Here is a 121896-nt window from a genome sequence, read left to right on the forward strand (position 1 = left end):
TAAAACTTAAGAACGCTCAAGAGTTCACTTCAATTGCATACCTTTTCAAAGAGAGGCTACATGTATTTATATTTCACTTCAGATTACATCAGGGAAAGCAATCCCTATTTACAAGGCTATTCAAAAATTCAAAAATTACAACAAACTGTACAAAGGAAATATATCCCAGAAACAACAAACATTTGAAAGAGTTGTAACCTAAGCTAACTCTTCATGGATAAGAGTTTAGAGTGATCACAACTGCCTGAAGTCTCGGAAGCAAGAGTCTCACACTGACTTGGTCTAACAATTAGGAATGCTGCTAACGAAATGTGGGTACTCGAGAGGGGAGGAGAGGACAGAGAGAAAGAATGCCACTGAAGATAATGAGCATGAAATGGCCATAACGTCCATGCAATGCAGGTGAAAAGCAAAAAGAGAGGATTGTCCTGGAAATTAGGACGGCCACTTATATATATTGGGTCTTTTGACATATGAGTTGACATATAAGCTGGGTCTTTTGATATATATATATATATATATATATATATATATATACAGGGAGCTTAAGGGGAGGGATCCCTATTTTTTCAAAAAAAATGGGGACACGCTCCCCACCGTTAGATTGACTTTAATGAAATTGTGTGGAGCGTGTCCCCATTTTTTTGAAAAAATGGGGATCCCTCCCCTTAAGCAATATATATATATATATTTATCAACTTGGTCAACTCATGTTTGCTTTGCGACTTAGAATCGAGGCATACATGAGTTGACATACGTGTTTTCATAAAATGTGGGATTAATACGTTGATAACTGTTTTACTATATATATATATAATTGCACATACAACCCCTTCAGGACTTATATACAATCCCGGGATTGTATGCCTCGATTCTAAGTCCTGAAGGGGGCGCAAAGCAAACATGAGTTGACCAAGTTGATATATATATATATATATATATATATATATATATATATATATATATATAGTAAAACAGTTATCAACGTACTAACCTCACATTTTATGAAAACACATATATAATGATAAACATAGGTTTTCCGAAACCTAGCATGTCGTGCAATATCTCAAATCATAACTTTTATATATAATAATCACTAGTAAATGTCCAATAACCCTCAGGTCCCATGCCGCTCCCCGTCTCTAAGCAGACAGTCAGAGGAAAATACACTTCAGGCCTCATGCCGGCTCCCCGTCCTTGTGCTAAATAGCCAGAGGAAACACACTTTAGGCCCTATGCCAACACCAAACAGTCGCCAGGGACGGACCGGAATCTATCTCTACGTTCCGTAGCGGAAATGACCACTAGGTAAGTATAAAGCCATTTAAAATATATATATTGAAAAGCAGCTTCATAGTATAAAGTCATCCATCATCTATACTATAAAGAGGTGTTCGAAACATGTTCTAAATATCATATTGTCATCCATCAGATATTCTATAAGAACACGAGTTATAGGAAAAATAGTAGTAATTCAATCTAGCCTCAATAAGCATGTTATCTCAAAGCGTTTCATAGAACATAATCATTAAATCATGTTTTTCCATGTATGCATTTCTATTATTAAAACATGTATTTTAGAAGGTGTCCACTCACAGGACTTCACCACTGAAGAGCCACGCAGCTAGCGAAGACAGAAACGCCACTATAATTGCCCCTAAGCACATAAATGGTACATTTAGTCAAACTCTACTCAATCAATTGAATTTGGGAAAACGGACTTCAAAAATGGGTCCAGAACGTCGAAATTAGCTTAGGAGATGACCCGAACGAAAACCTGAAAAGTCCACGATCAAAGTCAACGTTGATCATTGACCGGTCAAAATTAAGTTCAACGATGACTGTTGACCGAGTCACTGGTCAGATCGGGTCAATGTCAACGGGTCACGGGTCACGGGTCACGGGTCCCGTTTAGGCTCTAATGTTTAGGCTCTAATGGGTTTAGGTTTAGGGCTTTAGGATTAGATGGGCTTTAGGGTTAGGGTTTTAGATAATTAGGTGGGCTGGGTTTAGGGGTGTTTAGGATTGGGTAGGAAGTCTCTAGGCTCGGGCCCAGATCCACACGGCCCGAGGGCCACATTTGAAAGGGTTTTGGGTTTAACTTAAAGGGCTTAAAGCCCTAATTCTGGCACGGCCCAAAGGGCCTTTAGTTTACTAACCTAAATTAAATAAAACAATTTAAATTAAAGGGTTGGGTTGGGTTTTCAAACGGGATGGGCCTAAGGCTCGAGTTCTAAAACGGGCCAAAGGGCCTAGTTTGCTTGATCTCGCCGGGGAAGGAGGTTGGAACCTCTTGACCTCCGGTCAACGATAACTAACAACCTAGGGATGCGATCTAGGTATGAAAATAGAGTACAAGATGAAAGGAAGAGGTTTATACCCACAATCCACCGTGAAGAGGATTGGGGTGATCGGAAATTGGGCTTGCACACCCACGGCTCGCCTGGAATTGGGTTTAACACATCCAAATCAATTTCAAGTCCAACCTTCACCAAAACAGGTATACAAACTCAGAAATTCGTACTAACATCCAACTTAAGATAGGGTAATACGATTCCGAGGCTCACTTACTCGCAAATGGTGGAGTTCACCGAAGTTTGCCATTGCACCCTCTCGGTGCTTGCCGTGGCAGAAGGAAGAGAGAGAGACTTTGACGTGTTAAAGATCCTGACAAGGGAGTCTCGAGGGTGATGGGTTCATCGAGGCTGCAAAGGGTGGGTGGTCTGTGTGCGTGCGTGTGTGTGTGTGTGTGTGTTTGACGAGAAAAGGAGAGAACAAAGAGAGACACCCGAGGGAAAAAATGGAAAAGGAAAGAGAGAGTGATGGAGGGAAAGAGTGAGACCGAGAGAGAGAGATGAAAGGCTTGGACCCGGGGGACAACAAACAAAGGTGGGCCCCTTGGGACACCTATTAAGACCCAAAAATAATTTTTAAAATGAAAAATATCCCCAAACTTAGTGAAAAATACAAAAATACCCTTTTGTTCCGATAAAATTGGGATGGGTTGTTACAAATGCTAACAAGAATACTACAAATATATTGTTGCCAACGAATATTGACCACTGGAATTACAAACTAAATCACTAGGATTAACAAAATTAAGAACACTATCAATGCCCATAATCCTCATAATTAAGAGATGATAACTGATGGTCGAGCGGGACCACTTATGCAATGTAACCAACGGAGTCCGAGCAATACAGAGTTGCGTGAGCCCCGCTACGTTGCGAAATCACGTTATTAAATTATTAATCACACTATTACATTAGCCTTTGTTATGATTTTCTTCCAGCAATGGGGCTAATCAGCATTATTATTTACTTATTAATCAGCTATGACATGCTTTGCAAAGTTGTTCTCAATTGCAAACATGTCTTTTGAAGCGCAATCAATGCAACGAGCTTTATTTGTAGAGGGACAAACTTTTAGTAGGCACGTCATCATTGCGCATATCTAATAATGATTGAACTCACACCAACTCCGCGGAAATCGCCTTCCAATTTTATAAGAGATTTTATTCAAGAAAAATGTTAGGAGGTATCTGATTTTTTTATGAATTTTCTGTTAACTCACAATTAATATTAATTTTTTTACTAATATTATAAAATATTGTTGGATAAAATGAAGTGGCAAGAGTCTATTGAGAGTCTCGCTTTTTGAAAGAGTTCAATTAGCATTTCTATTTATAGAACTATATATGGGTTGGGTTGACCTTTAATTTCCCCCTTTGTGATTAAATTGCTAAGTATACGTATTTGAGCATTAACAAGTTTATGATTAACTTGTAGCTCCAAATGGTATCGAACTTTACCAAGTGCTTTAATTTACTTTGTTTTTGTTTCAATTCAGAAGTAAAAAATAACATATGGAAAATGAATTTACTTTGTTTTTGTTTCTTCCATCCATTGCTTTCTTGTTATAAGCCACCATTTTTGCTTTCTTTCTTTCTTTTATTCTTTCATTCTTCTTCTTCTGCTGCTTCTATTTTGTCCCTTAATCTTGCTTTTTTCAAACCCCAAAATCTTTTTTTCAACGACAAAGCTGGCGCTCAGCTCGCATTTTACATAACCCAGTTTTCAGAATCCCGCCGAATCCAATTTTGCAGTCCTGCTTTTCTCAAAAGTGCTTTTGTTCTGTTTCTTGAAGACGCTCACGGGTTCTTCATGGACAGAGTCGGACTTGGACCCCTCCATTTAATCCCAATCTGTACTTCTTTTTTCTCTCAGCAACAATTCTTTCTCCGAATATTTGTCTTTCTTCTTTTGGGTTTTTGTGGCGGGTTTTGAATCATTTGTTGAAGTATGAGTCAACTAAGTCTGATATTGCAGGAAGCGGTGCGGAGGGAGAGGGCGGCAAGGACGGTCCTCGAGGTTCTGAGAGAGCAAATGGACGACGCGGATGGAGCGAGGGGAGTTGTGGGCAGGCGGAGCTTGAAGCAACGGCTGAGACTGAGCGTGTTCGGCTGCTGTGGGGCCACCTGGGGATTCGGACGGACGTCGGCGATTGGCGCCAGAGAGGATGAGGAAGATCAAGAACCGCAAAATCTTCCGCCACAAGAACGAGTGGTTATAACTGTGGGCCAGGCTGGACCGGTTAATATTTGGGATCCGGGTTGCGTGGCTCCGGTTTCGCACGGATCGGGTATGAATTTGGCTGCCGCGCTGGCAGCCGAGCGACAGTTGCGGGCTCCGCAGGATCCGGAGGGAGAGGGGTCTGTGGGTCCCACGGGTAATGCAATCGCGGGAACAACAGCGCCGGGAACGCCGATGAGAGTGTCGCTGATGAGGCTGATTGAGGAGACGGAGATGGACGGGCGCGACGAGTTTGGCGGTGGCGCGACGGCGTTGAGCGAAAAAACAGCGGAGGGAAATATAGGGAGCGATTCGGTGTGCTGCGTGTGCATGGGAAGGAAAAAAGGTGCGGCTTTCATCCCGTGTGGGCACACATTTTGTAGGGTGTGTTCCAGAGAGGTGTGGTTGAATCGAGGCTCCTGTCCCCTCTGCAACCGTTCGATCCTCGAGATCCTCGATATATTCTAGTGATCGTCGGATTTGATTGGATGATCAAGAAAAAAACAAAAAAACCAGAAAATATTTGATGTGATTGTTTGAGGGAGGATGCCTCGAGATTCGTGACAGTGTTGAAACTTTGACGGTGGAATTTTCAATCACTAGAAAAATTCAATTTGTTCACATGCAATATGATGCAATATGGGGTTCTTGAATTTCTGCAACTTGAAACGTACAATGAAGCTGCCATGAATTTTGTTATTTTTTGGGTATATTTTAATGGGTAATTTTTCCCATTTTTTTCCAGTAATGTTTCTTATGCATGCCATGCACTTGGTGCTTGGAGTTGAAGTTATCTTACGTTGTCAAAATAATTAAGAACTATTATGAGTTTAATTTTCTTAAATAACAGTAAATGTTAGCATGTCGTTGTATAACGAGTTTGAATTTCGATCAGTACACTTCTATCAGTTAAAGTAGAATATTACTGGTACATGTGATAATGCATGATTATCTGAAAATATCGTCACAATCATACCAAAATACCATGTTAGCATAGTCGTTATATAATGAGTTTGATTATCTTCACAATCGCACCATAATGCATGTACAAGGAAGCTTTTGTTAAAACAAAAGAAATTTTTATCTTCTTTATATATATTTTAAATTTTTTGGAAACGATATCTACACTAAGGGGAGGTAGAGGAGTGAGCTAAGCCTCATATTGGGCTATCCATAATAATGTGGTTCAAATTCGCCTTTGCCAAGAATCGAATCTAAAATCTTTCACCAAAGCCGAAAGAGAAATTGTAATACTAAGTGTTATTAAAAAAGGGTGCATTTTTGCTCACCCACACTAACTCTAGGGTATGCTCACCACCCCTCTCAATGTTTGCCATGTGTAATCCATACTAACTCTAGTTAAGCCTTATTTTTATTTTATTTTTACTTTAATTAATAGGTGAGAGAATCCAACTTGTACTTATTTACTTCCATATATATCCTTTCTTTTTAAATATTTTATTAAAACTTTAAACTTCATTTTTGAATACATACCGACTCAATCTTCTCTCCTTTTTGAATACATACCAATTCAACCTTGCATGCATATCTGGATTTTCCATCTGCTATGCTTTTCCATCTGCTACGTATTTGGTTTTTCCATCTGCTACCTATCTTCTGGGTTTTCCATCTGCAATTTTTTTTTCCTACTAGAAAAAGGTATGCAATTCCCATTTATTTGCTTTTTAGGACTATTATAGATAAGGATGGGCATTGAACACCCATTTCGTGTTGAGGATGAGGCAGTGGTGGTGTAACCGAACGGGATAGTACTGCCTAGAGTCTACATCTTCATCTTCATCATACATACTTTAAATTATGTTCCATCATGGATTATAGGATGTCAATATATAAATATATATGCTTTTCTTAGGATTATTATAGAGTGTCAAAATATATGCTTTTTATGATTATTATAGGGTGTTAATATATATGCTTTTTAGGATTATTATAGGATGTTAATTTAATTGAATATTAAGTAATTTGGTACTTATACAGATGGAACATCAAGATGATGAGTTTCATACTCCATCTTCTCGTGATGCCAAAGAAGCAGTTGATTGTATACACTTAGATTCAGATTCAGATTCCGAAACCTTTGAAGTCTTGGATCAAAATGAAGAAAAAGGAGAATTTACAAGCAAAGTTGGTGATATTTCTCTTGGGATGACTTTTGATAATGAGGACGATGCATATAATTACTACAATGCATATGCTAGAAGGGTTGGATTTAGCGTGAGAAAGAATAGAGAAAATAAGGACAGGTCAGGTGTGCTAAAGAAAAAACAATTTTGTTGTTCTTGTGAAGGTTTTTATAAAAAAAAAAAAAAGAACTCCAAAGAAGAAAAGAGAAGAAACAAGATGTGGCTACAAGGCGATGCTTGAAATCAAACTTAATTTAGAAAGGAAGTTTGTTGTGACAAATTTTGTTGCTGAACATAGTCATGTTGTTGTTCCAGCATCAAGTTCCCATTTATTAAGGTCACAACGATTAATAGAGTCTTCTTAAGAAAAATTGATAGATCAAATGCATTCTGCAGAACTACAGTCATCTCAAATCTTCTCATACTTTACCACAGAAGCATGAGGGTCTCAAAAACTAAATTTTATTCAGTCTGATTGTAACAATTTGATAATGAGAAAGCGCATCGGGATTCTTAAAAAGGGCGACTCAGAATGTTTGCTTGAATATTTTAAGAAAAAGCAATCTGAAGACAAGTCATTTTTCTATTCTATTCGAACAAAAGAGGAGAATGAAATAAGTGGTTGTTTTTTCTGTGATGGAAATTCGAGGCGCGATTATACTATATTTGGTGATGTTGTGTGTTTTGATACGACATTTAAAACGAATAGATATAATATGGTGTGTGCCCCAATAGTTGGTATCAATAATCATGGTCAAACCATACTTTTCGGGTGTGGTTTGGTAGATGGAGAGATAACAGATGCATGTGAGTGGCTTTTCAAGGCCTTTTTACAAGCCATGGATGAAAAAACACCAGGAACCATATTTACATATCAAGCCCAATCAATCACTGCTGCGATTAGTGAAATATTTCCTAATTGCCACCACCGACTTTGTTTGTGGCACATATATCAGAATGCTGCAAGGAACTTGAATTGTGTTTTCAGTGAGTTTAAATCATTTACACAGGATTTCAAAAGATGCATATATGATCCGGAGACTATTGAAGAATTTGAATCAAATTGGGATAAATTACTTGATGATTATGAATTGAGAAGAAATGATTGGCTAGAAGGGAGATATCTATTACGTGAGAAATGGGCACAAGTTTATGGTCGAGACCATTTTTGTGCAGGTATTACTCTTGATCAATTCCTATTATATTATTTATATATATTATTCACAAGTTTCTTTTTTCACTATACTGTGATCAATTTCCATTTTTTTCTTAGGTATGACAACAACACAAAGAATTGAAAGCATGAACAAGTTTTTGAAAAATTATTTTGCTCGAAACCTCCTTCTGCAAGAGTTCGTCATCCCATATGGTAGAGCAATAGCGGATCGAAAAGAAAAGGAAAGGCAAGCAGAAAATGCAACTAAACAGAAATGGCGTAGTTTGTATTCTGATTGGAATGTGGAGATTGAAGCATCAAAGCAGTATACAAGTAAGATTTTTTATTATTTCCAAGAGGAGGTTAAGAAAGTTTTAAATTTGAGGCCACTGAAATTAGAAAGTGATGATGGGCTAACACGTACATACACAGTAATGAACTCAAGAAAACGAGGAATTAATAGAACACTTATATATGACCTTGCAAATCAAATAGTTTTGTGCAGTTGCAAAAAGTTTGAGTTTGAAGGGATTCTTTGTGCACATGCTCTAAAGTTATACTATGATTTAGACTTATCAAGTATACCATCCAATTATTATTTGAAAGGATGGAGCAAGGATGCTAAATGTGGTATTGGATTTGATTCTTATGGCGAACCGGCTGTGAGTAATTTGGACTCATCTTCTTTGGTTCAGTACAGTGAGCTATCTAATATAGCACAAAGAATCATAGCAAAAGGTGCAAAAAATAGTCAAAATTGTAGTTTTTTGAAATCTGAGTTGTTAAAGTTGGAGAAAAAAATGGAAAAGCATGCCAATTTTGGAGAACAAGATGATGTAAATTATGTTAAGCATATGACTGAAGCTAAGAAAAATCTTAAGATCCAAGATCCAAAAGTTCAGAAGTCCATAGGTCGGGGCAAAGGTAGAATGAAGAGTGCTTTGGAATCTAATCAACCTAAAAAGAAAGGTCCATACAAGAGAAAAGGTTAGCACATATTTGGCTTGTTTTTATTTACTATTTGATTCACAATTTGCAATTGTCAATGTAATTATTATTTTAATTGTTTAATAGCTTTTAAAGAATCCAATTCAAATGCATGCGAGATGAACGGACCATCAACAAGATATGCACAAACTCAGGTTTAAAGTTTAGCAATTTTTTGTCATGAATGTTTTATTTATTTATTTATATTTTTGTCCATTACCATTGTTTTAATATATTTCTGATGGATCAATTGGAATTGGTATCTAGGGTGATATTGGAATGCCAAGTCAAAACCAATTCAATATGGCACCCGTAAGTCAAGTCACAAATTTTCCTTATGGATTTCCAATTGTTCCTTGTGTTCAAGGGATTCAAAAGCACCAACTTGGATTTCAAGCTATAAGTCCCATGATGTCCAATTACTCATTTATGAATCCTCGGGTTTGTATCTTCACTGAGTGTACTATATATAGTGTACTATATTTTTGTTCTCTAGTTTCATAAGTAATTTTTTCCTTTCTATTAATTTGCAGGAAAACATTCAACCAATACCTCTGGGAAGCACTCCTTAACTAAAATTTTCAAATCCATCAACATCAAACATTCAACCGATACCTCTGGGAACCACTCTTGAACTGAAATTTTCAAATCCATCAACATCTTAGATCAAGTTGTAATAGAATTTAGAGAAATTTTTTTGGAACGACAACCTTTGAAGTGGAGAATATTCAACCTACTAGTTTTGTAAAAATTTATTTGGATGAGTTTCATCTCAGACAATTGTATTTTGTTGGATATTGATGAGTTTCATCTCAAACAATTGTATTTTTTGGACTAGCTTTTTGTACAATTTTATTTTGATGAATTTCATCTAAAACAATTGTATTTTTACGATTTTGGAAAATCCAGATACGTAGCAGATGGAAAAGCATAGCAAATGGAACATCCAGATACACATGCAAGGTTGAATTGGTATGTATTCAAAAATGAGAGAAGATGAGTCGGTTTGTATTCAAAAGGAAGTTTAAAGTTTAAATAAAATACTTAAAAAGAAAGGATATATATGGAAGTAAATAAGTAAAAGTTGGATTCTCCCACCTATTAATTGAAGTAAAAATAAAATAAAAATAAGGCTTAACTAGAGTTAGTATGGATTACACATGGCAAGCATTGAGAGGGGTGATGAGCATACCCTAGAGTTAGTGTGGGTGAGCAAAAATGCACCCATTAAAAAAATAAGCTTGAAACGTTGGCATTTGTTTCCTTGTGTGGTTTTGTGGAATCTTGAAGAACATTTGGGGTGGGTTTGGACCAACTACAACCACCATCAACCTATATGTGGGCTCAATGTGTTTTATTTTTTCCAAACCCATACAAAAAAGTCCAATGCTGCTTTTCCTATTAAGAATGCGTACCAAACAACGCAAATGATGGTTTTCTTGCTCAACATGAAGTTGAGTACTCCTTCGTAAAAAGTTATAGATTGAACCCAAAATGAAGTTGGGCCTAGGTCCTTCGGTTTGATCATATTCTAAACCACTGTTGGGGATTCAATGAATTAACTCCGATACACTTAAAAAAGTAAACATTTAAGTTACACATAAGAACAATAGTCGTTACATTGCGTTAGAGCAAACAATCTAACACCTATTATTTCTATGTGTAACTGAAATATGTACTTGTGATGTGCGTTGTAGAAAATCTTTAAATTCAATCTGTCAACAAGCCATTATTAATAAGTTCAATACGATACTGTCTCGAAATTAAACTACTACTCATCGTCGAGGGATTATCTTTTGATACCATGTCAAGATTCTGAGAAGTGAACCAACATTGAACAACTAGTTTTCTCTAACAACTTTACTATTTCCAACTCGATCACATGCTAGCGCGCATATACAACAGATGTGCGGTTTTATGTCAAAATGTATGAAAGTTAATAATGGTGGAACTTTTCATTTACGAATAGTAATTTACTGGCCTAAACGACTTATGATTAACACAACACAAGTTGAATCCAGCAATTCGAAAGAGATGCCCTTTTTTATTTATATTTTTATTGAAAAAAAAAACATATATATTTTTTTATCAAAGTAAGATGCCTTTTTATGTGTGTCGTCGTTATTAATTTGTTCGTGCATTCCTTGTTTACTAAATTATTCCGCACGCTTCATTTGTGTGTGAGTCAAGAGAGGTCAGAGAGCTTAATCATACAGTGGCTCAAAAAGTGGTCACTATTGCAGAAAAAGTATAAGCATGAGCAACCCACTTCAGCAAGAATATAATTAAAGAACTCATGATATATCAATCTGCATGGCATACATGTATCAAAAGATTCACATATACAGTTTACATAAAAAATGGGCATCATATTCATGAACAGCATAGACATGTTATATGGATTATGGAGAAGGAATTGTATGATCATTGTTCTAAAAATCTCTGTCTAGCGTCACTTAAGTTCGTTTAGACATCTAGGAGTTAAGTCTTTGCCCGCCTAGTGTTTAGTGCCTAACGCTTTTTAGAACATTATGCAGGACACAATTGTCTCGTGTCAATAATACAAAGACATGCGTTAATTTCTTTCTACGTGTCTTTGCATTGATGACACATGATGTTACTCTAGCGGTATACGTTTTATCATACAAGTTGCTCTCGCTGATATGAGGTGCTGGTACGAATATGATGAGCTGAGTTCTGTGAAATGAATGAACGTCTATCTTTCGATGTTGCGTGCAAGGTATCCACAATCTACATGTCCTTTTTTATGTGAAAGTGCAGCGTGACAAAGACAAATCTCCGAGTTCGTGAAGTATACATTATTCAATCAATGGCATCAAAATTCCACTTTTGAGAAAAGAAAAGAAAAACATAAAGAGAAAGCTTCCTCTTCAATTGGTTCCAATTAATAATGTGGTGCTTTTTTTAAGCAGCGGGACAAAGATATTCCGCATGCAATATAAAATCCCATTTCGATCACTTTCTACTTTTGTTCGATGTTGATTCATTCAAGATGCTCTGGGTTTATTCTTTTTCAGTTTTTGGCATGAGGGAGGGAGAGAGAGGACTGGTAACTAGAAGAAGTTAAAATCCAAATGCAACCCTACATTTCTATTCGCACGCTTTCCCTATGACTTTGTTTGCAACGAGAGCTTTTTAATGTGCTCGAAATACAGTGCAGTACACTATATATTTTGATATACATGTGTAAAGATATTTTTTTTCTAGTATTCATGCACTTGTATAAGAGGTCGCACTTGGTGCGATGGCAAGTGTCTTCGCCCATGAGCGGTAGGTCTCGGGTTCGAGACTTGGGAGCAGCCTCTCCATAAATGGGGGTAAGGCTAGCCGACATTCACCTCTCCCAGACCCTGCGTAAAGCGGGAGCCTTGTGCACTGGGTACGACCTTTATTCATGCACTTGTATAATGACATATAACATATGTGTCTGTATTCAAAATCTCTTGTTTGTAATCCTACATTTCTCCTACACGTATATATATGTAATCACATGACATATCACCTATACGTCTATGTGATCATATAACCCTATATGATCATACCCTATATTTTAAGTACTTAGTTTTAGAAACACTCTTTTTTCTATTGCTTTTGTTTTAGTGTGATGATCTCATTACTATAAGATGATACTAATTTACATATTATAATATTGGACAATATAATTAACCATAGGGTATTTTCATATTATAATAATAGAGCCAAGCATCTATATATCTCTTATTATCACGTCATTTATCCATGAAAATGTTTCAAGTTAGAATGATGTTAGTGATGTCAAATTTTTAGACTATTTTTTATAAACTACATGATGTAGTGGTTGATAATTGAACTTTATTTATACCACTCACATGTCACAAAAACTTGTAAAATTATTGATTAATGCATTGTACACATGGCAAAGCAAAGTGATCACAATCTTGATGATATCAAATTTTTGTTGTTATATATTAATCTAGTCGCCCATAACATTGCATGGTGGATCTACCCCATCTATGACTTATCCAAATTCTCAATCACATGACCGAAAGAGCAACCGGTCAAATATTTGCACGATCAAGGAAGAAAGAATCTCCTCAGGGAGGGTCCACTTAATTATATATATTATATATGTGATCAACTGATATATACTGCATCACATCAGAAATCTTAAAACTCGTTTGAATGTGTTTTTAAAATAATTAAAAGTACATTTAGAAAAAAGATTTTTAAGTTCTAAAAACACTTAAAGTGCTTGCTATAAGAAGCATCAATTATGTGCTTTTTCCATGAAGCACTTTAAGTGCTTTTTTAGGATTTACTTGTATTTTTACTAAAGATTAGATCTAAAAATATGTTCACAAAAAACACTTTTTAATTATTTTAAAAGCACATCTAAATCAACTAAATAAACTCTTAAACTTGCAACCCTAAGCTTAGACCGTTTATTGATGGCATTTGATTTTCACACGTGGGGTTCATAGAAAAATAGTAATATATCGGATCCCGAATAACAGGTTGCCATGCATGCGAACATAAATGTGAGATGGACAACCAATAGAGTTAATCGAGAATGCTGGGTAGGGAAGTAGGGATTGAGAAGTCTATGATATGACGAGTGTCTATAACTTCTATATTTTTTAAAATGAACTGTCAATTTAGGCTCTTAATTATTACGTAAGTAAAAATTAAAATTTTAAATTAATTATTTTTTTAATTCAGAAAATCAGTCATTAAATGATAAAAATTTTACATCCTTAATATTAGATCTGAAGCTACTATATTCAATTTTCCGTTAATTTAAGTAACGTTACTTACATATAATACACATTGGAGGGTAGATTGTTAATTTTTTTTGTAAAGAAATAGTGTATGGAGTTAACTTTGGAGGGTGAATTAGACGTTAAATTTGTAACCTATATGAAATATTAAGGGCTTATAGACAAGAAAATGATTGTATTACACTTTAAAGTGTGTTAAGTGACTTAAGTTGACGAAAAGTTGGATAAAATAATTTTGAATATAACAGTATGGATGAAATTAGCAATTCTTAATGAATTTAGAGACTTATTTTACCGAAAAAATAATTCAGGAACCTAATTTTCATTGAAATAATAGTTCAGGGACTAAATCGGAGCACTTCACCCTATTTTTTATTAAGTGATGTTGTGAGTAGTGTTTGAAATTTTTTCGAAACAGTTGATATTATTGGAGAAACTCTTAAATTTTGGCTCAAATCGATAGATTTTGTTGATATCTTGAACATGTTGGTTAAATATCGATAAGCTGCCATATGATATTCACTGTAGTTTCATTTTATATTTCCACAATTTTTAGCAATTTTTTATCATTTCCGTCGAAAACAACCTATATCGATATTAATATTAATATATTCATCGATATCTCCATAAATTTATATATCGATAATTATAACACTGATTGCGAGAAAGATAAAGAGATGTAACACTAGTTGCACTCAATATTCTGCACACGAGAAAGTTCATCTGCAATTTATTAAGTAGGTTTTCTCCATCCTCTTGTGGAATGATGAATATGCTTTTTGCCGATTAAAATCGTTTACATGCAGTAGGGTAAGTAACGTTACTTATTCACAAATTTCATTCATATTATTCGAATGCAATTAAACAACTGAATTGACTAAAATAATTACATAAATAAATGTAAATTGTTGTTTATTATAAGGCAACTAGCTAGTTGAGTGCCAAGAGGAAAATCATTCTCCAACTGAAAGGAATTCAATCCATCTCATCTCATTGATACGATCCAATTATTCTAATAAGCTGCTTAGATTCTCAAAACCATAATGCTTATTCTTTGACAGTCTAGCTCATATCTTATATTCTTAATTCTCACCTTGTAGATTGACAGATCCTACGAACTCTCTTTATATATCCAGTATTAATTTTTCATTGGCAGTTTAGCTAAAATAGTCTCTAAAATTGACTTAACTTCTCACTTTGATTCTTAAAATTTGAAATCGATAAAACTAGTCTCTGAGTTTTTCCACCGTCAGTCATCTTGGCCCTTCCGTGAAAATCTCCGTTATGCTAATCTCATGGACCATTTTAGCTAAAAAACCTTTCTTGTTTCTTTTTGTACGTATTATATATATATATATATATATATATATATATATATATATGTGTGTGTGTGTGTGTATGTGTGATGTATAGGAATTTTTGTTAATAACTTGTTTCTTACTTCTAAATGATTTCCTGTAATGCACCATTAAATACAACTAAATTGACACATGATGAAAGATAAGTTGAGATTAATTGAAGTGCAACATAAGAAAAAAATGGTGTCGTAAACTAATGATGCGACATTTTGCGAGTAATTTAAAGGAGGTGGATTGTCTGCCCTCCCATTTCCATACTCTTTCCATCCCCTCCTATTTTCTGTGATCACGGTTAAGCCACGTCAACATTTTATATTTCTATTACTTTTTTGTTTTATTATTTTTATAAAAAAATCAATATAAAATGTTGATGTGGCTTAACCATGACCACACAAACAAGAGAGGATGAGAGAGTATGGAAACGGGAGGGCAGACAATCCACCTCCTAATTTAAAACACTAGCATTGTGTACTGATTAGAGACGCCAGGGACGTCCCGAGGGTGTAGATATATTATTCATGTATTATTGCTCAAGCATAAAAATATAATTATGAATTTGCTAATGTTGTCTATTATTTTTAGTGGAGTGTGAATGCTTGCATGCATGGATGATGACTTCATCAAAATGAACCAGCCAAGAAATTGCATTACTAATTTGAAGATTATAAGACAATATATAGGTAAAGCCAACAAAGAAAAAAATACATGGAATTTGGAATTTGATCCAAAAACTAACAAAGTGAGCGTCACATAGATGGATATATGAAGAGGGATCATGTTCCAGTTGTATATGCATGTGCTTTGCTTTGCTCCCTTAATGAAAATGCATGAATCCTTGGCTCGATCAATATGTATGTATGTATGTATGTATGTATGTATGTATGTATGTATGTATGTATGTATAAGTTCTACACTTTTTTAGTTACGTGGTTTGTGCGTAATTAAGTTCAATTAGCATATATTTGAACTGAACGACTAAAGAGATAAATCAATAAGACCAAACTTTCTATATTTTGGGGTGCATGCAGTCGTGCAGGTTTAGAACAATTTTCTAAGATGACTCGTATACTTAAGGCCTAATTAATATGTTATCCTTTGAAAGTGTTTTGAGTTTCACATTGCCCTTTAAAAGTTATTTGATTTAACATGACTTTTAAATCATTTTTTATGTCCTGTTTTACTTTTGCGTTTAAGTTTGTTAAGTTTTCCGTTCAAGATATTTACGTGGCTAGAGATAAAGTGAAATCTGAAAACACGATTTAAAGTGAAAGTTAGGTCAAAATGACAAGGGAGTGAGACTCGCAAACTTTCAGAAGGAATAAAACAATAATTAAGCTTATCAGTACTTAATTTCCAAATACCCATAAATATAATGTACAACCAAAATTTATTTATTTATTGGTTGCTTGCATACAACACGAACCGTTGTATTTGTAGGGCGTATTCTGTCAAAGGTGGGAAGCAGACTAAAAGAAAAAAACAAGGGGCTTAGGGGCATTTACTTAAAAACAAGGATCACAATCTAATTAAACAATTGGCGGGCGGATCCGACTTGGGACATGGTGGGTAAGCTGCCCCTTACCCCTAATTGTAGAAATTCTTTACAGAAAGTTTGGAAGTTTCCTTTTGAAAATCTGAGATGCTCTTGAAAGTTGCTCTCCAACTGTTCGACAAATTGCCTCCATGGGTACTGGACAAGGTAGCTGCTAGCTTTATGTCTTTGTGCATTGTTATGAACATTTTTCGATAGGCTCACTTGGCATATATTGACATGTTGGCATTCTTACTCAAAAGTTATTGACATCAGTCGACGTGCTTGCTCAAAAGTTGTTGGTATATGTCGAAACTGGTGTGTAATATGACTTAGCAAATGATCTCAGACAGTCAGACTTACTAAGGCTTGATGAAACGCCAATTTACATGTTACTCAGTCCAAAAAAAAAAATCTCATTGCCCGAACTATTCTTAGAGCAAGTCCACCTCTAAAGACTTTGCACCAGCACCCAGCGCATTTATCCACTCAAGTGAACAGTAATAGACTCCAGAGAATAGTAATAGGCCAAAGAATCTCCACCCTTAACAAAAAATAGCCCAGTCAATTTTATTAAAATATTATTATTTTTATTATAAAATAATAAAAATAATAATTTTATTAAAAAAAAACGAAAAGTCATGAACCTCCACAGTTCCACTAGAATTCTCTATACTCTCCCTCTACATCCCCAAACGCCAAACGCCACTCCCGACGCCAACTCGCTTCAACCTCCCTCTGCATCTCTCTCTCTCTCTGTTGGGTGGAGCTCTGCAAAAACCCACCACCCTGTGCAATGATAATCCCACCGGATTCCAACTTTCCTTCCGGTTCACAATCCCCAATCTTTATTCCTCCACAATATTCCAACAATTTTGCCTATCAAATTCCCTATCAATCCAACCCCACTAACCCAATTTGATCTTTTCCTCAACCGATGGTTCCCTAGGCAGTAGCCGCCGTGGATCCAGCCTGTCACCTGCCCGACACCGACCCTTATGACAATTTGGGCTGGTACCCATGGACCCGTGTTGGATTCCGAGGTCAGACGCCTTTTGGTGAAGGCCCCAGAATCTCCCTCCACCCCAGAATCAACCTCAGCCCTGAGGAGCTCTGCGACGTGTTGATCGTGTGGGAGGTTGATGGCCCGGCTGACCTCAGATGGCCCGGCATGTGGGTCTATCGATTTTAGGCCAGTCTCTTGCCTGGCTTGGGTTGGGTGCCGGTCAAAATGCTCGGCTGGAGTGGATAGCATGAGTGCTGGGCTGGTTTTTTGGCTAGGTGATGGCCTATCAGTGTAAAATTAACCATAGGCTTTATGTTAATATACTTAGCCAAGAACGCAAGAATATATCAACTAAATCACAACCAACACATCAAATATGTTCTACATATGCAAATATTGAAGTGATATGTGCAACACATACCTCCAGACTACTTCACGAAGTCTTTCCCAGTCTTTCCCATGTGTGCTGTTAAAAGACATCAGATGGTGCTAGTCCATTAAGCCAAAAGACAAGTGGATTCCGAGGCGACTGTCATCGTTCAAAAGCAAATGACCAATGTTGTGATGATTGGTGACGGTCCAACCATGACCAATATCAGTGGAAGCAAGAGCCACGCGGATGGTGTCATAACCATGAACACCGCAACCTTTGCTGCAGTTGAAAACTATTTTGTTGCCAAAAGGAACTGGGTTCAAGAATACAGCAGGACACGTAAAGCATCAAGCCATGGCACTGCGTGTACAATCCGACTTCTCCATCTTCTTTAACTGTCACATGGACACATACCAAGACACCTTATACACACAACCTTCTTCTCTCTGCAAAACTCAATGCTCTCCAAGTTATAGGTAATTGGAACAATAAGAGCGCATTTTTGTGAGAGCAGGGGCTTGTGGTTTTTATACTACAAAATATGGATTACCCTATAATAATCCTACAAGGAATACAAGACCAAATCATTGTACAAGTTATATTCTTAAGCTTATCAACACAGAGTTTCAATCCAAACCAAAGTCGAATTAACTTTCATAAACATATTAAGACTTCTCTATAGCAATATGAGATAACAAGGATTATTACCAAACTGTATGAATCACACTCATACTCTAACATTCTCCCACTTGAGTGTGATTCATAACAGTGAATAATCATCTCAAATTCAATATAAAGGTGATCACATAACTCATTCATCAACACACTGGTACATAGACACAACTAGCTTACATAAACCAAAATAATGAATTTATAATTGCCTCTGCAACACAAAATACAGATTTAACTTACAAATCACAATGTCCAGTTCGTGTTCATAGCAATGTATCTAAGCTCAAGGTAAACCAAGACATCTACTCCCACTCATATAGCCCAAAATTGATATAAAAATACCAAACATTCTTGATAATAGCCTGTCAACTAAAAATTATTCATAATTCTATGAATAGCACAGTTATATCAATCAACAGCTTTATCATATCACCAAATCTTTTGGATAACAAAAGCTTAACCTCACATACAACTTACCTATGCATTTTAAAGTATTGAACTTAAGAATCTTTTCTGTTACATTGCAGAATTAACTCAAAAGTCACAACATACTTAATTTGCACTTCGTAATTATGTGAACCAATATAGCAAAACCAAACCAATTTGCTCCCACTTAACTAGGCCATACTTAACACAATCAAGTTAAGTACATGTTAATAGCAACTATATTAACTAAAAATCATTCCAATACAATGAATGACTAATTAGAATCCATATGGAAACCAAATTCGTTTCCTTTTGAATGCTAACATAATAGGAGTTAGGATCTTTCTCATTACTTAAACAAATTAAGTAACACAAATAATTCAACCAATTGCTTCAATAAAACCATAAACTGGTTTGTAAGCATCCATATGAATTATAATGGCTGGCCTAAATACTCTTAGCCTTATGCTTACATTCGAACATACGATTCTCCCACTTAAGCATAAGCAGAATGTACTGCACAGCCAATAAAGAAATCGGAGATATGAACCAATTGATTCCCGATTTCTCACAAATTGCATAATCTCAGTTTAGTCATATACACCTAAACCATTATGCAAACGGTCTATGTATCAAAAGATAGTCACAATCCATTCGGAAAAACTTATCTCACATAAACCCAAAATCACCAGTTTCAACAACGATCAAAATCAGAATAGCAAGCACAATATCTTTGCATTCAATTTGATTCTAACTAGTTCAATATCCATCGAGCAAGATCAACCAAATATTGATAATGTCTGGATATATATCACAACAATATGTCTTGATTAAAATGAGATAATCAAGACCACTATTTCTTTTGGAGAACTCAAAGTTCATCTTCCTCCCTATTTGTGATTTCAACCAAAATATAATAGCGGAAGCATGCATCATGAAATCACAAATATTCATATACAATAAGCATGCATCGATATATACATAACAAGATTAGTCGACAATAATCCAAATTAAAAATCTTCATGCCTTTAATTCATTGTCAACACCATCATCAATTATATACAGATTCGTAAGCAAGTCATTGGAGAAAATAATGATAGCCGCATATCATTAATCTTATGAATTTCCAATAAGATGACAAAATAATTATTTGCTTTCCGATTCATAATAGAATATACATTTTGTAAATGGCTAAAAGTTTATTGTCGCAAGACTCATTGTAGGCGATCAATAAAACATCTACCTTATATATTCATCTGTTCATATATTTTCTTGTGTGCAGGCATGCATCAATATGCAGAGAAACTTATGCAAGTTCTATTTGATATCGATAAAACCGCATGCTCATAATTACAACATCTATGCACGAATGCTATCTCCATATATATACAGATTTCATTCATATATGTTGTTATGTATAAATCACAAAGCAATTGGCATCCACTTTATATATGCATTTGTTTTTGTCGCTTTATAATACCTCCCGATTTGCATATGATATGCAGTCAAATCCATTCCAACCCAAACTTGATATAAATCAAACCAATTGAAAATCAGGAATTGACACTAAGATGTGCATGTGTAGCTCCCCGCAATCGAGATTCATATATGAAACAATGCATACACAGACTCTTTAATGAAAAATAGAAGAGTATATCTAGACATACACTAATTTATTTATGCAGCAAAGGATGATTCTAGACATCTCACATAAATCACAAGTTGGCATCTATAGGGATTTCGAGTTTAATCATGACTTCACAATATATATAAACAAGCATACTCGAAATAGCAAAAGCCCTAATTCATTATGCTCCAACTCATCGCACTATAATCACGCATATAGGAGAACAATTAATCATGCATGAAATAGTGAACTGAGTTACCTGAATGCATCATTGGGCCCGTATTTGTCAACCCGATTGCAATTCCTCGACTCCAAATCAACGAAACAAATTATCCACCAATGCTCGAGACCCATCCATGCGGATTGCCATCACTCCCAATTCTCATGGACCTCATACCATTGCAGATTATCGAAGTAAATCGCCATTGTTACAGATGCGCCGGACCAAAATCATCGCCAAAGCGATGGCCAGAATCTCATCGACACAAATTCCCAGAAAAAAAAAAAGACAAACCATGAGCGTTAATATCTCTTAGACAAACAAAAACTTATTAATGTCATCAAACCAAGATTTCATCTTTCTTTTATCTTACTAATATTTGGTCTGTGCAAGGCATATCTTATGCACATCTTTATAATCATATTCATTAATTCAAAACGATAAGACCCACAAAAAGCCACAGATAATTGATAACAACAATAATAGTTTATGTACTCACATTCCATAACCAGCCAATGAATCCTTGATTAATTCTTATAAAAATTCATCATCATGGAATCAAACGCACAGAAGAAAAATTAATAACCGTACAAGCTTAATAGATCAATTCTATCAAATTGAGTTCAACATGTAGCCATCATTCGTTTGGCAGCTACCGCAAATATGACAAAACCTGTATTGCGGCAAACATGATATGCATAACAAACTCAATTCAAACCCTACATGTTTTCTCACAAACTAAGCTTGACCACTGCTAATTTACCATTACATCTTGCTGGCTTTTTTTTTTTTTTTTTTTTTGATCGAATTTAGATGTTAAATTCTTTGGCTCTGATACCACATGTAAGATTAACCATAGGCTTTATGTTAATATACTTAGCCAAGAACGCAAGAATATATCAACTAAATCACAACCAACACATCAAATATGTTCTACATATGCAAATATTGAAGTGATATGTGCAACACATACCTCCAGACTACTTCACGAAGTCTTTCCCAGTCTTTCCCATGTGTGCTGTTAAAAGACATCAGATGGTGCTAGTCCATTAAGCCAAAAGACAAGTGGATTCCGAGGCGACTGTCATCGTTCAAAAGCAAATGACCAATGTTGTGATGATTGGTGACGGTCCAACCATGACCAATATCAGTGGAAGCAAGAGCCACGCGGATGGTGTCATAACCATGAACACCGCAACCTTTGCTGCAGTTGAAAACTATTTTGTTGCCAAAAGGAACTGGGTTCAAGAATACAGCAGGACACGTAAAGCATCAAGCCATGGCACTGCGTGTACAATCCGACTTCTCCATCTTCTTTAACTGTCACATGGACACATACCAAGACACCCTCTACACACAACCTTCTTCTCTCTACAAAACTCAATGCTCTCCAAGTTATAGGTAATTGGAACAATAAGAGCGTATTTTTGTGAGAGCAGGGGCTTGTGGTTTTTATACTACAAAATATGGATTACCCTATAATAATCCTACAAGGAATACAAGACCAAATCATTGTACAAGTTATATTCTTAAGCTTATCAACACAGAGTTTCAATCCAAACCAAAGTCGAATTAACTCTCATAAACATATTAAGACTTCTCTATAGCAATCTGAGATAACAAGGATTATTACCAAACTGTATGAATCACACTCATACTCTAACAATCAGTTCCCCAGTAAAACTGCTCTTATTGATCCCAACAATATTTTCCAAATATACCACTGAAATTGCACGTAAAACTAAACCAAGTGATTACGACACTACTATTAACTAAGCGACAGGTTTAGAAGTCGTTATGTTAGGTTAATTCCAACAAAGAATAAATAGGTTGTGGCAGTGACACATTTACTAAGCGACATCATGCATGTGACGAAGAGACCGAAAGTTGAAAACTGAGATTTCTCTGACTGGTTTTCATTGGTCAGAATGTTGAAAGTTGATATGGAGCCATCATTGGAGGAGAAAGAGGGTGCAAACTTCGTCAACTTAAATTAGTTTTTTTTTTTTTTTTTTTTGACTAAGTCAAGGGTATCCCAAAGGCTTCCTAGGCCCAAGGACTAATCCCTCCGGCGCATGTGAAATGCTCCAACTGTGCATTGCAGCACAGTGCCTGGCCACTTTGACAGCTTCGGGGTTCGAACCTAGGCTGGGGAGCAAACCCAACTAGGCAGTTTCATAGCCCATAGTTTTCCTCTAGTCTCTGGTTGAATCTTAAAAGCCCCTTGATTTTAGGAGAATTCTTTTTAAGAGTACTGGGTTACTTGAAACACAAGTTATGTAGTGTAATATGTAAGATATATTTAATTTGTTATAATAAGAGTATAGGACATCGTTGATGCGTATCATATCTAGAGTATATTAACAAAAAAAAATTCACATTCTATAAATTTAGGGCTCGTTTGGAAGTATTTTAAAATAATTGAAAGCGCTTTTAGATAAAATGTTTTTGAGTTTCAAGTTTCACTTATATTTTTACTAAGAATTGATTCCAAAAATATTTTCACCAAAACACTTTCAACCATTTCAAAAACACTTCTAAACGAACATTATAAGTTAGAGTGAATTAACGTCATATGGGTGCCGTCATGGAGGAGAAAGAGGACCAAGGCTTCGTCAACTAAATCAGTTTCAATGTTTCATAGCCCATGGCTTTTCTCTCTAGTCTTTGGTTGAATCTTAAAGCCTCTTGGTTTTAGGAGAAAATTTGATGGTTACCGGGTTATCTGAAGCACAAGTTATGTGGTGTGTTATTTAATGTGTTATACTAAGGTAAATAACATGATTGATGTGTATTGCATCTAGAATATATTCAATATTTAAAATATTGATATAGGTGAAAATATTGATATTCAAATTTATGAAAATATCGGTATACAAATTTATGAAAATATCGAGGAATATATCATATAAATATTGATATCGGTTGCCAACGACAGAAATTATATGGAATTTGCAATGGCGTGGGTGTTTCAACACATTTAGATTTAGTCGAAATTAGAGAAAAATTTCTCAAAAAAGTCTAAAAGTTTAAAATCTGCAATGGGTTTTGGCATATTTCTTTTAGCAAATTGATAAATATATATCATCGATATTCATTGATTTTCTCAGATCTTGTTGATATAAGGTGAAGTTTGCATTTCACCCCCTTTCATATCAATCATTGATTTTTCGGATATTTCGACAATCAACAATTTCGTGGATAACATAAACTTTGTATATTAATAGAAAACAATTACTCATGTTATAAGTTGAACGTTACATGTGTTTCTGAGTGCAAGAAAAAATTTCTACTTGTTTTATCTTTTGAAAAGGAAAATTAACTACCACATCCAATTTCAACCACCAGTAATTACTAATTAAGTAGCCCACTCTCTCCGACATATATGAAGCCACGCTCAAGAAGTTCAAATTATAAGAAAAATAATAAATAATTAACACGAGAGTTGAATCTTTCATTGATTAATTAAAGTCTTAAACCTCCTCTGGTTACGTGTTTTTTGTTTGAAGATACACAATGTTGCTGTTCCTTCTCAATGCATGCAAGCAATCTAGTCAAGCCATGCATTTAACAAATGATATTTGTTAATTTGCTAAGTACTAGTTCTAAATCCTGTAATCTATTGTTTAACTAGCAGGTTATCGATCGAAAGCTAGATGTTGTTTGGTAATGATTTTCACTAATTTGCGCACAACGTTTTTTGCTTTTCGACTTCTCTTTTTTTTATGAATGATGAGCAATGCCTTTTGTGGCATGCCTTAGTTTTGTTTTTACTGCTTAAGCTATAATTGCCAATATTAAGAAAAAGAAAACATGGCAAATGACAATATTATTAATTCACATATTTCAGTATAAGTAAAGATCTAGTCGATATTTCATGGATCTAGAGCTAATACAAACTAATTAATAAATACATGTATATGTTGTAACATATATAAATAAAAAGACAGCACCGCGTAATGACGTGACAGATGAATAGTAATTAAAAAATAACATATGTGCGCGTGATCTCTCTCTCTCTCAACTTATTAGCAAAGGAATTTGGGACATGCATGATTGATTCGTGCACCCATGAGACACTTTTCCTATTTCCAGGCTTTATGGTTGGGTGATTCTAGCTTCTTTAATCATTCAAGTGAGGGGTTCGTGATCTCTTTTAAAGTTGAAAAAAGAAGCACTGCTCCGATAAAATTAAACTACAGTAATGTTGACAGATAGCTAGGGCGAGTGTATGCTTGCATGGGGAAAAAGTAGTCATGGCTTTGCGTTCGGTCATGTCTGGAAGAATAGCTAGTTTGTAAACAGAAACCGTAACATACAGAAACCCCATAACAAAAATAAACATGTAAAAAAGACGAGAAAAAGAAAGATGATTCAACAGGGCATAGATTATGGCCATTGGCCACAGCCTCAGGACAAGTTGGTAGGGGTCCATCAGGACGTGCTTACGTACTCCCAGGAGTCCTGTTCTTTTTAAATATATCTTATTTCATTTTCTAATTTTATTTTCTAAAATTTCATGCCCTTTTATAATTTTTTAGATACAATAATAAACTTGTTTGAAAGTGCTTATAAATGACTAAAAATATTTTCGATGAAAATATTTTTAAAATCAATTCTTAATAAAATTCAAGTGAATCTTAGAAAGACTCTTTAAAGTGTTTTATGCAAAAAATCAACTTCAACAAAAATGTTTTCAATCATTTTAAAAATAATTTCAAACAAGCCTAATATTGGTTGATATTATTTCCTTTTATAATTAGATATATGTATTTTTTTACTTATGTATACTTTTTCTTTAATTAGTGTGTATTATTTTCTTTTACGTTGAATCTAAATACATTGTGTCTAAATACAAATGCTCATAATCCTCAACATCATAAAATATATTTTTTCGATTGTTAATTCTCTACCATACATATTTTGATTTACATTTTAATACTACCATGCATATTTTAATTTAGGTAAAATCACATTCAAATTGAATTAGTAGATTATAAAAAGTTATATAATAAATCCAAACTATTTACAGATCTCCACTCCTTTAGAGCCTATAAATTGCAGCATAGCTGGAAGTACTCCACAACTGAGCAAGTGAGCATACTAACCAAGGCCGGTTAAGCTTGTGAGAAAGAGAGAGAAAGCGAGAGAAAACTAGAGAGAGAAGGAAATACAAAGAAAGCAATCCAAAGAGAAATGGCAACTTTCCCAGTTGTTGACATGGACCTTATCAATGGTGAAGAGAGAGCAGCAACCTTGGAGAAGATCAATGATGCATGTGAGAACTGGGGTTTCTTTGAGGTACGTAACCCCAACAAAGCTTTGCGATATTTTTTTCTTCCTCAAGGCACAAAACTCCGTCCCTCGTGTGCTTAGAGTAAATCCGTCTCTAAGCATATGAGAGTCGGAAAACAAATACACCGCCCTGGTTGCTCAGTTTTTTTGGTACTGCCTTAATTTCTGTAGAAATATGACAACTCTTTGTTTTGTGTATAAATAACTGAAGTTGGTGAACCATGGGATATCAACTGAGCTTTTGGACACTGTGGAGAAGATGAACAAGGATCACTACAAGAAGACCATGGAGCAAAGGTTCAAGGAAATGGTGGCAGCCAAAGGCCTCGAAGCTGTCCAGTCCGAAATCCACGACTTGGACTGGGAAAGCACCTTCTTCTTGCGCCACCTTCCTTCCTCAAACATTTCCGAAATCCCTGATCTCGAGGAAGATTACAGGTCACACACTAATTACAACAAACTTAATTAATTTCCCGCTGATTTGGATTTAACCAAGTTAGCTAAAGCACCTTGCGGCCCCATTGCACCTAAGTTTGGATCTCGGTTTTGTAGACTAGATTGTATTAGAATATCATATTGATTTCTTGTATATATTTTGAACAATATTTCAGGAAGACCATGAAGGAATTTGCAGTGGAATTGGAGAAGCTAGCTGAGAAGCTTTTGGACTTGCTGTGTGAGAATCTTGGACTTGAGAAGGGCTATCTGAAGAAGGCTTTCTATGGATCCAAGGGTCCGAATTTTGGGACCAAGGTCAGCAACTACCCTCCATGTCCCAAGCCAGACCTGATCAAGGGACTCCGGGCCCACACCGACGCTGGTGGTATCATCCTGCTTTTCCAGGATGACAAGGTCAGCGGCCTCCAGCTCCTCAAGGATGGTGAATGGATGGATGTCCCCCCAGTGCACCACTCCATTGTCATCAACTTAGGTGACCAGATTGAGGTATACCAAATTACCAGTTACCCATGTCTTATTGGCCGGACGTCCGATGTATCATCAATAATATATTAGTATCACTGTCGTCAACAAAACGTACAGACATGTTACCGATACATTTCAACGCTCAACCGTTTTATAATAAAGAGGACGTACGTCATACACAGATAATTTTTACTTTTACCATCAAGTTTACTAAATGTTAGACTATAATTATTTGATGCAGGTGATCACCAATGGGAAGTACAAGAGTATAATGCACCGGGTGATAGCTCAGTCGGACGGAACCAGAATGTCGATAGCCTCGTTCTACAACCCGGGCGACGATGCGTTTATCAGCCCGGCACCGGCATTGCTGGAGAAGAAATCTGAGGAAACCCCAACTTATCCCAAATTTTTGTTTGATGATTACATGAAGCTGTATTCTGGCCTCAAATTCCAAGCCAAGGAGCCAAGATTTGAAGCTATGAAGGCCAGGGAAACCACCCCTGTTGAAACTGCCCGAGGTCTGAGAGCCGTCCGATGGAACACGACAAAAAGAAATCAAAATTAGGGTTTTGGGTTTTATCGTTTGTGCTAAATAAAGTTGGGGAGGAGAAAGTTAGAGTTTTACTTTTTTCTCCACTGTTCTTATAGTTGAAATCTATCTATATAAAATAAAAATTATTAGAATCCTAATCTTTGAGGGATCCATGTTCTTCAAAGTTAACTCATCCTCATTTGTTAAATTAAATTTGCAGGGGATCAAATCGTTGAGCTCATTTTATGTGTGACATCTATTATTAATTGACACATGTTAAGAAGAGTTAAGTAAATATTGCTGATCGCCCTAAACCCTATATAGAGGTCACAACAATATTGAATACGGAAGATTTGAACTCAATTTGTATTGAGTTGTTGGAGGCGCTAAATATATATTGTTGGTTCTCATTCTATCTGTTTACCCATATTATAACACGCAGATTAGTAATACCATGTGATAATGATGCGGTAACACGGATAAAGTGATAAGAGAACGAATTGTGCATTCACAACTGAAATTGAAACTCGACAATGCACGTATCATAAGAACAGAGGTTGCATTCATAGATCACACTCCAACATGATTGAAGCCGCAAGCGAAATAGCAGGGCTTATGCACGGAGACTTGAAACTCATCAGTAATGCGAAAAATGTTCACTTTATAAAGATAAAGATTGCAATTACATACCACGCTGCACTGAATCGGAGCAGCAAAGCTCAATAATCGGACCCCACGCACATAAAGTCGACACTAAAAACTCATCAACATTGCGAAAAATGTGTAGAACATTGCCCAAAATCGTTTTGGTACACAGCTGCCTATCCCGGCACCCGACCTTTTCAAACTGAATAAAAAGTACTCCAGAATTCCAACATTCAGTACAGAAAACCAATGCCTCTTCTCTCCGGTTATTCTCATGATGAACACGCAAAGAATGAAGATTTTCATGGAAACCAGTGTTAAAATAAATGATCCTACTTCCCTGAAAGAATATCATCGTCTTTGTCGGCTTCAACAGGCGCGTCACTGCCTAGAACCTTTTTCTCATCCCCCTCCACTCTATCGACATTGGAGAAGTGATTCTTCAGAACCATTGAAATGTCACCCTCAGAAGCTCCAGCAAGCTTAAAGCGCTCAACAGCAGCGTCCAGGTTTTTCTTCCAACCATCCAGCCCTAATTTGCATTCGACCTGGGATCGCTCAAAAAGCATGTTACCCCAGAAGAGATGGATCTGTGATCTCATAACAGCTGCCTGTTCTGCAGCTTCATCTGCCGATAACTCACCCTGACCAGATGCCTCACCTTCATTCCCGGTACCCTGTTTTTTCCTTTTTTTCAACAACTCTTCCCTCTTGGCTGCACTTGGATCCTTCAGTTCCTTTGCTCTCTGCTCCTCCAGCTTCTCCCACATCTCAGTTGCAACTTTCATCTTCTCCTCTGCACTGTCAAAAAGTGTCAGCATTTCTGTAGAATCACATGTCGAGAGATCTATTTTCCTAGCAAGTGCAAATGACCAATGAAGTTTGGCCATTTCAAATTGTTGCTGCCCCAGCGCCAGCAACCCCTCGTAGAAGTCTGGCTTGATCACAAGTGCCTCCTCATACTTCTCTCTGGCCAAGGAATATTTGTCCCTGACCCAGTCATAAGCCGTTTGAAGCTGCGTTGCCACGACCTCCTTTCCAGCAGACTCATCTAAGGGAATCCGCTTCCTTGCCGCACACATATAAACATTTCCCCAATTAAAGAACGCTAATGCCGCCACCTCCTGGAACTTTGAGGCAGCCTTGTCAAAAAGACTCTGAGCTTCTTCACTAGTAACTGCCTCTTCAAGAGCCTCCGAACAAAGCTCCATTCCAAGTTCATGCAAATCAATATGAGCGTCTGGGTCAATACCAACATGGCTGCGGAAAAGCTGAGAAAACTCAAACAACCAGTCATCCATCTCCAATTCCTTGCACTCGGGATCTTCTGAAGCTCCTGGTTTCTCCTTTGGAGCTTCTTTCTCTGACTTAACAGTTTCATAATCAGCAGGCTCCAAAACAGATTCACCAAGTGATGAGTTACTTTCATCTTCCTTGACACCCTCGCTTTCTACAGGTTTTTCCTCCTCTTCTTCCAATAAAGGCGGTTCCTGTTCAGGAGTCACGTCCACGATATGCAATCTCAACATCCCAATTGAGTCAGCTTTATCTATTTCAGGCTCTTCTGAAATGACCTTGTCAGCACAAGACTCAGCCAACCTAAGTTCAGCTGTAGAGGTTATAGTCACCATGTCACCATCATTATCCTTATACTTGACCAAAACTGACTTTGATGATGGAAAGCGCTTCGTCACAACTTCCCTCAACACTCTGAAATTGCTATTCACAGGCATTTGGGCAAGCCTTATGTCATGATCATAAACAAGCTTCAATGGTCTCCAACGAGTTGCAGCCTCTGAAAGCTGCCTATTCACGGGCAATGAAACTGATGAAGACGATGGCTCCATTAGGATACCCTTCCCTGGATTAGCAGATTTTGAAGGACCATTGGACGGCTTCAATGTGAGCTTTGGCATTTGGGTTTTGTTCTCAGGTCCATTCTCAGCCGGTAAACTTGTTTGTGGCTTCTCAGTCCTACTAATTGGGGATATACCAGAGCCCCCAGCTGAAGCAGCTGCCTTCTTTAGAACCGGTCGGGCAGGTAAAGAAGGCCCTAACCCACCAACTGGAGCACCGCGAACAGCAGAAGCCCCAAGAGCAGCAGGTGATGGGCGGCTCTGGAGGTCCTGCTGAACCTCCTGACGCAGCCCAAGCGCTGTCCTCAACCGCTGGGCAATCTCCAAAGCATCCCTGTGATTCGGGTCAGCACCCAATAACACCTGAACATCCTGCATCGCCATTTCATACTTCCCTATCGCATCCAGCGCCCTTGCCCTCCGAAGCAGAGCCCTGACATACCGGGGCTGCACCTGGAGCGCCATGGTGCACTCAGCAATGACAGTCTCATAATCTATCGGCTTCATTTGCATCAAACAAGCCGCCCTATTGCTATGGAAAACCGCGCGATCAGGGTGGTTCTTGGGAGTGAGCTTAAGAGCATTATCATACTGGTCCAGAGCACCCACATAGTCCTTTCCCTGAAATCTCTTGTTCCCTTCTTCTTTGAGCTCGTGGGCTCTTTTCAAAAAGATTGAAGAGTCAAAATCAACACTACCGTTCGAAATCGGAGTCGAATTCGCATCCTTCGGGACCTGGTTCGAAGCTCCCTTCTTCTTCCTACCCCCTGATTTCCCCATATAACCCTCTCCCACTCTCCCACTTATATACACAAAATCTTGGGTATATATAATCCAAAATTGATGATACGAAGAATCAAAGCAGCAAGCTTTCACTGTTTTCGACGAGAATTGAACGAAAAATGGAGAGAGAGAAATGGGGGCACTTACCGATGAACAAGCTCGAAAAGCATCAATCTTTGACGCAAATGGTTTGAATCCGAGTGATGGGGTTTGGATTGGATGAAATCCAATCGGCGAAATGTTCGGAGGAGGAGGAGGAAGAGGATAAAACCCTAGGCCCCTGGAAGCAACACTGAACTCAACAGCCTCTCACTCACTCTTGCCCTTTAGGATGGCTCAAACCCTAGAGAAGTGGAGGTATCTGCAAATGAATTCCAGCGGGGTTTAATATAATCTGAGGCGGGCCCCACAGACACGTTCATCTTCCAACGTCGATCTATTTTGGGTGGTATCATTCACTTTTAACGCTTATATTTTGATCCAAATGATAATGCATAATAAGAAAATAGTTTGAATCCGAGATAAGTGATTTGAAGAGAGTTGTCATAACCACCAGAGTAATATACCACTCACGTCTTGTGCTAGACTTGGCAAATCAAGTCGTGTTGGGCCGGTTCATTTTTAAATCGACAATACTTGTGCTCGATTCGGGTCGACTCGATGTTGTACACTACACCTCCTTGCGTTTTTGATAAATTCGTTGCATCAGATGAACAGATATAAGCCGATTGGTTCCATTTTTATTTTATGATGGAACAATTTAATTTCCCATATGCGAAGGATTTTTTGAGGCCTCATATCATGTAAGTTCCTGGTTTAATACCCTTCGATCAAATCTTCAAGTGTACAGGTAATATGGGGAGGGGGGGATTGATTTGATTGAATCAGGAGCCTCAAAAATACGAGAAATACTTTTAAACAACTAAGTTACAAGCTCCGTTACATAAAAATGGATCTGCATATCATTAAAATGTGAAAAAATGGATTGTTTGATAAGTGTATAAACACGTATAGAAAATTCAAAATTTAAATTTTGTATTTAATATTTATGTACAAAAACACCCAAAGGATGACAGGGACTTGGAGTATTTGCTCTCTCTCTCTCTCGCTCTCAATGATCTTCTTCTTCTCCAGGGAGGAGTGAATGACTCTGCACTCTGCATAATGATTCTGCTATCTCTTTGAACACGAAAACGACATTGGACAGTTCATGAAGCTTGAAATATCAAACGCTTCGATGAACCTCTGATCCGAAACTCGAGATTTTGCAGCTGCAAACCTCTGGTACTCATCAAAGATTGAGGTCAGGCACCATCTTTGCAATCTTCTTAAGCATCCCACAAGACAGCCCGTCCGGTGCTGCACAACATTAATAACAAAAAACACTCGTTGGAAGATGGAGCCCAAGATTGTTTGAGAAAACGCAAAAGTGGGAAATCATAGAGCACCTTCCCTCGCTTGCAATGGATCAGGAGTGGGTGGTTTCTTACATCTGGCATATACACAGGCAAGCCAGTCGATAAGCAAATCGTAAAACAAACAAGCCGTGGCCTAATATTAAGAACAAAAAAGAGGCTTTAAGTTCAAGGGGGTTAGTGATACCAAGGACAACTCTTAATGCTTCACGAATTGTGTGCTCCGGGATTTTCACGTAAGGTTCCTGTACCGAATATGTTAGCACATGACTGAAAATATCAACTGATATCATTTATAAGTAGCTCAAAGCAAAGTCCCAAGTTATAAACATCAGTGAGCTCAGACATATCCGTCAATAAGTCTTCCAGATTGAAGTTACAGTAAATAGAGAAACAGTTTAAAGCATTTTCCAATACGTGTAGGGTGGTAAGTTGATCAAAAGCAAGATCTGATCATCAGAAGACCGGTATCTGGAAAAGTAAAATACAATCCAATGAAACAGCAGACTGACATTTGGAAAAGTAAAAAACAATCAACGAAAAGTTGAAAACCAGGAATGGCCATCTAAGAGATAACAGCAGAGGACTTATTGGCATATTTTGAATAAGCCAGAGTACAAAGCAAAAGCCAATGAAAATCTAAATTCATTGCTAGCTGACAAAACACAAGGCAACTGAAATAGGTAAAGTAAACCAACAAAGCACAGGGAAAGCAAAACAACCTAAGGCTAAAGGTGGACGGCTACTTCAAAATGGAAAATACGTCATTAGCGAGTAATAATCCATATATACAAATAAAAGTGCTGAGTAGGATTGTCAATATTGTTTGTCTAACCACCCAGTTTTAATGTATTTTTTAGAGCAAAAGATAAAGCAACAATAAACATGCAATTTACAGGTGTTGGGGAAGCCAATCAATCACCTAAAATATGTGTAGACGCATATAGTGGTGCTCCAGACTTTTATCTTGCAGTTCCATTCAAGTTTAGTATTCATGCAAGGCAAGCCACAACGACGCGTGAAAGGTTTGGGTCACTGCCACCTTGGCGTCCCCATTTCATGTTAGTGAGTAGTCTCTCTCGCAAAGCTGAGGTTTGGCAGAAAAGGGGCATCATAAATTCATAGTGGGAATAAAAATACAATGGGCAAAGGGCTTGCACAAGGACATAGTGGGAGCGGGACACAGCAAGGCCAAAAGCCTCATCCAACTACCACTTGAGCTAATGAAGTGAAGTGATATAGACATGCAATTTGGCATCTCTCTTTCTAAAATGGGTTGATGGTGAAAATTATTTCCAAAATCTATCAACTCAAACCCGAAACCCTTCACTCCAAAACGATTTTCTATCCGATAATATCAACAAAATAATCCTTTGTCCCCAACCCCTCATATGATTTCTACTAAATTCTGGCTTTTGTCTAAGCAGTTCAAATCTTATCCACCCGCACATTTGGTACAACCGACGACCAACGGCCTACTAATCAACAATGATAATGTCCCTCCTTAACCACCCGCACATACTAGCGGGTGCGGACTTTACATTCGTCATCGGAGAAGGGAACATCCCGATTTGAAAATACACACGATTATAAAGCAATTACTATAATCTTATTCTCTAATCCCAACTTCCAAGCAATCCAAGCATAACCCCAGACACAAATTGCAGAGTAATTATGTCAAGGTTAATATAATATCTGCAAAAGAAATCGAAAAGAAAACGAAACCTGAGAGCCATCGATCCCAAACTGGAAAAGCCTAATCCCATTTGCTCTCATAAACTCTTTGTTCTCCTCCGGATACGGCTCCGGGCACAAATATCTAACCCAATCAAAACAACGATCAGTCGAAATTCCCCAAATCTAATCAAAGCAAAACCAAAACCAAATTTGAAGCTAGATTAATCAACGGAAACAAAGTTCACTGCTGGAATTTGACTCACATGACGGAACGGAGGCCGAGGGATTTCAAGAAGCTGAAATTGGGGGAATGAGGGAAGCCGGACCTAAACACGCCATTGTCGACCATCGCGAAGTTCAGAGGCGGCACGAACGCCTCTCCGCACCTCTCATTCTCGTCTCCGATCTCCGGAGCCTTCGCCACCGGCGACGCCGTGGAGACCTCCTGCTCCCCGCTCTCTATTTTCATCGCTGCCTCCTATTTTTTCGCGCTAAATAAAATGTGAAAGCAGAAAAAATATAATATTTGTTTATTATTTAACTGATTCGGAAGTTGTGTTAGGATGATCAGAGCGAGAGGGAGGAGAGAGAGGGATTCTGAGAATCTAAGGGGAAAAGGAAGATCCGTATTTATAGGAAGAGAGAGACAGAGGGAATATTAGCATTGCAAGGTGGCTGCGTGGGCGTATGATGACTCGTGACTGGGATTAGACTTGATGGAGACATGGAGAAAATTTTGCGTACGGCCGATCATATGCGGCTTTCGCTCCCAAAAGTGGGGCCAGAGGTGGGAGCCGGTGATAACCTAAAATTATGGCACGAAACACTCCGACGATGATGTACTAGAGTAGTTACACTGTGCGAAAGGCTTTCAAGGGCTATTTATTATTTAATTCACTAGCGAATAGCAATTGCTCTTAATGAACCGTAATTATATTTTGCATCTCCATCCATATACTTAAATAGCCCTGACAAGTAAATAAAATAATAATATTTTTTATAACTTGCTTGGAATTTCCTGTGTACTCTTCACTCCCTCTCCTTCCACTCATCTTTCTCACTGCTCTCCATTTTTTTTTGAAGTTCCTTGCTCTCTCTAGGCTCTCGACGCTCTCACTCTCTCTAGAGCTCCGAGAGCTCTCACCCACTTTCCTCTCCGAAAATTAAACAAATCAAACTCCAAAACCATTAAACCTTAATCTCTGGGACTAAAAATCTTAGCTATACCATTGCATGCATCATCGGACCATCACGGTGTAAACCACCATTGAAGTTGAGAGCTTCAAGATCTGAAACTCGAACCCAAGTGAGGTTTTCTATGCAAATCTTGTTTCATTATGTCTTAATGTTGCTTGGGACAAGATTTGTGGTGTTTTTTTAGTTCGAAACCAGAGGTTTAACCCCCTACAATTTCTCTGAAACCTTGCCCAATTTTTGGTCACCTCCTCGGAGTAAACTCTGGCAAGTTTGTGGGCGACGTCAGCATTGCCTTCGGGCTCTCGGGCTGGCAACTCGTGTCGGGGCTCTCCCACGGGCCTGCTCGGGCTCCCTCGCCAGCACACGCTGGGCTTGCTTGCTCAAGCTCTTTGCCACCATTCGCATGCCTGATCCTCGGGCTCCAACACATGCTGGGGCTGCTCTTTGGGAAATGGGTCATCTCTAGATCCTTTCTTCCTAATCCACCAAATCAGTAGATCTGTGTCATTAAAATTGATCCAACACGGCTGAAGTTATTATAACTTTTAAAGTGAGTCTGTGTTTGTAACCGTTGGATCAAATTTCAATGGCACGGATCCACGGATTTGGTAGATTAGGAGGAAGAGATTCGAAGAGGACCCCTTTCCCATTTAAGTCATTCTCTAATACAATTTGGCACTTTGAGGTCTACTGCACCTTGTTCATTTGCAGGGGCGTTTCGTACTTAATACTTGTTTGTTCTGTATCAATAAAATTGAGTGTCTCAAAGTACAAGGAGGTTGCCTTTACCACCTACTGTTATGACTTTCTTGCTACACGATCTAGCGATGCCATTTCACTCTAAATTTCTCCTGCACTGTGATAAGGCGAGAGCTACACACTCGGCGGCCAATCTTGGGTTCCATGCCCCCTCTAAGCACATAGAAGTTGACTACCACTTCGTTCGCTCTTCCCTATCTCACTGAGCCTCCTAACCACAGTAGCTGTCGGCTGTTATGTTCTATCATTCCATGCATGGAATGTTCCTTCCCTCCTAGTTACAATTGTCAAAGAAACTGGAAAGAAGAAACCGTCGTCTTCTTCCTCAATGGAAGAGAAAACTAGAAGAGCAATCGTCATTCAATAACCAAATACTTCTTTTGTAATTAGATCTATACCATATGATCGTTCTTTCGTATACAAATTTCTTTCGCCATTCACTAATTCTACCTAATTTTCCTGTCCTTTTATGTCGTGTAATCATCACTTTGCTGGCGTTGTCGCGATGGATTTCTTTATGCAATCTACAATACCTTCACAATCTGTTTGAGGAATAACGCAGGTAGAGTCATCTTCTAAGGAGTCTTCTGTGCGTGCGTGAGGAGACGAGAGGTTCCCATGAGTCTGGCAGGCCTTCATCGTCTTACAGTGTTCAGCTTCATCGTCTCTTATGTTCAGAAATGTGTCATACAAGTTCTCTGAAAAAGAAACATTTATCAAAAACGCAGTTCATAATGTGCCAACAACAATTATTGTGCACAGCTGTGCAAGATTAGTTTATGTTCAACGCGAAACTAAAACTAAGTCTAAAAATTGAGCAAACTCGTAGCATGTCCCATTAAAAAATCAGATCTGAAGGCTTGCCTATTTTTGGCCTTCGAGAATTGGGAGGTCTTGGAAGTTTGAAATTCATCTGCATAAAATTTTGGGGGGGGGGGGGATTGTTAAATCGTCAATTGTTACCTTTCAGGACACAAATTAAGATTGAAAAATACACAAAACTTACCAAATAAGTACATGTCACCACTAGTATAGTATTTCACAGCAACCTCAGGAGCAGGCATCTTTTTCAAATCCTCTACAACAGAAGAAAATACCATGTCAAGATAAGTGAATTTGTATTTGAGGAAAAACAGTGCATTTTACAACCGATCAATTAAGATCGTCACTTGGACGTTACATGCTTAGAATATTTGAAGTGACCCAACAAACACCGTTTGATGATTCAACCTAGTCAGTCTTAAGGCATCAAGTCCTGAAAAACTCTAAATCATACCTCCTCGGGCCTTGATAAACTTGTCGTAGGTTGAATATGCATGGCTCTCTACACATTCAGAGAAGTGATCTGCAATAGTCATCAAACAAAATACATAAACACGCATTTAAATATACCGGATAGTTTTCCGATCACCTATTTCTGTAGTGTCATTTGAAGATGAACTTACAAACTTAAACAGAATTGGGCAGAAAGGATCCAAGAAACAACGCTGTAACTACAATCCATATCACATGCAATCAACAGAATACTTCTTAATGCAACTGTTGTTAAGTTTTACAAAGGGATTTTAAGAAAACGAAATTTTGACCAAATTTGTCTACCCCTTCATAAAGGCTTGATATTGATTTCAATGGACGAAATTCTTCTAAGTTTGTAACCACTAAGGATAATGCACCAAACACGACACTGGTATGCGAGAGAGACAACAAAGCAGAGGAATTATAGCACATTAAAAATTAGATACTAATACTTACATGCCATCCTTGGGCTTATTAAATACATAAAGGCCGTCATAAAATAATAGAAGACTGCAATGTGCTGAGCAAGAAAGCGGTCAAACCACCAAGCATTTCCCCCCAATTCCTGCAATTACATCCATATTCTATCATTAAATCAAGCAAACCATGTAGACGATATTACAGAAGGAAGATCCTTACTTCCATGAGATAAGCAGATGGTGCATCTCATTCCAGCTCTCAGCAAAATGCACCTTCAGATAATCTGCCCTTCTCCACCAACCAAAACTCTCATACATGTGCAGAACAGACATAAAGGCTGCCACCGATATACCACAAAGACATGATTTAAAACTTGCAACTGGGAATCGCAGTTGACAACAATATTGGGAAACGAACTACACAAGAACAAGTTCCTAAGCAGCTTATACACAGAGTCTGAGAGAAAATTATAAGGAATTTTGAGGCACATCCTTCCATGAAATCATCACCATCATCTTGACCAACAAAACATGATACTGCAAAGGTGCACGCTCCATATGTCATATGAATCATATTTCTAACACAAGATAGGGCCAATTTATGATGTTTGTCAGCCTTGTCAGGACATGCATGATTGATGTACATTTCTTGACATACTAATGTAACAATATACATACAATGCCTTCAAATGAATTGACAACTTGTCCTCGATCATTTGAAGATTTCCTCTTGCTTGAAAAGGAAGTTCTTTGCATCTCATTACAAATACCATTTCAGAGAAGTGCAGAAAATTCAAAATTATTAATAAACAAAGTTTAGCACTCACCGAAGTAAGGAACCCTTGCAATAGTTTCCAGTACAAAGAACCTTGCATAATCCCGGTCGCTGTACAGAGTTTCAAGTACCTTTATAACTGTATCCTGGAATGATTAGTAGAACTGAATTAAAATCTAAACATCAATAACAACTGCCAGAGACAAAAGCTCCTAAGCATAACCCCCAAACAATCAACAAAAATGATTTAACATTTCTTCGAAAAATCGACATTGGAACTAGGCAAGCACGGCAAAACGATTAATTTGACAATGAGTAAAGATTTACCGTAAGGAAGATGTTGAAGGATTGTTCACACTTGATAACCCAGATCTCAAAAGCACTTGAAGACGAACTCTCAGAGAGATTCCCGCTGCTAGCTTTCAATTCATCAAAGGTAGAAGCCTTGAACTCAAAGGATTCCTCCACTTCCACCTTCTCTTCATCTTCGTGCAGCATAGTTGCTCGAACTCTACACAAATTTTGTTATCGAGTGAATAAAAGGCCCACAAATTTGAATTTAGAATCCAGTTCATAGATCCCATAAAGCACAGACAACAAAACTTCAGAAATTCATAACATAAAATAGCAAAAAAAAACCCAAAATTAAAGATCCCATTTTTCTACGTTTGAAGTGGTGGAAAATTAGCATACCTGGAAATCGACGGACGAGATGAAATGGGATTGTATGGAAAACGATTCCGAGATGAAAAAGCTGAAGTCTTGAAGCTCCTCCTTGCTCTGAGAGACGAAGAAGAAGAAGAGCAAGAGGCGGAGATTGCAAACACCGTCGAAGACAGAGTCGCCGCAGCCATTCTGCGCGGTTGTTGCAGAGAATTCAAACCCAAAAAAAAAAAAAAACGCAATCAAAATTGGAATTTGGTTTTTCGATTAGTCAGTTGGTGTGAAGTGAAATTGTCAACCGCGGGAGGGAGAGAGGGAGTGAAGAGAAAAATGGCATCTTTTTTCATGTTTCGTTGGGGAGTAATTTGTGTCGTCTTGCAAAGTTGCAAGTTCGGCAAAAGCGGCCGGCGGCTTGCGTGGCGCATAAATTAGGGAATGCGGATCCCCCTTAGAGCATTCAAAATTCGTAAATCGTATATTATATAATCATAAATTAATTTAAATTTTTTTATTAAAAATTAAACATAAATAGTACGTAATGAAAATAAATACTACCAGTCGAAAATCGATCGCACGATATCATGATGAATCAACACAATTCACAAATGTCAAATCCCCAAAGAGGATCCGGAGGCGATGATATTGGTAATTTAGGGAGACGACCGTTGGTATTTTTGCTTGGTGCTCTTGAGCTACACGACACGAATTGAGAGATCTTTGTTTTGGTTTTTTGCGTTTTAAGTATCGTGGCTATTTCGATCGCCAGTTTCTACTGGACTGTGGGCTTTTGGTCATTCTTGGTGAACTTGACAAGCTTAATTTAGACCCTGGGGCTTGAATTGGGGCCTTTTCTCTCTATGAACAGTATTATTTAGAAACGTCTTTCAAGGAAATACTTATTTAGAAATCACTTTTGCAATTAAGTGTGTCACTATAATCACTTTTTATTAGAAGGAGGAGATTTAAATGGACACGTGGGCAGGGAGACAGGCAACTATGAAGGTTTTCATGGTGGCCATGGTTTTGGGGAGAGAAACGAGGATGGGGAAGCTATCTTGGATTTTGCAATGGCATATGATCTCTTCTTAGCCAACACCTTCTTTAAGAAGAGAGAAGAACATGTGATCACCTACAAGAGTGGGTCGTCAAAAACACAAATAGATTTTCTTCTAATGAGGAAAGGGGATCGTATAACTTGTAAGGATTGCAAAGTTATACCAGGAGAGAGCGTGGCTAATCAACATCGCTTGTTGGTGATGGATGTACATATCAAAAGAGTGAGACAAAAGAACAAGACTTGGAAGTGCCCAAGGACTAGATGGTGGCATCTAAAAGAAGAAAAACAGGCCATTTTCAAAGAGAAAGTAATCACCCAGTGTGTGTGGGATGGAGATGGGGAAGCTAGCCAAATGTGGGATTCCATGGCTAGTTGTATCCGAAAAGTAGCAAAAGAGGTATTAGGAGAGTCCAAGGGCTTTGCCCCATACCAAAAGGAATCTTGGTGGTGGAATGAGGAGGTACAAACAAAGGTGAAGGCTAAGAAGGAATGTTGTAAAGCCTTATACAAGGATAGGACCGATGAAAATGGTGAAAGGTATAGAAAAGCGAAGCAAGAGGCGAAGAAAGCTGTGAGAGAAGCTAAGTTAGCGGCTTACGACGATATGTATAAACGACTAGATACCAAAGAAGGAGAGTTGAATATCTATAAACTAGCTAGAGCAAGGGAAAAAAAGACAAGGGACCTAAACCAAGTGAGGTGCATCAAGGATGAGGATGGAAAGGTTCTTGCTACAGAGAACGCGGTTAAAGACAGATGGAGAGGTTATTTTCATAATCTTTTCAATGAAGGACATGAAAGGAGTGCTTCTTTAGGGGAGTTGAGTAACTCAGAAGAGTGTAGAAACTACTCTTTTTATCGTCGAATCCGGAAGGAAGAAGTGGTTGTAGCTTTGAAGAAGATGAAGCATAGAAAAGCAATAGGCCCAGACGATATACCAATCGAAGTGTGGAAAGTTTTGGGAGAGATAGGTATAACATGGCTCACTGACCTTTTCAATAGGATTTTGAAAACGAAGAAGATGCCAAATGAGTGGCGAACGAGCACTTTGGTGCCTATCTACAAGAATAAGGGCGACGTACAAAATTGCATGAACTATAGGGGTATTAAGCTAATGAGTCATACAATGAAGCTCTGGGAGAGAGTCATTGAGCATAGATTGAGGCAAGAGACACGGGTTTCGGACAACCAATTCGGGTTCATGCCAGGGCGCTCAACCATGAAGGCAATCTATCTCTTACGAAGATTGATGGAAAGATATAGAGATGGGAAAAAGGATTTACACATGGTCTTTATAGATTTGGAAAAAGCGTATGATAGGGTCCCAAGAGACATTCTTTGGAGGATTTTAGAGAAGAAAGGAGTACGAGTAGCATATATCCAAGTTATAAAAGATATGTATAAAGGAGCAAAGACTGCCGTAAGAACTCATGAAGGACAAACCGAAAGCTTTCCCATAACTGTAGGATTACATCAAGGCTCATCCTTAAGTCCTTACCTTTTTGCGTTGGTAATGGATGAGTTAACAGGACATATTCAAGATGATATTCCTTGGTGTATGCTTTTCGAAGACGATATAGTGTTGATAGATGAAACTCAGGAAGGGGTAAATGCAAAGCTTAACCTTTGGAGAGAAGTGTTGGAATCTAAAGGTCTTCGCCTAAGCCGATCAAAGACAGAATATATGGAGTGCAAGTTCAGTGCAAATGGAGGCCAAGACGAGTTAGGGGTGAGGATCAGAGATCAAGAAATACCAAAGAGCGACCGTTTTCGTTACCTAGGATCTATCTTGCAAAAGAACGGAGAATTAGATGGAGATCTCAACCATAGAATACAAGCTGGATGGATGAAGTGGAAGAGTGCATCCGGCATGTTGTGTGACTGCCGTATGCCACTAAAGCTCAAGGGAAAATTTTATAGGACGGCAATAAGGCCGGCGATGCTGTATGGCACAGAATGTTGGGCGGTGAAGCATCAACACGTACACAAAATGGGTGTAGCAGAGATGAGGATGCTTCGTTGGATGTGTTGGCACACGAGAAAGGATAAGATTATGAATGAGGATATCCGGGGTAAAGTAGGAGTAGCCGAAATTGAAGGAAAGATGAGAGAAAATCGGTTACGGTGGTTTAGACATGTGCAAAGAAGGCCTACTGACGCTCTGATTAGAAGATGCGACTATGGGACAGAGGTTCAGGGCCGAAGGGGTAGAGGAAGACCTAGGAAAACTTTGGAAGAGACTCTAAGAAAAGACTTAGAGTACTTGGATCTAACGAAGGACATGACACAGGACCGAGCACAATGGCGTTCTAAGATTCATATAGCCGATCCCACTCAGTGACTTGGATTTTCCAAGTCTCCAACCGAGAAGTTTTCCTCACTCGGGAAATTAAGGGAACACTACCTCAACCTACATGCTCCACTCACAAAGCTTCAACATACAAGCTTCAACAAAAGAAAATTCAAAGAACTTAGCGAAGAAGGCTTTGGTGTATTTAACACAATATGTTGAAATGAAGGAAAGCTTATTTATTGATATCCCCGATAAGCTACAAATATGTACATATACATGAGTCAAAATAAACAAACAAGAGGGAGCCTTCACAAAGGTTGCTTAGGAGAAGTCTCAGCAATCGGTAGAGCCCCAGAAAGAGAAGGCACCGGAGGGGGATCATTCGGAGCCTCAGTACTGGACAGAACCCTAGAAGGAGGAGGCATCAGAGGTTGATCATTTGGAGCTTCATTACACGGTACAGCCCCAAAAGACGAAGGCAATAAATGCCTTTGGAACAAACCCACAAATCTCTGATGATCAAGTAAAACTTGACCATCAGATTCCTTCATCTGGTCAAGCTTCCTCTTCATGTTTGTAGCATAGTCATGTGCGAGCCGGTGCAACTGTTTATTCTCATGCTTGAGCCCTCTAATCTCCTGTTTGAGACTCATCACTTCAGCCGCCAATGACTCAACTTGACGGGTTCGAGCAAATAGGCGTTGGGCCATATTAGACACAGAACCTGCACACTGAACACTGAGAGCCAGAGAATCCTTAACAGCTAACTCATCAGACCGTTTGGAAAGTAGTCTGTTATCTTTGGGAGTGAGAATGTTCCTGGCCACCACCGCAGCGGTCATATCATTCTTCATCACGGAATCCCCAACGGTAAGAGGACCAGTTGGGGAGACGAAGGATGGGCGCCATATGTTGTCTGGAGAAGGCGGGGCTGCCTCTTCAACAAGGTTCAAGTCAAAACGACGGTCGGAGGGGCCAGACATTTTCAAAGATGTTGAAGAGAAGAAGTCGGACAAATCAAGATCTTAGAAGTGCAAGAATGGAGCTTCTACTGGTGGAGATTCAAGTGTGCTTTGGAACTTAATGCTAGCCCCTATAAAAATCTGCACTCGATGGAGCTTCAGAAATCGAAGAGGCGTTTGCTTTCTCAAAAGCTGGGCTGCTCAGAGACCACGAGGGTGATCTCAGAAATCGAAGAGGCGTTTGCTTTCTCAAAAGCTGGGCTGCTCAAAGACCACGAAGGCTGATCTCAGAATCGAAGAGGCGCTTGCTTTCTCAAAAGCTGGGCTGCTCAGAGACCACGAGGGCCGATCTCAGAAATCGAAGAGGCACCTACTTTTCCAGCCTTGTCAGCACCTGTCATACGCACACTCAGCTTTGCGGAAATTATGGGCATTCTGTCAAAGACTTCTGGTGAAGTAGAAAGCACATGAATCTTACTGTTCAATCACCCACTTCCCACACGCAACAGTAGCTCATGGGTACCACAGATAACTTTGCCAAAGTTCTCTGCCAAAGTTGAGCACGTGAAGCTTGCAGCTCCCACTACATCACTCTGACCAAGAAGGGTAAAAAAAAATAGCAAAGAAACAGCACTAACAAAGTCTAGACACATAAATTTTGAAAGTCTAGCTACCATATTATTACCCATAAGGGTAAAGGAACAGTACCACTGCTGGATAATTGGAAAGTCCCTGTGTGTCAACCTCTGTGCTTCATGGCAAGGTAGACTAGCAAACATGCCCAACCTTTACTCTCAGAGACCACGAGGGTTGATCTCAGAAATCGAAGAGGCGTTTGCTTTCTCAAAAGCTGGGCTGCTCAAAGACCACGAAGGCCGATCTCAGAAATCGAAGAGGCGCTTGCTTTCTCAAAAGCTGGGCTGGTCAGAGACCATGAGGGCCGATCTCAGAAATCGAAGAGGCACCTACTTTTCCAGCCTTGTCAGCACCTGTCATACGCACACTCAGCTTTGCGGAAATTATGGGCATTCTGTCGAAGACTTTTGGTGAAGTAGAAAGCACATGAATCTTACTGTTCAATCACCCACTTCCCACACGCAACAGTAGCTCATGGGTACCACAGATAACTTTACCAAAGGTCTCTACCAAAGTTGAGCACGTGAAGCTTGCAGCTTCAACTACATCGCTCTGACTAAGAAGGGTAAAAGAATAGCAAAGAAACAACACTAAAAAAAGTTTAGACACATAAATTTTGAAGGTCTAGCTACCATATTATTACCCACAAGGGTAAAGGAATAGTACCACTGCTGGATAATTGGAAAGTCCCTGTGTGTCAACCTCTGTGCTTCGTGGCAAGGTAGACTAGCAAACATGCCCAACCTTTACTCACATTCGAGAAAACACTCCCAACAAGATTACAAGATTGCTTGCTCCAAAATCGAAGAGGCACCGTCCTGTGTGTCAACCTTTACTCACATTCGAGAAAACACTCACTTTCTCAAAAATCGAAGAGACACCGCTCTCCGAATCTCGAGAGCCAGACCCCCAGCATGATTGCTTTCTCAAAAATCGAAGAGGCATCGTTATCCGAATCTCGAGAGCCAGATCCCCGATAGGATTGCTTGTTCGAAAACCGAAGAGGCACAATTTTCCCAACTTCAAGAGCCGAATCTCCTTGGATAAAGCTTGTCTGTAATCTTTACACGCAACATCGGCTTTCCAGATACCACAGACCACTTTTTCAAAGTGCTCTGACAGAGTTAAAACATGTGAAGCTGGCAGCTCCAACTACCGTGCTATGACCAAGCAGGGTAAAGGAATAGCATTACTACTTGTTGTTAGGGAGACTCCTATATATGTCGACCTCCATCCCCAATGGACAGGCAGACCTGCAAAAATGCTCAACCCTTCCTCATATCTGAGAGGGCACTCCCAACGAAGCCTTTCGAAATATTCAGCTTTCTTTCCCCCCGATAATACCTCTGCAAACAAGCTATACTAAAGCAAGAATATCTCATATCATCAGGGTTAAAAGCAAGAGTATCCCATATCATGCTTTTTCCCTATCTTTTCCTTTGGCCTTGTTCTTACCTGCAAGACAAAGAGAAAGAGAGCAATCAGTCAGCACTTGGAATCAAGCTTCCAGCTAGGAACTGACTGCTTGGAACCCCTTACCTGATTACTTACCTGGCATTGCTCTCGAGTACTCATCTTCAACATCTTATGCTTCCAGGGAAGATACCGCATCTGCTTGAGGAACATATAGGGCAAGTGAGAAGGATACAAGGAAGCATGTGGAGACAAGCGTAACAGCACACGTGCCGATACATCCATTACCCTGTCAAAGCAAAAGTATCCCATATCAGCAGGGTCGAACGTACTCTAGATTTGATGGACTTGTTTTGACCCTCAAATTCTTTAGTCGGCCTTATACTCTGGAGGAAACCAGAAAACCCTCCAGCTCAGTTCAAGAATAAGCCTGTGGAAAGTTACTTCTTCAAAAGCAAAAGTATCACATATCATCTCTTCTCATTTTTCTTCTCTTTATCCTTCATGCTGCCTGCAAAATAGGGAGAATGTGAACAATCAGCCGGAGCTCTGATTGCTTACCTTGTCTGTCACCTTTTTCAGCAAATCCCCTAGCTCGGCGACTTGGGGGACTCCTACTACATGGTTTGTATCGCGCTTGATCAAGTCTGAAACTACAAGTAAGCTTCAAGTGAAATTGATACATTACCTTGTGCATCTCCACCAGTTAAAGATACCACCCCTGGATGGAGGAAAAGTACTTCCAGAGAAGATGCCCCATCTACCTATGAGATAGATAAGGCACGTCAAGACGATACCACACTCCGATACTTAGAAGTTTCGTGATTACGAGATCATTCTCCCACAATATTTCCTAATGTCATTTGTACTAAATCATTCACTTGTACTCACTAAAGGAGAGCTTGAACCTATGTACTTGTGTAAACCCTTCACAATTAATGAGAACTCCTCTATTCTGTGGACGTAGCCAATCTGGGTGAACCACGTACATCTTGTGTTTGCTTTCCTATCTCTATCCATTTATATACTTATCCACACTAATGACCGGAGCAATCTAGCGAAGATCACAAAAAGCGATCGTTTTCGCTACCTAGGATCTATCTTGCAAGAGAACGGAGAATTAGATGGAGATCTCAACCATAGAATACAAGCTGGATGGATGAAGTGTAAGAGTGCATCCGGCGTGTTGTGTGACCGTCGTAGGCCACTGAAGCTCAAGGGAAAATTTTATAGGACGGCAATAAGGCCAGCGATGTTGTATGGCACAGAATGTTGGGCGGTGAAACATCAACACGTACACAAAATGGGTGTAGCGGAGATGAGGATGCTTCGTGGGAGGTGTGGGCACACGAGAAAGGATAAGATTGGGAATGAGGATATCCGAGGTAAAGTAGGAGTAGCCGAAATTGAAGGAAAGATGAGAGAAAATCGGTTCCGGTGATTTGGACATGTGCAAAGAAGGCCTACTGACGCTCCGGTTCGAAGATGTGACATGACACAAAACCGAGCGCAATGGCGTTCTAGGATTCATATAGCCGACCCCACTTAGTGGGAAAAGGCTTTGTTGTTGTTGTTGGCGTATTTAGAGAACAATAGCGTAGGAATGACAGTTTTCGGGTTCACAGAGGATTGAATGTGGCTTCACTCCATTTTTGCATTCCAAATGGCTGTTCTGCTATGGCTGCTAAACAAGAAGATATCAAGATTTTGATTTGAGGTCGTCATATATTTTTGAGATTAGGATTCAGTCAATCAGCAATTACGTTGTTTGCTAGCTTAATAAGCCTAAACACATCACTACACCTTGTGTTGCTGGTGGAGATGAGCCAAATGTTATAGCCGTAAAGATTAATTGTTAATTAGTGTTAATTGGAGAGTTTAAGGAAAATGAAGAAATACGAAAGGGAAATTCGGAGAAAGGAAGCATTCTATTTGCATAATTGCTTTTTAATACATATTTTGGATGCACCAAAGGTAATCAAACACTAATTAATTATTTGATCATCACAGAACATCTGTGTTTTAGCTGATCCTTCCCCATCTTATTTATATCATGCACTGCACGCACACCCTTCAGACACGAGGAATTTTACACATCAAAATAGTAATTAAAAACACATTAGCCCATATCAATTTATGAACAGCAATCTAGAAAATTGTTATCAACTAGCACTCAAAAACAGTCACCATACACTTTTATTTCTTTTACTAGGGACGAGTGCAAGATGATTTTTTTAAGTGTCAATAGCAACTCAAATAATAAAAAAAAATTGAGAGAGAGCTTACGATCCACAATCGATTTTGGGGTCGAGAGGAACGGGAAGGGACACATGGCAGAAATCAGGAAGCTGCTTGAGTCTGTCAGGGTTGATCGGCATGCCAGCAGCTGCTTTCTTGAAGCATTCACATTGGTTCCTGCGACACTCTCTGGTGGTAGCCGCAGCCTAAACGGTTTGCACACCAACGCAACATGTAATCGGAGGAGTCCCGGGGCCAGACCCCGTCAAGTATTCCTTACATGGCATCAAATCCATCAAGGCCTGTTGGCATGTGATGTCGGGATTGGAAGGACTTGCATGGTTCAGAACCATAACCATTGATAGAGATAGTGCACTTGAGATGTTGACACTTGTCTAAATCCTAGATAGGCAGTTAGTTTAGTAGAATCTAGTGAGTTGTATAAATACCTCATTCATGTAATAACTTCTTAGTTAAGTAATCAATACATGAGAAATAGCTTGAGCTTTTCATATCTCTCTCTCTCTCTCTCTCTAAATTCTCTCTGTGATATTGTTCTTACAAATTCGTAGTATATACATTAACAACCATCAGCCCGAAAGGATCACCAATTTCATCTCCATTTTCTTTTGGAACACAAAAACAAGGCAAATATTTAGTTTGGATATGCAGAAGACTTGAAGAATTGAGTGTGACTTGGAGCATGAACTGCATCCTCTTCTTATAGGGGAGTCGCAGGCTGCTTTTTAGTGGCTCATTTAACGTGTATAGGTGCAGTCAAGATTTTTTCTCCTCCTTAAAGAGTTACTTTTTTTCCTTAAACAGCTGGTTTTACTTAAAAGTGAAAACTATGTCAGACCAAAAGAAAAACAGGTTCAAAACTAGGTAAAAACCACAGGCTTCAACTAATGGAGGACATTGCAAATACCATTAATAACCTGTGTTTCTTTTAGTGTTTTGGATTTTCATAATATTAATTTTGCTTCTTATTTTTCCGCATTTCTAACAATTTAAAATGCAAAGGAGCTCTTAGCTAGCTCTGTTGAGCATTCATTTTTGGATCTGAAGTCTCAAACCCTAGATATAACTTGTGTAAAACAATTCGAAAAAGGCAACACTAAAGCAAAAGTTGCACAAACAACTAATAAAAATCTCCACAATGACCGATATCTAGCAAAATCCGAATGTAGATGGATAGTATAATTATAATTTAATTCTTTATTTTTTAAGTTTAATTTTTGGGTTCAAAAGATTTTTCATGTATAGATTGTGAAGTTTGAATTAGGGGGTATTTTCGAAAAATTCATATAAACAAAACAACAACTAGTTTTTCCAGTTGAGAAAGCGTTGTATGATCTGTGACAGCTGGTTTTTAATTTTATGAAGAAGAAACGTTTTCTTTGCTGCTAAAACGCTTTATAGGCCAGAAATATAAAAAAACTGATCAACTGTGCTAAAAGCATGCTTGTATTTCAATAAAATCCAAAGCTAATTAACCCGTTGAGGATTAAAACTCAGCTCTAATCTTCTGCTGCTCAATGGAACTCGTGAGTTTCTTGTGTTTGTTTGCATAACCACGTGTTTGGAGCCAGTGCATGCATTGTATATATTGAATCCAATTCTCAGGATGTAATTAGTCGGCAAAGAATTGTTGAAATTTTGATTTTTTGCTAACAAAGAAGAAAAACCAACTCGAACAATCCCGGGTTCGTTTGTCTTCCTCCTTAAAAACCCTAGCTAGCTAACACCCAACTCAGAGTACGTACTACATACGCAGGTCAAGTTTATGAATTGTGAGTTATGACGGATACTATATCATTATACATAAGATTACACTGACAATATTGAATATTATTAAGAGTGTTTCCCTACGGAGAGTTGCTGGTGACCTAACTCTTTATAAGCTCAGTAAAATTTCATAACTTAGTTTACGATGTGAGACAACACTTCACATTCTCAAACGCCTTGTCACATGTACGTATGATGACACTCAAGCTAAATACATGAACAACATTTATTGGGCAATGACATAGAACATGTGTTGTTGTTGGGCTTCAAAAAATGACCAACATACTATGATATATACCATGAATAAAGTTAATATTCTATATATATCTAGAGAAATTTGGAGCAATGGTCCTTAAATTTTCGTCCAGTTAAAGCTTTGGTTCTTAAATTAATAATTTATGAGTATTGATTAATCTTTGAACTAGTTATAATGTGGAGCAATTAATCAAAAGCTGGGTGGTGAAGGTGGGAATTAATTAAAGGCTTGGTGGATAATGTTGATTATGATTGGCTGATTTTCTGGAAATGCAAAGACTTGAATATTTGAGTGTGGCTTGGACCGTGAATTGCATGCTCCTATAAGAAAGTTGCAAGCATTTTAGTAGCTCATTTAATTTGGAGTTATGCAGTCAAGATTTTTTCTCCTCCTTCTCAGATTTGTTTTTACTTAAATTAAAAACTGTCTGACCAAAAGAAAACTGTGTAAAACCACAGGCGCCAACTAATGGAGGTGCTAAAAAAAAGTTGAGGTTCCACCATAAAATTACTTGACAATATAAGGAGTAGTTCAGTTACTTATAAGTAAGTGTGGCTGCTGGGCATCACACGCGGGACAACTGCTCTAATATTATGAAGAAAGTTGAGGTTTCACTATAAAAAAAAATTGGCAATATGATGAGGAGTAGCTAGCGCAGTTACTTATAACCACATACAAGGTCCCTCTTTTCCTCAATTTGGGATTGATACTCTCAACAGGCGCAAATATTTTTACTAGGGTAATGCTATGAAGACCAACTTTTTAACCCAAATTTTGTAAACTGTATGACGTGATTGTTGATAATTGGATTATTATTTAACTGTTAATTAACATGCTTATTTCATAATGCTAGATACACTAACTTTTTAGACCACATTTACAAACCATGTGAGATGTCATTAATAAAAAATAAATACGTTAATCAACACTTAAGAAAAGACACAAGTTCCTCCCTATAAGTATACTCTCATTTACCGCTCCCTCTTATCCTTTGATGATGATCGGTTGCATTTAACCATTTTTTATCCCTTAAATTAATTAATTAAAATAAAAACTTGCGGTCTCGGGTTCGAAACCCGCTGCTGGTGTGGAAGCCAGACTTATGGCCAAAGGGAGGCTGAAACACCTCTGTGAATCTTCCCGGCCCCCTAAAGGAATGGATAACCGTGGCTTGCAACTAGTTGTCCCTTTTAAAAAAAATAATAATAAGAATAATTAATTAGAAGGAAACGTTTTACTTATTTTGGTGTTGGGTTAGAGATCTAAAGAAGCCATGGAGAATCAACAAACAAACTGCAATGCTTCTGTCGTTAAGCAAGTTTTTGGTTTTTTTTTTTTTTTTTTCTTTTTTTTTTTTTGCAATTTCTGGTTATTTGATATCTTGCTTTAGGAGTCCTTTTAATAAAGCACATAATTATTCTTATTTTGTTCTTCTTTACTATATAATATTCATGTTCATAAACTATATTTGTTTCATTTCCCCAGGAAACTTACATAAATATATATATTGAAATGAAAAAACAACTATGGAATGGTTAGTGCTATTCACATACTCATTTTTACTTCTCATGCACTCTTGTTAATTTTTGGCCTTGAATATTCTTCAATTTATTCGATTTGACCACTGAAAATTGATAGAGGTATATGAGAAGTAAAAATAAGTGTGTGGATAGCACTTTCCGGGATGATAATGTTTAACTTGTGTGAAAATTCCGACATTGAAGAGAAGATGCGCACGAGGACGCGCATAACCTTCACTCTCATGGGAACCATGGCATATGCTTGTTCTCTTGTTCTTGTTTGTTTTGTTTTTTAAAAGTTTCACCAATAGGAGGTTTTTTATGAAAAACTTGAACTTATAGTAAGCTAGCAAACAAATTAATACACTCTTGGTCAAGAGTTTGAAATGGTTTAGACGCTTAGAAAGCCTTGTAGCCATCGGATGGGCAATATTCTAAGGCACGTCCATGTCCACAGCCTTTCTTGGTGCTCGAAAATCCCGTACGGAATATTTTTTCTGAAAACAAGGAATTGGATATCAATCGGCCTCCTTCTTTAAGTTTCGTCATCCCCTTCACTTGTTCTCGTTCTTCTTTAAGGACTTATTTCTGCAATAATTTATCCACCCAATATTATGGCCGTAAGTCATTTTCTGTTTTTAGTATTGAAGTTCTTAGTGTATATCATGCTTTTTTGAATATTAGAATTTGACTTATAGCCACTAAATGTGTTTTTTCAATTGTTGAAGAAACTGATTATGATTTATTTCATATATATATATATATTATGATTTTAGGGCATATATACTCTCTGGGTTATGATTGGGACATTATTTCATTTTCTTAAGGAATATCAATGTTTTATTGATTAATTCATACCGTAATGACGGGATTTGAAACGATAAATGTAGATGTTTGTCTTCGTTGATTGGAGTCCTGCTCTCTAAGGTCCTCATTTTGAGGATCTGTCGTAATGTCATTTTTGTCTTCTGTCTTTAACCGTTATGTCGTTGATATTTAATCGATATGTTGTTTGATATTTAGTTTTTTTTTAGCTCATCAATTAAGTTTTTTATCATTTTAGTCAAGTTCCTTTTCTTCACGTGGGGATAATATGAAAACTTACCTACAATCGAATTGTTATTGTATATTATTAGCTTTGTTGAAAACAAAGAAACCTTCTTAATTAAAAAGATTACTTTGTTGCAGAAAAAACCCCACGTCCCCAAATTTGGCGACTGGGACAATGATTACAGTATATCATACACTGCATGTTTTGAGACCGCTAAAAAAAATGGAGTGAAGGGAAATCCAAATGACCCCGAAGACAATCCAGAGGCCTTAAAAGGCATGTTCGAGTCCTCCGCCGCACAACCTCCTAACAGCGCCTCGAGTTCGAGCAGCAAGCCACGAACCTCAAGCGAAAATGTACGCCAAACTGAGGGAGACACTAGCCACGGTGCGCTCCGGCCAAATGGCGTTGTGCATGAGCGTAGGGTTTCTGGAGGGAGCTTCAAGAGTTACAGATCGGAGTCTGGTAGCGAAAGGAGCAACTCCGATTATTCTCTCTTGCAGCAACAACCGAGACACCGCCGTGCGAGGTCGGAAAGAAAGAGCAGATTGGCTTCATCAGGGAGTGGTCGCAGTCATAGCATTCGTAGTCATAGCATTTCCAATTCTCCGAGCAAGCCTAAAAGTACTAACAGTAGTACTCATCAGTCTAGTGATCTTAGTCAACACGATACTGTAAGTTATCCTTCTTCATGTTTCTGTCTAATTATAGCATATATCTGAATTCTCTGCCTTTTCTCCCTTCCTATTTGAACGCTAAAGATTAAACCACATCATCATCTTATTTTACCTTTACTGTAGAGAGAAATAAGAAGAGGAAACTGAGAAAGGAGGGAAGGGAGGAGAGATTTTTCAGTGTGCAGTAACACGGCTCGATACAAGTGTCATTATACAATTGGTTAGAAACCTATGAAAAAAAAATTCTAAACAATTGTAGTATGACACTTGGTTTACCGAGTCGGGGCACACTAAAAAAAATTCAATAGGGAAGGGAAATAATCCAACTCCTTATAGCATAAGGTTTATTAAACATATTAACAAGGAAAAGAAATGAAAGTGTAACAATCCCATTAACGTTATAATACGCGTATATCTATTTATTGATAGTGTTCCTTAATTCATAAAACAACAAATCTCATATCTACTCATATTATAACACGTAAAGTGTGATCGTCACACTAAAAAATATATTTGAACATAGAATTCATTGCTAAAGCGTGCAAAATTTGTACTGTGACAGCATACAAGAGTATCTTCAATACCCAAATTTGGGGATTGGGATGAAAAGGAACCCAAATCTGGTGAAGGTTTTACTTACATATTTGAAAAAGTGAAAGAAGAAAAGAAAATTGCATCAGCGTTCCCAGTTGTGCCTCAACAACCAAGCAACAATCTCAACAGTGCGAACGAACGTGAAAAATCTCCGTCCAAATCAAAGGTAATTTTGCGGCCAAACCGAGTTTTGTGATTATATATTCACGATATTGTAAAATATCTTCGACGAATTACTTCTGATACATAACTTCTTGTGTTCTTGTGCAGAGATGGTGCTGCATCTTTTGAACCGAAAGACAGTGAGATGGATAGTATTTCACATGTTTAATATTTATGTAAACAAAGGATTTCTAGCATTTTATTTTGTTAATGGAAGTATATTTGAATTTTTTTTAATAAACGATATTTTCTACGTTAAAGGAGTGGAGGAGTATGTTAAGCCTCACAATAGATTAACCATAATAATGTGGTTCAAATTCGCTTTTTGGCGATAATCGAACATAATATCTCTCATTTATAAGTAAAGAAGATTTAAATTCAGTTTGTTGACATTGCTATTCAAGTTCTTTATTTTTGAAGTGAAAATTACCTTTTGAATTTGAATAAATTTTTCAGTGTACCGGTAACACGGCCCGGTACATCAATTGTCATAATAAAAGTAGTTCATTTTTTTTTCAAATATTTAACCATTTATATTATAACATTTAAATGTTGTTGATGCACAAAATTTGGAGGATCTTAGACCAACGTAAATCCGGTCGTGAATCACACAAACGCACAAGAACACAAAGATGTATCGTGGTTCACCCCAATATTTGGGCTACGTCCACACTGATGTTGATTCAATTTCACTGTATAAATGTATGAATTACAATAGATCAGCAAGGGTGCTCTCTGTGGATGCAGCCCTTGCCATTTTGCTCTCTGTTTAGCTGAGAGGGTATTGCCCTCTATTCTTGTGAGGATGAATGTGAGACTCTGTCCCTTAGTGAAGGTGAGACTCTCTAGTTCCTCTTAGTGAAGTTGAGGCCCCTTTTTATAGAATAAGGGTTTCCTCCCTTCTTACATAAATCATGGGCTTAGGGATGAGGCCCAAAGACAAGTCCCAATATATGGTACCAACAAGAGTCCCCCAAGTCTTCAGTCAAGAAAGTCTTTTGGCTGGAGACTTCAAATCCAATCCATGTACGGGGCAAAGTGACTAGATGTCTTGAACCAATATTCAACACAAGGCAATGCTTAACATAAAGCAATACTCAGTTAGAGGTATCACACGTTGAGAGACTACTCGGCTGGAGGCGATGCTCGTTGCGAGGCTGCTCAACTAGAGGCTATGCTCCCGACGAGGCGGTTACTCGGCTGGAGGCGATGCTCTTTGCGAGGCTGCTCGGCTAGAGGCTATGTTCGCTGCGAGGCGGCTCGGCTCGTGGTGTTCCTCATTGCAAGTATGTACTTTATGTCAGCGTGTACTCAATATGAGTTGATTCTCGACATGATTTGGGTTCGCTTGTCAAGTTCGCATATTGGGTTCTTTTAATCAGCAACAATGTTGATCAATGGATCTAGTTGCTCAATAATTCCTGACAATAAATGACAGTATAAGTATGACCGTATAATGAATAAATCAAATTGACAAAGTTTGTCAAGGCAAAATATTGTACTATGTGTCTTCTATAAATAAATAATTTATTCAGTTGTGTGGTAAATCACATGTTGTAGAAGTGACATAGTTTAATGGCAATCACAATACTCTAGGCCAATAAATATTGTATAACAAAGTTTTACCCTACCACTTTAAATAATGAAGTCATGAATGATTAAAGATGCAATAATAAAATATTAATTAATAAAATAATTATAAGGAAGATTGCAGACAAGCGTTTGTAAAGCATATGCACATTGTAAAGCAATTTCAAACCGGGAATGCACTACATAGGTGTGATAGAAATGATGTGACCTCATTATGCATACTGTAAAGTAAGTGCTGTCACTTTCCAGTAATGATGTGATGATGTGGTTTCCAGTAATAGGACCACCACAAAATGATAATGAAATATTAAATAGTAAAATAATTAATGAATTTGGAGAACATTTATCTCCTTTATTGCTTTTCCTGTGACTTTTTCAGAAAATGGGCAGGGAACATGCATTCCCCTTCATGATTCCCCTTCATGATGAAAGTTTTATCTTTCTCAGAAGTTGGCGGGCATCTTCTGACGGCTTGGTGCTGCAGAGAGCACTGAGCTTTCTGGAAAGCAAGTTTCCAAGCAGTTTCATCGTAGGCATGAACATGTAGAACACAGATCTGGTCAGGGAGAGCTTCTTTGCTAGGAAGAGACTAGATGTCACGGCCGGATTTACGTGATCATCGAAACCCAAATCAGAGGTGGTGGAGATGGGGCCACGGCTACCATCGGAGGAAGCCCTAAAGGAAGCGGAGGCGGAAGGAGAAGGCTTAGAAAGCCTACAATCGGTGGAGGCTTTTGGGGCTAAAACCACAGGGGAATCTCCAGGCTTCATGACGAGAAAATCATGGAAGATGGCGTGCTTCCTCCGCTGCTGCTCCTCTAGCTTCTGCTTTTGCGGCTGCTGCTTTTGCTGTTGGCTGCTGAGAGTTGTGGCATTGCTGTTGGGGATGCCTTGCCCGCAACCATAGCATTAGACGTCATGGAGGTCTGTATGCTACACTCATAATAAATAACACCTAGAAGAAAGAGAGGGGGAGGAGAAGCCCCAAATGGCGGAGGGCCATTATTCTCTGCATGCGACCTGAATCCTCAATCCAGTACGGAAGAGTCCAAAATCCAGCGAATAATGCAGAGGAAGACGGAGACGACCACTCCTCTGTATCTGCGTACGTGCGTTTATCGCTCTGTGCTATTTGTAATTGTATGTTGAAAGCAAGGAGAGAGAAAGAGAGAGAAATGTGGTAATGAGTATAGAGAGTGGGTTTTCGAAAGGAATAAGCAACAAACAGCAATGGGGAAGGTTTGTCCTGGTTCACGCGCTTGGCGGCCTGGAGGGCGACCACCAGATCAGACACCCATGATTCTGTTGGATCGGAATTCGTGGAAGAAGTCGACGCATCCAACGGTCCAAATTCATTGTCTTTAAACACCCCTATCTCTTCGAACAAATGCATTAGCAAGGCGATTCGCCGGACCAGATCAGTGCAGTCATTCTTAAACATGCTGGTAACATCGCCGCCGAACTTCCTTGCACCAACGACGTCGTTTAGTAATTGCAGTAACTTCAATGTACGGTCGATGCCGCCGGCTATTGCTCCAGGCATTGGGTTCTTCTGTTTTCCATTTGTCTATGGGATTCTTTGCGGGAAAGCGAAGGAAAGTTCGGGGTGTGGTTCATAAGGAACACAACCCGCACCGTGCAGTTAGAGACTATCGCGACGGGTGGCGCGTACATGTGTGAGGGATTGGCTGTTGGGTTTGGAAGTGACACGTTTGGAGGTTCCGGATGTGTCTTGGGTGTCTTTGTGGCGAATGAAAGTTGATGTTTGGTGACGGGTGTTGTGGAGGTTCTTGGGTTTCTGTAGATTCACGGTGGAGTGTGGTGAGGTGAAAAAATGAAAGAGAACCGACATAGCTGTTCGTGTTGTTTTCCACAGACGGCGCCAAATGTTGATGCACAAAATCCGGAGAATCTTGGACCAACGTAAATCCGACCGTGAATCACACAAACGCATAAGAACACAAAGATGTATCGTGGTTCTGGTTGTTTAATTAGATGGTGATGGTCGAATTACCGGAAACGAAGCCACTAAGTTCTTCGCCATGTCGAGGCTTTCTCGTGAAGAACTCAAGCAGGTTTTTCATTCATTTGTGATAGCAGCCTAATAAGCTTCTTTGTTTTAGGGATTGTTTATGTATAAATCACTTCTGCTCATAAGTGCTTTTAGTAAAAATACTGTGAAAATTTTGTCAACTACTTATTTGAAAGCACGTTACACTTGCTCAGAAGCACTTCTAAATTTTGTGCCAGTCATTGTCAAAAGTGATTTTAGTTGTGAGAAAATGCTTTTATCTTTTCCGTAAGTAGTACTAAAACTATAATATTCGACTAGGAAAGTACGATTCTATGGTTTTACCCTTTGGTCTATATGTGTTGGAAGTTAATTTGATTGTATTTGGGATTAGGGCATATGATTGTTTGGAACTCACTTTTTGTTTTCTCATTTATCATTCAAGGTTTGGGCGATTGCTGACACGAAACGACAGGGATTTGTAGGTTTTTCGGAGTTCGTTACTGCAATGCAGGTTGTGCATGATTTTTGGGATATATTTCCTTATTAGTGTATGTTGTATTAGGCTATTGAAAATTGCCATAGAATCTTTCCCTCATTTGTGGTTGAATTTGATAGATGATTTCTTTAGCACAAGACCATGAATCAACCCCCGACATCCTCAAAACTACAGGCAAGAAAGTTTGTTTAATATCGTATTTCCTGTTTTTGTAAATGTGGAAGAATCCAACATATACATTTTATCTATGTCTCATTCGATTTGTTCCTCAAGTTCTTCATGTTCAATTGCAGTTGATTGGGAAAACAATAAACCTCCAGTTATAGAAGGTTTGGATGATTTGGTAGCTGTGAGTATCTTCCTTTTCCCTCCCTTTTGACTTTATAACATACATTGTGACTTTCACTTATTATTTTCTCGATTCTGTACTAACAGAAAACCAAGAGTTTAACAACATATGGAGTTGAAGTAAATGGTTAGAAAATCCATCCAACTTTTTAAGGAATATACTTGTTATAATCTTGTACTGAAGTCTTCGTTGGAAATGACCATCAGTTCAGCGGTTTGGTTCAAAATCAGCAAAGAAAGTAAGATCAATGTCCATTGTGCCATTGACTACTGCTGTATTTTTATACTTTTCGTTCGTTTTTTCATGAGTTAAACAATCTCAGTTTCTTTACTTATTCGATTGAAACATTTTATCTTTTTTGTCACCTATAGATCAACTTGTTTTTACATATTAATGGAGGGATGTCTCCTCTTTCCTTGTTGCCTGACTATTTAAAACATTTTTCTTCAGCTCCCTCTTAATGCTGTGACATCTATTGTTGATGGCTTGAAGAGAATGTACAATGAGAAACTAAAGCCCTTGGAACTTGCATATCGTTTCAACGATTTTGCATCTCCATTGTTAGTGAGTGGATTTCTATATGTTTGGATGTATATCCTTCAAAGTGTGTCGGGGAATCAAATATCCTTTTGCTCTTCTTTGCACTGTTTCGTTCAGATACTACATTTGCTAAACCTATGGCTGATTTATTTCTTTGCAGACTGATAGTGATTTTGATTCTAAACCCATGGTCATGCTTTTGGGTCAGTATTCAACTGGGAAAACAACATTTATTAAACATTTGTTACGATGCAACTATCCAGGTTGGTTAAGTTATCGCTGAAATTATTAATTGACAACCTCGGCGTTGAAGGATTTAACATTCGCTTGTTGGAACAGGAGCTCACATTGGACCAGAACCTACTACAGATGGATTCGTTGTAGTGATGGTATAATCGCTAATCACCTGGTTTCCTTCCAAAAAGTTTATCAAGTTTATTTCTTTGTACTTTCTGACGTTTATATTGTATGTTAAATGTTTTTGGTAATTCTAATTGTTGATCACAACACATGGGATGCACTTATTCTTAATCATTGAAACCACATTTAGCCAAAGGATTATGTCATTAGGTTAAAAATTAAGTACCCAAAAAAGTGAGACTGTCCTTGGAACTGGCCATTATATGAACCTTCCTGCTTCCTCTTCTCCAAGTCTGTCTCAACCATTTGAATGAGCAGGCAACCTAGTGGTAAAAATAAAGATTAGCATGCATGCTGTATTGATGTGCCCAGAAAATCCCCGGACAGATTTAAGTCAAATTGGAAAATGAAAAATATACCTGAACATTTCCATGAGGATCTCTTTCAAGCATCAACTGCTCTTGGGATTGCTTCAGGTAGAAAATCAAAAAGCTCTAGAGATTGGCTTGTAAGTTTCTTTTTCCACAGCCCATCTTCATCTATAACTTCATGGGCCAGAATTTCATTCAATTCAGCAATAAGCTGCTGCACCTGCAAACGGAAAGGTTAAAAACATTAATGTTAGTCAATGCAGTTATTTGAGTGTGCATCTATGTGTGAAACAGTAGAACACTTGCTTTCCAAGTAAACAAAGGAATATGAAGAAAGAAGGGTTTAAAGTTGTTATATTAAGGATCAAGGATAATACCTCAGGAATGAAATCAATTAGACCCTCAGGGATAAGTATAACACCATAGTTATAACCCAGGTCAGCACGCTTCAAGATTACATTCACAATGTGGTCAGTGACATTTTTCAGTGTCAGCTTCTTTGCAGCAACCTGAAGAAAGATATATGTCAGATGTATTCGGCAAATGGATATCTTTTGGCTGCACCAATAGATTACTTTGCACCATATTACTTTTTAGAAAGTAAGTGTCAATCAAGTTGTGAGAGAGACACCAATGCTTATTGCGTTAATATTCCCACAACACCAATTTAATAAATAAAAAAGCAATATAAGCAATTTGAATATGAAGAACAATATAACTGACCTCTTCTCCAATAATTGTAATGTTTGGATGAGTTTGCAAAGCACATTCTAAAGTAATGTGTGAAGCCGCACGCCGCATAAGTCTTACAACTGAAGACAGATGCGCCAAATTATATTTTATACCGCAAACATAAGCTTGAAAAATTTAAGTATGTATCTAGTAGAAATTTGATTTACTAACAACGATAATATTTTCCAGTTGACCGGGCATTTGTCATCACATTGCCAATCATTTCTGCATATATCTGCATAAAGTTTTTAACAGCCTATTACAATTATGCTGAAACAGTGAATTTAGCTAAATGTATCAAATAAGGTGTCTAAATGCTCATTGAACTCCTGTGATTAGGAGGAATTTACACATGATACTTTAGATACAGGAATTAAAGGTGCTTTCATGTTTGTGATGGGAAGATGAAAATTAATTACAATACAACATGGATCTGTACAATTTGAGTTATTAATTAACATTAAAAAGCCAAAAGAAACAAAGAAAAAAAGTTATAGTCACCTTGAAGCAGTGTCCAATCCAAAACTTATGGGGACCTCTTTGCATTTCAAGTCACTGTCAATGGTTTTGGGGCAACCTATCACACGAGTTTTCAAGTTCTTCCCCCTGGTTTAACAGATACAACAACAACAACAACAACAAAGCCTTTTCCCACTAAGTGGGGTCGGCTATATGAATCCTAGAACGCCATTGCGCTCGGTTTTGTGTCATGTCCTCCGTTAGATCCAAGTACTCTAAGTCTTTTCTTAGAGTCTCTTCCAAAGTTTTCCTAGGTCTTCCTCTACCCCTTCGGCCCTGAACCTCTGTCCAGTAGTGACATCTTCGAACCGGAGCGTCAGTAGGCCTTCTTTGCACATGTCCAAATCACCGGAACCGATTTTCTCTCATCTTTCCTTCAATTTCGGCTACTCCTACTTTACCTCGGATATCCTCATTCCCAATCTTATCCTTTCTCGTGTGCCCACACATCCCACGAATCATCCTCATCTCCGCCACACCCATTTTTTGTACGTGTTGATGCTTCACCGCCCAACATTCTGTGCCATACAACATCGCTGGCCTTATTGCCGTCCTATAAAATTTTCCCTTGAGCTTCAGTGACCTATGACGGTCACACAACACGCCGGATGCACTATTACACTTCATCCATCCAGCTTGTATTTTATAGTTGAGATCTCCATCTAATTCTCCGTTCTCTTGCAAGATAGATCTTAGGTAGCGAAAGCGGTCGCTTTTTGTGATCTTCGCTAGATTGCTCCGGTCATTAGTATGGATAAGTATATAAAGGGATAGAGATAGGAAAGCGAACACAAGATGTACGTGGTTCACCCAGATTGGCTACGTCCACGGAATAGAGGAGTTCTCATTAATTGTGAAGGGTTTACACAAGTACATAGGTTCAAGCTCTCCTTTAGTGAGTACAAGTGAATGATTTAGTACAAATGACATTAGGAAATATTGTGGGAGAATGATCTCGTAATCACGAAACTTCTAAGTATCGGAGTGTGGTATCGTCTTGACGTGCCTTATCTATCTCATAGGTAGATGGGGCATCTTCTCTGGAAGTACTTTTCCTCCATCCAGGGGTGGTATCTTTAACTGGTGGAGATGCACAAGGTAATGTATCAATTTCACTTGAAGCTTACTTGTAGTTTCAGGCTTGGTCAAGCGCGATACAAACCATGTAGTAGGAGTCCCCCAAGTCGCCGAGCTAGGGGATCTGCTGAAAGAGGTGACAGACAAGGTAAGCAATCATAGCTCCGGCTGATTGTTCACAGTCTCCCTATCTTGCAGGCAGCATGAAGGATAAAGAGAAGAAAATGAGAAGAGATGATATGAGATACTTTTGCTTTTGAAGAAGTAACTTTCCACAGGCTTATTCTTGAACTGAGCTGGAGGGTTTTCTGGTTTCCTCCAGAGTATAAGGCCGACTGAAGAATTTGAGGGTCAAAACAAGTCCATCAAATCTAGAGTACGTCCAACCCTGCTGATATGGGATACTTTTGCTTTGATAGAGTAATGGATGTATCGGCATGTGTGCTGTTACGCTTGTCTCCACATGCTTCCTTGTATCCTTCTCCCTTGCCCTATCTGTTCCTCAGGCGGATGCGGTATCTTCCCTGGAAGCATAAGATGTTGAAGATGAGTACTCGAGAGCAATGTCAGGTAAGTAATCAGGTAAGGGGTTCCAGGCAGTCAGTTCCTGGCTGGAAGCTTGATTCCAAGTACTGACTGATTGCTCTCTTTCTCCTTGTCTTGCAGGTAAGAACAAGGTCAAAGGAAAAGACAGGGAAAAAGCATGATATGGGATACTCTTGCTTTTAACCCTGATGATATGAGATATTCTTGCTCTAGTATAGCTTGTTTGCAGAGGTATTATCGGGGGGAAAGAAAGCTGAATATTTCGAAAGGCTTCGTTGGGAGTGCCCTCTCAGATATGAGGAAGGGTTAAGCATTTTTGCAGGTCTGCCTGTCCGTTGGGGACGGAGGTCGACATATATAGGAGTCTCCTTAACAACAAGTAGTAATGCTATTCCTTTACCCTACTTGGTCATAGCACGGTAGTGGGAGCTGTCAGCTTCACATGTTTTAACGCTGTCAGAGCACTTTGAAAAATTGGTTTGTGGTATCTGGAAAGCTGATGTTGCGTGTGAAGATTACAGACAGCTTTATCCAAGGAGATCCGACTTTTGAAGTTGGGAAAGTGTTGCCTCTTCGGTTTTCGAACAAGCAATCCTATCGGGGATCTGGCTCTCGAGATTCGGAGAACGATGCCTCTTCGATTTTTGAGAAAGCAATCATGCTGGGGGTCTGGCTCTCGAGATTCGGAGAGCGGTGTCTCTTCGATTTTTGAGAAAGTAATCATGTTGGGAGTCTGGCTCTCGAGATTCGGAGGGCGGTGCCTCTTCGATTTTGGAGCAAGCAATCTTGTTGGGAGTGTTTTCTCGAATGTGAGTAAAGGTTGGGCATGTTTGCTAGTCTACCTTGCCACGAAGCACAAAGGTTGACACACAGGGACTTTCCAATTATCTAGCAATGGTACTGTTCCTTTACCCTCTTCGATTTTTGAGAAAGTAGTCATGTTGGGAGTCTGGCTCTCGAGATTCGGAGGACGGTGCCTCTTCGATTTTGGAGCAAGCAATCTTGTTGGGAGTGTTTTCTCGAATGTGATTAAAGGTTGGGCATGTTTGCTAGTCTACCTTGCCACGAAGCACAGAGGTTGACACACAGGGACTTTCCAATTATCCAGCAGTGGTACTGTTCCTTTACCCTTGTGGGTAATAATATGGTAGCTAGACCTTCAAAATTTATGTGTCTAAACTTTGTTAGTGTTGTTTCTTTGCTATTCTTTTACCCTTCTTGGTCAGAGCGATGTAGTGGGAGCTACAAGCTTCACGTGTTCAACTTTGGCAGAGAACTTTGGCAAAGTTATCTGTGGTACCCATGAGCTACTGTTGCGTGTGGGAAGTGGGTGATTGAACAGTAAGACTCATGTGCTTTCTACTTCACCAGAAGTCTTCGACCGAATGCCCATAATTTCCGCAAAGCTGAGTGTGCGTGTGACAGGTGCTGACAAGGCTGGAACAGTAGGTGCCTCTTCGATTTCTGAGATCGGCCCTCGTGGTCTCTGAGCAGCCCAGCTTTTGAGAAAGCACGCGCCTCTTCGGTTTCTGAGATCGGCCTTCGTGGTCTTTGCGCAGCCCAGCTTTTGAGAAAGCAAACGCCTCTTCGATTTCTGAGATCGACCCTCGTGGTATCTGAGCAGCCTTGCTTTTGAGAAAGCAAACGCCTCTTCGATTTCTGAGCAGGCGCCTCTTCGATTTCTTAAGCTCCGTCGAGTGCAGATTTTTATAGGGGCTGGCATTAAGTTCCAAAGCACACTTGAATCTCCACCAGTAGAAGCTCCATTCTTGCACTTCTAAGATCTTGATTTGTCCGACCTCTTCTCTCTTCAACAACTTTGAAAATGTCTAGCCCCTCCGACCGTCGTTTTGACTTGAACCTTGTTGAAGAGGCAGCCCCGCCTTCTCCTGACAACATATGGCGTCCATCCTTCGTCTCCCCTACTGGTCCTCTTACCGTTGGGGATTCCGTGATGAAGAATGATATGACCGCTGCGGTGGTGGCCAGGAACCTTCTCACTCCCAAAGATAACAGACTACTTTCCAAACGGTCTGATGAGTTAGATGTTAAGGATTCTCTGGCTCTCAGTGTTCAGTGTGCAGGTTCTGTGTCTAATATGGCCCAACGCCTATTTGCTCGAACCCGCCAAGTTGAATCATTGGCGGCTGAAGTGATGAGTCTCAAACAGGAGATTAGAGGGCTCAAGCATGAGAATAAACAGTTGCACCGGCTCGCACATGACTATGCTACAAACATGAAGAGGAAGCTTGACCAGATGAAGGAATCTGATGGTCAGGTTTTACTTGATCATCAGAGATTTGTGGGTTTATTCCAAAGGCATTTATTGCCTTCGTCTTCTGGGGCTATACCGCGTAATGAAGCTCCAAATGATCAACCTCTGATGCCTCCTCCTTCTAGGGTTCTGTCCAGTACTGAGGCTCCGAATGATCCCCCTCCGGTGCCTTCTCTTTCTGGGGCTCTACCGACTGCTGAGACTTCTCCTAAGCAACCTTTGTGAAGGCTCCCTCTTGTTTGTTTATTTTGACTTATGTATATGTACATATTTGTAGCTTATCGGGGATATCAATAAATAAGCTTTCCTTCATTTCAACGTATTGTGTTAAATACACCAAAGCCTTCTTCGCTAAGTTCTTTGAATTTTCTTTTGTTGAAGCTTTGTGAGTGGAGCATGTAGGTTGAGGTAGTGTTCCCTTAATTTCCTGAGTGAGGAAAACTTCTCGGTTGGAGACTTGGAAAATCCAAGTCACTGAGTGGGATCGGCTATATGAATCTTAGAACGCCATTGTACTCGGTCCTGTGTCATGTCCTTCGTTAGATCCAAGTACTCTAAGTCTTTTCTTAGAGTCTCTTCCAAAGTTTTCCTAGGTCTTCCTCTACCCTTTCGGCCCTGAACCTCTGTCCCATAGTCGCATCTTCTAATCGGAACGTCAGTAGGCCTTCTTTGCACATGTCCAAACCACCGTAACCGATTTTCTCTCATCTTTCCTTCAATTTCGGCTACTCCTACTTTACCCCGGATATCCTCATTCCTAATCTTATCCTTTCTCGTGTGCCCACACATCCAACGAAGCATCCTCATCTCCGCTACACCCATTTTGTGTACGTGTTGATGCTTCACCGCCCAACATTCTGTGCCATACAACATCGCCGGCCTTATTGCCGTCCTATAAAATTTTCCCTTGAGCTTCAGTGGCATACGGCGATCACACAACACGCCGGATGCACTCTTCCACTTCATCCATCCAGCTTGTATTCTATGGTTGAGATCTCCATCTAATTCTCCGTTCTTTTGCAAGATAGATCCTAGGTAACGAAAACGGTCGCTCTTTGGTATTTCTTGATCTCCGATCATCACCCCTAACTCGTTTTGACCTCCATTTGCACTGAACTTGCACTCCATATATTCTGTCTTTGATCGGCTTAGTCGAAGACCTTTAGATTCCAACTCTTCTCTCCAAAGGTTAAGCTTTGCATTTACCCCTTCCTGAGTTTCATCTATCAACACTATATCGTCTGCGAAAAGCATACACCAAGGAATATCATCTTGAATATGTCCTGTTAACTCATCCATTACCAACGCAAAAAGGTAAGGACTTAAGGATGAGCCTTGATGTAATCCTACAGTTATGGGAAAGCTTTCAGTTTGTCCTTCATGAGTTCTTACGGCAGTCTTTGCTCCTTCATACATATCCTTTATAACTTGGATATATGCTATTCGTACTCCTTTCTTCTCTAAAATCCTCCAAAGAATGTCTCTTGGGACCCTATCATACGCTTTCTCCAAATCTATAAAGACCATGTGTAAATCCTTTTTCCCATCTCTATATCTTTCCATCAATCTTTGTAAGAGATAGATTGCCTCCATGGTTGAGCGCCCTGGCATGAACCCGAATTGGTTGTCTGAAACCCGTGTCTCTTGCCTCAATCTATGCTCAATGACTCTCTCCCAGAGCTTCATTGTATGACTCATTAGCTTAATACCCCTATAGTTCACGCAATTTTGTACGTCGCCCTTATTCTTGTAGATAGGCACCAAAGTGCTCGTTCGCCACTCATTTGGCATCTTCTTCGTTTTCAAAATCCTATTGAAAAGGTCAGTGAGCCATGTTATACCTGTCTCTCCCAAAACTTTCCACACTTCGATTGGTATATCGTCTGGGCCTATTGCTTTTCTATGCTTCATCTTTTTCAAAGCTACAACCACTTCTTCCTTCCGGATTCGACGATAAAAAGAGTAGTTTCTACACTCTTCTGAGTTACTCAACTCCCCCAAAGAAGCACTCCTTTCATGTCCTTCATTGAAAAGATTATGAAAATAACCTCTCCATCTGTCTTTAACCGCGTTCTCTGTAGCAAGAACCTTTCCATCCTCATCCTTGATGCACCTCACTTGGTTTAGGTCCCTTGTCTTCTTTTCCCTTGCTCTAGCTAGTTTATAGATATCCAACTCTCCTTCTTTGGTATCTAGTCGTTTATACATATCGTCGTAAGCCGCTAACTTAGCTTCTCTCACAGCTTTCTTCGCCTCTTGCTTCGCCTTTCTATACCTTTCACCATTTTCATCAGTCCTATCCTTGTATAAGGCTTTACAACATTCCTTCTTAGCCTTCACCTTTTTTGTACCTCCTCATTCCACCACCAAGATTCCTTTTGGTGTGGGGCAAAGCCCTTGGACTCTCCTAATACCTCTTTTGCTACTTTTCGGATACAACTAGCCATGGAATCCCACATTTGGCTAGCTTCCCCATCTCTATCCCACACACACTGGGTGATTACTTTCTCTTTGAAAATGGCTTGTTTTTCTTCTTTTAGATTCCACCATCTAGTCCTTGGACACTTCCAAGTCTTGTTCTTTTGTCTCACTCTTTTGATATGTACATCCATCACCAACAAGCGATGTTGATTAGCCACGCTCTCTCCTGGTATAACTTTGCAATCCTTACAAGTTATACGATCCCCTTTCCTCATTAGAAGAAAATCTATTTGTGTTTTTGACGACCCACTCTTGTAGGTGATCACATGTTCTTCTCTCTTCTTAAAGAAGGTGTTGGCTAAGAAGAGATCATATGCCATTGCAAAATCCAAGATAGCTTCCCCATCCTCGTTTCTCTCCCCAAAACCATGGCCACCATGAAAACCTCCATAGTTGCCTGTCTCCCTGCCCACGTGTCCATTTAAATCTCCTCCTATAAATAACTTCTCCGTCTGAGCAATTCCTTGCACCAAGTCTCCAAGGTCTTCCCAAAATTTCTCCTTCGAACTCGTATCCAACCCTACTTGAGGTGCGTACGCACTAATCACATTGATAAGTTCTTGTCCTATTACAATCTTGATTGCCATGATTCTATCTCCTACCCTCTTGACATCTACAACATCTTGTGTCAAGGTCTTGTCCACGATGATGCCAACACCGTTTCTCGTTCTATTTGTGCCCGAATACCAAAGTTTAAACCCTGAGTTTTCTAGATCCTTTGCCTTACTACCAACCCACTTAGTTTCTTGTAGGCACATAATATTTATCCTTCTCCTCACCATAACTTCCACTACTTCCATAGACTTTCCCGTTAAGGTTCCTATATTCCACGTTCCTAAACGCATTTTGCTCTCTTGAACTCTACCCTTCTGTCCTAGCTTCTTCACCCTCCCCCGTCTAATAGGATCAAAGTACTCCTGGTTTAACAGATAAAGAAAAAAATTACAAAACAGGAGAAACAATTATATCAAAACAAAATGTAACCTACTCTCATAATTGCATCAAAAGGCACCACGTTTGGAATGGCAAGTAAAATCATTCCAAAGAACTTCGTCACAACAAACCTGAAGTTTTCAGCAAGGAGGCAGGCATTTGTGTTTGAGTCATCTCCACCGATAACAACAAGCCCATCCAAATCAAGCTTCACGGCTGTTTCTTGTGCTTGTTTAAACTATAATACATATCCATTTAAAATGGTTAGTTGGTTAGATAAACATACTTAACATGAATATCCATTTAAAATGGTTAGTTGGTTAGATAAACATACTTAACCTGAATATCTTCACAAAGGAAACAAGAGCCACCTGCTCTGGAGATTCAATCTTGTCCCTTCCACTGCAAATCATATCGAAACCACCCTGATAAGACGAAAATACAAGCAACACGTCAATTATTTTCTAGCCAAAACGAACTTACACGTAAAACAGATGCATATATGTAGCTATGTATGTGCTGTATATATTGCTTTCAAGAATTTAAACATAGACACGCACATATCCCTGTGCCAAATAATCGATCCTTACAACAATTAACTTGAGGTAAAGGCTTCACACAAGGTAAAAATTCACATTCAAAACACTCACGTGATTCTGTATGTATAAATATACACGGGGGTAAGTTAGATGTATTTGTTTTTCATGATCCCAGCAGGCCCGCCACTAAATTAATCTAACACCAAAACACCAAAACACGGATCGAATTCAACCAAAATTCGAAAAGAAAAACGAAGTTTACGAAACATATAACAAATTGATACTTAAGACCCTCACCGAAAATTCCAGAAATCACATTGTGTCCTCCGGGCGCTTGGCCTCCAGATAAAACGACACCGATCTTCAGCTTCTGCTCCGGTAGACCCGAATCGGAATCTCAGTAACCTTAACTGTTTGATCCTTTATGCTTGGGGGTGGGGGGTATCGAACTTGGGTGGGGGGTATCGAGGTGGGAGTTTCTTTGGCTCTAGTGCCACTGCACTCGGCCCCCATCCTCAGTAACCTTAACTGTTTGATCCTTTATGCTTTTCCATCCAACATTCTTTGTTACTTAATTAAGCATATAGCAAAGGTGGATGAAATCTACCAAGAAGGGATTAATAGGCTAATTTTAAATAGTTTAGAGGGTTAATTTATTAAAAAAATAGTTCAAGTAATTAATTTCAACTGGAGTAATAGTTCAATGACTCAAATGACAGTTTACCTTAAAAATAATGATGCATAACTCATACTTGTTTTTGGGTCAAGTATATAACTCATACTGTCCATTAGGCAAATGAGATATATATCGTTTTATTAATACGATGTTAGTTGAACAATGTTAGACTCTAGGACTAAGACATTTTTTTTCCTCTTTCATTATACAGTTACGTAATGGAATGATACCATAAGCGGTGTTTAAATCATCATTCAAATAATAAGGTAGGTCCAAATCCTTCTTTGAATAATCCTGGTAGTTATCTAGAAGGATTTGGTTGTCCAAATTTTGTAGGACAATTTACCCTTTTAAATTTTTCCTATTCCCTTGACATTTTTGGCTTCGCCATTGTCTGCATCTAGGTTGGAGTCTCCTCTCCGTAATTTAGATTACTAGATCAAATTCAAACGTCTTACGAATCAAAAAATATATATTATATTATTATTTGTGAGACATGTGTTGCACAGTTGGTGAAAAGAGTACAATTGGAAACTAATAAGCTAAGCAACGGTAGATGTTTGTATGGATAAAGAGCTTATAGCTAAGGAACAATAAGTTATATCCACAAATCCCATTTTACTTCTCACACTTTTCTAATTTTCAACCATCAGATCAAATAAATTGAAGAAGATCAACGGACATAAATTAGTAAGAGAAGTGTGAGAAGTAAAATGAGGTGTGTGGATAGCACACCCCAAGTTAGTAACCTTAAGTGTTCGATCCTTTATGCTTTATTATCCACCATTTTTTGTTACTCAATTAAGCATATAACAGAGGTAGATGTTTGTACAGATAAAGCAGATCCAGCTAGAAATCATTTTAAGCTTTTATTATTTCAAAGCAGATAGCAAAGACGCTGCTTGCAGACAATCTCCAGGACATGAGATGTAATTTTCTACAATGAATGAATATTATAAAACTGAATATTAATTTCTTGACAAATAAAAAAAATGCTATATATATGTATTGTAGCGAGGCATGTGTTGCACGCTTTGTGAAAAGAATCTACAGTTAATCAACTAAGCAAAGGTAGATGCTTGTATGGATAAAGCACGTACAGCTAAGAAACAGTAAGTGAACTTAACTCTTCGATCCTTTATGCTTTATTATTTAACACTCTTTGTTACTTAATTAAGAAAAGCATATAGCAGCTAGCCTATAAATCAAAGCCACAACCGCCGCATTACATTCCCCAAGCTATCTAGTACACTAGAAATGGAGCACTGGGAAACGCTAACGGATAGGCCGGTGGAGGAGGATGAGGTAGCGAGAGAGGTTAGCTTAATTCACATTGAAGAATTGAAAGATCCCTATGAATATGTCATGACGGAGAACTGGGAAGGCGTGCAGGATTTCTTCGAGAAGAATCCGGAACATCTGCTCTCTAAAATTACAATGGACGGAGGCACTGTATTCCACCTTGCGGCTTCTTGCAGCAGCAAATCACAACGCAAAAATCTCAAAATGGTTATCGATATACTCCGCAGGAATCCATCCGACGGTGACGTGAGAAGAGCTCTGACGAAGAAAAATAATGCCGGAAACAATACTCTCCATGAGGTGAGTATGACCGGCAACAAGGAAGCGGCAATGTACTTGGTGAGCATTGCTGATAAAGAGAAATGTGCACTGGAGCTGCTGGAGACTCGGAACTCTTCAGGAGAAACTTCGCTCTTCAAGGCGGCTGCTTACGGTTTCACTGACTTGGTCAAGTTTTATGTTGGCAAACTGGAGAATTATGATCGGGACAACCTTTGGAAGCACTTCCACAGAAGTGACAAAACGTCCATTCTTCATATCGCAGTCGTTGCGCAACATTTCGGTCTCTCTCTTTCTCAGAAAAAATGCACACAATTATATGCAATGCAGATTAATAACTTTTGCTCTTTTGTCTTCCACAATGCAGAGACCGCTCTTTGGTTAGTGGAGAACAACCCATATCTAGGGCCCCTAAAGAACAATAAAGGATTGACAAGCCTTCAGTTGCTAGCCCAAATGCCAACTGCCTTTGATCCACATTTTGAAAAATGCAAATGGAAGATGCTAATTTATTATTGTACGTGCCATTACCTTAATTACATGCTTACATGCTATATATACACAGGTGCAAGCATGGATTTTTATTTATTTTTAATGAAGCAGTAATCTCATACTTAATGTTGTTATATATATATGCAGGCCTTCCTGTTGGAGGAGATGTGGTCACACCAAATCAGAATATGAAGGATAAGGATGATGTGGAGAGCAATAGGAAGGATGATGTGGAGAGCAATATGAAGGATGATGTGGAGAGCAATAGGAAGGATGATGTGGAGAGCAATAGGAAGCATAAGGATAAGGATGATGTGGAGAGCAATATGAAGGATGATGTGGAGAGCAATAGGAAGGATGATGTGGAGAGCAATATGAAGGATGATGTGGAGAGCAATAGGAAGGATGATGTGGAGAGCAATAGGAAGCATAGGGATGATATGGAGAAGCATAAGGATGATATGGATGATATGGAGAAGCATAAGGATGATGTGGAGAGCAATAGGAAGGATGATGTGGAGAGCAGCATGGAGAGCAACCAGCCGCACCGCCAATCCATCTTTCGGAACAAGCTTGCAGGTAACCTAATTAATTAATCAAATAAAGTACACAGTTAGCTAGCTAAACGCTCCTTTATTCGGCATTTTTTCCAATGCTGATGAAGCTGCACGCATAAAAATGTTTTGCAGGCTTTGTGAAGGTTTACATTTCACTACGGGACTCCCTTGCTAAAAGTTTGCTTACGTTCTGGCTTTTTTTCGGTACATTTTTATCTAGATGAACACTTGTTAAAACTCTAAAAAAATCCTTATGCACTCATTTCTTATAATTTTACACAAGAAGATAAAGAGTGCATGATAATTTATTTGGAGCGCCCATGTGACCTTCCTAATTATAACACGTTAATTAATTTTACATATGTTTGATCATGTGATGAATAGAAATAGGAGGCCTGATATGGGAGGACAAGAAAAATAAAAAAGCACTAGATAAACTCATCCCACTGCTCGCCAAGTGGGACAAATCTTGGTGTACTATAGATGCTGCAGGCGAAGATAGCACTTCTATGCTGTCAGAGAAAAAAGGTTATGATAACGGAGGCGAAAAAAGAAAGGCGGCCGTATCGGATGAGACAAATGGTGATGATGGAGGTGGAAAAGAAAAGGATGCAGCCAAATCGGAAAAACTTAATAAAGATGGTGATGACGGAGGAAAAAAAGGACAGGCGGCCGCATCGGATAAGACAAATGGTGATGATGGAGGTGGAAAAAAAGAGGAATTAGCCAAATCGAAAGAGGAGGCGAGGAATTCTAGCGCATTGCTTATGGCAACTATCAATGGAATTCTACCCATTGTGAAGGAGATAGTTGGCCAGCATCCTCAGGCAATCGAGCATGTTAACTATAACATACGCAACGTTTTGCATCTGGCCATTAAGTACCGTCGGAAAGAGATCCTTAATCATATCCAAAGCTTACCACATGTGATGCCGAAGCTGAGTAAGAGGATAGACAAATATGGAAACACCATATTGCACCAGGCTGCAGATAGGAGTTACTACTCCATATCATTGTCTCAGAAATTAATAGGCCCTGCCATGCAATTGCAGGATGAGCAGCACTGGATGCTGGTAATGTTCTCTTGCTAGATTTATGTTCTTACACAAATATTTATATTACCAATTAAGTCTACTGATCTTTTAAAATACTTGTATTGTCAGGAAAATACTTATGTTACAAATTAAGTTAATTTGTTCACTTGGTGAAAGACTTATGTTATCAGACAACACTATTAATGTGTGGACGTGTGCATGTGTCAGCGTGTACAAGAGATGATACCGCCTCATTACACTCTTCACCACAACAACAAGGATCAGACAGCGGAGGAGCTGTTCAACCAAGAGCATGACAAACTTCTGGAGGAAGCACAAAAATGGGTAAAAGAAACGGCTCAGTCATGCTCAACCGTGGCGGTGCTAGTGGCCACTGTGGTCTTTGCAGCCGCCTATGCCATTCCTGGGGGTTTTAACGACCAAAGCGGCCGTCCTATTTTCCAGGACAATCCTCTCTTTTTGCTCTTCACCTGCATGGACGTTGTGGCCATTTCCTGCTCACTATCTTCTGTGGCATTCTTTCTCTCTGTCCTCTCCTCCCCTCTCGAGTACCCACTTTTCGTTAACAGCATTCCTCGCAAGGTCATGGCAGGATTCATCTTGCTCTTCTTGTCCATGGCAACCACCATGCTCGCCTTTGCTGCCACCATTTTGCTCGTGATTCGCGTCAAGAAGAAATGGACCATGTCTATACTTTACCCTATTGCCTTTTTCCCCGTCCCTCTATTCGCCTTGCTTCAGTTTCCTATGTATCAATCCTTCATGGTCATGCTTAAGACAATTAATGCTTGGGTTTTCAAGGTTTTCAAACCGTTATTGGCCTTTCTCCGCTTTCATGGCTCTAGGCGGATCAAATAACCTAAACTTTTCGTCACAACACAATATGTGGTGCACATTCACAATCTTGCAATTTAAGTATTTATTTGTTGTTATCATTTGAATATTTCGGATTTTTCTTGTTTTCTCCCCTATTTTCACAATGTTATTATGTCTTCATTCACAAGTATGGGTAATAAGTGAAAAATAAAGGCTTGTCACAAATTGTATGCCAAAGATTATCTCTTGCATGCTTGTATTGGTTTGTAATCATCATTTGTGTTTATATGTCATCCTTAAGTGTAGTGGTGGATTGCTTTAGTGGATTGAATTTTTTCTTCAACTTAAGTTCAAATCCTGCCCTATGCTCTTTGTGTAAATTAAAGTAATAATATCACTTGTAATAAAATGAAGAAATAGAAAATAAATCATGTTTAAGCGTAACCAAGTTGATTAGATTAATCTGCTTCTCTTCTACACCTCGCATCCTCCTTAGTGACTTAGAAGGAGAAAAATACTTTTCTTAGTAGAAAAGGAGAAAAATATTTACAATAATGAGTGCATAGTTGCTCGCCCAATAAATTGAGGTTGATGCTCACCCTTCATTGATTATCGTTAGAATAATTGATTAATTGATTTAAGCTGCGAATCTCAAGTTTAAACTAGTTTAATGATAATCAATGAAGGCAGAGGTGAGTGAAAAGACAAGGTGAGGCGTGGCCTGGGATAGGCCTGCAGGGTGGCATAGTATATATTAATTAAGCAGCATAGTGTACATCATTCACACTCAAAACACTCACCTGATTTCTGTGTGGATAAATATACTCGGGGGTAAGTTCGATGTATTTGTTTTTCATGATCCCAGCAGGCCCGCCCCTAAAACCATACATTGTGCTTCCTTTGGCGCGGTCTTGCAAGTAATCTAACACCAAAACACGGATCGAATTCAACCAAAATTCGAAAAGAAAAACAAAGTTTACGAAACATATAACAAATTGATAATTAAGACCCTCACCGAAAATTCCAGAAATCACATTGTGTCCTCCGGGCGCTTGACCTCCAGATAAAACGACACCGATCTTCAGCTTCTGCTCCGGTAGACCCGAATCGGAATCGCTTAGCGCGTGCAGATGGCTGACCGAAAACATTAGGAAACAACTTCACGATCTCCTCTGAGGAACCGAAACGAGAGACGATCAAATACGGAATAGAAAATCCCAAAACGCACATATTCTACAGCATGATCGCTAAATCTGGTCGACTAAACTTGAACTTCAAAATTTCTCCGATATCAAACGCTAGAAAAACGCATGGATCCTAGCACAAAGCGGAAGAAGAAGAAGAAGCTGACCTGGATTGCCGGCGGCGGAGCTAGCTGGACCATCGACGACCTTGAAGGGATTTCTGAGCACGGAAGGGAGAGGAAGTGCATGGTCGATACGACTGACCTGGACCTCGCTGTAGACGGAGGCGAATCGGCCGGTGACAGGTGCCGGAACTGACTCAACACCGGCAGCACCGCCGTTAGCAACCAGTGATGGTGGAGCCATTAAAAACTAACACGCACAGACAGTGTCTCCGATATCTTCGAGTTTTTAGGTGCGACTGCGAACGGAGCGTGAAATCTATCGAATCGCGTTTGACTCCCGACAGTGAGCGTGTGGGTGTTTAAACGAGGAGTTGAGAAGGGTGGGAACGTCATTTCAGGTCATTGGACTCTCCGCCGCAGAGCGGAATGTTAGGCCATCTCCAACCGAGGGCTGGCTAGATGGTTCGTTTTAGCTCTCTGACCCTTCAAAATTCTCTAAGATATTAATATTTTAATGAATAGTACATGACCATATTTGTCTCCGTCTCCAACCGAGGGACAAAGGGCCAGAGGGCTCATTTTAGTCCTATCACAAAAAACCGTCTCCAATCGAGGGTCATAGGGCCAAACATAATTTATTATTTAAATTTAAAAACTACAACAACTTAAATTTAAAAACAACAACAACCTAAATTAAAAAAACTACAACTTATATTTAAAAACTAGAACTTAAATTTAAAACGATAAATTAAATTTAAAAACTACAAATTAATGGTGTAGGAATGGTTAATGAATAGTTTAAGTATTTATAGGAAAAAAAAATAGAATTTTAAGAATTTAAAACAAAAAAAAATTGGCCCAAAAAACCAAAAAAAAAAAGAAGAATCCAACGGCTAGCTGACTAGCCGTTGCATTTGAATTTGAATTTAAGCATTCCTGTTGGTTATAACCGACAAGAATACATTTGTATTATTTAGTATAAATGTATTTATGTCGGTTATAACCGATAGGAATAACAAAACAATAAAAAAAAATGACCAACCCTCTCCGATTCCGTGGGGTCCTCCCAGATTCCAAAGCCCTCTGGCCTAGACCCTCGGTTGGAGACTGTTTTCGGGCTATTTTTGGCCCTCTGATCCTTTGGACCCTTCAGTTAGAGATGGCCTTAGGTGGCCCATTGGATGCAAGGGTGTTTCTGGAATTGGACGGACGAGATTTGGCGATGAGGTGGTGTATGGTCTGTTATGGTGGTCTAGACGGCAGCGGATGTTGGTGGAAGGGTTTTGCGTAGGTAGACACCTAACCTGGTGGGCGCCAGAAATCTAGACGCGATTTGGCATATTCCGGAATCCCGGATCTTTCGTTTGCGTTCGAAACAAGGTTGTTTGTTTGGTGACAAGATTTGATTGGCAATTGGGTATCAAGCTATTAGGCCCAATTGTTTGGGCCAACATTTGAGTTTCCAAATTATAGGCCCAATTCAAAACCCAAAATTAGTGGTTCGAGTCATAATTTTGTGTTCCCTCAATACAAGTAAACCTGACAATTCCTGACACGACCTGATAACCTGACACGACACGACATGAAATTAACAGGTGTTCGGGTCGACACGATAACGAATCGGGTTGTTATCGGGTAACCCAATAAGCATCTGTTAAGATAATGGGTTAGTTCGGGTATACACGTGGATAACACGATACACGATAAGCATAATATTAATTTTATAAATTTATAACCCTAAAAAAATACTATAATAATTATATATATATATATATATTAATTTAACAATTGTATACCCATAAAAACTATAATAATTATATATATATATATATATATATATTAAATTAACTATAATAATTATAATAATTATATATACTATAATAATTGGACTTGGATCCTCTCCTGAGCTAATGGAGAGGATCCTCCTGACCACTAATCATGGACCGTTGGATTTTTATCCAACGGCTACAAACAGGGGGGTCCCTTTAAAGTTATAATAATTATAGCCGTTGGATAAAAATCCAACGACCCATGATTAGTGGTCAGGAGGATCCTCTCCATTAGCTCAGGAGAAGATCCAAATCCATAATAATTATACCCCCAAAATATTAACTATAATAATTATATATATATATATATATTAAATTTTAAATTAAATTTTATACCCCTAAAAACTATAATAATTAATATGCATCCGCCCTTTGAAGAAAAAGGGAGGGAAAAAGTTTTCCAAAAAAAAAAAGGGAGGGAAAAAAGAAAATTATAAGAAAAGGAAACAAAAAAAAGAGGTAAAGATGGGTGTAGTGGTATTTTGCTTGCTACTAGTATGGTGGGTTTTTCCACCGTGGTCTCTCAAGTGTGCACTGGTTAGGATAAGATCCGACAACTGTGTTATTGACACGCGTACGTCATTTACCTCCCTCTCTCTTTTTTTCTTGAGAAATTTTTCATTGTAACGGGAACACAAATAGTACACCATGTGTTTTAACAAAAGTGGTGAGAAATTTCATTTTTTAAGTTATTAACTTTTTATCACAAATGACACGTGATGTACTACTCCATGTACCGGTCAATTATATGTACAAAATAAATAGATTTAAATCTACTTAATAAATATAAAATATATATATATATATATATATAGTTATAGTTATAGTTATATACCATTGAACTAGATGGGATACGAATTATACGAAACTAATTTCAACGATCCAACTGTCAAACTTGTTTGTATATGCTTCGATATTGCATTAGCAAAAAATCGCAAAAAACAAACATTCAGAGATCCAGTAACGGGACAAAACATTTCGACAATTATAAATGAAAATCACGATTTAACGATTATTTTAACTCCGATTTTGATGATTTTTTACAGCTACACTCCTTGACCCTATATGAATACAATGAATGAATTCGATCTTCAATTTAAAATATTTACACTAGTGGGTACCACAAAATATTATGTTATACTTAATGAAAGTATAAATAAACTCTAAGTGTTAGTGAATCTATCGTTTTGATGGGATACGATTCCTACGAAACTAATTTCAACAATCCAAACCGTCAAACTTGTTTGTATATGCTTCGAGATCGCATACGCTAAAAATCGTAAAAAACAAACATTCAGAGATCAAGTAACGGGACAAAACTTTTCGACGGTTATAAACGAAAAATCACGATTTAACGGTTATGTTAACTCCGATTTTGATGATTTTTTACAGCTACACTCCTTGATCCTATATGAATACAATGAATGAATTCGATCTTCAATTTATAATATTTACACTAGTGGATACCATAAAATCTTATGTTATACTTAATGAAAGTATAAATAAACTCCCCGTGTTAGTGAATCTATCGTTTTGATGAGATACGCATCCTACGAAATTAATTTCAACGATCCAAACCGTCAAACTTGTTTGTATATGCTTTGATATCACATACGCCAAAAAACGCAAAAAACAAACATTCAGATATCAAGTAACGAGACAAAACTTTTCGACGGTTATAAACGAAAAATCATGATTTAACGGTTATTTTAACTCCGATTTTGATGATTTTTTACAATGACACTCCTTGACCCTATATGAATACAATGAATGAACTCGATCTTCAATTTAAAATATTTACACTAATGGATACCACAAAATCTTATGTTATATGAAAAGTGTTAGTGAATTTATATATTAAATTAAATTTAAAAAATTGGTGACCATTGGATTGACTGAGATTTAATCTCAGCTGTCCATTAGGCATTAGGTTGGACTTTGGATCCTCTTCTCTTCTCAGACAAACTTCTCGAATCTCTGCCACTCAGCTTTGCATCTCCTTCGCCTTCGCAAGTCGCAATCTTCCTCCTCATCCTCTTCCATGTAGCGGCCCTTTCTGTGAACTTCAGCTCTGCATCTCCGTTCAAGGTTTGATTTGTATTTTGTAGTGCCTGATTGTGATTGTGTGTAACAGCTGTAGCCTCTCGGCCTCACTCTGTGAACTTCGCAACCTTCTTCCTCACCCTCTTTCAAGCATGAATGTCCTTAGATTTATTGTATGTTAGGGGATATTGTCACGCCCCGATCCCGACATACGTCCAGGATCGACACGTGACGTCACCAAATACTCATATATCTCACACACCCTGTCTCCGAGACATGGCAAATCACAATTCGAGAATCAAATTGCAAAATAATTTTCGTTTACTTTATGGCTGCATCCAACCTCCTCATTAGACTGCCTACGTACCCTCAATAAGGATCAAGCCATTCGTAGTTCACTAATCACAAAATCAGATGTTTATTCCATTAAGTTTAAGCAAAAAAACATAGCATTCCTCAATCATTTATTATAACTTGACAACATGTAATTCTTGGACTCAGGCTACATAATCAATTCCCATGAAAAACATGATTTCTCTCCCATCCAACATATAAATCATTATGTCTCATCATGATATCGCAATTCATAACACACATCATATTTAAGAGCTAACGAAACACAAAACCATTCTCTAGCCTCATTAATTAATTAATTTGATCAAAGTAATAACAATCATTCCCATATCTTCTAAATTGATACTTTATGAAATTATAATCGAATCATAGAAAATCTCAAAAGAGTCACTCAGTTGTCCAACATCTTTTCTAACTCAATTCACAAGATTCTCGAAACCATTGACACAAATATATATATATAGAACTAAGGCTAGAGTGACACAGTTAGGCCAAGCCTACTTCTCCAAATAATGGGATTTTAGGCTATTCCACGAAATTCAACAACCTCGGGTTCCGGACCACTCAACGAAACCAAACCAAATATGATCGCCTATAAAATGTACCAAGTACAACCAATCATCATCACCTTTAAAATGCGTATGGTCCCCCATCGTGGATATACCAAGCAGAACCATAGGCATAATCTCATTGTGCAGGCAGTGATCACCTATCACGGATATACCAAGCATGATCACCCCTGAATACATATGGTCCCCCATCGCGGATATACCAAGCAGGACCACATCCTAGCTCTAGGTAGTGACCACCCATCGCGGATAAACCAAGCAGGGTCAAGATAACCAAGTAGGTAGTGACCCCCCAACGTAGATTAACCAAGCAGAGTCACACCTACAAAATTGTTAGGCAGTGATCACCCAATGGGGATTAACCAAGCATGATCACCCCTAAGTATAAATGGCCATAAGGATCGCCCAACGTAGATTAACCAAGCATGATCCATAAATAGTATGGTCCCCCCAACGCGGATTAACCAAGCAGGACCATCCATGTACCACGGCTACATGGTGCAGTTAGATCAACACACAAACCACTTACCCTTATCACATCCGTTATGATTTACATCGTAATCACTTGTACTATCAACTTCTCATGACCACTATCTTATCATACAAGCATAAAAGTTCTACATAAACTTCTCATAAGATTTTGGGTTCACATCGTCATAAAAACAATCTTACACATCATACATATCTAACCACATTTCATAAACATTTGATAAACAAATATATCTTAATATGATGCCACTAATACATATATCGAGGCACACGTCAATTTGGAATGACGCGTCATCGTGATGAGCCAACTAGCTCCATCAAGCCTCAATAACATACTAGAGGTAAGCGACACTCAAGAGTAGAGCACGTTGATTAGAACGTCAACTGTCGATAAGGTACGTCCATTAAGGTCAACCACCTAAGGTTATTCAATCCAGAAGATCCGCACATCGGATTTCCGATCTGTAAGTTCTCAAAGGTCCAACAACTGATAATTAGGGTGTTCACAAAATTGTACGACGAACCAACGATCGGATTGTCATCAATCACACAAACAAGTGGCGGTCCAATTTGATCCCCACACCAAACAATTGAATTTCGGGAAACCGAGCCAGACATAGATTTATAGGGTCACTAGAAGGTATTTGGTACTTAGACAATACTCGTGGACGGTCCCACGCACCGCCACACGCGGGGTAGTCAAGGTGGAGGGTTTAGTAACCCTGAATTTTCAACATTAACTAAATGAGCTCAAATTTATGTGGTAACTAGAGTTCAACAAGGGAAACATTTTTCACAACTAGTCCAACAACAAATTCTAACCGGAAACTGCCCAAATTCACTGGGAAAACCGGATTTCTAGGGTTCTACACACCCAACTATAAAATGAATACGAAATCACAAACTAAGCATACCAACTTAAAGATTATGAAGAGTAGATGAAGTTTCATACGTCACTCGAAGGAAATGGTTGCCGGAATCATCGGAAATATGATAAAACCGCCGAAAAAGTCGTGGACTTTGTGGCTTCAAACTGCAAATATGGAAAAGAAACTGGGAAATCTAATACAACAGAGATGTAGGGCTCGTCAAGAGCTTTCCATGGACACTAAGATCACCCAAAACGGAGCTCGGATGAAGGAGATACAAGTGATTCAAGTTTGTGGGTTAATGAGTCGAAAACGTCCCAAAAAGGGGTCAAAATCAGACCCCCTCCTTCTTTTCCCCCTTTTTTTTTCTTCCCTTTTTCAGAAACCTTCGCCCCCCCCCCCCCCCCCCCCGGGGCTTTTAATTTGATTGGTCAATCTCCTTCTAGCTAATTGGTCCTCTTATTTTTGCTTAAATCTGATTAAGCTTCTTCTTTGTGGAAGTTTAATCGATTTAAAATCTATAGTTTAGTAAAACAACTTCAAATGTCCGTAATTATACCGTTATAATCCGGACTCGCAAACAGCTTTCGCATATACGTTCACGGTTTTGAGATCTATTCGAAAATGCTACGTGTGACCTCGAAAGGTCAACGAGTAAATAATAATTTTCCAAACTTCACTATTCATAGCTAGTTTAATTGAAATCCAAATTCAAATAAATTAATATACATTCTCGAAAAATAATATAAAATCTCAATAATACAAATACGTAGATTATAACAGTGAAATCCAGGAACGAGATTTCACAGATATGCTGCAGCAGCTTCCATTAATCCATTTAACTTAATTAAAATTAACAATTTAACACCAACCCATTTCTTCTTCGTATCAAAAAATGACATGGGAATCATCGTCGTACTATGAACTCACCTCCATTGCCATGGCTGACTCGCTTCCCAGCTCGGTTTTTCTGATAAGCTTCCAAAAAAAAAAAAAAAAAAAACTGTTTATTATGGGGTGTAGGATTGTCGTTTTAATATTATATATGTGCATAACTCTTGTAGTCATTATTATAAAGATTAATACAATGACGCCTCAGATTTATTGTGGTGAATTTATATTGAATTGAACAAATATTACATAAATTTCTCTTATTGTAGTCACTTTCCTGCTACTATAAAATGAACAAATATTACATGAATTTCTCTTATTGCAGCACATATGCATGAATCAAAGTAGTTAAATGATTACAATTTAGCATGGGGGATTAGGTAGCTAGATTTAACCTGCACCAAGAGCATGTGTATATAATAAATCAACGATGTTAGGTCAAGAAGCACCGGATCACACAAATTAATTAATTAGTAGTTTAATTATATGGATATGTGAAATTGAAGTTGAAATGGATATGGTATGAAGTTGAAATTGAAGGCAATAGATCAAGCCAAAGTTCCAATACAATTTCTCCATGATGATTGATGAAAATTGAGGATTTTGTAAAATGAATAACATGCAAACTTTGAGTTCCATTGACAGGGTTTAAACTTTTGAGAAAGCCTTCACAACTTTGAAAACAAAAACTCTTTCATTTTGCATATCCTTGCACATTTAATATTTTCTAATAGACTAATAGTGTATGGATGTATTTTTTTAGGCTCTTATTTTTTAGTGTAGATGTAGTACTTAAACGACAAATGTATTTTAATGTTTTGAAGTAATATTTATGTGGCAATGTGTGGTATGTGCAAATTTAAGAAGATTTTTTTTTCTTAACGGGTCATAACGGGTCGGGTTACTTTACTCGTTGGGTAAAGTGACCCGACCTGTTAATGACTCGTTAAGATAACAGGTGTGACACGACACGACCTGTTAAGATAACAGGTGTTACACGAAAACGACACGAACACGACAGACACGACCCGTTTGCCAGGCTTAAATACAAGCGCGCTAAATGAGAATCGAGCTAGTTTTCTACATCCCTTGTGAATAAGGCATTTCTTTCATCTTACTGTGTCTCGGATTGAAATATTATCCCCACTATTCAGTGTAAAGTAAAAAATTGTTTGTAATCAGAACTAGATGGTTTTTCAAGTGGAGTTGAATTCGCTCTCCTCCTAATTCTCCTTCCTCTCATCTCCTTCTATTTGAACGGTCTAGAAGTTCATACGAAGAAAAACAAACAAAATTTAGAAAAATCGAACGAATTAACAAGTTAAACTACGAGCCCCTTCATCGAGTTAGCGACTTTAGCTACATGATGAAGAAAAGCAATAGTTAAAGCTTTGTGTGCAGAGAAAAACACTATTAATCTATTAAGCACAAAGCTCTTTATTTGTTTGACGACTTAAGCCAACATATCACTTTAATCTCAGGCTGCTATGCTTTTCTTTTTGCTTTATTAGTTACTAATGATGATTATCGCAACGCCATCGACTCGTTTTAACAACTTGATTGCCAGTAAATGATGTTTTTCTACATATGGATTAAAGATGATCATCCATATGAATCCAAACAATGTGTTAACGAAGTAATTTAATATAATTTCGTCTGCGTGATTGGATAGGGCAACATGAAGAACTGAACAAGTCATTAATTTAGATGAATGGAATCTCTCCACTTCCTCTTGTCATCTAAAACTTAAAAAGAGACTCTAGCAAAAGCACTTTTTTGTACCTAAACCATATAAGTACTTTAATCTATTAACACTAAGATCAATATTGCAAAAGAAGAAATGAAAATTATCATAAGAAGAAGAAAAAGATAGCTTGTATTTCTCAGTAAAAGCAATCGCAATACAAGAGAGGGAAAATCCCTTTTTATACATTCTGTTTGCAATCGCTTAGCTTATCCTATGTGGAAATGTACTGGACTTGAAGATCTCATTTTTGAACTCTTTCTCGAATGAAATGAAAATCGGTTTCCAACTGTTTAATCCTGGAATGTTGAATTGGATTGAGACTTAAGGCAATAACGGACTGATTATCACAATGTAAAAGAGGGGGCTGATGTAAAACCACACCCATATCCTTCAATATCAACCGAATCCAACAAATATCAGCTGCTGCATGGGCTAAATCCTTGTATTCAGCCTCAGTAGAACTACGAGAAACCGAGTTCTACCTTTTGGATTGCCAGGAAACAGGATTATCACCAAGACAAATCACATAACCAGTAATGGATCTGCGGGTATTGACATCAGTTGCCCAGTTGGAGTCACTATAAGCTCTAACTTCTACCCCAGTACCAGGAGAAAAATTCAAACCACATTTCAGAGTACCATGAAGAAACTTGATAATTCGTTTGACCAAACTGAAATGTATATCAGTTGGAGAATTCATAAACTGACACACGGTATTGACAGCAAAAGCAATATCAAGCCGTGTAAAGGTCAAATATTGCAAAACGCTAACTAGACTCCTATATAAAGTAGGATCAGGTAATAATTCACCTTCATGAGTAAGAACTGACTGATGTGGCACATAAGGTGTAGAACACAGCTTCCAATTATCCATCCATGCCTTACAAATCAAATCCTTGATATACTTCTCTTGGTTTACAAAAATTCCTCCAGATGGCTTATGGTGAATTTGTAAACCTAAGAACTAAGTTAATTGCCCCATGTCCTTGAGATCAAACACAGCAGCAAGATCATCAATGACAGATTGAACATAAACATTCTTAGATCTTGTGATGATAATATCATCAACATAGAGTAAAAGAATGATCACCTATGTCTGGATTGTCTTGACAAACAAGCCAAAGTCTAAAAAAGAAGCCTTGAATCCAAGCACAGCCAAATAACTTGTAAACTTGTAATTCCAAGCCCGTGGTGCTTGTTTAAGACCATACAATGACTTGACAAGTTTACAAACATGCTTAGGATATTGAAAACTCATAAATCCTTGAGGTTGCTTCATATATACCTCATCATGTAATTTGCCATGCAGAAATGCATTCTTAACATCAAATTGTCGAAGAGACCACTTGTTCGTAGCTGCCAAAGCTAAAATAACACGAACAGTGGTATGGCGTACTACGAGACTAAATGTCTCTGTGTAATCCAACTTTTTTTCTTGACTGAAACCCTATGCAACCAACCTAGCTTTATGTCTAGAGATAGAATGTCACGCCCCGATCCCGAGATACTCCCGAAATTGACACATGACGTCATCGAGTATCCGTATATCTAACATACCCCGCTTCCGGGATACGTTCAAAACACAACTCAAGATCCAAATACGTAATAATTTTTTGTATACTTTATGGATGCATCTAACCTCCTTGTTAGACTGTCTACGTACCCTAAATACGGATCAAGCCATTCGTAGTTTGTTATTCACTACACTCGAATATACATCACATAAATTACTGTGTCTCAACAATGTACCACAATGCATATCACGCAATATTTTAAAGAACGAACAACGAAGCACAATCATATTCTCTAGCCATATCGATCAACAAGTCTAATCATAATGCCAACATCATTCCATAACCACATCATTAATGACACATACAATACACCAAAATGCAAGGCTAGAGCGACACAGTTCGGCCGAAGTCTACATCTCTGAAAAATAGGATTTCAGACCACTCAACGAAATCCAACAACATCAAGTTCCGAACCACTTAACGGAACCAAAATACTAAACGGGATTCCGGACCACTCAACGGAATCCAAACTAGGATACAATTTCGGAACACTCAACGGAATCACGAAGTAGAAGGGATTCTAGACCTCTCAACGGAATCCGAGTGGATACGATTCTGGACCATTCAACAGAATCATGGAGTACAATGGATATCGAACCACTCAATGAAATCCAAGTTGGATACGATTCCGGACTACTTAACGAAATTGCGGATCACGAGGGATTCCGAACCACTCAACGGAATCCAAACGGAGCAGGGAACCATACCACTCAACGGAACCCCAACGGAAACCCAGTTATGAATAACTTAACGGAACCAAGCGGAGGGCCAACGAACATAACAACAGCTCAAAGAAACAAAACATGAATCAAAGTACTCAATTTACAAGGCTCAACAAAATGAAGCAAAGCACAAGTGCTAATTTTAGAACGGTTATCGAAGCAAGAAATGAAACAATGAAATGGAATATGAAACAAGTTTCGAAGCAACAAACCCCATGACTATAGGTTATCAGTCCACTATTAGCCTTCACATTTCATCACACCAAATCAATTATGCAATTCAAACCACATTTCAAATATGCAGTTCAATCACATTTCACAAATATCATCAGTGCACAAGTCATGTCACGTTTAATAAACATAGGTCTATGGCTAAATATATATTAATCACATAACATTCGAAATCACATTTATAAAACAATCATAATCACAATTGATATTAATATAAGAAATTAAGGTAATAGCTATATCACATATATTCAAGTCACTCTCTAACCAATGTAGACCCAATAGACTTCACTTTGTCTCCCATAGTACTAATTTTAGTATTTAGAACGTTTCAAGACATGTTGACGAAAAGTCAACTCTCGGTCAACGGTAGAGTTTGTAATCCTACATAATTTGATCTGGAAGATCCACACAACGGATTTCGGATCGTAACCTCCTGACATCCTCATTATTCTCATAGAACAACATATTAAAATCTCATCACGATCTGATGGTCGGATCTCCACCAATCACAATTTCTAGTGGTGGTCGACATTTTATTTTACAATCTTACAAATCCAATTCGGGAAGATATGTATGTCAGATTCCTGATCTATAAGTTCCTATTTTCCTCAAATATTACTTACTATTATGTATTAAAGTTTGGTGCCGATCGAACGGTCGGATCATTGATTCATATAATAATCAAGTGATGTACTTTAATCAAACTAGGTTCACAATAATAAAATCACATTATATGGATATCAAATCTGAGATCAAGATATCGATTTAGCATAAAATATAATCGGCGGCCCACTGGCAACGCGCCACCTTGACTCGCCGGAAAATTCAACTATTTCTAAAAATTACCAAATTTTACAGAAATGAAGATCTTAACAAGTAGAGCAAGTTTCATACCTGTGACCAAGGCCAGTTTGGCCGGGAGAGGCTCCAATTTCAAACCCGTCGGAAACCCTAGAAAGGGTGAGCTTCAATTCTCTTTCCTTGATGTTCCGCCACCCCTACAACTGATTGGGCTTTGTTCCAGGGATCCAAGGGAGTCTAATGGTGGTGGATATCGAAGGAATTTCATTCAAAATTGGCGTATTATCACCAAGCACCTCATGGTGCCGTCATCACCGTACACCCCAAAATAGGCCTAATCCCGTCAAATATTTGATAATCAATGAAGGAGAAGAAGTAGGATGGTGTTTGCAGGTGATGACGAGGTGTGGATCGCCGGAAAACTGATGAAAAATGGTTGGAAAATCACGCGGGTTTGATAGGGAATGCGGGTCAACCCGTTTCCCCCTTTTCTTCCTCTCATTTCCCCTCATTTCCCTCATTCTGATTGGTCCTTTCCTTCTCTCCCTATTTCCTGATTGGGCAGCGCCCACCTTCCTTTCTCTCCTTTATTTTCCATCTCCACCGACCATCTCACTTCCTTTAATTTGGGCCACACATGTGGCTTTCTAGATTTTGCTCCAAAAATCTGGAGCCTTCCAGCAAATGTTGAATTGACCATTTTGTTCTCGACTTTAAACGTTAATATCTTTTTCATTATAACTCTGTTTCACGAACAGTTTGCGCCTACGCGTTCGTGAGATTGAGCTCTATTCGAAAATATAAATTGTGACCTCGAACGGTCCACGAATTTTAAATAATTAATTTCCAAACTTCACTTTTCGTAACTCGTTTAATTAAAAACTAAATTCAAATAAATTAATATAAATTCCCGAAAAATGATATAAAACCTAAATAATACAAATACGTATATTATAACAGTAAAATCCAGGAACATGATTTCACATACAACCATCATGATTTCTCTTTAGTTTATATACCCATTTACAGCTAACAATATTTTTATTTGGAGATAAGGGAACAAAGATCCAAGTACCTTAAGCCTGCAAGGCATCATACTTGTTGCCAATGAGGAATTTGAGAAGCCACCTTGAAATTAGAAGGCTCAGAGGCATCTGTAATATCAGCAACAAAGGTAAATCCTCCAGAAAAATGAGTACAATCATGTAATTCCAAAGTTCGAACTTAAGGACAAACTGTTGCAAGTGCAGTGTAATTCTTTCTAGTGATGGTTCCAGTTTTAAGCCTTGTTTGAATACCCTGAAGAGCATCGGCTTGTACTAAAGTAGTAGATACTGAAGATGTGGAAAGTGGCAGAACAACATCCAACTGGCTGGAAGAAGGGACAGGCAACACAGAGGGAGTGGAAAGAGTAGCACTTGAACTAGACGCACTCACCTCATGGAGAGTATTGTTTCCGTACTTATTCGGAACCCTCAGAGCTTTTATCTTGTCATTGGTTGAATTGAGTTTACTGATAAGCATTTGGAGGACTATTTTAGCTTGTGATTTGCTGCTGAGAGAAGCCGCAAGGTGAAATACAGTGTCCCCTTCCACTGTCATTTTATGGAGCAGTTTTCCCCGATTCTTCTCCAAGTCTACCTTCAACCCTTCACATTCCTCATTCATGGCATATTTATAGGAATCTTTCAACTCTTCCATTTTCTTTAATCTATCCTCTCTCTCTTTCTGATCCAGCCGAGAGCTATCCTCTCTCTCTTTCTGATCCGGTTGAGAGCTATCCACTCTCTATTTCATCAGATCCGGCCGAACCGTTAGCGTTTTCCAGTACTCCATTTGTAGTGTACTAGATAGCTTGGGGCATGTAATGCGGCGGTTGTTGCTTTGATTTATAGGCTAGCCGCTACCGCTGCTGCTATATGTTTGACTTCATTAAGTAACAAAGAATATTGAATGATAAAGCATAACGGATCGAAGAGTCAAGGTTACTTGCTGTTTTTTAGCTGTACGTGCTTTATCCGTACAAGCATCTTATTTGCTTATTTTATTAGGTTTCAATAACATTAGGGAGACTAAATTTTGAAACTTAATTTTGTAAACTAAATTATGTATTTGTTGATAATTTGATTATAGATAAAGTTTAGGGGTCCAAATTTTGAAAGCAAATTAGCAAATTAAACAATGTGTCATAAATAAAAAATAGGCACATTAATAATCTAATCATTAACATTCACATCATTTGATTACAAATTTAGTTTAAAATTTTGATCTTCCTAACATTACAAAGTTTAAATAATGCTGCTGCTGCTGCTATATGCTTTACTGAATTAAGTAACAAAGAATGTTGAATAATAAAGCATAAAGGATCGAAGAGTAAAGGTTACTAGCTTCGCGGCCTGTAATGTCTGTCTATGTGGTGGTTTTCTCTTTGATTTAATATATCAAGGTTATAGGCCCGGCTAGCTGCTGCTACTGCTGCTTCTACGTACATAATATGTGCTTTGCCTTGCTTAATTAATTAACAAAGAATGTTGGAAATCATAAAGCATAAAACGATCGAATATTTAAGGGTTAATTCCCATTTTCTAGCACCCCTTTTAAATGAACAAGGATCCCCGCCGATTCCTTTCTTAGGGATCCTAGGAATTTCGTAATCGTGTCCGTTTATCGTACATCGTGCGGTCAGAAATCATTTAAATTCAAGTATAAATAGTACCTAATGAAAACTGACCACACGATGTACGATGAATGAATACGATTATGGGATCCGGCGAGGATCCTTGTTACTTTTAAATATGCTTTATCCGTTCAAGCATGTATCTTTGTAAGAATGAGGATCCGCTTTGGATCCTCTTTTTGAGGATCTCAGGGATCCTTAAATCGTGTTCGTTCATCGTATATCGTGCGGTCAGTTTTCGTCAGATACTATTCATATTTAATTTTAAATAAAAATTTTAAAATGATTTTTTACCGTACGATGTACGATAAACGAACACGATTTGAGAATCCCTAGTACCCTCACAAAGAGTATCCGGAGAGGATCCTTATTCCCTTTGCAAGCATGCAACACATGCCTCGATTTAATATATATATATATATATATATATATATATATTTTTTTTTTTATTTATTTTTTATTTATTTATTTGAGGATGTAGTATAAGGGTAATGCTAGTGAGATTAAATTTGTAAATTAAATAATGTGTCACTAATAAGAAATAAGCACACTAATCAATACTTAAGTAATCCGATCATCTTCTATGTCATTTAGTTTACAAAATTGGGTAAGAATAATGCTAGGGAGACCAAATTTTGCAAACCAAATGATGTGGTTGTTGTAGAGCCAAAAATAATCACCAGACGACACATGGATTTTTGGATAAAAATGAAAAAATTACCCTTGAGGCACATCAGATTTCATACGCGCGAACGATGGATAATCATCTCTCAATCAAGTCAAAAGTGCTCAAAAAAGGTAACAAATTCAAAATTATTTCATCCATCCTCATCTTATATTTCCTACAAGGTAATTATTCCATAACCTTTCAATACATTCCATATAAATTGAGTTAATTGGCCAATTAATGGATTAATTAGGTAAATAAATCACCCATTACACTATAAAATGAACCAAAAGGCCGGCCACTATCTCTCCCAAGAAGGCCGGCCATGCTCTATATATTAAACCTCATTTTCTCTAAAAAGCTAAGTTCTACACTCTTGCAAAACTCCCAAAAACTCTCTAAACATTTTTCTTTCTAAATTCTAACTTTGGCATCAGAGGTTTTTTAGCCAAAACCCCCCATTCATCATGGACGCGTGAGGCTCTTGGCCTTGACCTAAAGTGTTAATTATTTTGTAGGTGCAATTTTGTCCAAGAAAAAGAAGGTGGAAATTTGCATCCACAAATTGGTGCTTTCATTGAGAGTTGAAGTATACATACTCGTAGAAGACTCTCACATAAAAGGTTTTTCTCTATTTTTTCTTGTCCATTTGTATATTTTTCGTACGTTCTTATTATTAGAAATACAATGGTTAGAAATTTAGAAAATTCCACAAGTGAAAATTTCAATATTCAAGAGATGGGATCGCGGCGATCCATGAGGCTAAATGTGACAATAAGTGGAGCGACAACACCACTACGAGGCTCCACCATGGAAACAACCGCGGTGACCACCACTGTAACCACCCGCGATGAAGACCATGGCACCACCACTATGGCTCGAGCCGTTCCATCTAAGCAAGCCCAAGCTGTGTCATCCTTGGCCCACGGCCCAAGCCATGTCACTCCAAGCCCAACCCGTTGCCAAGCCGAGCCCTAGCCTCATACCCACGTGCGCCACACGTCGAGCAACCCACTACAATGGCCCAGCCTGCTCCAGTTGAGCAGCTCATTCTCGTGGCCCAGCCTGCTCCCGCCGAGCAGCCTATTCTCGTGGCCCAACCTGCTCCAGCCGAGCAACCCATTCTCGTGGCCCAGCCTGCTTCAGCCGAGTAGCCCACTTTCGTGGCCCAGCCTGCTCCAGCCAAGCAGCCTACTCTTGTGGCCCAGCCTGCTTCTACTGAGCAGCCAACTTTCGTGGCCCAAACTACTTCCGCCGCCCAATCTGCTCCCGTGGCCTTCCAAGTAGCTTAAATCGATCTAAGATTAGTTCAACCGTCCCGGCTCCAAATATTCGGACCGACGATTAAACCGGGAGCATTTTCACCATATTTTTATACGAATTTGACATTTCCCAACTCAAATCTCGCTCCCGAAATCTACCACACTTTCACTGCTGAATGAGACACATTCATTCCAAGATATTCCAACCTAAATGGAGAACAACACTTATCTCGACAAGTCATAGAGTTGACGAGCATCCTTGCACAACAAATGACCTTGGTGAACTAGCTCTTGCAGCGCACCGAGATGCAACATGCCCTAGACGAGGTGTCCCGAAATAGGACAAGGGCAGACAAAGAACCTCTTTAATAACGTCCCGGTAAGTAGCCACTCAACCAGCTACAAACCGAGTGTTCGGGCAATGTATACTCCCGATTAGCCCGCGGAGGAGCGTACACTCTCGACTAGGCATATGGACGAGCATACATTCACAGTTGGGGTCACACTCTGATAGTCAACATGAGCAACCTTATAGGCGAATGGTTCATTAACGACTAAGCCCGCAAGGAGCATCATCCACCTCACATCGGAGTAGGCAGTACGACGGACGGAAAGAATCAGTCACTCAATCCGGCTCAAGTTCAACTCTGTCTGCGAAGAACTCGCTCGCTTGCTAGGAACGCACCACACGCACCGCATCTGTGACATAGACGAGCCAAACACATGGAAGAACAGCTTAGACCAACAAGTCATGACTAAGGCCAACCGAGAGCTCCACTACTCCAACAAAGACAAATTTAGGAAGAAGTAGAGAGATTTTTGACCAAGCGATTGTGTGATTTCCAACGCAACGAGGTCACCAACGAGGCACTACGACGGAACATGACCAACATAAGCAGGTCCCTTTTCACGGACGAGGTCGAGAAGGCAGAGCCTTCACTCTAGTTTAGCATGCCACATTTCACATCTTTCAAAGGGGATGAAGACCTGGAGAGACACTTAAAGCACTACCGAAGTGTAATGATCCTCTATCGAAACAACGACGATCTTATGTGCAAGATATTCGCCACCACTCTACAAGGCGAAGCGCAAGATTGGTTCTACACCCTGCCGCCACAGAATATTCATCATATCGCTCGATAAAAAAGAAGTCCGACCATTTGTTCAACGTCAAGAATAACCTAACAGAGTTGCTTCATGACTATGTGAAGAGGTTCAAAGTAGAGAAGGCAAGGATAGTCGGATGCAATAACTTGATAGCTAGAGCAGCCTTCCACAAAAGACTTTCAATAGACCACACGCTATTCGAAAAATTGATCATGAAAGAAGATCTAACTCTGGCAGACTCTTTCGCTATGGTAGAGAAGCATGCACTTTAGGACAAGGCTCACCGATGCACATTCAAGGACTTGAAAAAGTACTCGACATCACCTCCCTACTATCCAAACTGGAAGCAGCAGAAGACTTATTCACTTGTTTGACGGTATTTGAAGTAGCAATAAGCTCTACCATCATACGAGAAGAGCTGAGGGCCCGACTACCTGTATTCCACAATTCAAAAGCTCTCATCGATGCTACCAGAAATTCAAAAGCTAACTTTGGCGATAGTTGTTGCAACCTGGAAGCTCAAGTCTTACCTTCAGACGCACACAGTCATCCTCATGACACACTATTTTGCCAAATCTATACGCGCGACGATAAAGACATAGGCACTGGAGGATGCAAAATTTTCTGACGAACATAACAACTCGGCCCAAAAGGCGTGCCATAGGTAGACGAACACTAGAAAGATGCACTCATAAACAAGTTTTATCCATGTCACCCCAAAAGATTCTACATAGGAACAACATGTACCTGCAGTTGAACACCACATCCTACTATGCGTCACACGGCCCCAGTCGACCCTTGCTCCATAATTCAACCCTAGAGTGGCCCAATACCAGCAGTTGAGCATCTTCTGCTACATGTAACATGACCCTAGCTCCACGGCTTCATACCGTGCCTTCACGCCTAGCCTAGGCAACGTAACACAACGACCCAACGACGCCTCGAAGGCAGCCAAGCACACCTTAGCCGCACCTGCTCCACCCAATGGAGACTTTTGGTATTTGCATGTCGATGGCGCATCTAACTACAAAGGTTCGGGAACAGACGTGGTCCTTGTCACCCCAGACATTTCGATGCCTGAGCAGTCAATCACTTTAGGCTTCAAAACATCCAACAAGACGATCCTCGACTGCCTCAAGAAATCCCTTACCAACAAGAAGGGAAAATGGCCAAATGAACTTCCTGAATGTCTATGGGCATATCACACCACCAATAGATGAGCAAATGGTGAGACTTCTTTCTCTTTGGCATTTTGCTCAGAAGCAATCATTCATCCCAATGTCATCAAGCCAAGTATCACCGTTATACTACCAAGCATTGAGCAAAATAGTAAGAAGATGGCCACAAGCTTAGATCTGGTAGAGGAGAAACGCGAACAGACCATCACTTGCATCGCAGCTTACCAGCAACAGCTCCTCTCCAACTACAACAAATGGGCCAAGATCTAGTAGTTCCAGCCCGGATATCTAGTCCTAAGGAAAACCTTCATCATTGCCCGTAGAGAAGGCTCCAAAAAGATGGATTTCATCTGGGAAGGTCTGTACAAGATCAGTAGAATAGGCGACAAGAGTAATTACACCCTTGCCACCATGAAATGACAAAAAGATAAAAAAAGTAGTGGAACGCCTACAATTTGAGGAAGTATCATGTGTGACCTCCTACTACATCAAAACCTGAAGACTCAAGCAGCTTGACGGGCACCACCTCACAAGCTGAGGACTATCCAATTGTTATGCAGTTCCTACCTTACAGCTAAGTTCTCGTTCGTTTCACTCATTTTTCAATGAGGAATTCAGAAGTAATCACAACATGGCTCGGCTGCATGCTTACAACTGATAACTCCTGCACTTCAAAAGAATACCGTACCATTCTTAGAGACTCATTGCAGGAATTTTGGCCCCCGAGGGACCAACCATGTTCTCTAGTGCTAGAGGGTAAACTAATTGCTCTCCAATGCGAGAGGGTAAACCAATTCCCCAACACCCATATAGGTCAACTCCCCAAGACGAGAGGATAAACTCTACACTCTGAATATCCAGACGTGGATGAGCCGAGTTGCCCTAGTATAACTAGATGCATAATGGCTTGCACCGGGATTCCTGGAAATAGCCACAATGGTCTTTTTTAAGGCTTAGCTAACAGAAAGATTTTGGGTCTCTTGGCCTAATCCGCGGGGAACCGGGCCCTAGAGACAGATGGGGCACATTACGCAGTACGCCCTACAGATGGCTTCCCTAGAACCCTAAAGCTACTATTGAGTGCACTAAGGTAGCCTACGGTTTCCAGAAGACTACCTACGGTTTGCCCTTCGAGCAGTAAATCCATGCTAGACTTATATAACCCCACATTCTTGTGAAAGGTTAAACAAGCTAGTATACGTATACGAAGCCTTATCCACTGCCGATATGCTACGTAGTTGATAAGCTTCACCTCTGCCAAGCGCGAAATGATTTACACCAAGTCCCAAAGTGTTGTGATACTTGCTACGTAACTTAAAGATTTGGAGGGAGCCAAGGTTAACAACCTAGTGGTTATGCGGATTTGTTTGCTTTTGTAAGTAAAACATCTGGCTGCCAACCCTATGGTTAACAACTTTGCAAAGTTCTACACCAACACATATGGCTGCATCAGCTACGCAGACCTGTCTGCTTATAGAAAAGTAGCACACTTGCCACTGGTCTATTAAGTCTAAAGGTTAGGGCATGAACAAAAGAAGCGACGATGGAGAAAAACGAATGAAGTAAGTTTATTAAATTTTCTAGCAAAATTGATAAACAACTAGTAAAGACCGAAAGAGTTCGAGCAAAGCAAAAAGCAACAAGGGAAACAAAGAAAATCCTAAAGACTACCTAAAAGACTACTCTTCAGCAACTTGGACATTCCACGACTACTTGGTCACCACATCTTTAGCAGCCGCGACATTCTCAGCAGCGGCACCCATCTGGCACTTCACCCCCAGCTGCCCCAGCCTGGGCACTAACTTCTCCAACTAATTCACCAATGGAAGCCTCAAAAGTAAAAACAAGCAAGTATTCCGGAGAAATAAAGAAGGTCTCAAAACCTTGAGCCTAACCTTCTCACTCTTCAGCTACTCGTTCTCATCGAGCAGACCAACGCGGATGCGCTACAGCTCATCCACTTCCTTCTTCAGACTTTTGTTGATCTTCAGTACACCTTGAAGTTCCAACATTTGGGATTCAAGCCTATCGACGATTCTTTTGAAGTGGATCACTTGGTTATAAGCAGCAATCAACTCTTCATCCTTTGCATAAGCAGCGAAACGAAGCTAAAAAACGGCACGCTCAGTATCTTGAATCTGAGAAGAATAAGCTTCAGTGCCATATCCTCGGCAGCCTTGGTATCCTATTGGTTAAGGAATATAGACTTGGCTACCATAATAGCCATCTTCTGCATCATTGCAAGTAGAGTAATCTTCATACACTCGGCCGTATACTTCGCAAAGAAACTTGGGCAAACAACCTTTCTAACGCCATTGACAAACTTGGCACAAGCGTCCATGTCTTCAAGCAGATCTGGTTTCAAAAGAGCACAGATCTCAGCAGCCTCCCCAAAAGCAGGTTTACTGGATTTCTCACAGCTGCCCACGCAAGCAGTCTCATCATTTCTAGCAGGTGAATCAGTCTCAGCAACAGGGGGAGTGGGCCTTGGCACCACTTTAGCAGCAGAGTTCACCTTATCACTCTTCATGATAGTAAGCCTTTCCAAATGTGAACCAGACTTAGCTCCCAATAGAAGTTTTGGTACAGACTTTGGCACTGAGGGTATAACAGGCCTCTACGTTGAGCAATCCTATCACCAATCGTACTAGCCATTCTCGACATGGCAGACGCCACATGCTCAGGTTTAGTAGTCTTATTTTTCTTCCCATTGGAAGAGGTTATGTCAATCACAGGCCTCTCGGCAGCAGGCGAACCTTCACAAGCAGAAGAGGAATTCTCAGTTTTTCTCAACCGGCATCTCTTGAGTAGGCGGGGAAGATATCTTATTTCCACCTTCATTCATAGTAGGCTCTACGACAGCATTCAGATAAGCCAGTGCATATGCCTTGATCCTCTTTACCTCCTCTCTCGGGAGCAGCCTACCTTTCTCCTAGCTAAAAGGATTAAGCAGTCAACGTCATTCATAGTACTCAACAGGGGAGCTCAACCCATATCAGTTTTTCCTTCATTTTTCTCTCGAACTAGTAGGCATGAGGCCTACATGCCCAGCATCTCAGCAGCCCATAAGGCCCGCGATCTCCTCGTTTCTCTCAAACGACATGAGTCATGCGACTCGCCTAGTACTGCGGCCTAGTGCCTCAATCCGCGGCCCCAGCATCACAGCTACCCTTGGCTTTAGCCAAACCTAGCAGCTCAAGCAGTGGTCTCTGCCACAACACTTCATCAGCCCATGCTGAGCCTACTTCTGGCCCCTGCCTGCCGATGTGCCGCACCACCCCGACAGCTGCCCCTGCGGCAGCGCTATCCAAGAAGAAGTTAAGGAAAATTAATTTTTTCTTATCTTGGTTCGGTGCGAAGAAGACAAAGAAAAAAACGAAAGACGATCTTTTGCACGGGAAAGTGTAGAAGATTGCTAGGGGAGGGGGAACAAATATCCTCTAACTTTCTAACAAATATGCAAAAATATAATTTTGAGGTCTATAATTATAATTGAATTAATTTATTTGGACTTCGGGCCAAATTTAAGTATGGGTGAAAAAATATAAACCCATTGGGCCTAAAATAATTAGGCAAGTAACACTCGGTGTCCAATAAAATATATAAGCCCACGGGGTGGCTTAATAACATGGTGTCGTGTAACCTAGGCCCAAAATTGGGCTAGAGTGTCTACGGTGGGGCTGCAGGCCCATGAAGAGAGTAAAAACGGGGGGCCGCAAAAGGCAGGCCTTAAAAAAACATAGGCCGCTTAAAAGCTGACCCCTAACTTAAAAAAACCACACGTCCTGCTGCAGGCGAGCCAAGAATTTTCGTTTTTTTTTCTCACACAGGCTGGGTCGAACAAAAAACTGAATGGGTTGTTGGATCTGGGCTAGGACAGCACACAGCAGCAGCAAGCCCAACAGGCGCTGATGCGGGCCGAGAGGTCGAGACCAAATTGGGCTGGGGTCAAGAAAATTTGAGACACCCTAGCGATGCTGGGTGTCAAAACACGACCGGAAGGACGCCAGCGTTGTTTCAGGCGACTGTCCTCGGGGGTTCATGGCTAGGCGAAGCACGGGGGGTCAACTAGGGACCCAAATCTTGGACGAAAATCGAGGTTTCAACATCGGGGAGGTTCCAATCACAAGTATAGGTGTGATTTCCCAAGAACAACGACGGTGAAGCCGTGGCCGACTGTAAGCAGCGCCGTGGGTTAGGGTTTGATGCCAAAAAACATCATCTCAGATGGAGCAAGGTTTTGCTCCGGTGTTTCGTAGCCTATGTAGGCTCATGTGAGCCCAGTGTTGTCGAGGTCACGGGTTTTTGTAATTCAATTTGATGCATAATTTAATTAAAAACATATTCAATTTGATGCATATGCAAATCAATATTTTAATATATGTACGTATATTTGATGCGATTCATGGCAAATATGAAATTTACATAATTCAATAATTATGATTATGATGCATACACAATTTATATAGAATCTAAAATTTGTAACACGTAAAGTTGGGTCATGCATCATGGTGAATGTTCATGCTCATGATATCAAGGCTGCAAAAATATCTAGATAAAAACCGTTGTTTTGAAAGAAACTGATTGCGTGATGATATGGATGAACTGGTTTAATGTAGAAAAATTCTTCAACGTCAAATTCCTAAGCGCATCGGTAGAAGCGTGCTGATAATGTGTTGTAGCCTATTTTATCTGACAATATTTAGGGTGGCCGACGACAAGGATAAGAGAGAGAGAGTGATGTGTTTGTAGAATTGTAGGAGAATGTGTGTTGTTATCCCTCCTACATTGTGCCTTTATTTATAGTAATAAAATGAGAGAAGATATTCCTTCATCCCCAAAGAATACAAGTCCATATAGAAAAGGATAACTAAAATCCAATCTAATCTAGGATTTATACAATCACACTTAAACTAGGAAAGTTTACAACATTTTAACATTTTTTGGTGCTCGAATTTAAGTTCAAAACTCCAAAATTACATTATCGTTATCGTTACCCAAACAAATATTATCATAAGTCTGAATTCCCTAAGGAAACCGGCCATCATCTTATGTTGTGCTCTATTACTGCAACGGCCCGATTGAAACCTGTTGATCCCCGCGTGGGTCCGCTTTCAACATCCAACCATCAACATGATCATCACATGACCCAACTATCAAAAGTCATTCAAAATCATCCGTAACGTTCCACAGTGACGCTGGCCCTACACATCCCAATGCGATGCCGTTTCACATTGCCTTGGAATAAAACCCGAGCGCTAAATGCCGTTACAAAAGCAAAGAAAGTTCACTCTCACAATCTCAATCACTCTCTCTCTCTGTTTTTCAAATTTCTGAGTAAAGTTTGTTGGAGAACAATACATAAATAAACAAAACTTGAAATTCACAATTTTATTTCACCAAAAGTACTTGCTGTACAGAATGAAAAGTATACAATAAATACAGAAATTAATATAAGAATATCAATGGTACTAACTTGATTACAGAAGGTAAAGGCTAGCGTAAAAGCTATGTCCTTCGAACAGTAATTCCGTCTCACTCTTGTGCTTGTGGTTCTACAACATCTGGTCAACCAGGACACAACTACCTAATCCTACAATCCGCACTGGATTATAGAATTCTAACAAATTGCTTTTTGTGTTTTTACTCTCTCTGGAAAGTTTGTACAGAAGAAAAGGAAGAAGAAAACATGATTGATGATGAACTGAGGACTTCAGTTATATAGGCTCTTTCATACCTCTTCAAATACCTTTTGGATGTATCTGAAGCTTTACAACTCTTTACAAAAAGTTGTATCTTAAATCAAAACGTTTTTAATTAATTTAATTAAAAACTTAATTCAAAATTAAAACTAATTGATCCGATTAATTTTAATTCTTAGGCCCCAAGTGCCCCAAGGTCCAAGACCCTTGTCTTGATTAATTAATATTAATTTATATTAATATTATGGTATAATCATCAAGCCTAATCACCAAGCCTCAATCCTCATTCCAAATGATCCAACACCTAACTAATATTGTAGAAAACAAAACATATATAACGGTACTTGGAATCTTGTTTTCACCAATGTGGGACAAGAGTCTCAAAACTTCCAACAAAGTTCCCCCTGTTTTCGTTCGAATGGAGATTGGATTGGGTCGGACCAGTGTGTGCCCGAAAGAGCATCAGAAGGTTTACAAAATCGGTTACGGTGGTTTGGACATGTGCAAAGAAGGCCTACTGACGCTCCGGTTAGAAGATGCGACTACGGGACAAAGGTTCAGGGCCGAAGGGGTAGAGGAAGATCTAGGAAAACTTTGGAAGAGACTCTAAGAAAAGACTTAGAGTATTTGGATCTAACGGAGGACATGACACATGATCGAGCACAATGGCGTTCTAAGATTCATATAGCCGACCCCACTCAGTGAAAAAGGCTTTGGTGTATTTAACACAATACGTTGAAATGAAGCAAAGCCTATTTTTTGATATCTCCGATAAGTTACAAATATGTACATATACATGAGTCAAAATAAACAAACAAGAGGGAGCCTTCACAAATGTTGCTTAGGAGAAGTCACAGCAGTCGGTAGAGCCCCAGAAAGAGAAGGCACCGGAGGGGGATCATTCGGAGCCTCAGTACTGGACAGAACCCTAGAAGGAGGAGGCATCAGAGGTTGATCATTTGGAGCTTCATTACTCAGTACAGCCCCAGAAGACGAAGGCAATAAATGCCTTTGGAACAAACCCACAAACTGCTGATGATCAAGTAAAACCTGACCATCAGATTCCTTCATCTGGTCAAGCTTCTTCTTCATGTTTGTAGCATAGTCATGTGCAAGCCGGTGCAACTGTTTATTCTCATGCTTTAGCCCTCTAATCTCCTGTTTGAGACTCATCACTTCAGCCACCAATGATTCAACTTGGCGAGTTCGAGCAAATATGCGTTAGGCCATATTAGACACAGAACCTGAACACTGAACACTTAGAGCCAAATAATCCTTAACAGCCAACTCATCAGACCGTTTGAAAAGTAGTCTATTATCTTTGGGAGTGAGAAGATTCCTGGCCACCACCGCAGCAGTCATATCATTCTTCATCACGGAATCCCCAACGGTAAAAGGACCAGTAAGGGATAAGAAGGATGGGCACCATATGTTGTCTGGAGAAAGCGTGGCTGCCTCTTCAACAAGGTTCAAGTCAAAACAATGGTCGGATGGGCCAGACATTTTCAAAGGTGTTGAAGAAAGAAGAGGTCGGACAAATCAAGATCTTAGGAGTGCAAGAAGGGAGCTTCTACTGGTGAAGATTCAAGTGTGCTTTGGAACTTAATGCCAGCCTCTATAAAAATATGCACTCGACGGAGCTTCAGAATTGAAGAGGCACCTGCCCAGAAATCGAAGAGGCGTTTGCTTTCTCAAAAGTTGGGCTGCTCAGAGACCACGAAGGCCAATCTCAGAAATCGAAGCGACGTTTGCTTTCTCAAAAGCTGGGCTGCTCAAAGACCACGAAGGCCGATCTCAGAAATCGAAGAGGCGCTTACTTTCTCAAAAGCTGGGCTGCTCAGAGACCACGAGGGCTGATCTCAAAAATCGAAGAGGCACCTGATTTTTTCAGCCTTGTCAGCACCTGTCACATGCACACTCAGCTTTGCTGAAATTACGGGCATTCTGTTGAAGATTTCTGGTGAAGTAGAAAGCACGTGAATCTTACTGTTCAATCATCCACTTTCCACACGCACCATCAGCTCATGGGTACCACAGATAACTTTGCCAAAGATCTCTGACAAAGTTTAGACAAGTGAAGCTTGCAGCTCCCACTACATCGCTATGACCAAGAAGGGTAAAAGAATAGCAAAGAAACAGCACTAACAAAGTTTAGAAACATAAATTTTGAAGGTCTAGCTACCATATTATTACCCACAAGGGTAAAGGAACAGCACCACTGCTGGATAATTGGAAAGTTCATGTGTGTCAACCTCTGTGCTTCGTAGCAAGGTAGACTAGCAAACATGCCCAACCTTTACTCACATTTGAGAAAACACTCCCAACAAGATTGCTTGCTCCAAAATTGAAGAGGCACCGTCCTTCTAATCTCGAGAGCCAGACTCCCAACATGATTACTTTCTCAAAAATCGAAGAGACACTGCTCTCCGAATCTTAAGAGTCAGACTCCCAGCAGGATTGCTCTCTCAAAAATCGAAGAGGCACCGTTCTCCGAATCTTGAGAGCCAGATCCTCAACAGGATTGCTTGTTCGAAAACCAAAGAGGCACCGCTTTCTCAACTTCGAGAGCCAGATCTCCTTAGATAAAGCTTGTCTGTAATCTTCACACGCAACATCAGTTTTCCAGATACCACATACCACTTTTTCAAAGTGCTCTGACACACGTGAAGCTGGCAGCTCCCACTACCGTGTTATGACCAAGCAGGGTAAAGGAATATCATTATTACTTGTTGTTAGGGAAACTCCTATATATGTCGACATCCATCCTCAACGGACAGACAGACCTGCAAAAATGCTCAACCCTTCCTCATATCTGAGAGGGCACTCCCAACGAAGCCTCTCGAAATACTCAGCTTTCTTTCCCCCCGATAATACCTCTGCAAACAAGCTACACCAAAGCAAGAATATCTCATATCATCAGGGTTAAAAACAAGAGTATCCCATATCATACTTTTTCCCTGTCTTTTCCTTTAGCCTTGTTCTTACCTGCAAGACAAGGAGAAAGAGAGCAATCAGTCAGCACTTGGAATCAAGCTTCCAGTCAGGAACTGACTACCTGGAACCCTTACCTGATTACTTACCTGGCATTGCTCTCGAGTACTCATCTTCAACATCTTATGCTTCCAGAGAAGATACCACATCTGTCTGAGGAACAGATAGGGAAAGTGAAAAGGATACAAGGAAGCATGTGGAGACAAGCGTAATAGAACACGTGCCGATACATCCATTACTTTGTCAACAGCAAAAGTATCCCATATCAGCAGGGTCGAACGTACTCTAGATTTGATAAACTTGTTTTGACCCTCAAATTCTTCAGTCGGCCTTATACTCTGGAGGAAACCAGAAAATCCTCCAGCCCAGTTCAAGAATAAACCTGTGAAAAGTTACTTCTTCAAAAGCAAAAGTATCTCATATCATCTATTCTCATTTTCTTCTCTTTATCCTTCATGCTGCCTGCAAGATAGGGAGAATGAGAATAATCAGCTGGAACTCGAAATCAAACTTCTGATCTGGGACTGATTGAGCTCTGATTGCCTACCCTGTCTGTCACCTCTTTCAACAGATCCCCTAGCTCGGCGACTTGGAGGACTCCTACTACATGGTTTGTATCGCGCTTGACCAAGCCTGAAACTATAAGTAAGCTTCAAGTGAAATTGATACATTACCTTGTGCATCTCCACCAGTTAAAGATAACACCCCTGGATGGAGGAAGAGTACTTCCAGAGAAGATGCCACATCTACCTATGAGACAGATAAGGCAAGTGAAGATGAGAGCTTGAACCTATGTCATTTGTACTAAATCATTCACTTGTACTCACTAAAGGAGAGCTTGAACCTATGTACTTGTGTAAACCCTTCACAATTAATGAGAACTCCTCTACTCTGTGGACGTAGCCAATCTGGGTGAACCACGTACATCTTGTGTTTGCTTTCCTGTCTCTATCTATTTACATACTTATCCACACTAATGACCAGAGCAATCTAGCGAAGATCACAAACTTAATACTTTCTGTTGTACCAAAGTCCTCACTGATTGTGTGCATCAACAATCCTTAAGTCATTACCTTTTTGCGTTGGTAATGGATGAGTTAACAGGACATATTCAAGATGATATTCCCTGGTGTATGCTTTTCACAAACGATACAGTGTTGATGGATGAAACTCAGGATGAGTAAATGCGAAACTTAACCTTTGGAGAGAAGTGTTGGAATCTAAAGGTCTTCGCCTAAGCCGATCAAAGACAGAATATATGAAGTGCAAGTTCAGTGCAAATGGAGGCCAAAATGAGTTAGGGGTGAGGATCGAAGATCAGGAAATACCAAAGAGCGACTGTTTTCGCTACCTAGGATTTATCTTGCAAAAGAACGGAGAATTAGATGGAGATTTCAACCATAGAATACAAGCTGGATGGATGAAGTGGAAGAGTGCATCTGGCGTGTTGTGTGACTGTCGTAGGCCACTAAAGCTCAAGGGAAAATTTTATAGGACGGCAATAAGGTCGGCGATGCTGTATGGCACAAAATGTTGGGCGGTGAAGCATCAACAGGTACACAAAATGGGTTTGGACATGTGCAAAGAAGGCCTACTGACGCTCCGGTTCGAAGATGTGACTACGGGATAGAGGTTCAGGGCTGAAGGGGTAGAGGAAGACCTAGGAAAACTTTGGAAGAGACCTTAAGAAAAGACTTAGAGTACTTGGATCTAATGGAGGACATGACACAAAACCGAGCGCAATGGCGTTCTAGGATTCATATAGCCGACCCCACTTAGTGGGAAAAGGCTTTGTTGTTGTTGTTGTATCGTTGGTGAGTGGATTTCTATATGTTTGGATGTATATCGTCCAAAGTGTGTTGGGGAATCAAATATCCTTTTGCTCTTCTTTGCACTGTTTCGTTTAGATACTACATTTGCTAAATCTATGGCTGATTTATTTCTTTGCAGACTAATAGTGATTTTGATTCTAAACCCATGGTCATGCTTGTGGGTCAGTATTCAACTGGGAAAACAACATTTATTAAACATTTGTTACGATGCAACTATCCAGGTTGGTTAAGTTATCTCTATTTTATTTTTGAAATTATTAGTTGACAACCTCAGCGTTGAAGGGTTTAACATTCGTTTGTTGGAACAGGAGCTCACATTGGACCAGAACCTACTACAGATAGATTCGTTGTACTGATGGTATAATTGCTAATCACCTGGTTTCCTTCTAAAAAGTTTATCGAGTTTATTTCTTTACTTTCTGAGGTTTATATTGTATGTTAAATGTTTTTTGGTAATTCTAATTGTTGATTGCAATTCTGTTCTCAGTCTGGACCTGATGAGAGGAGTATTCCTGGAAATACTATAGTTGTTCATGCAGACCTGCCTTCCAGTGATCTAACAACTTTCGGAGGTGCATTTTTATCAAAATTTGAGTGTTCACAAATGCCACATCCAGTGAGTTTTGAACTCTTTATAATCTTCTATTTATATAGCATTTCTGCTGATTTTGTCACCATAATCTTCCTCTTGGATTGTGTTAATCTTCCTTTTCCTATGGTTATAGTTGCTAAATGAAATTACATTTGTAGACACCCCTGGAGTTCTATCTGAAGAAAAGCAACGAACAAGGGAGCTACGATTTCACTGTTGCTATATCATGGTTTGCAGCAAAATGTGATGTCATTCTTCTTCTGTTTAATCCTCATACGCTCGACATCAGCGATGAATTTAAACGTGTAATTTCATCTCTGCATGGTCATGATGACAAGATTCGAGTGGTCTTGAATAAAGCTGATCAAGTTGATACTCAACAAGTGAGATGTACCTCGCGTTTATATTGCCTATTATACTTTTTGTTGAAAGAAATTTTCAAGTTCTTAACTTTTTGTCTACATACTGAAGCTGATGAGAGTTTATGGGGCATTGATGTGGTCGCTTGGAAAAGTTGTGAATATTCCAGAGGTTGTGCGTGTTTATATCGGGCAGGCTTTCTTTTTCCAAAGTGGTTAATCCTTTGGGATTGGATGCATAATTGATTTGATCGAATATTGTTATTTCTTCATGGCTTTGCAGCTCATTCAATGATAAGCCTGTCAACGAAGGAATTGTTGGTCCTATCGGCAAAGAACTGTTTGAAAAAGAACAAGATGACCTCCTATCAGATCTGGTTGATATACCTAAGAAAGCATGTGATCGCCGGGTAAGATTCTGTCTCATTTCGATCTTTCTTGATTTTGTTTTGGTTGATAGACGAAAGAAGACTTGGTTGCTCTTCCTGTTTGCATTCCGTTTAATTCCCTTCACCTATATACAGTGGCGGATCCAGGAATCTTACCCCAAGGGGTCGCAGTGTAAAAGTTCAAATAAAAATTTAGGATGGAAAAACATATTGAAAATGAAATCATAGTACTTTCATTCATAATTCATAATGGAAACAATATTACAAACTATAATTGTCCACGACGAGGTTTCATATTTTGAAAACGAAGCATTATAGCTTCATTTTCAATACAAGCAAAAATATCTCTCTCAATATAAACAAGCAAGCTATCACTCAACCATTGATCTCCCATTTTGTTCCTAAGTGGACCCTTAACAATATTCATGACAGAAAATGCTCTCTCCACTGAAGCAGTTGCAACTGGTAAAACTAAAGACAATGTAATGAGCAAATATACATAATTGAATACTTGATGCATCCTTGTCTCCACCATTTTTTTTGCAAGATCACCAATCCCTTCCAATTGAGAGAAATCACTACTGGAACACACATAATGAATATAAATCTCAAGTTGATCTTCAAGTGCCAAACGATCTTCATCCGAAAAGTCTTGAGGATAAAATTGAGCAAGACGAAGTAACTTTGGTTTATCAAAAGCTACAAATGAATCCTTCGGACTCAAACATGCCATACAAATAAGCAACTCGGTATTTACCTCATTAAAGCGATCCTCTAACTCCGTAATTTGCTCATCAATGACATAAATAAAGAGCTCCACACGATAATGATGACGATTTGTCTTTATTGGAGCATAACGCCTTGACCTCCCTGGAAGTATAAATGCCTCTTCCATGTTAGGAACATCAATATGATGTTTTTCACAAAAAGAAGATACTTCATCAACCAATGCATCGAACCCATTATTCCTCATCCACTATAGCTTTTCCTTGCATGATTTCACTAAAGCCATTGCATTCACAATTTCTTGATCTTTCCTTTGCAATGCTTGTGACAAATCATTTGTGAGTCCCAATATGACTTTCATCAAGAAAAGGTGAAACACAAACTCAAAAGTAAGTATCACTCTCATTAACGTATTTGCTTCACCCGCACTTTCATTGGGATTATCATCAATAACCATTTGAAGCACATGAACCACGGATGAAAACATAGAAATGATGCTAATCAAGGTACCATAGTGTGAGTTCCATCGTGTGTCACCGGCACGTTTGAGACTTGTTTCTTGATTTAAGCCTCGCCCCGTTATAAGACAATCATTTTCAAAAGCTATCACAAGCTCTTCTTGAAGTTGCCCTCTAAGTGAATCACGCCGCTTACAAGATGCTCCAACATGATTAACTACATTATTAGCCGTTGCAAAAAAAGAGGCAATGTCTATATTATTCTTTGCTACGGCAACAAGAGCTAGTTGAAGTTGATGAGCAAAGCAATGAACATAATATGCACAAGGTTGTTCTCTCAATATCTTTGTTTTAAGGCCATTCAACTCACCTCTCATATTGCTAGCACCATCATAACCTTGTCCTCGTAGCTTGGAAATGCTCAAACCGTAGCGAGAAAACAATGTGTCAATAGCATCCTTTAGTGAACTTGAAGTAGTGTCGGTAACATGTTGGATACCCACAAATCTTTCAATTACATGCCCGTTGTCATCCACATAACGCAACACCATAGCCATTTGCTCTTTCACAGACACATCACGTGCTTCATCCACCAATATTGAAAAGAATTTATCTTTTAGACCATCCATGATAGCATCAAGTGTTTCAAGGGCACATGAATTCACAATTTCTTTTTGAATGGAAGGAGCTAGTAATTTGAGATTCCCCGGAGCATTTTCCATCACAACTTCTCTAACTTTATCATTATTATCTGCAAGGAATTGCAATAACTCCAAGTAATTTCCCCTATTGCTTGAAGTGGCACTTTCATCATGGCCACGAAAAGGAAGACCTTGTCGCAATAAAAACTTAGTGCACTTGATTGAAGCAATCAAGCATGTGCGATAAGCCTTACGAGTTTGGTCAGAGTGTTTGCTCACTGCCGTTTCAATATGTGTAGCTTGATTCATCAAATTTGTAGCAGCTTCTCTAGCCTTATTATGAACACTCCCAACCGGTCCAACATGCATCTTAAATCTTTCTCTCCCTTTCTTCCAATTCTTAAATCCATCTCCAGTGAAAGCTTCACTACCCACTTGTTCAAAATTGGTTTTAAAGAGATAGCAATAGAGACAAAATGCCGCATCTTTAGATACACTATACTCCAACCAATCAAACTCATCAAACCATTGGGGAATGAAGCGTCGATTAATTCCCGACATATTAGTTATTGGGAAATTATGACATCTAGGTTGACAAGGTCCTTTTTGTAGATATAATCTTCGGACCTCATCTCTCATATTAGCGTCATAATCTATTATTCGAGTTCTTAATCCAGGATCCGCTTGAAGATTACCCAAAACATCATCTAACTGACTTTGTCTTGAACTTGGAGTTCTTGAACTACCAACAGTATTTGAACTATCAACATTATTCGAACTACCCGAACCCGATGATGACTTTCTCTTAAAAAACCGTTCCATAATAATGCTTGCTACATATACAAAATATTCAAAATAAATACTCACAATATAAACAAACCATAAACATAATCAAAATAAATATGAATTGGATTTTCAATTAAATTAAATATCTCATCTTGCATTCTAATTTCTACATATACAAAATAATGAAAATAAAAACTCACAATATAAACAAACCATCAATATAATCAAAATAAATATGAATTGAATTTCAATTAAATTAAATATATTCTACATATACAAAATATTCAAAATAAATACTCACACAATATAAACAAACCATAAACATAATCAAAATAAATATGAATTGGATTTCAATTAAATTAAATATCTCATCTTGCATTCTACATCTACAAAATAATGAAAATAAAAAATCACAATATAAACAAACCATCAATAAAACCAAACCAATAAAAACTCACAATATAAACAAATCATCAATATAAACAAACCATCAATAAAAACTCACAATAAAAACTCACAAAATAAATATGAATTGAATTTCAATTAATTAAATATATTCTACATATACAAAATATTCAAAATAAATACTCACATCACAATATAAAAACCAAGGGAGGAGATGGAGTTGGAGCCGCCAGCAGAGGAGCAGCAAGGGAGGAGATGGAGTTCACGTTGAGGGTTTGGGGGCAGCAGCAGCAAGGGAGGAGAGGAGTTGAGGATTTGGGGGTATTGAGTTAGGGTTGAAGGATGAAAAATTGGGGCTTTTAATTGTATAGGGGTTGGGTAGGAAAGGCTGGGATGGGGGGGGGGGACACGGTGGGAATTAAAATTTTTTTTTTTTTTTCGGCCTGGCCCAAAACGACGTCGTTTTGGCCAGGTCATTTAAAAAAATTTCCTGGGCCAAAACGACGCCGTTTTGCCCGTATGTTTTGAAAAAAAAGAAGCGCGCAGCTTCTTCTTCCTCTTCCTGCAGTGCCGAGCTTCGTTCAGGATTTTTGTCGAACACTTGGCGTGCGACTCCGACCCCGACGACCCCGACGACCCCAGCTCCAAGAGGTCGCGTATGGGAGCTTCAAGGTTGTTTCCATGGTTTCCAAGGGGTCGTGCGACCCCGACGACCCCACTGTGGATCCGCCCCTGCCTATATATGTCGTATATTGCAGATCAATGAATTTGTAAAACGTGCTAGAGCTGCTAAGATTCATGCCTACATAATGAGTCATCTGAAGAAGGAGATGCCTACTATGATGAGAAAATCTAAGGCTCAGCGAAAACTCATCGACAACCTCGAATAGGAATTTGCAAAGGTTTATCGATTCTTAAGCAACACTCTTTGATCTTTACACCTATATCTAGCAGGCATGATTACTCTTGTTAATTTTTCCAAAAACAGGTTCAGAGGGACTTTCATTTACCAGCCGGCGACTTTCCAGACGTGGAGCACTTCCGGGAGGTGTTGGGCGGCTATAACATCGATAAATTCGACAAGTTGAAGCCGAAAATGATTCAAGCTGTGGATGACATGCTTGGCTATGACATCCCTGAGCTTTTAAAGAAATTCAGAAATCCCTACAATTGATAGTGTTACAATTTTTGGTATATGCCATGATACAATCAAGATTTATAGAGATTAATATTTGATTGTTGGAGTTTATCTTTAGTCGAATACTTTTGAGACTTGCATTGTCCATGGGCATGTAAGAGATGATTTTGAGCTTAATAATCAAAGTTTTAGCTTTTCTTAAGCTAAATAACGATGTTTGTGCTACCCTTACTAAGAGAGTTATGCATTATTAGCTTGAAATATTGTTGGAGATATTTTAGGTGCACGTAAAGTTTTTTACAATTAAGGTTGATGAAGCGACAGTTCGTATTTAGATAACTCTATTTTGATCAAAATGTCGTCTATTTATAGATTCTTCATATTGTGATTTTTGAAAAACAATATTTTACTTTAAATTAATTTAAATTGTAAAAAGAATGATTCAAACTTGAATGCATAATAAGAGGTGTTAATGCTATAACCAACATAACTATTGCCGTACTAGTGTCAATTTTATTCCCAAGCAATGACAAAGTATTTATGTGAAATTCCATCCCCGAAATTTCATTATTCATTACGTATCTCGTTATTACAAACGACTGAGTTCAGGCGTAGTGAAAAATTGGAACGTGGAACCCGAAAGATTTTACAAAACAAGTACCAATCATTTTATTCAAAGTAGAAAGAAAAGATAATACCACTAAATATAAAATATTATTGATAGAATAAAATATTAATAAAACAAGAAAGAGGGGAAGGGTGGGGAACCATCGAGAAAAAGAAAGGGAAAACAGGAGACGGGGAATGGGCGTGGGAAAAAAAGAAGGGGAGGGGGGAGAGGCCATTGTCTTCTTCTTCCTCCTTTACTCACTTCACCCCTTGTAAACTATTTTCATCATAACTTCCTCATACGATAATGAAATCACACAAGGCTGGAAGTTATATTTTTGTAGTAAAGTTGTCTTCAATCTGATACTATACCCACCCTTTGAAAACCGGTGTACAAAGAAAATGAGGTCCAAATGTATTGACGTTTTCTGGCGACTTTTCTCTGATTTCGGTTCACCCCTTTAAGTGAAGATAATGATTCTTTCCTCATGGGCTCTCCTCTAGCGTAAGTTTTTCCCAAGGTGTTAACTTTCAGTTTTGGGATCTGTTCTTGATTTCGAATTTCAAATTGGTATTATGTATGAATATTTGAGATGATACTTAGTTGTATTGTTTAGGAGTTGAAACAGAACTGGGCAATAAGGATTGGTTGCATATTTAGGGAAGAACCTTGAAATCCTAACCTCGATTTGGTTCTCTTTAGAAATGTAAGAATTGGGTTTCTTTTATAAGTATTAATGTTATTCCATAATCGAAGCCAAATACATTTGAATATTTTAGGTGCCATATTTGTCCTACCCTTGAAGAACATTGCTGAATTTGTATGTGTTGTAGCCTAGGTTTGTGTTTGTGTAGATAATTAGAGTTCTAAAACTATTGAGCGGTTCTATATTTTCCATGACATTGTCAGATGCTGATGCTAAATACTTGATTGGACAATGCTATTACTAGAGTAGTATATGACTCTTGGTTTTGGCCATTGATATATTGGTGGTTCTTTATTCTTTCTTTCAGCAGATGAAGAGTTAATACTACTAGGAATTTATATTTTTATTTTGAGGCACTTGAATAAACAGTATGGTTTTCTATGTTAATTATTAAGAATCATTGATATGGTTTGATAGATCCAATTTGGTGTGATTACTATTCAATTAAGTACTTCACCTTTATACGTATCATGTTGTTTGCCTAAGTGGTAGAATGATGTCCCATTAGACATAATTATCTATACGCATGCTTATACTGAAACCAAAATCAAGTTGATTCACGTTCTGAAGTTATATGTATATGTCTCATATGTGTAGACAAGCTGTACAAAGAAAGCATCCAGTTTTTAGTAGTTATTCTGATTACATGTATGTAGTAATGTCTTGTTATAGTGATCGGAGTTATTGAATTGGTGAACTACGAATGGCTTGATCCCTATTGAGGGTACGTAGGCACTCTAACGGGGAGGTTAAATGCAGCCATAAAGTATAAGAAAAATTATCACGCCATACAAAGCTTGAGTTGTGCATTGTCCATATCCCGGAGGCGGGGTATGGGAGTTATGCGGGTATTTGATGACGTCACGTGTCGATCCTAGACGTATGTCGGGATCAGGGCGTGACAATTTATCACTAAATGATAATTACCCATAGACCTGTTTTTTAACAAACATTAGGGGTAATGGGTTAAATTGTTAGCTGTTAGGGGGAAGAAGGATCGGTGGGGATCAGTGACTATACAACAGCACTAAAATATATATAAATGATTATTTTTCGCTACTGTGGTGAAGTGTCATCTGCAACCAAATACCATTCTAGCACACATATGCATTTTCTCTTGGAAGATATACCATTTCTCCTTCAGACTTATACAAAACTCATGCAAACCTATCAGTTAGAGACAGGTGGCATACTGCCCTACTCTTCCACATCTCTCTCGATTTTCGATCGTCGGGTTGAATGAACTAAAGGAGATCAATGGCTAAAAATCAACAAGTTTGTGTGGAAAATGAAAATAGGTGTGTAAATTGCAATCTCTTAAGTGGCCCTTTATTATAGTGGTAAAAATGTGTTGTGCCATTGTATGACGGCGTGGGTTCAAATCCCGTCAATGGCGAATTTGATTATCACCAAAGGTGAATTTGAACCATATTATTGCTAAATCATTGTGAGGTTTAGCTCACTCCCTCAGTCTTTCATCCTTTAGTGTAGATAATATCGTTTGTTAAAAAAATAGCAATCTCCTTTCTTTTACTCTTTTTTCCTCAAACTCATATGTTTTATCTTATTCAATTAAATATTTGTAGGACTCCATCTTCAAAACAAATCACTCAAAAAAAACTAGGGTCCATACAACAAAATGTTTAAAAAATAAAATGACATCAATTTTTCTCATATGTCAAAATTGGTAGACTTGGCAGCACACAGTATGTATGCCAATCCACGTAGGATTGACATATCAATTATAGCTTTTATTTAAGGTCAGCACTACCGAATTTTCTCAAGATTAAAAGCCTCACACTAAAAATGAGAAGAATTCTCAACATTGAGAGAAAGACACTCACTCGGAGAGAAAATTCATATGTTTAACTTCTTTGGAAATATATTTTAAGAGTGAAAACTGAAATCTGCTCAAATAAAAAACCGAGGTTAAAGTTTTTTTTTCTAGGAGTAAATTATGAAGAAAATGGGATGAACAAGTGTCCGAAGTGTTTGGAGCACAAAATGTTGCTTCCACCTTCATCACCCGATACCATTTAGCAAATTTCGTGGCAGAAACACAGTGCAAAATAATACTGAGGAAAATTACCAACACATTTTCATTCAGTTCAAATGGGCAGGTCCCTGATTTTCTCCCCAAACCTTCCTCTCAGAATTTCTCAAATACCAAGATCAAATTTACCGCCCAATCGACCAGATTACTCACTTTTACTGAATTCAAAGCAAAAATTGCAACATGGGCTTCAAAGATTTGGACTTTCGATTGCCAAACCGACGAGAAGTCTCTGCACAAAGGCTGTGTTCTCTGAAATTCCAAACCCGGAGCTGTATGTGAAAGTTGGGGCCAAATCAACTGGACCAATTCCAATTGGTCAGCTCGTTGGAGTGGTAGAGAAGGCCGCTAAGACTGGCGCTGAGGTTGCTCTTTAGCTCTGTTTTTGTAATTCTTTGAATGTGCCAGCATTGTGTAAATTCTGTAATTTGAATAAGAACCCAGATGGAATTTGCATTTGTTTCTTGGGGGATTGCTTGAATTTTATTGTTTTTAATCCTGTTCAGTATGTTAATTTGATTTTGGAAGCATTGTTGGCTTTTGATCATGCCTTTGTTTGCTCTGAGAGTGTCTTATTCTACTCCGGTAACGTCTTTTTCCCGTTAAATATATGTTTAGGGAATAAAAGTTGTTAAATTTCATCCTAATAGGAGTTAGCAACTAATAGTCAAAATATTTTTACAAAAAAGAGGTACTAAAGGAGAAAAACATTGCCGGTGTAATATATGATGACATTGTTTTGTTGCTAGAGAGTATGTTGATTCAACGCCTTAGGTGTAGTACTTGCCGTTTTGTCCATTACTGAATCATCATGAATTCCTTATAGCTTATGTTATTTGCGTCACTTTTCAGGTTGTGATGGATGCTGTTAATAAGCCTCGGGATATCACCTATAAAGGACTAACAGACTTGGTCACTAAGTAAGAACTGAATTGACATGCTTTCACTAGTTTTGTATGTTTTGATGCTTCAATTGACTTGTAGTGATAACACTTTCTAGAATAGACTAGAGTAGAGGTTGAAACTTACATGTAAAGGTTGAACCTTTTACAAGCAAGATACACTAATCATGAAGGAACTTCTAAGTATCACCTTATTCTTGGAGAGGAGGTGGAATAACTGGAGATGCATCATCTGATTATATGTGGTGCATTGATCATTTAGGTTAGTATCTTCTAAGGGGCAGTATAGGTATGCTTGTGCATATTGGGTTTTTCAAGACCACCAAGTATGATATGGTTCATGATAGTGGTGTGTTTCAGAACATGATTTACTGTAAATCAGTTACCAGGTTGTTTCAGCCATCGTAATTCTTGCCTCAATACTTTTGACTCATACTTTTTCATAACAAATTGTTGCAGTGTAAATATTATGATTTTGTATATAGACGGCAGTTCATATACTTAATACATACATGAATGTTTAGAGATGAACTTTCTAATGACAGATATGAAATTGGAAAGAGCTATTAGGGTGGTAGCTGGATTGTCGTTTTATATCCAGATACCTTTAATAAGAATAGCCTGAAAATTCTTAGTTTTGTCTTATCTAACCTCTGATATCTTCGTAGATGGAACAACAAATTTTGCACATGGTTATTCTAGCTTTGCAGTTTCTGTTGGAGTTTTATTTCGAGGAAGACCTGTTGCTGCTGCAGTGGTACTGATCACATATAGTAGATTTTATTTGACATGTTGCTTGCATGATTGCATGATATGTTAAGATGTCTATTTGATTTTCTAGTACTTCCCTTCTCATGTGGGCCTCATTATTAGAGTCAAGAGTGTCTTCAACTTATATTGCAAGGTTGCGATGTGATGATTTGAGCTCAGGATCTCTTACTCTGTTACCATGATAAATATTATTTATTTACCATTGTTTTCAAAAGCTCGAACTGTTAGGATGTGGACCAAAAATCATCTATTACTATAACGTCTATGACTGACATAGTGGAAATTAACATGTTGGTTTTCTGTTTATATTTTCAGATAGAGTTCGTTGGGGGCCCTGTGTTGGAATACCCGCATTTTTTCTGCTAGTGCTTGTATGGAAGTTCTTCCTAAATAGTTGCCTTAGTCTTAATTGATTTTGTAATTGTACTAATGATGTTGAGCTCAATCGATAATCTGTGTTATGATAGGAGGGGGAGCATTTTGTAATGGCCAAAGAATTCACGTGAGCCAAACTGATGAGCTTAATATTCCTTTTATTAGAAGAAAAAGAATTTTGAAATCTATAACTATGTCGAATCGTGTTACTTTAGGTCGATGACTAAGTCTGATCTTATTTGATGTTAGAATATTTGCAGTGGTATATTGATTAACACTTACTGCTATTCCTTTGTACTAGAATGCAATAAATAAAGGTACAAAACCATAACATACCTTAGGCTGTGATTATCTTTACCCAATTTTCTTCAGAAATTCCAACCACCACCAGAATGTTAGGCATAAAGGTAGTAAGTTAGAAACTAGAAAAGGTATTAGAGAGAAAGATGAGCTATCTCATGTGTATCGCTTACTGTATAAAGGAGAAACCATTTTATATTTTATTTAGGCTCATACTCTTCCATATTTGAGGTGGGACGATCTCTTCTTGTTACTGGATTTGGTTATGAACAAGATGATGTGTGGATCACCAACATAGAGTTATTTAAAGAGTTCACCTACATCAGAAGGGTAATAGCCTTTCGTTTTAGTGCTAAGCAATTTTTATTTGAGCTTTAGCTTTGGGATTAATTAACTTCCTATTCCCTCTCTCTCTTCATGTTTGTGACTTGAACTCTTTTTTCCCCATGGTATTTTCCCTACATCGTAATGTTTAGGGTGTAAGCAGGCTCAGTGCAGCTGCGGTAGACATGTGCCATGTAGCTCTTTGGATTGTAGAAGCCCACTGGGAATATCGACTAAAGCCATGGGATACAGCAGCTGGTGTTTTGGTAATGTTTTGTCTTCTCATAAATGCATTTGTTTGGTGTTTGTGGAATAGTAATATTTGGAAGTCTATTGTTATAACACTCAATTGAATACGTTCTTGTTTTGGGTTTGTGGAAACATAATACATCGGCAGAGATTTTTGTTTTATATCTCTCAATTTTTTTTTTTTTTTCCTAAAGCAATTTGGTCTGATTTTTTATTTGCATTATATGACATATTGTTCAGGTTTTTCTTTTCGATTTTGTTTTTACTTTGTTACGAGACCCTAAATAATCATTGATACTTTCTTATACATGGGTTAGTTCTTTTTATTTTTCCTAGTTGAATACCTGGAAAGAGTTGTGATAACTCAAAAGTATACATCGGAAATCGAGCACATAACAAAATAATGCATCAATTGACAGTTTGGTTTCAGTATGAACAATTTACACGGGAAGAATATACAAATAATAGACTTTCTGTCATTAGAAATATCCTTTACGTTTTTATGGCAAGTGTTTGGAAGTGTTGCTTCGGACAACCTCTTGTGACAAGATGCTTGAACTGATGCATGAAAATTATAGTTCACTTTTCTCTCTGCAGAATCGTGGCATCCAGAAGTGTGATTTAAAGAATTCATAGAATTTGGTATGGCAATTCATAGAACTTGGGAGCAGCCTCTCCATAAAATGGGGGTAAGGCTAGCCGACATTCACCTCTCCCAGACCCTGCGTAAAGCGGGAGCCTTGTGCACTGGGTACGACCTTTTTTAGTTGAAGAGGCTGGAGTAAAGGTTACATGCATGGATGGCGGAAAATTCTCTGTATTTGAAAGATCTATCTTGGTATCGAACTGTGTGCTGCATGGCAAGGTTAGTCTTCTGCTTTATCCAGAATCTAATTACAAAACCTTACGTGTTAAGATCGAACTACGGTTATAGAATGCAAGATCTTAACTCTTCATTGCCTTTCTGTTACTACCACTAATCTTGTTCACTAGTTATATAACCATTTACGAAGAGTCAAAGGTCAATTCAGTTTCCCTAACTTGATGTATGTTTCTACCGATGAAGTGGCAAGCTTTCCTTTACCTTTCCATATTTTTCCTCAAATTTTTGTGTTAGGTTAGGTCGGGGGGTGGGTGGGAGGTGAGTAGAGCAGATGTTTACTGTAAGTCCGTAACAGAGCTTTTAGTAGTGCTATAGTTTCCTGTAAAAGACGCAGTAGATTGTAATCATATTAAATGCACTAGTGGTTTTAAAGAAATAATTCTAGAATTTAATTTTTGTAAAATGCAGCTCTTAGAGAAGGTTGCACCTGCAACAGAGAAATTGAAGAGCAAAGGAATTAATTTCTCATCATGGTAGTGGTACAAGCCCGAAGATTACACAAGAGACATTTGATGCGCCTGAAAGTTCATTTTTTCTTTGTTTTTGCCAATGGTGCTGAGAAGATATCTTCCACAGGAAGGTGGTCTCTCATTGTTTCATTGGTGACTTTCGCTGTAACGTGCATTTCAAGCGCGTGATATATATGTTATATCTCAACATGTCTTCCTTTACTGATATGAATATTGCTTTAGGGGTTTTAGTACAGCATAGCATGTTTTCCTATGTTGCTTTAGGCAAGTGGAATAGGTGTGAATTGCTGTAATTCAGAAATAATCGTCGATAATGATCATGGATCGATCTTTATCGTCAAGAAATTGGTCCTATGTGGAATCACTACTCTTTCTTTACCGAAGCAGAAAGAAAAATGTGAATTTGGGCAGTAGTTAAAAGCGTATCATCCTTCCATTATTATTCTGTTCCCATCATTTCTTACATACGCACTTGTCTTATTTCTGCTTTAAAAAAATGAAAATCAGAACGTTATTTCTCTGCTCGTAAGGGAAGTTGCTGGGTACTCTGCAACTTATTTAGGAGTAATGTCGACACCCTTGATAACAAGCCCTTTCTTCCATTTCCCAACAGTTTGACGGAGCATAAAATACATCCGGCCAGATTGCCCAGGCGATGTTGTAAATTCGGCAACTCGGACATAACTCCACCATCTTCCTTTTGTCCTCAGATCAAGTGTAGAGTTTCTCGGGACAATCTGCAGGTTCTGAGGGGGAGTGACGCTGAATTCGACTTTATCTTCCCATCCATATTTTGGGTCCTTCATCATGATTATATATGAAACTTCATACACAGTTCCGGGTGTCAGGTATGCGGTCTCAAAATCCCCTTTCACTTCTAGCGATAATACATCTAACAGTTCAGCAGCATCAACGTAGACAGAACTGCAATTAAACCCTAAGTTAGGACCGATTACTATATAGCAGTAACCAATATCAATTGTGATATACGGATTCAAGTTTTCGGTACCTGGCTGCGTACACGGGGTTCCAGCGCCAGTAACGATCGTCTTCACCGAAAGTGATTGTGAGAGCTCTTGCATACAGCACAAAACAGTTGTTGCCCTCCCTATCAACCCAATACCTTTTCTAATAATAGTCAAGAAAATAATGGGATAAACATGATTGTTGATATTTCAAGCTGTAGTAAGAGTTCATCTTTTAATATATTTAAAAGACAATGATTTCCGCACACCCGTTTTCTTCTGTTGCACACCCTGTTTATTTCTGCCCTTTAATTGATTCTCCTTTTGTTTATACAAATATTCAAATGCAATAAACAAACACGTGTGTCCAGACGGAGAAAATGAGTGTGCTGAACTTCAGTAAGAATTAGAACAATTTCACATTTCTGAAGCATGTTTGATAATTTCACACGAAAACTGAAAAACAAAGAGCCGGAAATTCTTTTTAAAATTGTCAGAAAGTTAAATGCATGGATTTCACCTTTTTCGGTTGGTCGAAAATTCCTGGATATTTGACCTTCGAAGGGACTTTTGCAGGTGAGGACGAGTCGTTACTTGCGCCAAAATCTTTCAGAATGTCTTCATACTTATGTGGGAATGACCGCTTTTCCTCTTGCGCTTTAGCATCAGTAGCCATCCTTCGTGCAGTTATTCAATCATGTTTTAACTATATATACATAGGAAGACAGGGCTAAGCCAGTCATTTCCACAAGTCCCCGCAACTTGCGGATGAGGATAAGAAAGATGCCTTGCGTTGCTAACCTTTAATTCTTTAAAATGTAGATATCAAGCATGAATTCTTTTTATTTTACTTTGGAATCTCTTCCATGTGGGAAAGCACAATATTGGAAAGCACTTTCGAAAAAACCTTTTATTCCATATGCTAAAGCTTTTGTTTGTTGATCATATATATTTCATTATGCAAATAGAATTCATTTTCATAAAATGCAGAAGAAAGATGACTTGCGTTGCGAACCTTTTATTCTATGAAATATATATATGCCTTTTCTTCCATATGCTAAAGCTTTTGTTTGTTGATCGAATATATTTCATTATGCAGAAGAATAGCATTCATTCTCAGATAATGCAGAAGAAAGATGCCTTGCGTTGCGAACCTTTTATTCTATAAAATGTAGATATCAAGCATGAATTCCTTTTATTTTACTTTGGAATTTCGACCATGTGGGAAAGCATTAGATTGGAAAGCACTTTCGAAAAAGCCTTTTATTCCATATGCTAAAGCTTTTGTTTGTCGATCATATATACTCCATTATGCAAAAGAATAGCATTCATTCTCAGATAATGCATCATACCCAAGGTCTAAAATATCGATATTATCAGTGATATTTCGCCGATAATATCGTTTTTGTGAGAGAGCGATATTTTAACACGTATCCACTTAATTATCGCTAAAATATCGTGATAATATCGCTCTAACAGAAGAACAGAGAAGAACGCCAGAGCTTCTACAGCTCCGGCCGACTGCAAACTACCACCCTAGACCCCGATCTAGGTACCAAACGAAAGCACAAGGCGAGAGGATTGCGTTTATACCTTCTGTTTGCCGTGAAATGACCTGTGGTGGTCGAAAAACCTCTCGACACCCACGGCCTCGCCGGAGATGGGTGTGCCTATTCCCGAGCCGATTTCGTCCCAAAAACCTTGGAAAAACACAAGATAGAACTTAAAATTTACATCTAAGCTTCAATCTAGTACAGAAAGAGGTAAACCCGAAGCTTACCTAACCGGAGAAATTCAAGAAACTCGTCGGAGGGTTCCTGCGTTCGCCGAGTTGCAGAGACGAGAATAAGAGGGAGAAAGACGAGGTTGCTGATGACGATGGGTGTTTTCCTCGAGCAGGTGCGATGGTGTGCGTATGTGTATGTGGGTCTCGGTGCAGAGAGAAATGAGAGAGATGAGAGTTTTGAGAGAGAAAGAGAGAGAGAAATAATGCAGAAAAGAAAGAAGAAGAAAAAAGGGGTTGCGGGGTCGAGGACAGAAAGAGAAGAATAAGGATTGTTGCTCGCTTCCCCGCGAGCTTCCTTTGCTTCGTGGAGCCGGTTGGTTCGGTGGTCCCTAGAGGATGATGAGGCTTTCTTTTTCATCACTTTTTGGGTTCTTGCAGGTATGACCTTTTGCGATGGCGGTAGGCCTTGGATATGTGCAGGAGGAGTTGCAATGGCAGTGGTGCTGAGGTTCATCGCTGTTGACTTTTCTGGCGGTGGCTGCTGTAGGCGAATGAGGAGTAGGGTTTTCTGTATTCTGTTTTTATGTGGGCTGGGCTCCAAAGCTGGCTTTGAACCTTGTCCTTAGTGTTGTGTGGGCCTGCTTTTTGTTTTAATATTGTATCTTGGCCCTTGTTTGTACTTACTTTTAGTTGGTAATGAATGTTTACCAGTTGTCCAAAAAAAAGGATTGTTGGGGTGCTGCCACGTGGCAGTTTGAGAGAAAAGAGAATCTTAAATGTAGATCTGGATTGGGTAATGGAAATTAGGACTAAATTGATAGATTCCATAAATATTTGGGGAAATATGGGCAGTTTGAGAGAGAAAAGAATCTTAAGTTTATGACTAACTATGCGCATGGGTTAACTATCATTTAACCCCTAAACTATTGCTGATAACTAATTCATTATATATAAATGATTATGGTGTGTCTAAACTTCTTTCATTAATTACTACATATTTTCTACACTCACAATGTTTGTCAGCTCGCTATATAATCAACTTAAATCAGTTAAATCCATCATGCAATGCATTTCCTTCCAATTTTATGTGATAAACTAATAGATAATTGACTAAATAAACATCCGGCAAAGTTTCAATAAAAATTTCCAAGTTTTTCTTACAATTTCCGTGGTTTTTATTCAATTTTTATCGATATCGATAATATCCCGATATTTCCATCGAAATTTTCGTGTTTTTGGACTACCGATATTTCCGATATCATCGATATTTTATACATTGATCATACCCTATATATTATTCTCAGCTTATAAAGTAATATTTGAATTTGCAAGTGATTACTATAAGTCTGCAACAGAGCTCTGAATAGTGCTACATCAGTAAATAGTTGTATTAGTAAACTACAACAAGTACAAGTTAGTTAGAAATTATTCCATCCCAATTTTGTAGCACATCAAAAAGTAAAGTTTATTTCACAACCCATAGGCCCCAA

The 121896-nt window shown here is 38.8% G+C and overlaps 8 protein-coding genes and 3 pseudogenes across 20 annotated transcripts; 5 read left to right on the plus strand and 6 right to left on the minus strand.

Annotated features, from left to right (window-relative positions):
- Nucleotides 1-3649: 3649 nt before the first annotated feature.
- Nucleotides 3650-5433, plus strand: LOC103434460 (uncharacterized). 2 transcript variants are annotated; one of them, XM_070822904.1, is made up of 2 exons: nt 3650-3797; nt 4329-5433. In XM_070822904.1, exons 1-2 carry the CDS (start codon nt 3795-3797, stop codon nt 5037-5039), a joined length of 714 nt encoding a protein of 237 aa, XP_070679005.1. In that variant the 5' UTR covers nt 3650-3794; the 3' UTR covers nt 5040-5433. The 2 variants fall into 2 exon arrangements, with proteins under 2 accessions (XP_070679005.1, XP_008371043.1); XM_008372821.4 differs by lacking the exon at nt 3650-3797 and adding an exon at nt 3921-4206.
- A 20516-nt stretch (nt 5434-25949) lies between these two features.
- LOC103434461 (1-aminocyclopropane-1-carboxylate oxidase 2) lies at nt 25950-27755 on the plus strand. The gene is made up of 4 exons (NM_001404981.1): nt 25950-26150; nt 26356-26582; nt 26756-27089; nt 27310-27755. The coding sequence occupies exons 1-4, from the start codon at nt 26046-26048 to the stop codon at nt 27634-27636; spliced, it is 993 nt and encodes a 330-aa protein (NP_001391910.1). The 5' UTR covers nt 25950-26045; the 3' UTR covers nt 27637-27755.
- Nucleotides 27756-28244: 489 nt separating this feature from the next.
- On the minus strand, nt 28245-31413 carry LOC103434462 (protein CLMP1-like). The gene has a single exon (XM_008372824.4). It carries the CDS (start codon nt 30882-30884, stop codon nt 28581-28583), a length of 2304 nt encoding a protein of 767 aa, XP_008371046.3. The 5' UTR covers nt 30885-31413; the 3' UTR covers nt 28245-28580.
- Nucleotides 31414-31826: 413 nt separating this feature from the next.
- On the minus strand, nt 31827-34816 carry LOC103434463 (inositol diphosphatase DSP1-like). The gene is made up of 5 exons (XM_008372825.4): nt 34243-34816; nt 34028-34121; nt 32490-32547; nt 32336-32379; nt 31827-32246 (listed from the first exon to the last, which is right to left on the minus strand). Exons 1-5 carry the CDS (start codon nt 34446-34448, stop codon nt 32061-32063), a joined length of 588 nt encoding a protein of 195 aa, XP_008371047.2. The 5' UTR covers nt 34449-34816; the 3' UTR covers nt 31827-32060.
- A 1478-nt stretch (nt 34817-36294) lies between these two features.
- On the minus strand, nt 36295-39418 carry LOC103434464 (ubiquinol oxidase 4, chloroplastic/chromoplastic-like; annotated as a pseudogene).
- Nucleotides 39419-55705: 16287 nt separating this feature from the next.
- LOC103434458 (EH domain-containing protein 2-like) lies at nt 55706-110283 on the plus strand (annotated as a pseudogene).
- LOC103434457 (pyrophosphate--fructose 6-phosphate 1-phosphotransferase subunit beta-like) lies at nt 59303-75387 on the minus strand (annotated as a pseudogene).
- Nucleotides 70212-74099, plus strand: LOC103434455 (uncharacterized). Of its 3 annotated transcripts, XM_008372813.4 has the most exons (6): nt 70265-71097; nt 71182-71331; nt 71454-71885; nt 71996-72067; nt 72248-72936; nt 73126-74099. In XM_008372813.4, exons 1-6 carry the CDS (start codon nt 70491-70493, stop codon nt 73774-73776), a joined length of 2601 nt encoding a protein of 866 aa, XP_008371035.1. In that variant the 5' UTR covers nt 70265-70490; the 3' UTR covers nt 73777-74099. The 3 variants fall into 3 exon arrangements, with proteins under 3 accessions (XP_008371036.1, XP_008371034.1, XP_008371035.1); XM_008372814.4 differs by having other exon boundaries at nt 70212-71331; nt 73027-74099; XM_008372812.4 differs by having other exon boundaries at nt 70212-71331.
- Nucleotides 106895-109201, minus strand: LOC139196615 (uncharacterized). The gene is made up of 2 exons (XM_070822940.1): nt 109122-109201; nt 106895-108576 (listed from the first exon to the last, which is right to left on the minus strand). Exon 2 carries the CDS (start codon nt 108563-108565, stop codon nt 106895-106897), a length of 1671 nt encoding a protein of 556 aa, XP_070679041.1. The 5' UTR covers nt 108566-108576; nt 109122-109201.
- A 659-nt stretch (nt 110284-110942) lies between the features above and the next one.
- LOC103434453 (phosphatase IMPL1, chloroplastic-like) lies at nt 110943-118154 on the plus strand. Of its 9 annotated transcripts, none has more exons than XR_011580916.1 (7): nt 113335-113806; nt 114294-114361; nt 115012-115100; nt 115430-115485; nt 116266-116379; nt 116960-117227; nt 117654-118154. XR_011580916.1 is itself a non-coding variant. In XM_070821590.1 (4 exons), exons 1-4 carry the CDS (start codon nt 111170-111172, stop codon nt 115431-115433), a joined length of 387 nt encoding a protein of 128 aa, XP_070677691.1. In that variant the 5' UTR covers nt 110943-111169; the 3' UTR covers nt 115434-115580. The 9 variants fall into 9 exon arrangements, 1 of the variants encoding a protein (XP_070677691.1); XR_011580915.1 differs by having other exon boundaries at nt 113346-113806; nt 115430-116119; XR_011580913.1 differs by lacking the exons at nt 116960-117227; nt 117654-118154 and adding an exon at nt 110943-111186 and having other exon boundaries at nt 113509-113806.
- Nucleotides 118127-120649, minus strand: LOC103434454 (protein PHLOEM PROTEIN 2-LIKE A1-like). Of its 2 annotated transcripts, XM_070820955.1 has the most exons (5): nt 120461-120649; nt 120274-120380; nt 119201-119386; nt 118725-118843; nt 118127-118639 (listed from the first exon to the last, which is right to left on the minus strand). In XM_070820955.1, exons 3-5 carry the CDS (start codon nt 119354-119356, stop codon nt 118270-118272), a joined length of 645 nt encoding a protein of 214 aa, XP_070677056.1. In that variant the 5' UTR covers nt 119357-119386; nt 120274-120380; nt 120461-120649; the 3' UTR covers nt 118127-118269.
- Nucleotides 120650-121896: the final 1247 nt, after the last annotated feature.

This window comes from Malus domestica, chromosome 05 (genome assembly GCF_042453785.1).
Source record: "Malus domestica chromosome 05, GDT2T_hap1".
Taxonomy (NCBI): Eukaryota; Viridiplantae; Streptophyta; class Magnoliopsida; order Rosales; family Rosaceae; genus Malus; species Malus domestica.

Coding starts and splice junctions, on each gene's coding strand:
- LOC103434454 (XM_070820955.1), bottom strand. CDS start 119,356: ATGGCTACTGATGCTAAAGCGCAAGAGGAAAAGCGGTCATTCCCACAT. Junction 118,844..119,200: donor TTTTCGACCAACCGAAAAAG/GTGAAATCCATG, acceptor GACTATTATTAG/AAAAGGTATTGGGTTGATAG. Junction 118,640..118,724: donor AACCCCGTGTACGCAGCCAG/GTACCGAAAACT, acceptor GTTTAATTGCAG/TTCTGTCTACGTTGATGCTG.
- LOC103434462 (XM_008372824.4), bottom strand. CDS start 30,884: ATGGGGAAATCAGGGGGTAGGAAGAAGAAGGGAGCTTCGAACCAGGTC.
- LOC103434453 (XM_070821590.1), top strand. Junction 113,807..114,293: donor CCGCTAAGACTGGCGCTGAG/GTTGCTCTTTAG, acceptor GTCACTTTTCAG/GTTGTGATGGATGCTGTTAA.
- LOC103434461 (NM_001404981.1), top strand. CDS start 26,046: ATGGCAACTTTCCCAGTTGTTGACATGGACCTTATCAATGGTGAAGAG. Junction 26,583..26,755: donor GATCTCGAGGAAGATTACAG/GTCACACACTAA, acceptor ACAATATTTCAG/GAAGACCATGAAGGAATTTG. Junction 27,090..27,309: donor ACTTAGGTGACCAGATTGAG/GTATACCAAATT, acceptor TATTTGATGCAG/GTGATCACCAATGGGAAGTA.
- LOC139196615 (XM_070822940.1), bottom strand. CDS start 108,565: ATGGAACGGTTTTTTAAGAGAAAGTCATCATCGGGTTCGGGTAGTTCG.
- LOC103434455 (XM_008372812.4), top strand. CDS start 70,491: ATGGAGCACTGGGAAACGCTAACGGATAGGCCGGTGGAGGAGGATGAG. Junction 71,886..71,995: donor CTTTCGGAACAAGCTTGCAG/GTAACCTAATTA, acceptor AATGTTTTGCAG/GCTTTGTGAAGGTTTACATT. Junction 72,068..72,247: donor TACGTTCTGGCTTTTTTTCG/GTACATTTTTAT, acceptor TGTGATGAATAG/AAATAGGAGGCCTGATATGG.
- LOC103434463 (XM_008372825.4), bottom strand. CDS start 34,448: ATGAAAATAGAGAGCGGGGAGCAGGAGGTCTCCACGGCGTCGCCGGTG. Junction 32,548..34,027: donor TTGGGATCGATGGCTCTCAG/GTTTCGTTTTCT, acceptor TATTCGGTACAG/GAACCTTACGTGAAAATCCC. Junction 32,247..32,335: donor TCCATTGCAAGCGAGGGAAG/GTGCTCTATGAT, acceptor AATGTTGTGCAG/CACCGGACGGGCTGTCTTGT.